The sequence below is a fragment of the Diplotaxodon limnothrissa genome, linkage group LG7 (genome assembly GCF_057381915.1).
Source record: "Diplotaxodon limnothrissa isolate DT_005_m linkage group LG7, D_limnothrissa_male_GT1.1, whole genome shotgun sequence".
Lineage (NCBI taxonomy): Eukaryota > Metazoa > Chordata > Actinopteri > Cichliformes > Cichlidae > Diplotaxodon > Diplotaxodon limnothrissa.
In genome coordinates, this window is record NC_140602.1 from 19,213,688 (window position 1) to 19,354,349 (window position 140,662).

At 40.7% G+C, this 140,662-nt stretch overlaps 5 protein-coding genes and 1 non-coding gene across 8 annotated transcripts; 4 read left to right on the top strand and 2 right to left on the bottom strand.

Moving 5' to 3' along the window:
- The first annotated feature begins 562 nt into the window (after nt 1-562).
- LOC146628178 (plexin-B2-like) lies at nt 563-9,155 on the top strand. Its single transcript, XM_085357633.1, has 8 exons — nt 563-803; nt 4,892-4,997; nt 5,678-5,814; nt 6,269-6,451; nt 7,099-7,192; nt 7,547-7,744; nt 8,527-8,679; nt 9,012-9,155. The coding sequence occupies exons 1-8, from the start codon at nt 625-627 to the stop codon at nt 9,153-9,155; spliced, it is 1,194 nt and encodes a 397-aa protein (XP_085213759.1). The 5' UTR covers nt 563-624.
- A 1,920-nt stretch (nt 9,156-11,075) lies between these two features.
- pus7 (pseudouridine synthase 7) lies at nt 11,076-17,877 on the bottom strand. Its single transcript, XM_085357634.1, has 17 exons — nt 17,798-17,877; nt 17,507-17,620; nt 16,382-16,669; nt 16,209-16,293; nt 15,943-16,059; nt 15,706-15,850; nt 14,884-14,995; nt 14,661-14,738; nt 14,373-14,501; nt 13,973-14,098; nt 13,823-13,884; nt 13,567-13,727; nt 13,246-13,372; nt 12,643-12,744; nt 12,258-12,387; nt 11,962-12,053; nt 11,076-11,635 (listed from the first exon to the last, which is right to left on the bottom strand). The coding sequence occupies exons 3-17, from the start codon at nt 16,657-16,659 to the stop codon at nt 11,499-11,501; spliced, it is 1,881 nt and encodes a 626-aa protein (XP_085213760.1). The 5' UTR covers nt 16,660-16,669; nt 17,507-17,620; nt 17,798-17,877; the 3' UTR covers nt 11,076-11,498.
- Nucleotides 17,878-19,234: 1,357 nt separating this feature from the next.
- On the top strand, nt 19,235-28,338 carry LOC146628180 (dynein axonemal intermediate chain 4-like). Its single transcript, XM_085357635.1, has 17 exons — nt 19,235-19,263; nt 19,418-19,649; nt 20,794-20,906; nt 21,942-22,024; nt 22,257-22,413; nt 23,090-23,238; nt 23,339-23,461; nt 23,631-23,819; nt 24,300-24,436; nt 24,702-24,788; nt 25,416-25,567; nt 25,684-25,829; nt 26,251-26,363; nt 26,484-26,582; nt 27,528-27,751; nt 27,877-28,030; nt 28,288-28,338. Exons 1-17 carry the CDS (start codon nt 19,235-19,237, stop codon nt 28,336-28,338), a joined length of 2,238 nt encoding a protein of 745 aa, XP_085213761.1.
- A 2,897-nt stretch (nt 28,339-31,235) lies between these two features.
- On the top strand, nt 31,236-31,309 carry trnat-agu (transfer RNA threonine (anticodon AGU)). The gene has a single exon. It is a non-coding gene; the product is annotated as a tRNA-Thr (tRNA).
- Nucleotides 31,310-58,361: 27,052 nt separating this feature from the next.
- srpk2 (SRSF protein kinase 2) lies at nt 58,362-111,263 on the top strand. 3 transcript variants are annotated; one of them, XM_085359388.1, is made up of 15 exons: nt 58,362-59,034; nt 80,192-80,343; nt 82,129-82,237; nt 84,303-84,390; nt 84,840-84,927; nt 85,018-85,124; nt 86,357-86,522; nt 93,944-93,984; nt 97,672-97,990; nt 99,227-100,147; nt 102,550-102,650; nt 103,481-103,588; nt 103,690-103,759; nt 105,473-105,565; nt 109,369-111,263. In XM_085359388.1, the coding sequence occupies exons 1-15, from the start codon at nt 58,997-58,999 to the stop codon at nt 109,551-109,553; spliced, it is 2,586 nt and encodes an 861-aa protein (XP_085215514.1). In that variant the 5' UTR covers nt 58,362-58,996; the 3' UTR covers nt 109,554-111,263. The 3 variants fall into 3 exon arrangements, with proteins under 3 accessions (XP_085215514.1, XP_085215516.1, XP_085215515.1); XM_085359390.1 differs by lacking the exon at nt 58,362-59,034 and adding an exon at nt 67,853-68,025; XM_085359389.1 differs by lacking the exons at nt 58,362-59,034; nt 80,192-80,343; nt 84,303-84,390; nt 105,473-105,565 and adding an exon at nt 105,092-105,184 and having other exon boundaries at nt 82,150-82,237.
- Nucleotides 111,264-113,171: 1,908 nt separating this feature from the next.
- adck2 (aarF domain containing kinase 2) lies at nt 113,172-118,872 on the bottom strand. Its single transcript, XM_085357636.1, has 8 exons — nt 117,600-118,872; nt 117,297-117,443; nt 117,029-117,157; nt 116,853-116,948; nt 116,468-116,746; nt 116,049-116,180; nt 114,177-114,230; nt 113,172-114,074 (listed from the first exon to the last, which is right to left on the bottom strand). The coding sequence occupies exons 1-8, from the start codon at nt 118,461-118,463 to the stop codon at nt 113,934-113,936; spliced, it is 1,842 nt and encodes a 613-aa protein (XP_085213762.1). The 5' UTR covers nt 118,464-118,872; the 3' UTR covers nt 113,172-113,933.
- Between the last annotated feature and the right edge of the window lie 21,790 nt (nt 118,873-140,662).

Below are 140,662 nucleotides of genomic sequence, written 5' to 3' on the forward strand. Positions count from 1 at the left end.
TTAGCTACAGAAGAGACGAAAAGAAAATAAATAAAAGGAATATAATAACTCCCTCGACAGCCAGAGTTGTGTCGGCGATGCTCGCTGTGAGTAAACTGTTTCAGCCCATTGTACGCGGTGTTCGTGCCTTAGAGAAGAAATAAAGTTCGGTGAAGCAGTTTCCTACGCCTCCTTCGATCTTTTTGCTAGCGGAGTTGACCTGTATAGTAAGCTGTTGCCGGCTACGAGTCAGTTACGGAACCTTCAAGTAACTGCCAGAGGTTTCCTTACTACGGTTCGGGGCCGCGGATCTGGCGCGGTAACACCTGTATCTGATTGAGGAAACACTCATCTTTGGAAAAGAGAGTTTATTACAGAGAAATGGCTCTTTCCAAAATAAAAGCTATACTATACGCTTCTTCTGGGCTATATTCTCAGCAGCATATTGTAGCGGGTCAGGGCTGTTCGGGGTTCTGTTTGTACAGTTATGTTTTGTTTATGCTGCCATAGTGACGGGTGACGCCCTCTCGCTGCGACGGTGTGTCCTTCCGGGGTCAGAGGGCGCCCTGTGTGTTGTTGTTGTTGTTGCTGTTGCTGTGCGGTTGCCGCGCTGAGCAGTTACTTAGCGGCAGTGTTCTTCTGCAGATGTCAATAAACGGCTGTGCTCCCTGGCTAGCTCACGGGAAGCAAGACCAAACGACACTTCCGTCTCCTCGTTGTCTGAGCTCGCCACATTGGTGTCAGAAGTGGGATGATGGTGGCACCCCATGTTCTGACCCGAGTGACTTTTCCCCCGCCGGGGCCCGTTCTTCGTACCTCGCTAAGTAAGTTAGCTGGATTTGATTGTTGACGATTTCGCGTGATCTTGGATCGTTCGGTTCCCCGAAGCTCATCCGGGACTTGCTGTCATAGCAACAGAGCCGTAAGCGTAAACCTGCTCGGGAGCAGGTTTACTTTATGTAAACAGGATTAGATCGCGGCCACGCAGGTATGTCCGCTTCATTTATACGAAAGCAACAGCGATATTCCACCACTGTTTCACCATAAATAAATAACATCAATGTAACCAAAGATAATGCAGCACTTGATCCTTTTATTGATTTCACACAGATACATACAGGTCATTTCCTAAAAAAGGGAAATGTACTATTAACATTCTATTACATGTATGTGATTATTACAGATGTAAGTCATATTTCAGAGTAGTAATAGTAAATTACTTCGTGTAAGCAAGATGAGAGACCACGGCTATAAAAGCGAAGGTGGATTTGGGAAGCCTGTCGCAGCCATGTCCTGTCCGTTTACGCGAGCAACCCATTGCGGAAGGTGCAAGATTGATAAGGAGAGTCCTCAGAATCCAGCGTATATTGCGGGACAGACAGGATCCTTTAGCTCAGCGCGACAGTGTGCTCATAGAGAGATATCGATTTTCCCGTGAGGATATTATTTACTTAACCAACTTGTTGACGAGGGGGTGCAGGACCACCACCTGTCTTTTTTTGCTCTGCCCTTTTCTTGGTTGCTGTTATGAACAAACAGATTATTTCAGGGTTTCTTTGCAAGAGACTAAAAGCAATATAAGTGATAAATATTACCATTCTGTAGCATATTCTCATATTTCACTTTTACTTGTTCCCATGTTCTAGTGGGTCCTGTTGTGGCTCTAATGTGAAAGGGGATATAATATAACATGATATAATATAATGTAATATAATATTGGATAATATAGTGTGATATGATAAATCTACCCTACCGCCTACTGGTGTTGGCCAGAGGGGCCGATGGCGCGATATGGCAGCCTGGCTTCTGTCAGTCTGCCCCAGGGCAGCTGTGGCTACAACCGTAGCTGCCTCCACCAGTGTGTGAATGTGAGAGTGAATGAATAGTGGCATTGTCATGCGCTTTGGGTGCCTTGAAAAGCGCTATATAAATCAACTCCATTATTATTATTATCATTATTAAATTACTTACGAGTTTAATTTGTCAGCAACTTTCTGCCAGCCCTCTCTCCTTGCTTTTGCAGCCTTTGCAGTGTTCCCTTGCGTTTTAATTAAACTCTGAAACTCCTGAAATCCCTCACTCAAGAGTTCTTGCTCTGCTGCCGAAAAATACCGACATTTTCGCCGACCAATCAGAGGGTTGCCGATCAATGTTTCTACTATCGATGCGTAGCCCCTTTTACGACACCCAGTGATCTCACATTACTTCATCCAGCTGTACTAATCGTCAACAGCAGGTGTGTTCGGAGAACCGGATTAGCGAGCTCACGGTTAGCGCGATGATTTGGTCTTGGATGTGTCATTTGATCTTGGATGTAGTAAGCGACGTACGAAGAACGGGCCCCCGGTCGTGACCGGCCGGTGCGCCAAAAGAAGGCACCTGGACATTTGCAGGACTTTGTGTGGGGTAATGGGGTCGTCGGGGACGACTGACCCCTTAGGTGGGGGCTATGTAGCGGGTCAGCGCTGTTCGGGGTTCTGTTTGTACAGTAATGTTTTGTTTATGTTGCCATAGTGACGGGTGACGCCTTCTCGCTGCGACGGTGTGTCCTTCCGGGGTCAGAGGGCGCTCTGCGTGTTGTTGTTGCTGTGCGGTTGCCACGCTGAGCAGTTAGCTAGCGCAGTGTTCTTCTGCAGATGTCAATAAACGGCTGTGCTCCCTGGCTAGCTCACGGGAAGCAAGACCAAACAATACCTCCGTCTCCTCCTTGTCTGAGCTCGCCACAATATTAAACATATCAGGTCCCCATAAGGAGAATCATGTGCTAACGGCTGTCTAAATGACTCGGGTAAAGTTTGTAGCATGCATGCTTGTTGTTTTTGTCTGCTTCCACTTGTCTTTGCACTAGGATGATGTCGGCGTAAATGTGCAGTCATATTCGTTGTGTTCCCACTAGTGCTGTCAGCGTTAATCTCGTTGAAATGACGTTAACGCCACAACACGGCAAATCTCCGTTAACGAGCTACCCCTGCATGGGGCTAGACGGCCAACATGTTAACGAGCTAACTGAGCTAACACACTAGTTCCCACCCATGTAATTGAGCATTGCGTGGCACATCCAACATACTGTTTTACTTTAGTCCATGACGCGCTTACCTTCAGGGTCATACATCACATGAAAACGTCTGTGAAGGTTCTCAGTCATCCAGGTCATCGTAGTCAAAGGAGCTTGCAAAGAAAAGCGTCTGGACTTCTTTCCAAGACAAGATTCCAAGACACAAGAAGTGGAATCCTTCACTGCGCACATTAACGCTGTGGATAAGAACATCAAGTTCACCAGGGAAGACACAAAGGACAACTGTCTGCCTTTCCTGGACTGCGCTGTGCACATTGAAGAGAACGGCAAACTCAACATCGAAGTTTACCGGAAGCCCACACACACGGACCAGTACCTCCTCTTTGACTCCCATCACCCTTTGGAACACAAACTTGGAGTAATCAGGACCCTACACCACCGGGCAGAACATGTTCCCTCTAAGCCTGAAGGGAAAAAGAAGGAACACACACATGTAAAGGAAGCACTCAAAACGTGCGGCTATCCTAAATGGGCGTTCTTAAAGTCAGCAAAGAGGCACAGAAAAGAAGATCAGACACCAGCAAGGGAGGACAGACGCAACAACATTGTCATCCCCCATGTAGCCGGCGTATCAGAGAAACTCAGGAGAGTTTTCTCCAAGCATGACATCCCAGTGTATTTCAGACCCAGCAACACGCTCAGACAGAAACTGGTTCACCCGAAAGACAAAACGCCAAAACACAAACTTAACAATGTGGTGTATGCTGTACAGTGCAGCGAGGAATGCTCAGACCTCTACATTGGAGAGACCAAACAGCCACTTCACAAGCGCATGGCACAACACAGAAGAGCCACCTCCACAGGACAAGACTCAGCAGTCCATCTGCATCTTAAGGATAAAGGACGCTCTTTCGAGGATGCCAATGTTCACATTTTGGACAGAGAGGACAGATGGTTTGAAAGAGGAGTGAAAAGAAGCCATCTATGTCCACTGTGAGCGACCATCTTTGAACAGAGGCGGGGGTTTACGACACCAACTCTCTGCCATCTATAATCCAGTTTTGAGATCCCTTCCCAGACGCCTTTACGCCCACTCACATCCTGGGCCATCTGACCTCAGGAATTCGCATGATAAGGTGGGGCCAGGTTTCACAATGAACACACCCGAAACTCTGGCTGATTGGGACCCACGCCCAGTTTCCCACCTTGGCTCAGGCGATTAGAGGATCATCAGGGGGTCCTTTTGTCCCTCTGTGGGGGGTCCCTCCCACTAGGTTTATATCTGGGACTCTCCACCATTTGACCTTAGAACTGAAGAAGCTTCTCGGATGAGAGGTGAAACGTCTTCAAGCAACTTAAAGAAGTCCAGACGCTTTTCTTTGCAAGCTCCTTTGATCACATGAAAACCAAAATAATTCCAAACGCCAGATCTGAATGAGGGTGGGGGAGGTTCAATTTGCCATGTTGCAAGGAGAGCTTAACTTCTGTCTCGCTAGCTTGCCCTGCGCTCTTCCTTCTGACGATGCTGTCTGTGTCAGTGGATCTGCGCTCGACAGTGCAGCCTAGGCGGAGTAGTCGAACGCAGATTCACTGAGCGCTCAACACAGACAGCATCGTCAGAAGGAAAGTTGATAAAATAAATTACAAATTTTGTATTGTTCGATACATATGCGTACCGAACCGAAAGCGTAAAATTCTGTTTCTCACTACAAAAAAAGTCATTTTAAAAATATGACTTGTTAGCAGTAGAGTGGACATTACCATCATAAAACAGTTGAAACTTGCCTTAATATGTAAATAGTAAATAATTCTTTACCCAGTTTTGAGTTTCCAGGTCAAGTCCCAGCATTTATTTTTGTTTATTTATTAATTTATTTTTTCTGTTGTTCTGATCAGAGTTGTGTGTGAGATTGGACCTGCTGATAAAGCTGACTGGGGACAGGTTGAGATCGAGGTGAATGGAGGGAAGAGAGGAACCTCCTCTGTTTCCTTCACCTACAGGGTAAATGCATATACACACAAACACACTCACAAACACACACATACACTGTCCTCAGCTGCACGTCCTCTGTTGAGTTGTACAACTTTTTATTGAGAAATTAAACTCATCCAAAAGCTTTCAGCTGATTTTGTTGTTTTATGGACTGTTTTATGTTTTCCATTTATTAGCTCCAGAGAAACTCTTATCAAAACATACCAAGGGCATGACAGTTAAGAAGACTGACCAAACATGCTAAATGTAACAGTAAATTAGGCACCTAGATGCACATTGCTGTGGTAATTTACTGTACAGTAAGTCAAAATGTGCAGGCATTCCTCTTTAACCAGATGCTGTGCAGCAGTTCCCTTTGTTACTTTAATACTCTAAGAGGCTACAGCGTAGCTATTTAACTGGCTTTTCATATCTCTGGCTCTGCTAAAGCTTCCCCACAGGGGAGTGCTCCTCCTAACTGTTTGCTCAGCAAATTGAGGCAGATGTGGTGCTTGTGGGAGTTTGTGTGTCTGAATGTTTCTGAAAGAGTGGGTCGGGTTAGATCAGGCTGAGAAGCAATGTTTCTGACATGGAGCTGTATCTGTGTGTGTTATTCTAGTGTGTGCCAGCATCTGCCAGTAGTTAGTGTGTACTTGAAATATGAGTGTGTATTAAGGTGGTATTTGGTGACACCCTCTCCCCTTCATTAGGACCCGATGCCTGAGGAGGTGATGCCAAATAGAGGTCCTAAAGCAGGGGGAACCCTCATTACAATCTCTGGACTATTTCTGAATGCTGGCAGTAAGGAAGATGTCCAGGTTACCATCGGAGGGGTGAACTGCAGTGTGTAAGGATTTCTTTTTTTCAATAATTCTCATTCAGACCAAACTTTTTCAATTCAGCCTCTTTAGTTAATAGAGCTACTTGTTATTCAGACATTTAATTCTATGCAAATTCTGCTTTGCGCACATTTTGAAGTCCATAAATTGATTTTTTTTTATATATGTGTATATTCTTGAAGCAAAAAATTGAATTGACCTAAACTTTAGTGTCACAATGAGGAGGGAGTTTTTTCTCTTACAATTTTCCTGTACTGTTGTGACCACCAGTGCTCTGTCAAAACCGATTCGCGGTGACATTTTAGGCAGAGGTAACGGAAAAATAACGAGCAAGAGAAGCAGCAAAGACAGATTTTAACAAGCTGTCAGCCTGCTGCCATGTTGGCTTCCACTGCACAGTGACCTTGTGCCACCCCCACTCCTTCAGCCAGCGAGTACTGAGCTATGTCCTTGTCTTGGCAGGGAGCACTTTGGAGAAAATATCACCTGCAGGACAGGAGAATACCGCGTGGATAAAGTGCCCTCTGACCCTCTCGACGTCGTAATGAAGTATGGAAAGAGAACCACAAAAAGCATCCCGGCTAGCTTTCGGTTTGTTGAAAACCCCACTGTGCAGGATCACCAGCCCAAAGCAAGCTTTGTCTGGTCAGTTTAACACAGCAGTATGCAGTCATGGTGTTTGTGACATTCACTCTATCTGTTTGTTACATGTTGTATTTTTACTGCCTTCATTTTACCTGCAGGGCAGGATGAAAGTTCAGGGGATAAATGTGTATGTTGTTGTCCTATTTTCATCCATTCAGACTATTGATCTCCTAATACGAATAATATGACCAAGTACTAAATGCATTCTGTACCTACATACAGTCTTACAGAGTAGGTATGATCGAAAATTTGCTCACTCTCCCTACAGTGACTGACATTGTTATTTTCAGAGTTCATATTTCTGAAATCTCTAAACTTCAGTGTTTCGAGATTACTGTCTCAATGGACAGAAATAAGAGAATAAGACACAGGCTGAGTTTTGCTTTTGAATATGTCCTTTAAAATAGAAATAAGAAAGCTTCTAAGTTGACATTGTTTTTGATCACAATTCTGCCACATGATTAGAAACACTGACTAGAATGATAATCATTAAAATTACCACACGTGCATTTTAAGAACCCTGCCTGTCTTCCCTTAATTCTCTCTGTGTGCTTGTGCTCTTATTTTTGTGTGGGTAGGAGTACAATTCCTTAATATGCATTTTCCTGTGTTTTTGGTGTGAATACATATGTTTGTGTGCGTTTTAGTGGAGGGAGGAATATTGTGGTAACTGGCACCAGGTTTGACGTAATCCAGACTGCGATCATGAAGGTCCAGGGACGTGACTGGTCATCTTCAGAGGTTCCTGTTCATTTTCCTCATCTTCCTCTGAGTCAATGCACTGATCCACCTCTAAGAGTCATAATTTCTTAGATTTGTCCTTACTCTTTCTATTGAATGTTGTAATGTTGTATTAAATGTCGTAATCAAAACCTTACAAATTTCTGACATATAACAATAGAAATGCAATTTATGTGACTACTCATTTGGCTCGTTAACATATAGAACATACATCAGAACAGAAAAGTTTGCTTTATTATTTTTATTGCTGCTGCATATTTTCTATGGTGTAATTTCCTTTATGACATGTCATGCTTGTATTTTTTATGTCCTTTTGTCACAATTTACTGTCCCTCTATTACACAACATACTCAGTTTGCCCATGAGAAGAACGCCACAGTCATCCAGTTTCAGTCTCCAACAGTAAACGGCTCCGCAGACCAGCACTTGAAAACAGTCATTAAGCTGGACAACTGGGAGAAGGAGCTGAAGCCCTTTTTCTACCACCCTGACCCCAGCTTCAATAATCTACAAAACAAGATCATCACTGCGAACAGCATGATTATCGTTACTGTGAGTACAACCATGAGGTCGCTTTAATATAGTTCTAGTACAATGATTTGTTTTGATTTTGTTTTTTCTGTCATAATAGAGAAAAAATAACAGAGAAAATCCCAACCATCAGAAAACCCTCTATGAGCAAGCACTTGGCGACAGTGGGAAGAAAAACTCTTTTAACAGGAAGAAACCTCTGGCAGAATCAGGCTAAAATCCAGAGAGGTGTACAAACATATAGTGCGTGAAAAAAAATGAGTGACGAAGAAACACTCAGTGCATCATGGGAATACCCAGCAGCCTATGCCTATTGCAGCATAAGTATGGACTGGATTCAGAGTCACCTGATTCAGCCCTAACTATATGCTTTATCAAACAGGACAGTTTTAAGCGTAATCCAACAAATCCAAACGGTGAGCTGGTTCCACAGGAGAAGGGCCTGAAAACCGAAGGCTCTGCATCTCATTCTGCTTTTAAATAACCTAGGAACTACAAGAAGGCCAGCGTCTGAAAGTGAAGTTCTCTATTTAGGTGATAAGGTACTGTGAGTAAGATAAGATGGGGACTGAATATTAAAGACCTTTTGGAGGATTTTAAAGTTTTTTACAATAGATGCTTACAATATTTATCTTTTTCTTTACTTTTGGTGTATAACAGCTCATAGCTGTCATACAGTACACCCATTCCCACACATTACTCATAAAGTGCTGCTGATAAGGTTTTCAGTGCTCATTGTATTATCTGTCTAATTAACTTCAGTCACTGCCCTTAGAGCCTTGGATTCACTCTTCCTCCTGCAGGGTCGGGGATTCTCCAAAGCCATGACAGCAAAGGAGGCTCAAGCCTTCGTAGGTGACGTTCAGTATGTGGTCAGCCTCCTTCAGGATGATAAGCTGTTCCTGGTAACACCTTCCAGCCCACCTCGTGCTCACTCCACACAGGTGGATGTAAAGGTCAGGCCACAAAAAGACAAACGGATGACACAATGTTATGGAGGACATGGTCCAACTGTTTTATTTCATTGAAAGTTCTAACAAGCTACAACGCTCTAACGTGACTTCATAAATGAAGGCAGTCCTCTGAAAATTTAAAAATATGGAAGTATCAAGAGAGTGAACTTTAAGTACCCAGTTTAATTTATTTTTTTCATTTCAAAAACCTTAAGCTCCCAATTTAGCAGAAAGTTACGTTCTATCCCTACTCCAGTATCTTCCCGTCTTTACCTTTGGTAAAATGTGCAGCGCTTGTGTAAATAACAAGATTTCCACTCTTTTGTTTCCCACAGATCAAGTTTGGGAAAGGGGTGTGGGTGGTTGGCTCAATGGAATTTGAGGACAAGAATTATTCCCTCTACATGATCATCCGTATTATCCTTCTGGTCACCATCACTATCTCTGTCTACTGCGCCACACGAGCTCAGTTGTTTTAGGTTTGTTTTAAGAATCATATCATATACTGTGTATTCATCTATCCCATCTATTTATCTATCTGGCCTATATATATATATATCTATATCTATCTATATATATCTATCTATATATATATATCTATCTATATATATCTATCTATATATCTATCTATATATATAGATATATATATATCTATATATATAGATATATATATATCTATATATATAGATATATATATATATCTATATATATAGATATATATATATATATATCTATATATATAGATATATATATATATCTATATATATAGATATATATATATCTATATATATAGATATATATATATAGATATATATAGATATATATATATATATATATAGATATATATAGATATATATAGATATCTATATATATCTATATCTATATATATAGATATCTATATATATCTATATCTATATATATAGATATCTATATATATCTATATCTATATATATAGATATCTATATATATCTATATCTATATATATAGATATCTATATATATCTATATCTATATATATCTATATCTATATCTATATCTATATATATAGATATCTATATCTATATCTATATATATCTATATATATATATATATATAGATATATAGATATATATATATATATATATATATCATGATAAAAACATTTGCTTACAGTAGCACTTCATTATTATAAGAATTATTCACATTGTTTTACGCATTAAAAATATGTTTTTGATCTTTTTGCCTTTTTAACTCTTGTAACGTTCCATACATTCAGCGCTTTAGAGGCAAAGTGCTTCTGCTTTAATACATTTAATAAACTCAGAGACAATTCATATCTCCGGTTTCTTTCAAATATCTGTTTCAACTGGACTCTCACTTCTCATCTTTTTTGTACTTTACTAGCTGTTTATAAATAAATGATTAAGAAATGACCTTAAATTATTACAGATCACTGCAGAGTACTCTCTGCAGTGATCTGTAATAATTTGAGAGGATTGCAGTTGGTCTGGGCCAAAATGCCTGTTGACCAGCTGCATACTGATACTAGCATACTGATGTTGGCACTAACTACCACTAGAGGGCGACTGTGTTAATCAGTTCTTTGCAGTCACATCATTTAGCCAGACGCCTTCTAGAGATCAGAGGCCGTAACAGCGTCATTACTACATCTAAGAGTCAAATTCAAACCATAATTGTCATTGCATTCTTGATTCAACAATTTTACCTGCTTTTTCTAAATTTAATACATTTTAGCTTACAGCTAAAACTGGTCATCATCTCTGCACAGTAAACCAGAAGGATTACTCCAAGTGTGAGCACCCTAAAAAGTATACAGCCTCGCAAGTAACAAGTAAAAGCATAAAAAAGCTGAATAACCATCAACAGTTACTTTGCACTTCACAGAATATTACCTTTGGGTTTATATAAAACCTAAATCCTCTCTCAGACTCACATATAACAGTCTTCCAACCACAACAGTAAGTAGCAGCACTAGTTTTTTGTAGCTTGCATCAAAAATCCAGCTTACACCTGAGAGTGTTGAACAGTCTGTACTGTACTGTAGTACTCAACCGTACTTCAGTTTTATTAGCAGGCAACTAATTATGCTTCAGAATCAAATATTAATATTTTGTACATTTGGATCTCAACCCCCCCACTAAATGTGAACTAAGCTTATCTGTAGTGATATAAAATGGAATACAAAAAATAAAATAGTGCTTCTTCCACCACTACTGTGTCCAGTAGGATCAGTAGTCTGGATCTGTTCACTTTTGTTTTGGTAGTAGAGGTCAACCACTAGAGGGAGACAGTGTTACTGTACTCATTGCAATCACAACATCTTGCAGAGGAAAAGACTGAAAGGAGAGATAACAGCTTTATTACCACTTTTACAAGTGGAAGGACAAAAAAAGAAAAATAATATTTCAGATTTTTTTGTTCATACACACACACTGTGCCGATTCTCTCAACAATTTAAATTGCTCTTCCTTCTCAAAAAAACTTATGCTATTAGCTTTGAGCTAAAAAGAAGTTCTCATCTCTGTACAAAACCAGCAGCAGTAGTTATTGAATGTGTGAGTGCCCTGAAAGCACACAACATATTTAAATCTTGTCAAAATATGTGAAATCGCAATGTGCAGCACAAAAACCTGTCAAAGCAAATAAAAACATAAAAAAGTTCAATAATTATAAACTGTTGCTCTTTGTACGTCAAAGAAATTATCTTTGGGTTTGTATAAAACCCAAATGCTCTCTCATACACACATACTACACATGACTTAAAAACAACAGTAAGCAGCCACTGCATCAACAGTCCAGTTCATGCCTGAAGGTGTCGTGGTCTCAGTTAAACCAGGTCGTGTTAAGCTGCGTCTGTTTCTTGATGCTGGTGTCCAGCTTGAGGACTTCTCTGATTGCCATAGTAGCGTAGGTCGATGGAGGCAGCGAGAACTCCATCCGCAGAGCGCGATATTTCCCCTCTGTCAGGAGGAAGGAGAGTGGCACAGTTTATGCAGGTTGTAAACAAAACATTATTTCTTCTACTTTAACTAGTAAAATAAATAATTCATGCTTTTGATTGTTGGATATCATACATGTCCTCCATTTATTATTGTACTTCATTCAAAATCTGCCCTTGAAATGATCTCATATTGTAAGTTTTATTGTCAGTTTCCCTTTTAAATAAACTGAGTTTATACATACTTGACTTATGCCTGCAAGTTTAAAAGTTTTAATCTATGGAAATTAAATAAAATTTTACATCCATCGTTGACACAAATCTAAACAGGCGTAAAAATAAGTTTACCTTTGTTGAAGACAGGTGCGGGTTTGTTCTCTAGTTTCTCAAAATCACTATGCACCAGAGACACCCTGGGGTCATCGTAATTAATGACCTCCCTGCACAGAACAGCGACAAATACAAGGAAATGTAGTACTACAGTAAACAGAGCAACAGTTTAACAAAGCATTCAGTAAGAGCAGTACACAATTAATCTATCACTACCATTATGTTTAACTGTGAAAGAGCAAAGCACAACAGTAATTGTGATTGTTACAAGTCATGCACTGCATTGTGTGAAAAAGGCAGTGAGAGGTGCTGACCAGCTGACATCAGCGGGTCTGATGATGATGCGCCTGTAGGCTCCGGCCAGAGAGTAGTCCTTCACTTTGTGCCTCATGTTGTCGATGTCCAGCCCGTCTGCAGTGAGCAGCTCTCTGTAACCTTCTCCGACTAAAACAAAACACACAGGTATGACTGACAATGTAACACAAAACAAAACAATTTTCTCCTCTGCTGTAAGTTTATTTAATGTTTTATGTCAATTTTTATTTTATTAAACCACTCAGACTATTCCACCGGAAGCACCCGTTACTTTGTTATACAGGTGTTACCATCTTAAATACATTAGTGTTAAAACAACCCAATGTTAATTTGGGTTATATGCTATAAAAACTCAACTCTGCATTATACATAGCCTATACTTACTGTGGTGTGTGGGGTAAATGACATCAAACCCTGGAAGTGGCATCACAATGTTGTGGATGGATTGATTCTCTGCCTCCTCTGCAGACAGCACGTGTGCCGTGGCTTTGGAAACATAAAATTTGGAAGATGATATCATAAGAAAGAAAAAAAATGACCAGTTGTTTTTTTGTTGGAAACTCAATAAGCCTTTCAGGTTTCTAATCCTACATTGCACTTGTGTTTTAATGCATCTGTATCATTCTTATGCTTTTAAAAGGTGGCCTCTCTGTGAGGACAGATTGTGCATGGCTAAAATGAGCACAGAGCAAGTGTGACCACTACTAAATGTGACCCGCCCAACCTGAATTTGTTCAGGATAAAATGTACCCACTCTACATTAACACACTTCCTCTTCCTGAGAAGATATCCAAACATAGACATGTATGTTGATCCTTGGGTGAAAATCACTTTTCAACTCATTTAAAGTTTGCTAACAAGACACTTTGTATCCCATTTACTGACCTGTACAGAATCCAGGTTAAAAGCTACAGTTTACTGTACATATCCCACAGTGTCCCACTCTTAATAATCAACATTAGGCAGGTGATTTAAAGGCCAACTTACTTCCTTTGAGTACCAGGTCTCCCTTCACAGCCTTCAGACCGAAGGCTTCAATTCTGCGGCTCACCATGGTGTTCCACACTCTGCTCTGGTAGCTGTGGATGTACATCAGGCGGTTGTTCCGGGGGATCTAGAGAAGAGCAAAAGAGCGTGAGCACAAAATTTAATTTCCATTGAGGCTAGAGGTACGTCTGAATCTCTGACTGAATTGTTTCACGGGTAACTGTAACTTGTAAACAAGGAAGATTTATTTGCGGAATAATTAAGGTAAAGCCTTTGGTTCTGCTGCATCAACTTGTTACAAGACTGCAATAGAAAACCAACCAGTCCAAATGCAGTGACGATGTTTTTCTTGCCATACATAGACAGGCCTCTCAGCAGCTGTCCTTCCACACAGCGCTTGTTGGGAAGCTTTTTCAGTGCTGCCTCCGGATCCTGAGTCTTTGCCCACTCTTCCCTGCAGCGGACCAGAAATTCTTTCTCCGCTGTAAAAGAAAAAAACGAGACAATGGGAAACTTGAAATACTTTTTGCAACCGCTTCAACTGCAGCAGAAAACAGAGTGAGGGTGGTACATTTACCTCCAGGACGGGGTTTCAGAATCAAATCCATCACCTCATTCCAGTCGTTTTTCAGAATAGCCCTGTCCCCAACAAATTGAGGGAAAACACTATAGTTTATGGTCCTATAGTTATATAATTTACGCAACAATCTCCATGTCATGACCTCACCTGCCCACGTGATGCGTGGGCACAGCTGTTGTGCCAAAACGCTGCATGCCGTAGTAGTTTATGAAACCTGTCTGCTTGAGGGATTTCATTGCCTGATCAACCTGCTCGTCTGTTCCTGTGATGTTCCTGCAAACACAAAGACAAAAAACAATGAGCCATTGAACACTTTACCCTGAAAAGCAATTTAAAAAAATGCATCATGGTTTTGCAGGACAATTTAACTCTGTTTCCTTTAATCCACCTGGAGAAAACACTTGATCACAGTGAGGACAAAACTTCCCTTTAAACAGGAAGAGACTGCCAATAAAGGTGACCTCAGTTCAAATTGGCAGTTTAACAAATGCCGAGCTTTTAAAATCTATTTCTGAAACAAGCACTGTGTATATTAACACCTGCTGACCTTATCACCACAGTGAAATGGTTTCCCTGCAGTTCCCCCAGCTTTAGAGGGTGATTTTTGTAGCAAAAGTTTCCAAGCTTGAGGTTCATGAGGCACTTGTTGAGGTGAGCCAGCCTCTCTGCAGTGATCCTAAGTGAACAAAGAAGAGGCTGTTATAATTACCGATCCTGTGCAAGAACCCATCAGAGATAAATTAGAATCAATAACAACACACATCTAGCATAATCATCAAAAAAACAAAAATATCTGCACACTAGTAACTGCAGGGCTCTGCATTATAACACTCACTTGAGCACCGCTATCTCCTGCACAGTAATGGCCCTCTTGTCCTTGGTTCCCATGTAGGAAAACATGTTGGGTCTAAGCCTAGAGAGACATCCATCATTATACATAGGGCTGCAAAACTTAACTGCAAAAAACATTTCACACATCCGTTAGTGTGTTGGCTCTTTTATCAATGAATGATCCTTACTTTTTATAAAACAAACTAAAAAACACACACGTCTCCTACCTGAGGAACTTTGAAAGCACATTGATAGCATCCATGGTGTCTTTGTTCTCCTTATACAGAACAAAGTGGCAGAAACTGCCACGGTTTTTGGGCCAAAAGTGTTTCCTTGGAGCTTTTGTGGAGACAGAAAAATGGTGTGATGAAAAACATGCTGTGATGTTTTTTAATATTAAAACATAGCATGTACTTTATAAGTCCCCAATATTATAGAAATACTCATTATAGATCCTGTACTTCCAAACATATCTCAGCAGTTAGCCAACAACCTTGCTTTGGCACTCAGATCCAATCACTTAATGGCAAAACGACATGGACACACGATATTAAAGCTGATTTTACGACACAGTATTTTATCCTAAGCTAAGTGTAACCCAACTCCACATGGCTTTTAACCATTTCCTCTGGTGCTGGGAGGAGAATAAGTTCTTACCTGTAGTTGTTTTGACTTCTATCCACCAGAGAAGAGCAAAAGGAGGATAGAATAATGTTACTAAGAAAGAGAGTTTTATGGTCTGTGGGTAGAGTTGTCAGGGGTGAGATCTCATGCATGGGCCTGGAGTGAAGTGTGATATTTAAACTTTTGGCCTGTGTGGCTCTGCTAATCTCTACCATCCTTTGTGGTGTTGAGTAAAGGTCTCAGTAGAAACATGCAGGTGTGTTGACCATGCTTACACAAAAGCGCATGCATCGTATTTTACTGCTCGGGCTACATGCACTGCAGTAGATAAAATATAAGCTGAAGTGAGGAAGGCGTGCAATAAATTTCATTAACATTCCTAAAACATTAACTTAGTTTGGCCTTCCATCCTGAGATCCACATACCTGCTAAAGCCTTCTTCCCAGCAGCATGATAAGCCACTATAAACTTCCGCCCTTCCCTCTCTTCAGTCTTTGTTTCCAAACCAGGAAACTGATTCTTGATGGCTTTGTGGACCAATGTCCGTTTCTCTTTAGAATCATCCAGTACCTATAAATGAATAAGAACATTACATAAAGCTGTCAGCTAGTTTTATGGATTTTTGTGTGTTTTTTATTGGAGCACTCCTTTTAACCTGTTACCTCAATTGAGACATTTCCCTCTTTGTTCTTGAACAGCTGAAGCTCTCCAAGCTGCTTTTTCTGCTCTTCAGTTAGCAGGTCACATTCTTTTGGCTGTTGTTCAGGTTCTTGGGCTTCCTAAACAGCAGAAAAACAAACCAAAAACCATATTGGAGAGTATTATGTAACCCGATCCTGGAGTTCTCTTTAGTCTTATTTTGTTAATGTGAAGTGTGCCTTCATGATGAATCTGAGGCTTGTTAAAATAGCAGAAGAAGCAACGTTACCTCAGCCTCCGCCGGGACAGAGAGGTCATCCAAATGCACAATCTTGCCATTTTTGTTGATTTCATGCACAACAAAATCAGAATATCTGAGTGCAAAAAACAAAGAAAGTGATTGGTTACTCTTTGTTAAGCAAACTCTTTAAATCCTTCATTAACTCCAGATGACAAACAAACCTTTCCTTCAGGACTCCAGAGAAGCCTTCGTGGTCACTGACATACTTTAGGATGCCAACATCGAGCTCGGTGAGACCATGCTTCATCATGTTAGCAAATGTGTCACCATCCTCCTCTCCATCACTTGCGTCCCCCTCGGGCTCGTCCATCTCATCTTGCTGCGGAGGATCGCTCTCAAATTTTGGTTTCTTTGATGGTGCATCATCTTTTTCATCTTCCGGGCACCCTCGCTTTTCTCCAACTGGGACGACGACGGTCACAGGCTCGGATTCAGCCATTAGTGCCCAGCTGGAGCAATAAGGAATTTAGTTAACAGTATGAGCCGCACACATATATAAAACCCGAGTCTCACGGTGTGGTATTTTTGTGTGATTTGTTTTGGGTTTTTTTTAAACATCAGCTTGCTTGTTTACAGCCCAGCACTTTCTCCTGTTTTAGTCTGAATGGTATGCTTTATTCATTTCATTTTTTTAAAATCAGGTTAAAGAAACACTCCAATATTTTGACTGACGGTTTGGTGTGGTGCAATAGCATGGATGTTGTACCAGTCTGTCACACTGAATCGTGTGTGTGACGCTGTCAATTTACCAAATGCTCTAGTTTCTAATGGCCTCTTTCTGCAGCCATGAACCGTGTGTAGTGATCAAAGGAGTGAGCCTACAGATACAACTGACAGAACTGAAGTTTCCTCCAAAGGGTGTGTGGGCTATACCCTTGCAGATGAAATGAGGAGCTCAGGGTAGAGCTGCTACTCCGTCACACTGAAAGGAACCACCGAAATGCGTTGGTCATCTGAATCGGACGCCTCGTGGACACTACCAAGGCGAGGCGTATTTCTGCTTTGACTGCTGCAGGGACAACCTCAAAACTGTCGAAGTGCAACACTACAGCACGCTTTGTTTTGGTGTGACGCACCAGTCAGATCTGAAGCGTGTGGCAAGATACCAGCACTGATGACATGGTATAACATCAGTACTACAACATCAGTTACCCGTTATTACGTGACTCTACGTAGAAATGGAAAGCACAAAGTATAACTGTGAACACTACATTTCAGTATCTGCGAGTAACGATAACATAACTAAGTGGGCATTACTGGCCTAGAAAACAATACCACCAACTTACCGTTTGTGGGACTGCGGTAGCGAAATATGGCTGCAAACACTCCTTATTTTCCAAACGCCAAACACTTGCACAGACTTCCTGACGGATCCAAGCTTGAAGCAGGCACTTAAAAGACTAAATGAAGGGGATTAGTTATCACTCAAAACTTAGCAAAGACGGCAGAGCATCTATTAGCTAGCTAACACCCCCCAGTTAACGTGTTTGTAAACCTGAACTCAAATGTCGCTGGTAAAAGCAAATAATTTTTTAAAAAAAGGACTTTTGCTCTTCCAAACGTTCCCACTCACCTACCTGGACCTGGTGATATTCAGAAGAGAGCAGGCAACACTGAACGCCAGGTTTTCTCACACGTGTGTATGTGTGTGTGCTCCTCTGGTTCCGGAAATGGATAATGACCTAAAGCCCTCCCACTTCAAACGCTTGGTTAAAGGAGCTGTCAATCACAAAGCTATGCTGCGTTCAAGTAACCGTGGGATAACGCTCCAAAGAAACACACTTGGGTATGGAGCCTACGATACTTCCACACGTCTCTGGGAGCACAGTACTTTATATTCCAGTTAATTAATGAAACAGTCATGGTTTCATGACTGTATTATTCTATTTATTATTATTATTATTATTATCGATTATTTTAAAGCGTTTTTTTCACGCACAACTTGTTGAATGTAAGACACCAGCTAATTATAACCTTTCACTTCAAAGTAAAAAATAAATAAATATTAGCTTATCATGTCCAATGTTATATCTACACTATAAAGATCCTGTCTGCCGCGTGATTGTAAAGGTTTGGTCTAAGAAGTACAAAGTCCTCAGTCCTTAGCTTAAGGCTTAAACAAGTGCAAATCTGTGATCACTGAATTGTGAAAGCATATTGGTACCCTATGCTATATGCTTTTTTTTAACACCATGACAAATGTTTTACTGAATAGAAAGAAATGATATTTTTAGGGCTGCTGATTTTTTAAAAAGCAATTGTTTATTAAGTAGGCCTACTATTGAACAATACGGGTCCAGGCAATAGATAGATCAGTACATTTGTGGAGTTTCCTTTCGCTGGTATTTTCCTTTACAGTTCCTATAAGTCTTATAAAAACAAGTGCAATGCAATCTAAAACAGGCAGCAGCACCAGGTGATGTGTTGTACTCCATAATAACAGCGGCACCGTGTCAGCTCTTTACTGTCACCTTGTGGAACTACGTGTAATTTTTCTTACACCTTTACACCTCTCCTCATGCCTTTACAACACCACACTGCTCACTTGAGTATTCATACACCTTCTCTACTAATAATACTGACTTCCACACTCCATGGTTATCTTATCTTTCACATTGTTTTCATTTCATGAGCTAAAGCCTCATTAATTTTAGTGCTTATTGCGACTCCATATGTAGAATAACCAGTCAAATATGGTTTAAGAGTTCTCTTTAAAATAAATCCTGTCTTTGCTGTAATATAAGAATAACCTTTTATATTTATTCAGCTTTTTTGTTTTGCTTGTTCCCATCTTGAAGTTATAATTCTGCTACCATTTCGCTCAAGAATAGTTTAATAAGAAGTCAGTTTCAGATTGATAGGACATTATTGTTAGACATAAAGAAGAGGGGGGCTTTTCTGTGTGACACTAACTTCATGTACAGGCTAAATAACGGCCATAGGTCGTTAGCTTTGTACCATTGCTGAAATTGCAGAAAAATTAGCTTTGAGCCCCAAATTGAAGAGGAGAAAAGATGAAGAAAAATAGTGGTTGTTCTAGTATGTAAGTTAACTGTTTATAAAATGTAAAAAACAATTAAGTAAAGTTTATGATTAGAGAAAGTTATAATAGCATTAGCTTATCTGGGCTAGCTGTCAGTGATAGTTAACAGATTAGCTACTAACTTAAAACTTGTGTTCATTATGCTTTGTTCCAGAACTTCTCTAACAAAGACATCCTCAGGATCAGGACTTTGTCAAGGCACTTTAACAGGCAATGGTTATAACCAAAAAGAAAACCCTGAGGAACAGAAAAGGAGAAATAAAGATCTTATTGGAAAAGTTCGGGTATTTAGCATTAGCTTAAAACTCTTTCTTCATGATGGTGATGCAGGTTCATATCTTAATATCTTAATTTATAGAGATTTCTCATGTAGCCACACATTGCTGGTAAGAAATTACTATTTTGCTATTTTTTTCTTGTTTTTTTGTTTTGTTTTGTTTTTTGTTGATGGGATAACTAAAAAAAAAAAAAAAATCAAGTTCGTTATCTTAAACTTTGACTCAAGATCAGTCAGCATTTTAAACATTCAATCAGTAAGTCAAAATTTTGGAATAGTAACCTAAAATTTTTACATTGTTTTCCCCCAGTGGAAGAACCAGGCTTCCACATTTGCTTTGCATATCTACTTGCCAAGCTGCAGTAAAACTTGCAAAAGAGGAACTATAAATGTAGAAACCATAATCATCACCTTCAAAGTAAAAGTTATGCCTTAGTGTTATTGTCAACACAGTTAAAAAGGTGCAGCTTTTACTTTGAAGGCAAACATTCTATAGTTTGTATGCATGTTAATAGTTTCTCTTCCACTTGATATTAAGTACCTAAGATTAAGTTTAGAGGGTTTATTCATGATACAAATTATATAGGTCATTTCCTTATTGATAGTGAAGGTAAAATATATAACCGACTATTAAACAAAGTGCAATACCTAACACATCTAAATAATAGAAGAAGAACATTCTGGAAAAGTTACAAATGAACTTTGGATAAAATTTGGTATTAGTTATGCTGAAATAAAGACGATTTAATAACTTTAATACTTAATAATAATTGCTGTAAAAGTAGAAAAAATTAACGTTTATCATCTTGTCTACATCTGCCACCTCTTCTTCGGGCTTGTAACCTCTCTTTTTTGCTGTTCACACTGCTCCTCTTCATCATTGTGCAGGTTTTCACCTTCTCAGGTCTGATCTTCATGCCTGAAACCCGTTTGACATGTCTGCTCTGTTGTGGATTTCACTCTTTATTTGCTCAGATTAGTTCCCCAAACTCTGGACTCTCTGCGCAGTTCAGCTATTGTTCTGAGCCTGAAGCACGAAGAAAGACAAATCTCCATTTTGATCCCTTTCATCTCTGACTGGGATTTAGGTTCTTGTCAAACCAGCCAACTCAAAGAAAACTAACCTCAAATTAGCTCTCTTTGGAACTGAAAACCTCAAAGTTCTCTCATCTTATGGTTAACAAACTGAGTTTTAACTAAAACTTCCTGGTTAAAGCTGGCAACCATGTGACTTTGACTCCGTGTCTTTGCAGGTGGTGGATGCTGATGGCAATGATGTCACTCCCCGCCCCCTGGTTTGCCCAGTGCCAGGTTTCCAAAAGTCTCTGGATGAACTCTTTTCCAGCATCCCTAAACTTTCCAGAAGGTACTAGATGGTCACATTGGATATAGTTTTGTAATATCTTTAATTTGTTGTCATTTTTACATTTATCTTTTCAATTCAGTTCAGTTTCAGATAGTTTCCTGAGTGATTTTGTTTTTCATTCTCTAATTATGATGAAGGTGGTATTTTCCATACGCAGATATTACATGATTAGAGTGGTTTAGAAAGTTAGCTTTTTATAGCACATGCAGTAAGACTTGTAGAAATCCCAGTCTCAACACACGTTTACATCAGTTCCTCCTCATGGTGATTCAGTAAATACTATCGTAGTTCTTATAAGACTTTAAACATTTAAAGAGATAGGAACATACAATTTTACGTGGTTGCATTTATGTGGGCTAAAAAATCACAATCCTTTTGACTTAATGTTTTTAAAAGTCTGTAGGATGATCCTTTGGGATTTGTTCCTAAATTAAACACATACTTCTACTAATAGATTTCTTAAAAAAAATACTTAAATTTTAAAAATAAACTGAACTTCTTGAAAGAACTTAATTGATGGATGGATAATGAAGCTGCTGATAGAAAAGTCAACAAGTAAATAATCAGAAGATCAATATGAATCATTAAAAACACAAATAAAACATTTGTGAACGTGACCGCCTTTTTTAGTAGTAAAAAGTATTTACCAGTTTAATCCAAACTATCAATGTGCCATTCATCAATTAGAATTATTATTAAGTGTTAGTGGTCAAATAAATACAAGTACCAGTACTTTAGAATCTAAAACCAAAGACAGTTTAAGTCACTTTTACCTTTTAATTTAGTTCAAGACAACTATAATAACCTTGCCCATCTGTGTAAACTTGCTTTTTTTACTCTTGCACTCTTATGAATCCACTTTGTTTTCATGTTATTTGTTGTTATGGAAATAAAGTTAATTATCAAAAGGCAGATCTGGAGGTAATTTCAGTGAGTGGCAAAGTTAGTAAGCGGCTCAGTGATGGTGACAATGGAAATTATACAGAGTACAAGCGTACATAGATACTAAATATGTATGTTTGTGTGTCTCATTAGCAGCCATACCATGTGTCCTACCCAAGACTCATTGAATGCGGAGATTGAGGATATTTTTCTTGGACCGACACATCCACCTCCACGTGATTACTCTTGTTTTTTGTTTTTAAATATATTCTCTCCTTATGTTTATTGTTGTAGGGATTTTGTCTTTCTGGTACTAATATTGCCCTTTTGTTTAAAAATTGCATTAACATTGTAGTTCTCAAATCATAAATTCTTCTATATTCAACACAGTACACTTAAAATTATTCCACATCGTCTTTTTGCCGTTTATTTGAATTAGGCTTTTTCGTTTGTTTTGTCATGTGTCAGAGTTGTTGAAAAAAGGAGATGATGCAGAACAGCATGCAAGGGAGAAGATGGTGGGTGAATGTGATTACATTTCGCTTACTGAAACCGAAACCATTACGTTCCTGGACATACCCCCCACCATAACCTCAGTGGTCGATGATGACGCAGAAGCAGCAATGTGAGTGGAGGGTAAAAACACTAAATAACATTCATCACAAGTTGTGTTAATTGAATATTTTTACATTTTGATGAATTTTTAGCTCATCCAGCCAGAGGTCTGATGAGGCTGTCCATCATCACCTGTCAACAGTTCACTAGAATTGTTATTTCTCCTACATTATTGGTTGTAATTTAACAAACATAAGCATACACAGTGATCACCTAATGGTTCTTCACCAAAATAGTTCTGAAGGTCAAGGTCACATTTGTTCTTTGTCTGGTTATCATAAAATAAGAAAATTATGATTGTTCTGTCTCTCACTCTCCCTACCTGACAGATGAGAAAATCTAACACAACTTCTGACATGCACAGAAACCGGCACTTTATGTATTTCACTGAAGAAAGCCTTTCACATGCAATATGCGTGAAGATGCAAATGGTAAATGGCCTGCATTTGTATAGCGCTTTACTCAGTGCCTAAGGACCCCAAACCGCTTTACACTACATTCAGTCATTCACCCATTCACACACACATTCACACACTGGCAATGGCAAGCTAGTTTGTAGCCACAGCCACCCTGGGGCGCACTGACAGAGGCGAGGCTGCCGGACACTGGCGCCAACGGGCCCTCTGACCACCACCAAATATGCTAGCCTTCAGTTAAAAAAATATTTTGTCTCTCCTCCCGTGCAGACAGAGAAACCTCAGCTATGCTGAGCTTTGCAAGAGCAGAACGTGTAGTGATAAGTACATCGACAGATCGATGCAGACATTAAACGGAGCCCTTAAAAACAAACTGATCCAGAGTGAGAAGACTGGTACTGCTGGAAAGGGTAAGACGAGTGAGAATGAAACACCTCACACTTGATTAACTCAACAATTAGTGGTTATCAAATCAAAAAATAAATAAATAACGCACTATTTTTTCTCTCATATTTAAAGGTATGGTGGCTACAAACTGGGACATTTATGACTCTTTTTACAAGCAAAATGAAACGTTTGAAGGTGATGAAGCTGATCACGAGGAGAAATCAGTGAGCAGCAAGAGCAACACCACTTACATAGGTAACTCCATCTTCAGCTGGTACTTCAGTTCTTTCAACTTCTAAGAATAAATACGTGTTTGTTCGTCATATAATAACCACACTTTTGATGGTCTTTCCTATTTCTGTTTATTCTAAATAATTTTGTCGAAAATAAACATTTCTAATTTTCTCATTGACCATTTTCTCAGACAGCACCATCAGCTCGCTGTCAGAAATGGAAATTTGTGGAAGCATTTTAAATCCTGAGCCAGAACCAAAGAAAGAAATTCTTCTGCCAGAGTTATTAACAAACATCTCACGTTTTATGGAAAGGACGGTTGTATTGAACGCCTTTCAGGCCAAGTTAGCTGCTTATAGACAGCCGCCAGTATCTGAAGGTAAACTCTCCATTTTCTCCTACTTATCATATTCAGGGTCTTGAGGGAGGGTAGCATATCCCAGCTATTACAGGGTAGGCAGAGTACAACATGGACAGATCACCAGTCTTTTGCAAGGCTTTCTGTTTAATTCTAGACCAGGCACACATTCTTTGGCGCAGCATCTAACATAAAACTTTGAAAAAAAAAGTGTGTTATGCTGTGGTGACAAGAAAGTAGTCAAAAGTATCATTCATGATGTCTCTTTCCGCCAGCTTTTTTCTTTGCTATCACTCTACACTGACAACCAGGGCCATGTGTATGAGAGGGTATAATAAGGTTATCCCCTCCAAGAGTAGAAAGTACTGAAAAACCTGCTGAACATTAGAAAGGCTTTGTTTTTCAGACAGGGAGGCTATGTCCATATTTTATATACAGCCTTTAGAAAACCATAGCATATTTACATTAATACTGTATTAAGTGTATTATTGATTGTGTAAGGCTCTGACAGCATGATGAAGCATGGAAAACACAGTGAGGAGAGTTTAGATCCTACTCTGGAACTTCTCTGGGCATTCACTTGTCAGCGCACCAGAGGATACTGCATTACCAGCATGGCCTGGAACAGGCACAACCCGGTAACAAAAGAAAAACAAAACAAAGACTAAAATATTTTTTGTCATGAGTCTCATTATCATTTGTGTCATTTTTGTCTGTAAGCAACATTTGATACACATTTTTCCTGTGTGTAGACTTTGTGAAGCATTTTAGACACGATAAAGCTTCATTAATGATTATAGATGAAGCAGAAGTGCAAAGCATTGCCCTTTTTCTGGTTCTACCAATATTAATCTTTGTTTACAATACTTCATTTAAACTGCTGCTTTTGTTGTGCACTGTAAGGATATCCTGGCAGTAGGATATGCAGACTTTGACTCCAGGTGCCTGAAACCAGGTCTGATCTGCTGCTGGACCATCAAAAACATCATGGTATATTTAGACATTACTGTATTTTTGTTGTTTGTTGTTTATTCCTGCTATCATTTTTTTTATCTCAGTTTGCCCATATTACAAGGGTTGGGTGGGCTGGCTAATCAGAAGATTTTAAAAAAAATTGCCTTTGTTCAGCTAATCACTTCTAACATCCTGGATGTGCCTCAAGAGACTCCCACACCACATGCTTTTTATCTTAATATGATCAGAGGTACAAAAACACCAACAACACACACAGTCTCTGGACTGTATGGACGTCAGAAAGGTTTCTGTGTTAGGAAAGCAGCTGGTCCAGATGGTGTCCCAGGGTGTGTACTTCATGCATGTGCTGATCAGCTGCTGGAGGGTCTCATAAGCATTTTGAACCTTTCCTTACCGACTCCTGTTATCCCTGTGTGGCTCAAAACCACTACTATTATGCTTCTCCCTAAAGAGCAGAATATAGGGGGTTGCCATATATTGTGACCACTGCTCGATTGCACTCAAGCCTCTCAGTTCCTTGTGCTTCAAGAGGCTGATCCTAGCACATATCAGAAAGCAGCATCCTGCCATACTTTTAATCCCAGCTTTTGTTGTTGCTCTTTTAACCATAGTATCCTGGTTAAAACTGTGTCCTTTGTGCAGTGGCCAGAACGTGTCTTTGACTGTCACAGCAGTGTGACATCCCTGGATTTCTCAACTAACGACCAGCTTGCCGTGGGAATGTATGACGGCACTGTAGCTATTTACAACATCTGTATTCAAGACAGCAGTGTTGCATGTGTTGCTAGCAGCAGGTGAGCACTGTATAGTGTATATGTGTGTTAGCATAAAATAAGCATATACATAACATGTCAAGATTTAAAAAACACTAAAAATAATCTGATTGCTTCTCTGATCTTTCTGTTTTTAGTAAATCCTCCAGGAGGCATCTTCACCCAGTGTGGCAGGTCACCTGGACTCCACAAAGGTTATCACTGGAAGATGTTCTCGTATCAGTGTCATCAGATGGCAGGATTGCCAAGTGGTCAATCAGCAGCCATAATCTTGACTGCACAGGTACTGCAGTCTTCCCCTAGCTATTGTTCCCACTGTGCACTTACAGTTTTACCTCATAGCTGCACTAATTTCATAACACGCCTGGATCATGTATGGAGCGGATTCACAGCATAATGCAACTTTTTGGTGCCTATACCAACAAACTATTACACGACTAACACAGATAACCATTAATGCTCACATTCTAATTAACATTTCTGGGAAACTAAAGACATAAAACTAAGTGTAAATAGTCATTTTTTCTTTGGCAGGTTTCTAAGTGAGTGAGAGTGGAGGACATACAGCGAATATAATATAGCAGTAATAAAACAAATCCTGGTTAATTATTTTATATTTTATGGAGCTTCTGTAAAGTGTTACAATGGAGAACAACAGTAACATTTCAAATATCTGAATGGTCTATAAAAATATTTGTTCTTAGACCTGATGTGGTTTAGGAGCAATAAAGAGTGTAAGGAGGCTGCAGAGAACCTGAAGAAGAAAAAAATGGTGCTGTCCAAACCTACTGCTGTTTGTGTTGACTTCCATCCAATGGTAAGAAATTTAAGTCAGCCAAATACTTTAGCCAAAAAAAGCCTTGTCAGTAATCAAAGTGTGAAAATGTCTTTTTTGTGTGTTTTCTAATTTCTCGTCCATGTTGCATTCCTCCTGCAGGACTTTGGTATTTATCTGGTTGGCACACAGGAGGGCCTTATCCACAAGTCTTCCTTTTCTGAAGGTCACAGCTTTCTGGCCACTTACAAAAAGCACATTGTAAGTGCTTGAGGGTAAACAATGTGACTGAGTCATATTTAAAATGCTGTTTAAGTTAAGGCGATAAAGACAAAAGACTAGGGATGCTACAGCATGAAGATAGTGAGCTTACTTTGGATTTCCAACCAGTGGATCAGTTTACATCAGCTGATAGGGTTATTCTGGCCTAGTGATCTTTTTAAATACAAGAACTACTAGTTAACTGAATTAACAGTAAAGAAAAGTCAAAGACAAATGGTGGCGGCTTCTTATTACTGACCTGGTTTAGCCTTGTGTGCCGATGTTGCCATTCACTGTTGTTATCCCCTACTATTTACTCTAGTTGCTGTCATCAGACATCATCTAATGAAAGCAAAGACAGAATATTTTTTTAGTGGAAATGGCATCACCCACTGGTAAACCTTGCCAACATTTTGTCTATTTGGACCCAGAAGTTGAGATCTGGATGCAATAAGTGAATGGCTCATCCTCACATGGACATGCAAGTGAGGATGGACAGGTGGCCATATGTAGACGCAAGTCAGAATTTAATTTCAGCAATAAAAAAACGCATCACATAGCCACAAATAACTGCTAGTTGGTGCTAAATAATGTACAAATAGATTCATATTTGTGAAAACTGAACACAAAATGAACACAGATTCCTTGGATGGGCTGTTAGGGCCATTTATCACTCACCAAGCCATGTTATCTGTCAGCTGATTGCATTCAAAATAGTATATAAAATATATATAAATAAAGTATATAAAACAGAATTATTGTAGGCATTTGCATCCATATAAAAGTGACAACAATAAAAAAAAAACAGCAGCACAAACAGTACTGTCTTCTGTGATGCGGTGTGTCACTTTACTGCCCATTTGATTTATTACTACATTTATAATATTTATTCAAAAATGAAAGATAGAGGCAGGTTTCTCTTCATGTCTAATCTTGCTCTCTCAGGGATCTGTGAACCACATTGAATGGTCACCATTCAGCCCCGATGTGTTTTTGAGCTGCTCCCGTGACGAGACTGTCCAGATGTGGAAGCAGGGCCGCCCTGTGATGACGTTCAAGTCCATTCACCAAGGCCCCGTGTTCTTTGTTAAGTGGTCCCCAAACTGCTCCACGTTGTTTGGAGTAGTTAAGGAAGACCAGGTGGAGCTCTGGGACCTGATTTTGAGCATGTGAGTCCATCGGATTGAGATCTCAGTCTGCTTTGAGGTTTTTTTAATTTACCTATTGTTTTCACCTGATTTGAAGTGTAAGTCAGAGATATGTGTTCACTAAAAGCATAAACATTTCTTTGCAGCCTGTTTCCAACCATTGTGCACCATGCTGAGCCTGGTGTGAGGCTGACATCCTTGCTGTTTGCCAGAGGGACAGACTGTGTCCTTGTAGGGGACAGTAAAGGTCAAGTGACAGTCTACAAGCTCAGGAACTTCAGAGTGTGCAAAAGCACGCAGGTAAAACTCTTGTACATGAAATAGATAAGAACTACCGTGTAATAATAAGTTCAAAACATTGAGCTTGTGTATTTTTCATGTTTTTTATACTGAGAATGCAAACTCAGCCATACAGTGAATAGTAAGTCTTGCCTAGAAGATATAACAGGTATACATTTAGGAAGAAACATCAGTGAAAAAAGGAGAGAGCACATGTTACTGTAGTGTAAACACATAAGAACTTGTAGAGAAGTCAGACTGAGGTTTTTTTCTTTCAGGTGGACACTCTGGATGAAATCATCCAACATGCCACTTCCAGATATTTCTAAGTTTTTGTTCAGAAGTTTCATTGCCTTTTGACTTTTATGTGTTGTACCCTGCGATAAATAAAGTTGTGGATCTTTGAATTGTACTTCTTTTTCATTTTTAACTGAATGTGATAAGCAAAAAGATGACGGGGAAACCTCACTTTCAATGTGTCTTACAAGTCATTAACCAGCAAGCACATCCTGGATAATCCTGGATGATCCTGGTTCCTGGATAATTGTTTCTCTAATAATTACTATAATATATAAAATAAACTTCATGTTGATTTCAGCATGGCCTGAAACTAGTGACAGAGCCCCTAAAGTCATCAGGAAGGTGCTTATTGAGGTTGTCACAGTATCAGAAAAATTAGGGCAAGTTTCACTCGGATGCCTCTTTGAAACAAGTGGTATCGCCCCCTGATGGCCATTAAAGGGAGGCTTAAGCTCCCAGGCCTCTAATGTAAAGACATTAGAGGTCTGGAAGCTACTATATGTCCATCTTCTATATACAGTCTATGGAAGGAGCATAAGCCTTTCCTAAAATTTTGTTCAATATAAAATTCAACATAAAAGCTGAATATAATACAAGAAAGTACCACTATTAAACAAAATAGTTTAAAACATCATCAGAATATTTTTAATGAGTGTTGTTTCATTATATCTAACCATGAAATGTTAGAGGCGGAAACTGAACCACTTCCTCTTTGTTATTGTATTTGGCCTGTATGAGCTGGGGCTAAGATTTCAGACACAGCAACTGTTCCCAGCAGGCCAAAGACTGAAAGATGTAACTGACAGACGAGGAAGATCTGTTATATTTTTACCCCACTGTGATCTGTGGCCGTAAGGTCACATATCCTCACATCATGTTGCTTAAGTCAGCTCCTCTCTACTTATATTAAAACAGTGAGTAACTACAGGGAGCTGAAGAATTAATCCCATAATGATAGGTCACAGACAGAGCCTGTGATTCTGGACGAGATAGAAGCATGAAAGACTGTGGAAAATGGCAGAAGGCTTTTGTTTGTGGAGGGAAAAAGGATTTGAGCTTGCATTGTGGCACAGCAGGAAGTGAACCTGGATTTGAAAGTAATGTGACCATGTTGCTTTCTGACGGCAGACAGATTGAAACTCACTGTGGGCATCTTTTTACTCAGTTTACGTGCCTCCGAACCTTTTATAGATACTGTGCAAAGTATCATTTAAGTTTGCTTTTCTTTCTAAAATATTTTTGTGTTGTAATTAGGATTTACTTATATTACCTATTTTTTTCTTTTAACAATAAAAACAGAAATAATTGTAATTTCATTCAATCTAAATGGGAGGCAAAGATAAAAGCAGTTTGATGGCAAGAAGAACAGTTACATATTGATAAGTCCTGAAGAAACATAGCAGCCTATCACATGCAATGTTTTGTGACATTAGCAAACTGTAAGGTGCACCATACAGTCACCGACCACTGCATTAGGTACACTTCTTCAGTTGCTCATTGACACAAATATCTAATCAGCCAATTACATGATAACAACTCAGTGTATTTAGACGCGTTAAAGACATCCTGTTGAAGTTGAAGCATCAGAATTGGAAAGAAAGGTGATTTAAGTGACTTTGAACTTCTCATAGTTGTTCACGGCAGAAGGACTTGTGTTTCAGAAGGCTCTGAGTATTTCAGAAGCTGAAGCTGACCAACTAGGATTTTTCCACACATTCGTCTATAGCAGGGGTCTCCAATTTAAATGAGTTGTGGGCCACTGCTGGCACTGTCATCTCACTGAAGGGCCACTTTAGTGTTCAAATAGTACAAAAACAAACAAACAAACAAGAAAACACCCACAAACATTTCCAAAAGTTTAGTGTTTTGTTTGTTTGTTTGTTTTGGGGGTTTTTATGTTCAATATAATTACTTTTTCTGGGATTAATTAAGTATTCCGATTGAATCTGATTAATAAATGTCACATTGGGTGGCATTTTAAACTATTATCCTGGTTTTGACTTTAAAGACTTCTTTTGATATAATAGCACAAAAACAAACAAACAAGAAAACACCCACATATATTTCCCAAAATGTAGTGGTTTTTTGTTTGTTTGTTTTTTTTGGGGGGGGGGTTACACTTTTTTTTTTACATGAGCTCGACAAAATGAGCCAGAAGATTGGAAAAATGTTGCTTTGTCTGACGAGTCCCCATTTCTGCTGTCACATTCAGATGGTTAGGGTCAGAACAACATGAAAGCAAGGAGCCATCGTGTCTTGTATCGGCAGTTAAGGCTGCTGCTGGTTGTGTTATGGTGTGTCATATTCTCTTGCCACACTTTGGGCCTCTTAGTATCAGCTGAACATCATCATCAAGCATCACAATTTAGTGGTGGGCGTTATGGACGGCCTTTGGGGGTCCAGAACTGTCCAAGAAGATCACTGTGCCCACTAATCAGAATTTTAAGCATGACCCTACCGGAAGTAGTGATGAGCACATTCTGCGCTCACAACGGTCAACGGCCCCGGTGTTTGGTGAGTTCATCAATCCACGAGAGAAAGTGTCTCTGTTTCCTGCTGTAAGATATGTGTTTTTGCACGTTTACTGCTGTGGCTACAGTGCACTATCCATGTATGAGTGTATCACTGTATGATGCATGGTGTGGCTTGAAGTGGCTAGTTTGTCCTTCGGTTTGTTGTGTAGCCTGTAAAGGTGGTCCACTGTATGCTTAGTACGCCTTTAGCACCGAGTCCTGTACTAATGTGTAAAATGTAAATTTAACGGCTCTTACATGCATTTTAGTTATAACCTCTGTGTGTTTTTTTACAGCATCTCTGGCTGTGTATTATTTTATGGCACAGCCAGTTTTAAATTGAACTCTATTTTCTTCGGCAATATTGCCTACATTGATCGTTGCGCCATTGCGCCTATGACACGTTGCACAACGGCGCCGTGGCTTAGTTGGTTAAAGCGCCTGTCTAGTAAACAGGAGATCCTGGGTTCGAATCCCAGCGGTGCCTTTTCGGCGCGCCAGGAGAAAGCTTCATGCTGCAGTCGTGTCATTAAAGCACCTCTTTGTTAACAAACACAGAGGGTTGATGTCAGGGAACATGGAGAGCTTATGAAACAGTTTAATTCACCAGAATACCAAATCATGTGATTATAGCTGATTTTGGAAAATATTAACATTCCCACAAATCATCTGTAGGTCCATAAAAAGAAGAAATATCCAATGACTGTTGATGTCAGAGGTCAAAGGAGAATGGCCAACTGCTTTGAGCTGATAGGTAGGCAAGAGTAATTTACTACTCACTACAATCAAGACATGCAGAAGAGTATCTCTGAACACACAACATGTTGAACCTTGAAGCAGATGAGCTACACCAGCTGAAGATCACTACCGGTGCCACTCCTGTCAGCGGAGTGTAGGAAACTGAGGCTAAAATTCCCATAAGCTCACTGTGATTGAGCGACAGGAGACTGACAAAATGTTATGGCTCAGGTTGATGGTGATGGTGTAACAGTAGGGGATATTTTCCTAGAGCACTTTGGGCCACTTCGTACCAACCATGCTTTACTGTAATGTCAGCATACTTGAATATTGTTCCCGACTTGATCCCTCATAAAGGGATGGACCTGGCTGAAATAATCTCAAACTGATTTCCTGAACATAACAGTGAGTTCATGGTGTCCACCGTCACCAGTCGCATCATGGATTAACCTGGATTACAACCCACTTTACCTGGGTTGGGATCCATTAAAGTGGGTTGGAATCCGTCCTTTTTTAAATCCTTGGTTAAAAACCAAGGATTTAAATCCTTGGTTAATAAAAGAATCAATCTCTTCTTCAAAGAGTGATCTGGCCAAGAGGAGAACATAGACTGTAACAACAATCATACACAAATACAGCCGACACCTCGTACTAGCATGTGAACACGCAATAACATAGCAAGTACATTATGAAGGTTTTTTTTTTCAAATGAGATGTCTGCTTATATGCTGTATTTTTATGAACTACCAGCAGTTCGGTTCAGCTCCTCATTCCAATCATTTAACATTATTCCCTGAATGAACACCATCACTACCAGTGTGTATTACACAAAAGCTTATACGGTTCTAATAAATATATTTTCCATTTTAAACTGCATTTATTTATTTATTTTTCTGTTCCTGAGGGGAAAAAAACAACTCCAAAATAAGATGCTGTTACACCCAGAGTATTTTGTGTCTCGCTGGTCCGCGTAGGTCTGCTTGCAGTCCCCTGTTAGAAACGACAGAGGGCGTGCATGTCATCGATCGGCAGAGGGGTTAGTGTGAGTGAGAGAGTGATTCTGAGACACTCAGGGGGACCTGGCTGCTGCTGCTGCCGCCGTGCTGCCCGCTCCTGCTGAGGGAAGAGGAGGAAACATGAGCTCCAGGAAAGGTGCGTATAACTCATCCTCCAACTTAGCTACGCTAACCCACTCCTGGTGGCGGAAGTTATGGGTGTACGTAGCCCTTGAGGGTATGCTAAACGCCATCCAGCCTCGTTGATGATGTGTGATTGTTCTCTCTCCCCCACCGCCACCTTTCCTCCTACACCCTTCCCCGGACTCGTCTGTGCCTGTGAATGAATGTAACCTCGGACCGGCAGTGATGGCCATCCAGGCTAGAAAGAGGAGGCCGAAGGGGAAGAAGGATAAAGCGGGTCACCATCGCAGGTAAGCGGGGCGGCAGCGGGGAAGTGTGGACGTGAAGTGTTTGTTTACTGACAACGGGTCCCTCTCTGTGTGACACAAGCGCTGCTTGCCGGTGCGTCGGCGGTATGACCGTGGACATATGGCACGGGCTGGTATTTTCATCTACAGGCGGGGTCCCGTGGAGTGTTTCGAGTTACCACTTACATTATATGTGGACGGTGTGGTCCCCGGGTCTCCACCTGATTCCCCCAAAACGACTGGGTCCTGCACCGCTTACAGCCTGCACATACTCGTGTAGTTTATTTTGCATGCCTGAGCTTCCAGCACAGATGGTTTCTTGGTAGATTTTTTTAAAACTAGGGTTTCAAAGCGAGGATTGACAGATGTCACGGCTCAATTCCGTTTTATTTTTTAGCGATGGCAGCACCAGACTGGCACGGAGTAAACGCCCACTTACATCGCCTAACCCGTGTGGGGAGTCTCTGGCATGGTGTTATGTAACTTTTCTTGGCTCTCCCGGTGCGTTGTTTCCTGGTTTTGCCAGGCAGCTTTACGGTATGGGTGCACGCGCAGTTCGGCGTGATTTTGCCGGCGTGAGTAGTTGCAGCCGAGGCTGGCGTGCCAGCAGCGCAGTGGCTGCGTAAAGTGCATGTGAATTGGAGTGGAGAGACTGGGAGGCTTTCTTCATGGCGTGACGCTATTGGAGCGACGTCACCAGCAGCCGAAGAAGGCATCAATTAGGTGATACCAACGGTGCAGACACCCCAGGGTGGCTGCTGGTGGCTGGAATGTGCTGGAATGTCCCAAACACCTGGACAGTCATAGTGAAACCAGATGTGCGCAAAAATAGACGTTTATAAAGGCAGATGTTCCAAGAAAATAGAGAACAGACTCCATAATTGTCTTGTAAATAAAACATGACTCATGCAATGGCCCTACAGGTGTCCTGTAATGGATGCTGGCTCGCCTTTAGCCCTTTAAATGCTGCAATGGTGAAAGGACCTAAACTCCCCCCCCCCCCCAATCCACACACACACACACACACACACACACACACACAACAACAACAACAAAAACCAACAAAAAAACCCCTGAAAAGAACCCCTCCACTCTGTAGCTAGCATTGTAGCTAGCATTTTTCTTTGGAGGCTAATCAACAATAATATTCCTCAAAATTCAGTAGATCCCCCCCCCCCAAATATAAGAACATAAAAGCAGTATATTACAACATTGAGATACTGCAACAACAAAATATTTGCTCAATAAACTGCTCAGACAATGCATTAGTTATTAAAAAATATTTGGCTATTATCAGCTCACTAACAGATATGACAGCAGTTGTTTGTTTTAATGTAATGCGTTCCCCTCAAAAATACCTTCATTATGTGATATAAATTTCTAAATTAGTTACTTTTATGTTTCTAAATGAATTTCTAAACGAACTACACTTTTATGGCATTGATATCTGGAAGAAACACAATATATAAACAAACTATTTATTTTAAAAAAAGAATTTAGCTGAGTTCCTTTGCACTCTGACCTGTAGAATATCCCTTTAGAGATGCTGCAGTTATGTAATACTTTCAATACTTGGCGATCAAGAAACCCTGACGCTTGATTAAATGTGGTTAATTTTTGATCACACTGTGTGAAGTGTTAAGTGTGCCTCAAACATGTTTTGGCACATCTGTGCTTCAGTTTATGGTTACATATCAGATTACGCAGGTGCCAGTTCCTGAATCTGGCGTGCTATTATTGACTGATTTACTGCCAGCGCTTCTTTATTAAACTTTAGTTGTAAAAGTGTGAAAAGCATGTATTTTTACATGCTTACAGTAGGTTTTTGCATTTCTGATCATTTCTGATTTTAAAAAAAGCTGACATGGTGAAATTATTTTCACTAATGTAGTTTATCATACAGGTCATCAGTTCCACAGTTTATATTCTCTATCAGGGTGAATGATTGATAACAAGCTTTATAAAATATAGAACAGTTTTGACAGTATACACTGCAGCTTGATGATGGTGTAGGGCAGCACATTCCTTTAGTACAACAGCCAAAAAAGAAAAAAAATGTATGAGCACAACAGCCTAAATAACAGGAAATGGCACAAAGTGCTTTGCATTTGATATCATCAGATTGCACTATACAGGAATATATTAGAGGAACAAAGAGTCAATAGGGAAATAAACACTGGGAATTACATGGCAAGGATAAACATAGGAATAAAATAAACATGGACTTTACACACCATTTAAAAAAAACTTTGAACGAACTAAAAGCAAGGATTAAAAAACCATGAGTCTTTAAATTCAGATTATTATAGATATGATTTGAAATGGGATATTATTCCAAAGTCTGGAGGCAGAATGTGTTATAAGCAGATCAGAAATGTAATGTGGGGCTAACCCATTAATGGCTTAAAAAACAAAGAGTAAAAATGTAGAAACACCTCTTTTTTTCACTAGTAATCAGCGAGCCAGAAAAGATGTTCTGCATTATAGTTGTCCAGTCGAGAAATAATAAATGCATGGATTATTGTGCTGAGGTCTACTGGGGATAACAATGACTTTACTTTTGCAATATATCTAAGATGGTAAAAGCTGCCTTTCACAGCCTTTTTTCTCTTGTTTATTAAAATTCAATAAACTGTCAATAAAACACGTAGATCTGTAAGCTGATTTTGAAAATTAGCACACAGAAGACCAAGAGTAGAGCTGATACTGGAAACTAAGCTGGTCCAAAAATGATCACTTCACTTTTCTTATCATTCATCTGAATGATATTCATTGGCATCTAGGATCTGATGTTCTCCACACAGCTGAACAGGTTCTTCAACCAACCATTCTTTGTGAAACGAGTAGGTAAGGTTGTGTGTCATCTGCATAACAGCAAGATGCAGTCTTATATTTTTTAAAAATCGAGCCGAGGGAAAGCATGTGTAAATAAGAGAGGTCCCATAGTGGAGCCTGTGTGGATGTAATAGGGTACTGGAGCAGAGGTAGATGAGCAATTTCCTATCTTGACTGACAAGCTTCTGTCTCTTAAATAAGAGCTAAATTGTTTTATAAGATAAAAACTAAACGAAAGAAGGAGCTCTGTTAAAAAAAATTGAGCTAATTAAGTACAAATGTTAATAAAAAGAGCAAGATTACCATAATTATTAATAAAATGAGAACAGATTTTGCTAAAGGAAAATATTTGAAAGCGAAATAAAACAAGGAAATATTAGAAGGTATTAAAGTGAGTCAGCAAACAAAGTGTCAGAGTGAAATTAAAATATATAAATGTAAACTGTTTGATCCCTGACGTCTGTCAGAAGCAGTTATGTCTTTATCTCACTGTCTGTGTCTCTTGATCTTGTGCTCTTTCTCTCACGTGGTGTTTTTAAAAAAATAGGTCACACATGCATGCATCCATTTATTCATACAACCATTTATCCATCCCTGTAATGAGATGCTTATTCAGGTCAGGGTCACAGTTGAATCAAAGTAAGCTCATACACAGACTCTCAAGCACAATCACAGTCTCTCTCTCGGTTTCTCTTTGGTAGATTTACACTCCTGTTTAAATGGCGTTTTCATGGACTTTTATCCACATCCATTCCCATCTTCTGCCTTCTGCCGTTTGAGATGGGCTTTTCTGTTTAGAAACCACAACAACTCACATACACTCACAAACACACCTTTTATCTTGAGCCTTAATAACGTAGATAAATAGTAAAATTTCATTTGTGCTACTTTTATGTAAGCAGTGCGTTGTCACTTGACTTTGATGTCTTTGAAATTTAAGCAGATACAGCGTCCTTTGTTTGAACTAATTCAAGTGGAAACATAAGCAAGGACAGGAAGGTTTGTATAAAAAGGACCCAGCGGTGAGGTTACGAGGTGTTTATGATTGTACCAAATTTGAAACTGAGACCAAGTATTCAGCACAGTGATCCACAATCAGGGCAGCATGGTGTTTAACACTGTTACCTTACAGCAAGAAGGCCCTGATGTTTAAATCTGCCATCTGGCCTTTCTGTGTGGAGCTTGCATGTTCTCCCCGGATACTCTGGCTTCCTCTCACAGTCCAAAGACATAGAGTTAGGTTAATTGGTGATTCTTAATTGCCAACAGGTGTGAATATGAGTGTGAATCCTCTCTGTCTTATTTTTGTGACAGAGGGGTGACCTGTCCAGGGTGTACTCCGCCTCTCAGCCTATGGCAGCTTGGATAGACTACTACTGTTTCCGTCTAGCCGCTGGTGGGGTTTTCTCTGTATCAGTCTGTGTCCTTAAGAGAAACATGACACTTTCAAGAAATAGATGTCTGGGTTATCCTGTTAAGTTGTCTGTCTCTCTGTCCGTTTAACACTGCCTGTTAACATTGCGAATGAGCAAGACTGATAACATTTACTGCTTATCTCCCACATTAACCATATCATTTTATTATTAGCCATAGCTGCTAGCTGCTACCTTAATGATAACAGACAGCTGGTGTGGCTACAGGGTCACTGCTATTAGTGTTGTTAACGCCAACTTCTTCAGCTGCTAGTGAGATGAGGGGCCGTGTGTCTCCCTCTCTGGTGGTAAAAAGAGTAAAAAGGGACAAATATACTTATAATCAAAAGAGTGTTAATTATTATTATTTATTATTATTGACATAAGTATTTGTAGGGTCCCTTAACGGCTGCACTGCAACGTTTTACAGCCTTTATTATGAGATTATGAGATGTATTCATGCATTTTCTTTGTGTGTTTCACTTGATGCACAGGAGTGTTTTTTGCACTTTCCACAGATCAGTTATCAGTTATAAGGCAAGGCTTAACCTTTTTTTTTACTATCACAGTCTGTGGGGCAGTATGAGTTAGCCGTCTTTATTTATTTATTATTTTTGGCAGTCATAATCGCTGGCAAATCAGATGCAAAGTCGACCCTTTCTGTATCTTAGCCTTATAATATGCAGACTGAAATAAGTAGTAGAATCATTGTCAGTCTTCTTAAATAAATTAATGTTGGTCTTAAAGATGTTTGTGATCAAATACCTGCAAAAGATCTTAGCTTCAGCTGTATGTTGTCGTTGGTGCAACTCTCGTTTGCTATCAGTCTCAACTAGGTGAACTAGGTCAGGATTACCAATACATGTCAATTTGTTTGTGTTAAGTGTAGCCTTACAGTGGAAGTCTTATTTATTTGAAAAACATATACAGCGGAAGGAAAATACATGCATTTAACTTTAAGGCAGTATAAACTATCTGTTTAAAGACTTTATTTACTGCACTTCATTATGGTCTTTTAATGGACGATGTCCATCTCGCTGTTTGTCTTTCACTGTTGATCAGATACTGACAGGAGGAATGTTGCAATTCAGCAATGCATTTGAGACTTTTGTCTTCTCATTGACTCAGAAACAAATATGTGCATATTTTTTTCACACAAAACCATGATGTGTGAGAAACCACATGCTCAGTGTTGCTTTGATGTTTAAAGACCATCAACACAAGAACTGGCTCAGTCACATGTTTGAGTGAATTGCTCGGCGCAGCGTATTTGTGGAGCAAAGAAACCGATGTATTGGCCTTGCAGCTACAACTCTGGCCTTCAAAGTCTTTTCCAAGCTTTTATCACTTGTCATGTACCAGGCCTGCCTGGCCAATGCGAACACAGTGCTATTATTTATTGGATTTATCCATTAACGCAACACAGTATTGACTACGTGTGTGTGTGTGTGTGTGTGTGTGTGTGTGTGTGTGTGTGTGCATGTGTGTGTGAAAATGTGAGACGTCTGTAGGTGGATATACTTTCATATTGGTTGCAGACTAAAGAAAGTTCACACTAAGTTCAAGTTTTTATCATCTGGATTTTGCTTTTGTGGCCCTTTGAGGTTCAGGTTATCAAATGAACAGAGTAACCCGATCTTACTGTTTTCTTTGATCAGCAGTTTTTCCTTTCTTTTAGCCTGACTGATTGGACTACTGGTTTTCTGTGTGTGAGAAAGATGGATAGTGGAGTCTTGAAAGTTTTCTTGTATTGACTTTGTTCACTAATTTGACTTTTTCTCACCCAAATCAGGCCCAGGTCAGAGAACAAAGATGCAGGACTTTTTTGTGTGCAGGGTCTAGATTACCAGATTGTGGAGCAGTATAACTTTAAAAAAGAAAAAAGTTCTTATAGCAGATCTGGTACTCTTACTATTGATTAATCTGTCAAGTGCTTGTAATATATGTCTAATCAATTCACAGTTTCTTAAAGTATAAACCCATTATTGTTGTTATAAAGCCATTATAACTAGGAGTGGGGGAAACAAATACGAGTGCATAGTACAGGATAATAGCGTGCTATTTTGTGTTGCAGTATTGTATTGATAGATGGACACCAAATGTTGATCTTTTATTAAATAAATGTGTGCTCAGGGTATACTATGAACATGCTCCTCCATCCTGTGATAAGGTTAGATGAGAAAAATGAAATTAAAGCTGCTCAGCCGGAAAAAAACACACTTAGCTTGACAAACTGCCTCCTAATTCAGTCAAAGTAATGGCTCAGTCACAAAAGTAAAAACAGACAAGCGACCTCCTTGCATCAACAAAAACGTCGGTGGCTGCCTGGTGATTGTATAGAATTTTTTCCCGTTCTGTGACCGATTGCACCTTGCGGTGATTAAATGGTTGCCTAGAATTTGAGGGTGTTTGCACATTCATAACTACTCTTGATTGCAAGGGGATTGTGCAGGTTGCCTGATATAAGGCAACCTTTTTGCAACAGTTACAGTCTGATGTGCACTGCAATCACTCTCAGAGAGTTAGTTAAAGGTTTGCAAATAACTGCCTTCTAATTTATAAATGCAGCCAGACTGTCAATGTGTTGCTATCAGTCTGAATTAATCGTTGCCATTGAGCACAACTCAGCTGGTTGCACTGTGGTTGTGTTCCTTTGGAGCAGGAAGCTTCCTCATCACAAATGTAAAAGTGAAATGTACATTTCTGTCTATATAGAGTGCAACAGATATGGGTTTTTGAATGATTTGCTGCAGTTGTTTCCTGTATTATCAGAGACAGATTGGATGCAATTGCCAACTTGGCCCAATTCAATTGCAGACAGATATTAGACTGATTGTAGACTGATTCCATCTCACGGCAACATTTATAGCAGGGTTTAGTGACACTGTTCATATGGTTGAAAATCGCAGTTTAGCTTTGAACACCTAATTTGCTGTTGAAAAAAGGTGACAAATCCCAATATCAAATCTTCACAAGTAAGCAACAGGAGCAATTAAAATTTGAGATGTTGCTTCCAAGCTACCTGGAGAATTTAGTATGAAAATATCTGACACTAATTTACCATCGCTCAATAAATATTAGTGTAGTTGTTTTAAATCTTTTTAACTTATACCTGCTTACTCAGTTCAGCTCTCTCTGTGTTATTAAGTCTAGACCATTGCCTAAAATAAACACCATCGGCTGAGAGTTGTTTGGAAGAAAGGCTGTGCAGAGTCGATGCCTAACTGGTGACTGCTGAATAATGATGTCATGTTGATTTACCCTGGGCCTGCCATTTGTTACTCACCAGTTTCACTGTATCCTGTGGCTTAAAGTTGCCTGGATTAAAATCGATCTGGCTGCATGCATTTTCTCACTGACTCTATAGACTGACTTTGCATGTTATCAGCAAAATGAGCTTGTTTAAGACAGGATAAACTCAGGGGCTTCACCGAGATAAGATAAATAAAGATCATCTCCCTTTAAACCAACTTTCTTCTGATTGACTGCCACTCTGCCCCGTTTTTATGACATCATAAAGGTCCAAGAATAGAAAAAAATTGCCAGTAAGCTTGTTAGAGGATGACCGAGCCTTTGCAAGTTTCAGCTGCTTGGGCTCATTGTGAATCACCTCTTTCATTAAGTGGAGCTGGATTAGCATACCAAAGCTTACAGGTTGTTGACTGTGAAAAGTGACTCCAGTATAATAGCATTCAGTAGTCATAACTTTTTTTTGTTTTTACAGACTGGCAATAGGGAATCTAAATGCTAATATTCTTATTGGGATGTACAGTGTTTATTCTCTGGTCTAAGGACACAAGATGAACTTGGAGTTTACTCAAATACAGTATGTAATGCATACAGAAAGGTTACATTTCAGTGTTATAACATGGAAGTATGAAAAAATAACCATTATTTACATAATTGGTGGCTGTAGTTCAGGAAGTAGAGCAGGTCATCTACTAATCAGAAGGTTGTTGGTTTGATCCCTGGCTGCTCCAGTTTGCATGCCAAGAAAGTGCACATAAACTTAAATTTGCAACCATCCCTGAAGAAGCATGACCTCAGTTATGATTTAGCACGGTCAGGCAAGATGCCGAACCCCAAGTTCCTCTCCTGTGCATCCATTGGAGTATGAATGTGTGTGAGATAGAAAGCACTTAGGCATAAAAAAGTGCACATGCAAATGGATGAAGGAGGCATGTAGTATAATGTGCTTTGAGTGCTCAAATAGAGTAGAAAGGCACTATATATGAACCAGTCCATTTATCATATTGAACATGCACATTCATTTCTATTTCAAATATTTTTTTTAAAATATTTTCCCATTGTTAGATAGCAAGCGTGAAAGGAGATGACTAACCACTAGCCTAATAGTGCACACCCTGGTTCTTGTATTAAAGTTCACCAACGTCAGGCTGCTGTTATTCTGGTTTTCTTGGATATTTGCCATACCAGTGAATCTTGGGGGAAAAAAAGAATATATTGAAAGGTGTGTGTGTGTTTTATTGTTTAATGCAAAAAGATAAACTTTCATATAATCTATTCATTACACTTAAAGTGAAAATCTTTTTTATTCTAATTTTGATGATTATGGCTCATAGCTCATGAAAATCAGAAATCCAGCATCTCGAATTACAAGAATGTTTCCTTAGATCAAAAATGGATTTCTAATACATGTTCTAAAAATTAGATTCAGTTACACTTAGTTGGCATGTTTCCACAAATTACTGCGTCAGTGTGGAGTGGAGGCGATCTGCTTGTGGTGTTACTGAAGCCCAGGGTAGTCTGATAGCACTATTCAGCTTGTCTGTATTTTTGGGTTGGATGTTTCCCATCTTCCTCTTGACAATACTTTACAGATTCTCAGTGGGGTTCAGCTCAGTGGTGTCGGGTGGCTAATCAACAAGTAATAACATGGTCAGCAAACCGTTTGGTTGTATTTTTGGCACTGTATGCAGGTGCTAAGTCCTGCGGGAAAAGAAAATCGGCATCTCCATAAAGCTTGTCAGCAGATGGAAGCGTGAAGTGCTCTCAAATCTCCCAGTTGACAGCTGCAATGACTTTAGACAGTGAAGCGACCATCACTGCCAGCAGCAGAGGACCCCAAATCATCACAACCTGTGTCAAACTCACACTGAACTTCAAACACCCTGGACTCTGAGCCTCTCCATTCTTCCTTCAGACTCTAGAACTTTGATCTCCAAATGCAATACAAAATGTATTTTCATCTGGAAAAAGGACTTTAAACCACTGTGGAACAGAAAACAAGTTTAATGCACTGCATCAGGTTAACTTTTCAAACTCAGAAGCCACGTCTGTGGGTAAACACTATATAGTATAATAGAAATCAACATAGTGGATAACACTGATTCAGATGATATTTTATTTTGGTGTATATTCAGCCTTTTAATGTTGAAAGCTTAGAGGTTCAAAAATATCAACAGATGATTTGTTTCTTCCCATAATGTTGATATATGAGATATTTTTATATTTATTATCCGTTTGTCTTATTTAAGATCAGCCTGCTATCATAATAAACAATATTTATACTACAAGTAATAAGCAAGAGTTATGGAGTGGACTTTCTACCTGTTAATAAACCTAATTGATTTTCTGGGGATGCCAGGAGACCATTCCTCTGTAGATGAACCCCAGTGGCTGTGTGTCTCAGAGCTGTCCACTTATTCTAGTTTAGGAAGCAGTTGTGGGTTGATGACCTGTATGTAATGTGTTGTATAGATGTGTGAGAGAGAGCAGTCTTCTGGGAGGCAGATTTGTACAGCTCAGCTTCATCAATACTCTGGCCTGCCTGGGCGACTGGAGCTGAGCATGTGAGCTGCATGTAGAAACAGGGAGAGAAAGAAATGCTGAGAACCATGCAGAAAGCTAGAGAGGTGGAGCAAAAAAATAATGGGAGAGCGTAAGCGAGGAGGGAAAGGGACCGCGAGGGTGAAAAGGAGAGCTTGTGTCTGGTCCACCAGTAGCAACAGAAAAGCCCAGGATGGAGAAAGTGAGTAAGGGAAGTGAGAGGGGGAATTAGAGGATGCCACAGGGTGGCTGCAGGCAGGAAATGAGGGTTTTAGTAAAAGCTGCTGTGCTGGCCACATGGGAGACAGCACACAGGTCAATGTAGACACAGACTGGAAAGCCCAGTATCTTCATTTACATACAGGCTGTCTCCATTAATACTGTATTTATGTATTATTTGTGCTGTTTCTCCAGAGTCAACGTTGTATAAGTTAGTTTCAGCTGCTCTCTTACTCCCAAGGGATCCAAAGTAGATAGCAGTCCATAGTTGATTTGGCAGGTGTTTGTGCTGGATGCCCTTCCTGGTGCAACACCCAACAGATTTGTGCCTCCTTCTGGGAGAACCGGGCATCTTTTTGTTAGGCGAATGTATAAACCAGAGTCTACGCCAAAAGATTAAAATGTGTTATTACCTTTTTTTTTCTTTTTAAAGCAGAATTAATTACCTACTGTCCATCATGGCCAGGCCCATCTAGCTATACAGCTCTTAGGAAGGAAAAGCCTTGAGTCATCCCTCTATAATTTCTTTCTCTATAATTTCTTTTTAATGTCTTTATATTTTGCTAGGAAAAGGAACTTTGACTGGAAAGTCACAGTCAAAGCCTTTATTCTTCAACACAGCCTGAGCTCTATTAGGAAAGTTTACTTGTAATTTCTTGAAAGAAATGAGCTCAGGAATAATTCTCCAGGCTTCTGAAGAATGAACCCTTTGCTAATCAGACACTTTCCCGATGGCACTGCATCACTGGCAGAAATGCAGTTCACACCATGACAGAGTCTCCGCCATGTTTTAGTGATGCTTCTGCCTTTTTCCATACATATTGACGATTTGAACCATAAATTTCAAATCTGGATTCATCACTCCATCAGACCTGTTGCTACTGACTGTTTAAAAATCAAAATCAGGCGGTCAGCACTGTTGCCTCACAGCAAGAAGGTTCTGGGTTCAAATCCACCATCTACTATTGCAGGGGTCAAAAGTACAACTTTGAAAGACCTTAACAAAGGCTTAATGAAAAAAAAGAAAAAGACGTTTGGGGGGAGCTGACTCGAGACTTTGACACACTACTTAAAAATTGGAAGAGGTCCATTTTTAAATATACAGTATCTGTTTTGGGGTCAAGATAAGGCAACACGTGAATGTCATGTAGAAAATGCAAACGCATTTCTTGTCATGTGCTGCTCGGCGTTGTGCTGTCTAAGAGACTGGCTATGCCGTCTCAACGGGTCATTCATTGTTACATACTGAATTGTAATATGATATTGGTTCTTTCCTCTGTAGTGTGTGTGTGTGTGAATGGAAACCATTTTCTCCCCGGTGGCCACAGTGGTTCTGTTATTGCTGACTGACAGAATAATTGAATGTAGAAGTAGGCGTTGGAGTAGGATCTCCTGCAAAGCAGCTCGCTCTTTCAACTCACCTTTTCAACTGCTATTAGTGGGCAAAGTGTGTTGGATTTCGATGCCTCTGATCCTCCCCCATGTTAAAGGGTTTTTTTTGGAGGGGGGGGTTGTTGCTTTTTTAAATTGTGACAGCAAGGCAACACTTGTGAGTTGACCACTGCTGCAATCGGTTGTAATTATATGAACTGCATCTCATCTAGTGGTTTGCTGCAGGGGGAATAAAGGGTGAATTTTGTTTTTCTGGCTGGTGGGAGTTTGAGCTCTTTAAAGATTTTCCTCCTGCTTTCCGGGAGCATTAGCCAGGAAAGCACAAGATCCGAGTAAATCTACCGAGTCGATCAGGCTGAATAAGGAGAGAAGAACAAGAGCGAATTAAAAGGAGGGATTCTCAACTTTAGTGTGTGTGGTCCAAATAGGATTTGCTCAGAGGCAAGGATTTGAGCCTCTCGTCTAATGCTCACAAAGCGTGGTCCAGCACCGCAGTTCCTCGCCAGTGGGTCATCACGTAAAGACTGAAGTCATTAATAGCGCATGTAATTCTGTGAGGGCAGCAGCTTATCACAGTTGGAGAGGTTGGAAACAGCATAGAGTCACTCTCCACTGCCACCTCCTGGCTAACTGGAAAGGAGGAGCTGCTTCTTATGAATAGCAGAAATTCTTTCTTCCTCAAAAAGTTACGATTATTATTGTTTTAGTCCTTTTTTTTGCATGCAGATACATCTGAAAGTGATGTTTCTCAGTGTAGTCTGTCTGAGAAATACATACCTCATTAGAGATTAGATGAAAAATAAGACTTGTGAAGACAGAACCTGATCTGGTTCACAGCTTTATTTCCCCTTTTTAAAAAGTGTAACATATGCTGCCATTTGGGTGTTTCTCCTCACAAGCTAAATTAAAATGCAGGTTCTGCATACTGTGCACTCTACAGCCTCTCAAGGCATAGTTAATTTCTCAGAGCCGTGTTTTGACATGGTTAGCCATGAAAATGTATCGGAATTGTATTCTAATGACTTTGTGTAGCTTTTTATTCTCTCTCATGCTGGTAGCAATTTAGGAACTATAAATAAAAAATTTTTTTTAGAATGCCCCCCTCCCCTGTATGTAGTTTGTATACAGCCAGGCCCCAACAACTCTCAAAAAGCACACAGGGCAGGCAGTATTTGGCCTGGAAATCAAAACCCAGCGCAAAAAACACCCCTGCAAATAACCCTTCCGCTAGCTTAATTACAGAAGGTACGAGGTTACAGTTGGAGGCAACTTTGATGAGTGCGTAAACATTTTTGTCAGTATTTTAAAAAACAAAAAAGAAATCTCTGGACTTGATTAGTTAGATGGGTTACTTAAAGACATCTTAGAGTAAAAAAAGGTTGCAGAATAATTGCAGAATATTTTGGCGAGTAAGTAGTAGTAAGTATCCCCAGCAGAAATCACAACCCTGAATTTCGCTGTCTCGCACCGTTTTTTGCAAACTGTTGTTGATGCCGTCTGTTAAACCCTGTGGTTCTAGATACAGCAGATCAACTAATGCCCAACCCCCTTTTTTTAAAGAATAGTCTGGCTCCTCCTATCGCTTCTTAGTGCTTGCTTGATAGCTTTTGCACAACATAAACCACACAGTGATTTAAAGTAATTGCCCCCTTTTTAAAAATAGGAAACGGCCAACCCAAAGCCTCATGGAAAATGTGATACAGCTTCAGTTAAAAGAAACTGCAAAAGCGATGATGATGAGATACCAAGATGCTGCTCGTACTGACAATGCGGTTGAGAGCACAACATATAAAATGTTTTTCTATTCCCTGATATATAATTACAGATAATATGTAGCATGTATGTAGAAGGGAGCAGAATCAATACTCATTTCTATGCTATTCAATTGCTTGTGTCTAGTGCACTCGCTGTTTGTGTTTGCAGTCTAGCCACAAGGTTATTTGTTTGCCCCGGTATCGCCTCAGCATACTAACCCACATCTCTGGAGAATGTGTGTATACTCATGTGTATTTGTGTGTCCTTCACAGTCTGTGCATCAGCGGGTTTCGATCAAGACTTCTGTTGCTATTGTAAACACTGAATAATTGGCCATACTGAGCAGTCTGGTGTCCTAATTTAGTGTGTCACCAAAAAACCTTCATAAGCATCTGTATAGTAGTGTATAGCTTGTATTTAGCAGTGTTGTCTTGAATAAATAGGTGGGAGGCAGTGTAGCTTATCCTTCACTCCACTGTAAGAAATTTAAACTACAGTTTTTTTATGTGTATATCTGCGAGTACAGCTGAAAGAGCCTATTTAGCAGGGGTGGAGGAAAGAATAGACACAGCTTAGTATTGTGATATTTTGTGTGATGTTATTGTATTGAAACATGGGCATCAAATGTTCAGATTTTATTAAATAAATTAAAATACTCGTGCAATACTATGAACAAGAGGGCTCATCTCATGCACCACCATCTGATGTAAACATGATTTAACTGGCTTAACTGGAAAAACCTTCCAAGACTGGACACACTTACCTTTTCACATTCTGCTACCGATTGTAACTCGTGGTGACTGAATGGCTGCCTAGAGCTTGGGGTGATGCACACTCGCGGTCACCTTTGATCGCAAGCCAATTGCATGGTTCGGCTGATAAGAAGCAACCTTTGTGCAAACAGTTGCAGTCTGACTTGGACTGACTGCAATCATCAGAGAGATTGTCAAAGGTTTGCAAATAACTTATTTGTTCTCTAATTTACAAATGCAGACAGACTGCCAGCATGTTGCCATTAGTCTGACTCGGCCTTTGTCAATGAACACAACTTTGGGCGACTCAACTGTTTGCGAGCTGGTTGTATTCTGGTTATATTCCTATAGATCGGAATTGCTCCCGAGCACAAATGTATTAAATGTGGTATTTCTGTCTGTGTGGAAAGCAGCATATATGGGATTTTTGAATTACTATATTATAACCTCTTAAATTGTTATTAATTTATGATTTATTATATTTTGTAGCAATTTTTTCTATTTAATTCTGATTTAGCTATATTCCTCTTGCTTAATTTCTCATTTTATTGTAGGTTGGTTAATGTTCAGGTTGCTCTAACATTTTTTAAGCAAGTTTGTGTCATAAATCTCATATTTTTTAATATCTTATTTATTACTGTTGCATGGCTGCTATTGTGTGAAAAGGATAATGTTTTTTTTTCTGGTAGTGTGTTCCTTCTTGTAACTTAGAGCTGCCAGTTATCTGTTAAACGGTTTTGTGGTTTTGTCTTCTTGCCAGTAAAACGTAACTAATGACAGGAAGCGTCATGGTCAATTTTGCACATGGCTGAGTTTAAACAGAAGTCATATCTCTCTTAAATTATTCCAATTCCTTGCATAGGTCATGTGAGGCACATTTTTTCTGACAAAGACATTTGTCCACTATTCGCTGACAGTTTCAGTGACATCATGGCAATAACCATTTCAATAATCAATAAACAAAGGGGAAATATCCTAATCACTGTGTTGACATAACGCTCAGTAGTGGCCACATCCACTCTCTAGTGCATGGTTGTTATAACAACGCTGTGCAGTTAGAAACGCAGGCCAAGCTGGTTTCTTCTATTCCCCTTGCCTTCTAACAATACAGGCTGTGTATCCTTCCATCACCTCCCAAAGTGTTGCTTTTATTTCTCCCTGGTTCCTTGTATCCCATCACGAGTTCCTGCTATCAAGTGAAAAGTGTATTGTCGGCAGGTTTTCTTCTCAGTATTGCAATCCTAGTTATGTCCAGTAGAGGGCATCCATGTTTGAGTTTTTGGTCTTTGGTAAATGGATTCTTTGTAGACACTACTACCACCTCTCCTGTTTTTTGCCACACTGTAAATCACTGAACAGCATTTATCTTTTGTTTATCTCACCAAATGTGGAACATGCAGTATTTATTTGTGGACAAGAGGAATGTGTGATTCATAAAGTGTCTTTCAACCCTTAAAACCACTAAAAATGTTCAGGGTTTTTTTTGTTTTTTTTTAAAGGGGCCCCTTAAATTTACCAGTTAGTTCTCTCCTTCAGCAGCAGCAGCAGTACACTGATCACGCTGGCATCTTTGTTTCAATAAGTGTTGTTATTTAAAGTCCTTGTCCTTTCCGTAATTAGCGTGGTAAAAGGGCGTTAAAAAACATGAAGTTAGCCATTTTGTGGGTTAGGCTGGTGTTAAGTGTTACCCAACCCCACATGTGATACAATCTATTTAAATTTCCATCTGGTGAGGCAGATGAGGTCAGGAAGACAGGTCACAGGTTGCTCACTCATTAAATAAACAGGCACCACTTAGTTAATAAGCTCTAAGAAAACCACACAGAGCCGTGGGGTTTTTTTGTGATTTGTTTTCATCCCTTCACACTTACATTGGTTTCCTGGTCCTTATTCGAACCATTACATTAACACACTCAGCCCTAACCATCAGCCTAACCTTCAACTAGAGCTGGGCGATAGAACGATAACGATATGTATCGCGATATAACTTTTACTCGATAGAGAAATTAAACTATCGCGATAGACTTCGCCGCTCTTGTCCTCTTAAAAAAAAAAAAAAAGGTCAGCCAATCCAAATTAAGTAGCGCAGAGCCGAACCAATCACAGCCGCAGCGTCACGTCGCGTGACTTGTTATGTACAGCACAAGTGCCAAGCCGCACGTGTGTTTGTTTGGGAAGCAGCCAGCGGGTAATGGAGGAAATGAGTGTGCCGACTAGAAAAATCAACCGAGCGTGACCGAAGAGAAAACAGATGATGGTTCCAATGGCGGAGAGATTGTCGAACAGAAGAGCCATAGAAGTTCCGTAGTGTGAAGGTATTTCGGCTATTTCAAGTCTGACAAAAAACAGAGTAGCGTGCACTGTAAATTGTGCCGAAAGCAAGTCTGGAAATACAATAAACTGGTGCATGCGTCACACTGTGCGCCACGTTATTGTTTCGGTGAAATGAATTTCTACAATACTGTTACTGTTAATTCTACTCTCTGCAGTGTTTAAATGCTTACATATACACACAGTTACTGTCCCTCCACACATACGACTCGGTTCTGCTTCTATGCCCCAGCTTTGTTTACTTTTTCCCACCGAGGCTTCTAGACTTCTGATTGGCCAACATTTCTGCACGGTTAGGAATCTAGCGCCACCTGCTGCTTTGGCATGTTCATAGCAGCGTTTTCCTTCATTTCTGCCTTTATGTGTGGACGGGATTATTTTTTAAAACGAAAACGGAAAATCTCCGTTTTCAAAAATACCCGTGTACGTGTGGATGTAGCCTCAGTCTCTGACTGGAAGCGCTAATTCGTCATTCGGCTTTTGTCAGACTAAAGTAACTGTTAAAACTGTTTGAAAAGCTAAGCTATACAACAAGGAGAGATTGAGAATTTCCTTTTAGTTCTCAGTTTATTTGATATTGACAAAAGTTAGTCAGTTTTGTCTGTTCTTCTGTAAAACAAACTAAGATTTATTTTTAGAATTAATATTTTGTTTCTAAGTGGAATTGACAATTTAGTCTGTTTCGTTTGTTCTATTTTGAAACTTAAACGCTTTAGTGGCTGCCTTTTGTGTAGTTTGCAATATTTGCCTTTATTTATCTGAAAAAGTCTCATGTTCCTTAAGTACATCTACCCTGTTGAACTTATTATGGGAAATAAATATTTAAATAAAAACAAGCTGCTGATTATTTCACATTTTACTTGTGAGCAACGGCACATTTAAATCTTACAAATATAGTTATTTGGCTTATATCGTGATAGATATCGTTATCGCCTGAAATGAAAAAAACATATCGTGATATGAAAAAAATCTCATATCGCCCAGCTCTACCTTCAACCTTTCATACCAAAAAAAAATGAATGTTTTAAGTTTTGTTCCCACAACATGGCGCTGTTAAGGGATTTATGACCATATAACTTACAAATTGCAAGTACAGATTCCCAAACGTACAGGAGCAGGTAGATCAGTCTAGTGTTTGGATTTTCTCCGGGTAATGAGGCACAGAAAGTGCAAGTTGCTTACCTTTGTATGTTTGGAGGAATTGCAAGCATTCTGCCCTGACCAGCGTGCTGCTCTCTGTGTTTGTGTGCATGTAGTGGGAAGGAGCTGTACACTTTTTTTCACTTCACTGGAAAAAACATGATGGGAGATGAGTAGGAAGAAAAATAGGGGTGGGGGGGAGGTTCAAGGCAAGATCCAAACCCATGAGGAGTCCAAATGTCTCGGAACAGGGCTTAGTTTTAAAATAATTCTACTGCATTTGTGATGTGCATGCTGTTGTTGACACTGCTTGCTGTGCCATTTAAACAGTACATATCTTATATGTGAATACATGATCCAGGCAACCCTTAAAAAGACTTTTTGAACTTGGTGATGCCAATTGATTATGTTTATATTGATTATTATTTGAATTAGAGCCCAACTAATGTAGTGAGATATCAGTATCTGCATATATAATAGCTGATAATTGAAAATTCAAAAAGTCAAGAAGAGATGGGAGAAATGCCATGACGTAGGGCTGCTCAATTAATCGAATTTTAATCACGATTACGATCTGGGCTTTCAACGATCATCAAAAATGACTGAGCCGATTATTAGCCCCTCCCTCATTTATCCGCGACACCTTAAAGGCCGGTCCGTGAAAATATTGTCGGGCATAAACCGGTCCGTGGCACAAAAAAGGTTGGAGACCGCTGATTAAGAGGACCCGAGGGAAGCTCGGAAAGCTAAGCAGATGTTATTTGGAGAGGAGAGTGACTGCTGTTGGTTGAAAAGAGAGGTAAAAAAAAAAAAAAAAAACTTCAGTGGTGTTGCACACTATTTTATATTATTTTTTAAAGTCATTGTTAACCCTTTAAAGCCGGTCAGAGCAGCACGCTCCGTTTTGTGTAACTATTTTTTAAATCCCTGTAGAACCGGAACCGCGTAAGCTAGCGCAATAATTTGTTTTGCATATGAAACCGGAGGAGTTGTACTTACATCTTATGCCATCAGCTTGTCCTCGGTCACGGTTTCCTTCCACATAAAGCTTTGCAAAAATTGCATAAAAAGCTCTTGCAGGAACAAAAACATAATATTCCAGAAACACGCTTTGCCGATCCGATCAGCTGTTCGTAACACTTCCCACAGTGAAACAGACGTCAGCGCGAACTGTCGCATGTCCGCCATTTCCTGGCCGAAACCGGAAGTGACGTCATTTTCACGGAAATGTAGTTTTTTTTTACTTGTAGGCCTTAAAAGCCTATACTGGTCATGTTTGACTTTTCTGAATAGTTTCTGGGATGCTTAGAACTCGAATTGCACTGCTGGAAATAGTTTATTTTGATGCACATGCTGTTTTCTTTGCAAATTTGCATCATAGGATTGTTTTTTTTTGTTTTTCCTGCAGTATATAAAAATTGGTGTATCTCCAAAATAAAACTATGAAGACACTCAAAATAAATTTCCTGTTGTTGTAAACTATTTTTTGCAACTTTTTTGTATTTAAAGTTTTGAGGGATAAACCTCTTAAATTTCTCCAAGTAGAAATATATGTAAAAAAACAAACAAAAACGATTTTCAATTTTTTTGTAGTTTATTGCACTTTTTTGCAATTAATGTAGTTACTATGGACTTAATGCATACATATTATTAAAATATGGGCTATAACAGTTATTTAGCAACTTGAAATGCTCCCACAAATGGCACTACAACATGTAAAAAAATAATATAAGGTCTGGCAGACTTGGTTCTATAGTAGGTCTTAAAGGGTTAAATAAATATCGTCAAATAATCGAGATCTCAATTTCAGTGAAAATAATCGTGATTATCATTTTTGCCATAATCGAGCAGCCCTACCATGACGTGACAGTAAAACAAGATTATTTGGCAACTGCATATCCATATTATCTATGCATAACAAAAGTTATAGAAATCTATTTATGTTGTGTGTAGGGCTGCCACAAACGATTATTTTGATAGTCGACTAGTCACCGATTATTTTTGCGATTAGTCGACTAATCAGATCATCATCCATTGAACGTAAAAGTACAGCTTATTGCACCAGCAGCATCTGCTCTTATATAACTATCATTAGCTTACAGCTTTAAGTGTTTAAGGTCTGTGCTAACTAAAAATAAAGACAAGATGATAGTTAATTGAATTCTAATTAAATGTGCAGATTGTTTCGGTGGAGTTTAATAAACTCAGCCGATTTACTCAGGAACAAATAAAATACTGAAAAAAGCCAAACAATAACATTTTTAAGTTATCTAAGTGACTTGTATACGTTTAACCTGAGTAGGGCGGTGGGTTTGAAAACGATCTGCCGGGAGTCCGGTGCTCTCATGGCCCCCGGCTAGCTATCGAGCTAGTGGGTAACAGACGCCTCCGAAAACGTCGGAGCGCTTTTGAAAATATGTGGTGTCTTGATAAACTGAGCAGATATTTGAGGTTTACACAGCTACATTCTCGCCTGAAAATATGTTAAACGTTTATTTTGTGACCCAGAAAGAATAATAAGAGTAATATTAAAACTAACTAGCTGCCGCCATTGTTGACAACTGCGCTGGGCCGCGCTATGAATTCTGGGACACAGTTTCTTCTTCTTCGGGGTTTAACGGCAGCTGGCATCCTTGTACATGCAGTGCTGCCATCTTCTGTTTCAGTCCGTTATTACACTCTTAAATCCTACTACTCATTCCTGCTTTTGGGATCTTACAAAGCTTCAAATGACGCGTCGACTATTAAATCAGTCGTCGACGATTTTGATAGTCGACGTAATCGTGACTAGTCGACTAATCGTGGCAGCCCTAGTTGTGTGTGTCTGAAAGAAAAAAAGATAAGACATCAGCCGATATATGAGATTTTCACTGACCAAATATTGGCGTTGGTATTGCTCTTAAACACTGTATCAGTCAGGCTTCAATTTAAGTAACAAAGAGCCATCGCCTGTATTAATAGGTCAACTTGTGCTCTGCTTTTCTGAGTGAGCTGGACTCTCATTTGTGAAAATAGTCTTTACTGTACAGGGCTCGCAAAATTGCTAGCGATAGCCGGTCAGGCTATATGATAGTCCGACGGGTGGGGCTGAGATAGATTTTGGTCGCCCGACCGGAGATATCGCTAGCTCCGGGACGTCGGGCTAGCGATTTTGCCAGGCCTGCTGTATAACGTTTGTGATTACCACGCTAGACCTCATTTTACCCTTCCAATATTTCTTTCACCTGACTTGCTTATTTAAGTATCTTAAAGTTCATTTAAACAATAAGCAGAGTTCTGCATTGTTAATTTACAGCTTTTTTTTAAATGATCACATAAGTCTAAGGTTATTCAAATGATATGAATTCATATCACTTGGTTTGATGTTTGAGTCATTTATGTCCTACACTGCTTATTTAAAAATAAAAAAGGTGATTCAACCCAGAATCTCAGGGTTGTTTGAGCTAGAGTTACCTTTGATGTCATTGTCAGGTCTGCAGATATGAGTCATTTTCTGTTACCAAAAAAAAAAAAAAGAAACTTTACAGTTTGTGTGTTTCACCCATCATTGTAAATTACTTGTGATCTAGTTCTTTAGGCAGCAGGAAATGTGAAGCTCAACGCTCCTGTATTTATTTTTGACACGTGTTGCAGTTTGAGTCTGATCCATATGGCAGTCTGCACAACTGCGGATCGGAGGCTCCAACTGGTCCAAACCATAGACTGCATATAAAAAATTCGACATAGCCATTGTGACGTCACCCATTGGCTTTGGGCAAAGCTTGAAGCCACAGTGTTAGCATTTCAGCCTCCATGGTTTCAGTTTTTCGGAAGCAGGAGTTACTATATTTGGACAAGAGGACAGAGTGCTAAGTTTTCAGCAAACACTGGGGTTACAGAACTGCAGCTACAGAGTTACACGCAGCTCTTATGCTGTGTCTCCAACAAAAGAAAAACAAATGAATCCAAATATGGAGGTGACGGAAGTTTAACATTTGAATCTTTATTTAGTCATGCATTACTACAAGTTATACAATTGAAGAATGAAAGGATGAATATGTGTCGCGACGCCAAACTGAGCTGGGATAGGCTTACTGTTTCTTTCAAGCTATTGAGCTCTACTTTGAGCTCTAGCTATGTTTTACAGCTCAGTAAAATTGGCTACTTTGTATTTTATTCATTTGCACAAACACAATTTTCAAAGTAATCTGCATAGCTCTGTTTCAAAGCAGAACTAGCTTGTTATTCTGTGTTATTGGTAATAAAAATAAATCAATTATATGTACACGGTTTTTAATTTAGTTCTGAAAATTTCAGATACGCAACAAAACACAATACATTATACTACGAATAAGCTTATACCGAGTTGCCATATGTGGAAAAATAATATTTTGCCATTTTCATTTTCTTTTAGATCAAACTGTTTTTTAAATATGTGTGTACTGGCTTTCTTTTGGAGTCAGCCTCAGGTGGTCATTAGACGAACTGCAGTTTCTGGCACTTGGACGTTTTCTTTAGAGTTTGCAAGCTGGTCTAAACATCCATACTGTCACACTCATGGACAGGTTGTTTTGTGTGTGTGATTGTGTGTGTGATTCCACTTGGGGGCGGTGTTTCTGCAGACACAAACAAGCCTGCTGACACAAAAAGCACAGTCACTGTTAAAGTAACAGCATATCACTCGCCTGCATTAGCATGCACACACATACCCCCACCACGCACGTATGGTGCACATTGTGTATGAATATGCTTATTGTGTATATGATTGCTCTGACTTCTGTCTGTATTCCTCTGTTTTAGCATACTGTATGTCCAGAAGCAATTTGCAAAAAGACCAGTGTGTGTCTACGTCTGAGTGTGTGTTGCCTATATAAACCCCTTTTCTCTCCCCAGTATTCACCAAGCAGTGAGTAGAAGTAGGCCGCTTAAAGATAGCTCCCAGCAACCTCAATACCAGCTCCTAAAATATATCTGCTCATGAGAGTCATCATCTCCCTCCCTCTCCCTCTTTCTTATTCTTCTTTTGCTCCTTCTTCTTTTGAAAATAGAACAAGAATCAGACTTTAAGTGTGCAGATTGATGCCCTGAGTGAAATACTACTGTGTGTGTGTGTGTGTGTGTGTACTCAGGTGTTAATGTGTGATTTACTTGAATAAGGTATACATGCCTTACATAAGACTTATTTCAATGAAGAGGTGACATCAGGATTGTACCAATGGACCCATCAAATTTAGGAGGATTTAGAAGTGATGGCACCCATGAATTTCTCTGTGGTCTGACCCCACTGTGGAAATGTGTACAGCTCAGAAAGACATGTATGAAAGGAAAATAACCACATGATACAAAATAGGGACTGTTTAGTACTTAGTCATTAAAGGATCGGTGGGGTCTGGTCACTAAAGGAACCCTGCTTAAAATGGATTAATGACACAGTTCATATATAACATTTAAAATGTAGGTACTAACAGATCATTATTCATTTTTAAAAAAATTAGTCTGTTGTATGTATCCCTTAAAAGTTATAAAAATACAAGTCACTATATTGCCATCTCCAATTTGCCTGTTTTGTATGATCAGCCTGTAACTTCAAAGCTCTGCACCTGAAAGAAAAACAAGAAAAGGACACTGATCTTGTCACTGAAGCTGAAACCTACAAAAGTTTTTTACATTTTTAATGTTTTTCTTTGTTTTTTAAACATTTACCTAGAATCATTTAGGATGCTGTATTTTATACTCCAAGCTTTACCATCAGGTCTATAATAAGAATTATGGGAAAACTGAAAAATTCTCACCTTCATCTTCAAATCTACACATTGAAGCTGAGCCTTTGCTTATACTTTAAAGTTTTTGCCTGTAAGATTTTTCAGATTGACTGTGACATAAGCCAATATTTGTTGGCATTAATAAATATTTTAGCCGTACAATAGTTGGAAATGATTACCCTTTCATTCGCTCTGATATTGTGATCCCTGCTTAAATCTTTTGCTTTGGTTTCCTCTCACAGTCATTCCTTTGCATAACCTAACAATAGTGGGCAGAGTGGGTAAATATGTGCACTGTATGTAAACCTATTTGTCATACTCTTACACCTTTGTTCTGCTGTGGGCATCGGCTACCCTCCCCCACCTCCTGTGACCATAAAAACAAAAACAAAAATGGTTATTGAAAAGAAGTGAATAAAAAGTTGAGTGCGCTCTCTCATATCGGCTCAATATTCTTCCTGCTGTCTGGATGCGCTGAGTCTGAGAGTGTTCTTTACCCCCCATTGGCCCACATCCACAGAGAATGAGGACAATAGTTTGGCTCTGAGACATGTGTGCCTAATGTAGTCCTTTTATGTGGGAAAGTGGAACTGTATGGAGATGGGAGAGAAAGAGGATCATTGTGTTCCTGGTTTTCTTTCGGCCTCTTTTTCTCATACATCTGATGGCTCTCAGATGTTTCGACCGCTTACTAAGAAAACACATTTATTGCAGCATCTATAAAATCAGTCACAGATCGTTTGGTTGTAACGATGTTTGTGGAATGGTACTGTGATGGCACGATCATGTTTTGTTGTTATTCATCATTTAGTAGATGTTTCGTTTTGTTCACTCCAAATTAAGCTTTCGGTAAAATCACCCCTGTTAGTGTCCAAAAACAAAGTGATGACCAAAGTGATTCCAGTTCATTTTCAGCCGGGGCTGAGGGTACATACTGAAGTTCAGAGAAATCAGCTGTCAGTTTTCAGTGCAGTTCGTCCTGTGGGAACCATGAATATAGATAACTTTATGGCCATCTATCTGATAATTGTAGCTAATGTGGTCTGAACAAAACTGGCGACTTCCAACCAGCTGCTACCCATAGAGCCATACATTTAGTAACTAGATGTGTTTGTGCAGTAGCCTGATGGAATTGCCATACAAAAGAAGTTATGACATCAGGCTGGTGCAGAGTTAATTACATTCTGTAACGTCAAAGCAGCCATGCTTACTAATTTGCAACATTCCCTGCGATGACCTAAAAAAACACTGAGATATTAAAGGTGTGCAACCGTGTTAAGAACAACACATCGCAGCTGAATAATCCATCAGAATCTCTCTTCATTTTAAACACTTTATGGATATAAGCCCAAACAAGTCAGTGTCGTTTCATACAGACAGTGTAAACTGCAAGCAGTTTTATGATTAATGACTAATCAGCCAAATAAGCCCCAGAATGTCCCTTCAAGCCTGCATACACTCGTGCACGCATCTCTCCACACACCCACACAGCAATATTGAGGTCAGATTGGGAGAAAGACACAGACCCCCCATCATGGCGCACCCTCTGGCTACCTCTCTGTGAGCTGTTCACTCATGTAGAAGCAGACCCATCTGCCCCAAGAGATGGCACACAGAGGGCAGAAAAGTACGAGGCGCACGTTTACGAGCAAGAAAAAAACAGAGGTGGAAATTAGGTTTAGAGAAATTGAGAAAAGATGCCAGATTTTGTGTGTGTGTGTGTGTGGGGGGGATCTGTGCTGTGTTGCCCTGAGATACAGGATGTTGTAATAAGGCAATTGAGAGAGAAAGAGAGAGAGACAGAGGAAGACTGTGAGAGCGATAGAGAGAGGGGCTGGACTATGTAATAGAGGAAAACGGGGGAGGAGGGTATGCCTCAAGGAGAAGTGCATTCATTTTTCTGTCGGTGTGACAAGCCAACTCCCCCTCTGCCTGCGCAGAAAGTGGAATGCTCCGCCTTGCTCTGGGCTCTGTTGTTGTGCAGAGCTGCAGAAGGCCTGACAGAGCCAGCTAGACAGAGAGGAAAGGGTGAAATGCATCGACAGAGACAGACACGCTGTGGATCGAGAGCCTGTGAATAGATTTCATCACCCGGTTCAACCAGCGACACCAGAGAGGAAGGAAACAAAGAAAAGAGGGAGACAAGAAAAAAGGTGCTTCAGTTAAAGGAGGGAAAGTGAGAGAGAGAGAGGCAAGGTGAAGGAGGAGAAGGAAGGAAGGAAAGGGAGGGAGGAAGGAGGCTCAGACATGAGGAGGGGCGCCTGACTGACATTGCTGCTCTCTCTATCAACTCGCACACACACACACAGGGACATAGGCAGACACACACAGACTGTGCACTGCACAGTAGCTGCTCTTTTATCGCCCTCTGTGGAGCCTCGTCCCCCATCCTTTCTTCTCTTTAGAGTGAGAGGACATAAGACAGAGAGGAAGGAAGAGCAAGAAGAGGAGGAGGAGGAAAAAGACGTGAAGGAGGAGAAGGAGGGGAGGCAGTAACCCTCTCCTCTCCTTTACTCAGACAAACAACCGGGGGTGATAGAGAAGAGCAAAAAAACAAGAGGTGTGGGGGAAAAAGGAGCTTTCTGTTCCATTTCGCCGTCTCCTGTGGTCCCTCGGCCAGAGAGCGGCTAACAGGCACCGCTCATGTCCGTGAACTCGGAGAAATCCTCGTCCCCTGAAAGGTAACACCTCATCTTCCTCCTTCCCTCTCTCATTACTGTTCTCATTTTGCCTCGATATGTTAGTTTGCATGTCGTTTTGTTTCTTCCCACGAGCCTCTTCCACCACCACCATCCCCCTCAGCACCTCCATGTTTTGTCTCCTCTCTGTTTCTCTTTCTGTTTCTGTCTCCGTTCCTTCAGCCTTGGTTCCTTCTATTGTCTGGGTCACACAGCAGTTACTGTAGCAGGGCGAAAAACGCAACGGTTTATTGTTGCATGGTTCTGTAACATTTCAACAGAGCGTCCTTTTCTGCATGCACATATGAGCATGTACAGTACATAACACATCTCGATCACACACACACTGTTGTAGACAGATGCATGAGCTCACGCTGCCTTCCGAGGCCGTAACATTTCCTATACGAACAGTGACAACAATACATGCACATACGAACACACGCAGTCTCTTTGTGGTGCTTGAGCTCAGAGCTTACACAGCAAGAGTGTCAACACACGTCAACATCAGCACGGCCAGCAGCAGCAGCAATGCATCTCAGCAGCAGTGCGAGACAACAGATAACCACATGACGCACCTTAGTGCATAATATTCCCGATCGATTGCTCCTTCGGACACAACACAACCTCTTTGCAAAACACACTCACACCCAGGCAGCTTAATCATAATTTGATGAACTGCAAATTCATTGTAAATATACATACCAAATCACCAAACAGTAATGATGAGTGTTAATAGCAAGGTCACCAGGCATTATCAGTGACATGGTACACCTTGGCTAATTGAATACACAGAAACTCGCACACCGTACATTTTTCTAATTGCCAGGACAGGATACACTACGCTGAATGACAGCTACATGCATCAGGGCTAAGCATTCCTTATCTCACCCTCGTTCAGTCAAGATTGTGCCCTCTTTAATAATTTGTACCTATTTGTACCTAATTAGTCACCCCACAGGATCAAAGTGAACACAGTGCTTTTTTTGTTTGTTGGTATGTTGGTTTGTTTAGGGCTACTGAGGTAATCCCGGTTTTTAAAGCCAGTCTTGATTGCGTAGTTCTGGAAGTAAAGATGAGAGAAATGTTTGGGAGCAAAAGCTCAGTTTATTGGTAGTTTCCAAGCAGTCAAACTAAAAGCGAACCTTTGCAAAAGCTTTTTTTTTTCTTTTCCTTTTTTAACTGAATGCATGAGAACATATATCCATTCAGATCTAATCGGGAGAGGTCCACATTCCCATTTTGACTGTGCAGAAAAGAGTGGAAAGAGCTCGATTTGACGGTTGCTGGGGGGCAGGAGCAGGCAGACTGGATGACTCAGGTAGCTAGTGATGCCGTGCCAAGTACGATCAGGCAGAGCCACTGCCATCCACACAACTTGGTGCCAGGTCCCAGACTGGCACACTTAAAACATATGGCGCAGTCGGCACGTAGATGGGCTAAAGTAAATGGGCAGTAACAATATCAGGCAGTATTACATGGGCAGTTGGGCACAGAGGAGAGTGGCTTTTTACTGGTCTCACAAACTAAATTGATAAATGGCATCAGATGCACACACACACATACGATAGGCTGGTGATAAAAGTGAATATGTGCATGTAAACCGTCATATTTATAGCATCTAAACAAATAAATTCTGCTTCCTGACCTTGGGTTCTCCAAATGTACAGTATCACAGCTTTCATTACTCTGTCCAGTTTTTGATTATTGGACTCTGCTGACATGCAGTAATGATTGAAATTAGTATATTGGTTATTTTCTAACCCCATATGTGAACATGAACTAGTGTGGAAGTTTGACTTATTTTGCACTTTATTAGGGGATTGTATTTTAAGGTCAAGTGAACTTCAGAATCTATGTTTAGCTTTTTTTGTGAGACAAATCAGCTCAGTTTCTTTGACTATAACACCATCTGTGCCCCAGATGCCATGAAACCATACACACATGCATGCACACACTGTTGTGGGGTGCTTTTCATTCGGGATGTGCAGTGATATGTTTGTCACAATAAGTGGATTTGATGTGTGTTAAGCTAAACGGATGGACTCGTCTGGCCTGAAAAGAGCAAGAAGCAGTGCAGTGACAAATTTCTCCTGGAGACGCTGCACTAGGAAGACGATCCCTGTTGTGTAACTTAGCACTTGAGGCATAGTGGAGATGGATGGAGGACGAGAAGTGTGTGTGTATTTGTGTGCATGTGTGTGCCCGTTTGAGGATATTTAAGTGTTTTGACGTCTTTATTGCGTGTGAGCAGCTTAAAGCAACTTTGTGAAGGGTGACGGCACGTCATTTTAGGTCATAATAACGGATGCTGCTGGGTTAAGGGCTTACATCCTTAGAAGACTTTCTTGGGATTAAACACAAGTTGAATAAATAAACAGCCAAAGGTCAAGAGTTTAAAGGCTTTCAAAGGCTGGCTTGAGGTTCGTGTAATTTTCGTAGCTGTTGAGAGGAACAGTTACTGAAACGTTAAACTCTTGGTGCGATTACAACAACACTCAGTTGTGTTGTTGTAAATGCCACATACCTGCTTCGAAAGCATGATGTGCTTCTTAGGCTACACCCAATTAGAATGCGATTGTGTAGCTGGTTTTTCATTAATCGGCATCCACACAATGCAAGTATATATTTTATATCTGCTTGTCACAGGTTGAAACACAGCTTACTGGTTATGCTAGTTACAACCAGATGGTCTGAGCAGCCTCTTTCCTGCTTTCCTTCAGACTGCCCGAGTTAGAAGAATAGGTCAGAAAGAGCTGCCGAGGATGCAGCGCTGGAATGCGTCCAACCTGGTCAGGAAGCCGGGCCTATGCAGCAGACAGGCATCACATTCAGCAGCTATCGCATTCTCGCAGAGTATGCAGCTTTGGCTGGCCTACATGGCCTCCACCATCTTCTTTAGTCCGACCCAGAAACGGGGCGCGCGAGCACACGTGCAGGCATACCAGTGGCGCAACATGACAATAGCTAATGAAGCGTGTCAGGGAGCTAGCTCGTAAACTAGCCCCCTGCCCTGCCCGTCTGCCCTCCATTACCACCTGCCCCTCGCTCATGGCTGAAAAGAAACATAAGATTACATTTTACTTTCTCTCTTTCCACCTCTTTATTTTTTCTTTTTCCTGCCTTCAGTGTGAGACAGATGGAAGAGGAGGAAGAGGAATCTCATGCATGCAATCTCTCCTGTCCCTCTGAGGGCTTTTGGTGATATTGCAAATGTAAATAACAGTGTCTGCTACATGCACACCCACAGAAACTACCATGAAGTTTTCAGCCCTTGCAAACTAGTCTAACCTGACTGCACAGTCAAAGCTCTGCACTGCAGAATAACTCTGGGAATTTCCACCTCGTGTACTGAAGTCCTATGCGGTTAATCAGCAATAGGAATCACTGAGTCAAACATGCAGCAGAAAGGAATAAGATACCTCACAAGTAGTAAGTCGATCACCAGTGGTCATGTGATCTGGACTTGGGCATCTGATCCGGTGAGAGATCCTCAGTAGGATTTACAGTGTAGGTTCAAAGGTCGTGTAGCGGCACCAGTAGATGCATGATAGGATGATGCTGTCAGTGCTCTGGGATGAAACTTAAATTACTTATTGATTATTAATTAACGCCTTGTATATGGAAATGTAAGCAAAATAAATACATGTTTACCCTGAAAACACACACCTACACTTCTGGAAAAGCTTTTATGAGCTCACGCTTTTCCCAAGCACAAAGGCTTCCGCGTTTGTTTATCTTCACTTCTAACAAAAGCACATTTTCTTTTTCCACTAGTTTTGGCAAATTGCTCACAAAAAAAATTACCACCGAAACTGTTTTTGTTCTGCTTTAAAGAAAGTGGGACCGTTTTCCCTTAAATCCACATGACAACCAGCAGAAATGCATTTTAACTGGCTTGACTTCCTTTTGCTCGTGTGTGTGTGTGTGTGTGTGTGTGTGTGTGTGTGTGTGTGTGTGTGTGTGTGTGTGTGTGTGTGTGTGTGTGTGTGTGTGTGTGTGTCCAGTCCCTAGTCCCTGTTGACTCAATATGTTTACACACACAACATTCCAGTCTTCCCTGCAGGCCTTTAATTGGTCCTTTCAAATCACCCACTCTTTCCACTTTCTATTTTTTCCAAGCCTCATTCTTGCCCTTCTATTCAATCTCTCGTCCTTTCTATTCCTCACTTTTCTGCTCTATACCTCCCTCTGCCATCTGTTAAGTTGATTCTGGTCTTTTTTTTTTTTTCCTGTTGGAACCTGATGTTGTGCATCACTTATTATATATTTCATAACTGTTAGGTTGACTGTTTCTTTCCTGCAAACTTGAAACTGTAACTAACAGATACAGTTGCAATAAAATGCTACTTATACATTTTGATCTTCTTTGTTTCTTTAACTACACGCTTTTTTTAATTGGGAGAGATAATAAATATTGCTTTGGTCTTTCCTGTAATTGCAAAATGATATTTTTGAAATGCTAATATATTGTTTACTGCAACCTGCTCTCCTTTAATTCTAACGAGCAGCACTAACAGTGCCGATTCACTGTAGTTCCATAACGATACAGGTCCCTGCTGAAGGAGAAACAGAAAAAGACGAGGGAGAACATTTTTCTTTACATCCCCTATCTTACTGTAAAACGTCTCAAGCTGCAGTGCAGATAGTTAGCATGCAGCTACAGGGCCTTTCCCTCTCATTAGTTCACAGCTATCTGCCATCAGCATATTAGTCTTCCTGGAGTCGATTTTACTGCTACGACACTGTAAGTTATACTCAGCAGAAATGGGTGAAATGGAGGAAGAATGAGAGAGGGGGGGGGACATGGAGGAGAGAGTAGGGAAAAGTTTGAGATTCTTGGAGGGTTTGGGGGGTTGGCGAGTGGAGAGACATGGTACGACGATAGCCCTGGGAGAGAGATGATCCCGCAGAGGAATTATAAAGATGATAAAGCCAGAGTGAGAACTCTGGAGAAAGAGACCAGGATAGAGACAGAGAGCAAAAAAACAGCAGAATCCTCAGGAGAGAGGGGCTCGGATAGATAAAGATGATTGGGGAAGGGGGGGGGAGGGAAGGATGAGAGGCGAGGAGAGATGGAGGGAGAAGATAGATGGCTCTCTGCAGATTTGCGCAGTGTGCTGGGTAATGCTAGGTCACCGGAGGACTAATCTCCGCTGATGCTGCAGCGCTGAAGCAGTGGAATGATAATAGCCTGTTTGTGCTCTGCGTGTTTGTTTGTGTGGCTTACCATATGCATGCGTGTGAAAAGATAGCGGGCTTGCTTTTGAAGGTACCACTTTTTTTTTTTTGGTCCCCTGATAGAGTCACACAAACACACAAACCTGTATTCACGCAGTTCACCCAATCCTCAACGCTGCCCTGTGGGATTGAGTCACGCGTCGGCTGCATAACTGTGAACAACATTCATCTGTTGTGTCTGAGAACACTGTTCAGCTGTTGTGTCTTCCTGACCTGCAGCACTTGTTTGAATTTTTTATTTTTTTCCTGCATCAGCACCGAGTTGGGGGGTGTTATTCAGCTCTGAACCGTGTACCAAAGATTCCATATAATCCTGCATTTCATATCAGTGATACTGTACTGATACAACAAGTATCAGCAGGGCTCTAGACTAACTTTTTGACATGGGCGCACCGGTACGCCTAACTTTAAAAATTTAGGCGTACCGGCACAAAAGTTAGGCGCACTCAAATTTTTCAACCGCATCGCTTAACACCGCAGTTTTACATGTGCACTTTCTTTGGGGGGGGAGGTCCATACAGACAATATTAATTTCTAAATTATTAACTAACAAACTTGTGCTTAAAGTGCTTTGTCAATATTGTAGAAAATGTTAAAAACGTAATCATCATCTTGGCCTCCTCTGACGACCTGTTTGCTGCTGTCTGCTGCTGAAAGGCCGTGGGGAGAGGGGACACTTGGGCAGTGCATTTACTGCAGCATATAATGTGTTTTCTGGATACACTGTGCTTTTTCAGCATTCAAATATTGATGGCACCGTGTCAGAGCACTGGCTATGAATTTCAGACAGATCAGGCCTTAACTTAACAAAAAAGTTATCAATAGTTCTTTTCATCTTTTCTTATTACCCACAGCTACAGTACATCCACTTCTCTCAGGCCTAGGCTGCTCACTAGGGCTGAGTATCATCACTGATTTCTATAATCCATTCAATTCCGGTTCTCAAAGTCCTGATTTGATTCAATTTAGCCTCAGACAGTCAGAAATATTATAATTCTGATCATTTATCAGTACTGATACACATGAGACTTCATCAGAATTGTGAAAATCACAGCAGATGCCTTTGTGTGAAAGTAACTGAGAATAAAACACAGGAAAACATGAAGGAGATTTTCCTGGTCTGGCTTTTTATAGCAGATAACCTTAAAAATATTCTGCAATTTTGCATAATTTTAAGAAATTTAAATTTCTTCAGTATTGAACAGCAGAAATTAGGCTTTCTTGTCCGAGGTCATTTAAGTGAAAAAAGAAAAAGCGCTGTAAACAACGCTAGACTGGTGGGTAATAAGCGAATGAATAATGCAGAAAACAGATTTGAGACGGGAAACTGTTCCTGAAGTACAGAGAGAGAGAGAGCTGTGCAGGAAGTGTGATTTTTATCGTGGTGGAAGCAAAACAGCAAAAGTCAGAGGGAATTCATGATGACATTGATCAAATGTGAAGCGCAGTTTGCTGCTTCTTTTGCTGCAGGCTCGGTGAATTTTGGTTGGAGAGAGGCAAAACCTGCAGCTCAGAATCAGCGCAAAAAGACGTAAACACAGCGCGGACCCGAAGAATCGCTAAGCTCCGACAGCGTGTCCGTGTTCAGGCCGTCGGGTGAGAAAGCCGAGAAAGACGAAGCTGATTCTGATGTGTTGGGTCCGCTCCGTGTTTGGGTCTTTGTGTGGAATCCGTTAATGAATTGATATCGCTTTATTCAAGCTACTCACCTCTCTCTTCCACCTGCACTTTCAACTGGACCACGGCCAATCAGAGAGGTCCCGCCCCTGACTATCTCTGATTGGTTTAGTCCACGATAGGGGCATAATGTGTGTCTGTTGTTGACCACACGGAGAGTTACAGAGATTTTTTTTTTGTTACCGGAACAGTTGGTCGCACCTGTGCGACCAAATATTTATTTTTAGTCGCACCACTGAAAAATTTGGTCGCATTTGCGACCAAATTGGTCGCACTCTAGAGCCCTGATCAGTATATTGTATTGATATAAAAAAGGTTAATAGCTGACCTTTCAGCAGTGAAAAGATCTTTGTGATATTTTTATTGCGTTTTTGTGTGTTGCTGCAAGTTACGCCGATCAGCCGTGACATTACGGCCGCTGACGGGCGAAGTGAATAACATTGATTATCTTTTCATTGTGGCACGTGTTAGTGGGTGGGATATGTTAGGGAGCAAGTGAACATTTTGTCCTCAAAGTTGACGTGTTAGAAGCAGGAAAAAAGGGCAAGTGTAAGGATTTGAGGGAATTTGAGAAGGGGTATATTGTGATGGCTGGGTCAGAGCATCTCCACAACTGCAGCTCTTGTGGGGTGTTCCGGTCTGCAGCGGTCCGTATCTATTAAATGTGGTCCACGGAAGGATTAGTGGTGAACCAGTGACAGGATCTTGGAGGCCGAGGGTCATTGTGGGGAGGGACGGATACTCCGTCTGGTGCCATTCAACAGATGAGCTACTTCTCAAATTGTGAACATAAACAAACATCTGCAAAGCTCAATGAACTGAAGCAACATTGTAGAGCAGAACAGAATTCCTCCACAATGAAGTGAGAGACTGATAAAGTCATACAGAAGACAAATCAGGTTAGTTTGGCTGTAATCAGCTCCATGAGCTACTGAATCATTGGGTTACTTTTTCACAGGACTGCGTAGCGTCTTGTGGAAACTTTTTTTTTCCATATGACTGTATGTGCCTGTAAACTACCTGCCCCACCTTTAACTGAAAGCTGCAAAGAAAACTTAATGAACTGGATGTTATTCTGAGTGGATGTCAGATCCAGAATAGATCCAGGTCTTGTAATCCAGTCCTGTAGGTTTTGTGTCTTCCTGTTGGTGCTGGCACACTCTGCTAGAAGCAGGTGTGGTAAACTTGGCATGTAGTTGTTATGAATATTCTCTTTAGTTATCTGAAAAGTAAATGCAACACTCCCCATAATAACAAGGTAATACTCTGTTTTATATAAGAAGAAAATTACTAAACCAATAACCTGATAATAATCAGTGTTTTCTTTACTTTTTGGGTTGTTTTTTTTTTTAGAAACCTCCTGTTATCTCAGTCATGTGATAACTGCATATCTGTATATATTAAACTGCTTATTTTAGTTGTGTAATCAATTCTAAATTTAGTTTGTTTATATGGATAGCCAGTCTGGCCAAGGGGCAGCCCACATGGATCATTATTTTTAATTAAAAAGTGAAAGCAGGGTTGGGTTAGGAAACCATTGTCACCAGATACACTGGTATACTAATAGACAGACGTTCAACTCATGTTATTACTATGTAATTACTATTACTATTTAGTATCTTAATTGATATTACAGTGTATTTTCATTTGTTTGTAATAGTGATGAGGATGAAGATATGGTAATCGGTCATCAGTGTTGCATTTGTGATATCTGTGTTACATGATCTGAAAACACAGCTGTACATAATAGATGTAGCTTAGTCTGTGTTATGGTATGTTTTTGCTTCAGTGGCTATGTGCTCACATACTCCCCAACCAGATGAGCACTGAGATGGCATCTTAGCAGGTGGGTGTCACAACCCCATGTGACTTGTGCTGGAATTCAAGGCTTGGTTCGTCTTGTCCATCTACTGCTGTTCTGTGAGTCTGCAGCTGAAGGCTGGAGCTGTTTTCTCTGTTCAGCCATTCGTCCATCTCTCAAACTTGTCCTATGGAGTTTAGCTCATGTCCTGCCACTGAGAAGAGATGGGGTCTGGCTCTTTGTGCGCTCCGGCTGCGCCACAGAGCCCTCCGAGACAGGTAGAAGGGGAATAAAAATGTGTCTAATGGGTGCTAGATTGACAGAACTAATGGGCTAAATTCTGGGGTTTAGTTTGTATGGCTAAGTTTCCAGATTAAGGTCTTTTATTTAATATTTTATTTAAAAAAACAACAACAAAACATGTAAAGTGGAAAAGAATGAGTAATAGGAAGTGATAAAGGCCAGCTGGATTGACAGAATTATTTGGCTAAATAATGATTTGTATCTTTGCACGGGCTCCGTGTTGAGTGAGTGTTTTTTTCACACACAGAAATGGGAAGATGACTGACAAGGAGAGATCAGAAGCTTTGCTTTGGTCCCAGAATAATAATAAGACAAAAATTCAATGCAGAGAGACCAAATCATTCATGTGCGACTGTCAGGATTTGCATCTACACATTTATAAAGCCAGAACAGTAGGACTGGTTAAAAATATTTAAATTCTTTTTTTAAAAAATAGCTGTAACAGTTGCCATAATCTTAATCTACTAATCTAATAAATTACTAATAACTTAATAACTCAAATATAAGGATTTGGTTGGCTTTTCGTGCTTGATAAAATATCAAGTCTCTCTTTCTTTGTGCCAGATCAGTGTATTTAGGACAACAAATTGAGTCCATAAAGCCTTTGAGGTGTGCTTTGATTTTGTTGCACATTAAATAAACATTTTCTGCAGTGGGTTTCTTTCCAGAGTGATATAGAAATACTTAAAAAATTAATATCTCTTACAAAACGTGGAAGTTTGCAGCGTTTTTTCCCAGCTCAGCTTTGTTTGTGGTTTTCATTTAGTGCAGTCGTGTTTGTCTTTGCATTCATTAGGCTGATTTGAACTGTCATTTCATTAGTGGGGAACTGCAAGCAGGCTTGGATATGTCATACCAGAGAGAGCGAGGTGATCACTGCTATTTATGAGACATCCTTTTGACATTCAAATGTGAATCTTATCACACCTCTGCTTTTCCAGTGTGCTATTGTATAATAATTAAGAAGCTGTGATTTTTGTTCTTTATGGATGAGATATGATTTAAACTAATATGAGGAATTCGAGACCAAGAAAACCGTCTAACCACATCGAACCATAAAATGGGAACATATTACCTCTTGTGCCTCGTGTACTGTTACCTAGTTGAAGATGGGGCAATTTTTAACGAGTAAAGCTCCATGTGAGTGATACGCAGGCTGTGGAGGGACAGTAAATATCTTTTTAAGTCATTATTAATTCCTTAATTTATATTTTTGGGAAAAAGCTGTAGGGTATTAAACCCAAAAAGATGTATTTTTTATCTTTGACACTTTGACTTTTCAGAGAGAAAAAAGAGCAAATTCATCCTATGTAGCAGCAGCTTGACATTAATAATGATCTGCTTCTTTTGGCTGACGGAGCCATTTCATCTTTGCTAATATTGTCAAACTTGCTATGCCTAAAAGGTTTGTAATTGTAGAGACGTGTAAACCAGCTGTGGTTCTTACTGGGAATAGTAGAGTTCAAGTTGATCTGTTGGGCAAATTTACCACAGGCCTTTTTTTCTATTATATATTCTATTAGGGTTTAAAATGTCTCATGATGAACAACCTATTTTCCAATACCAACATATGTGTCATCTGTCAGTAGCATCAGCCAGCTAATATGTTAGTCTGGTTGGTGACGCAACCCACACATGCTGCCTCTGTGCCTGTGCTCTGTGCCTACAGTGCTGTAGTAGTGTTTTACATACATGCACATAGCTTCTTCTTTCTTTTGATGCTATCACTTGCTGGGGGCGGATTTTACCTCCACAATAAGGGGCTTTGTGGCTGGCTGTCGTCACTGGAATGTTTAATATAGAACGCAGAGTAAGTAAATGCGCTGTAGAGCGCGTTCAGCATGTGCTGCTGAATTGAAGCTACAGCAGATACAGTACCCAGAAGCTCTGTGTGCAAAACATGTGGCTGGATGTTTTTGAACTGAGCAGCAGACTAATAGTTTTCAGTTCAAATAAAATGTTGCAGAAAATATACATCTGATGCACAAAAAGACAAAATGTTAATGAAATTGATGTTTTTAGGGAGGTGAACATTTTGATCGTTGTGTTAGGGAAATAGCAGTAAAGCCGTGTCACTCTGCCGTCTGTGTGAACACGCATGTGTATGTCAACTCTCCAGCCACATAGCAGTGTTTCTGTTTTCAATGCAAATTTTATTCCAAGTCAAAGAATTTTCCATGCAGCCACAGACACTCAATGCTGCAAATGTGTTCTGGTGACCAAACATCACTGCATATGTGCACCGTACGGCATTTGCATTGATTCTGTTTGCTGGATTTTGTTGCCTTTCATCTTTGTGTGGGTCTGCATTTGTGCCTGTGTGTATACTGTTTGTGCACGCTCTACTTCATGTATGTGCTCTAGCATAGAGCGGATGTAATGTGTGTGTGGTCGTGTATCCATCAGCTCCCTCTGGGGAATTTTACCAGCAGCTAGTTTAGTGAGTATAAATTGATGGGACTTGAACTCTGTGGCACAGGGGTTCAGTGTTTATTCATAGACAGCTGTGGTGTTTTGATTAAATATGGACAGAAGAGCACAAAATAGCAAACCCATTAGAGGAGATGTTACCAAATTATGGCTTACATCTCAAGTGATGGCTACTTAGCTGATGCTTTTGCCCAGAATGACAGAAAGAGAGCACGTAGCAGTGTGTCTGTCTTTTTTTCGTTTATGGAAAGCACATAGATTCTTTAAGATATTGTATGTTTTTCAAATTGCGTCAGTGCTGACATCTTTACCAAGCTACTTTTACTGATCCATGTGAAGAAATTTTAAGTTTTTTAAGTTGCACAAAAGCTCTGGGAATAATAGTTGGTGATACAAATCTTAAGTGGCATAAATATAAAATAGGCCAGATTTTCACAAGAAGCGCACAGAATTAAAAAAAGCAGCATCAGGAGCATTACTGTAAATCTGCTTGGTGCTTTTTTAAAATGCTTGCGAGCTGATGGGCTGCTTTGTGTCTGTTCTTTGTCTTGTTGATTTGTCATGTTAGCTCCTCCTGAAGAAGTTGCATAGTTTGGGCAGAAGCCACATGCACAGAAGGCACCTTAATAATACTGCACGGCTGGTGGTACGAAACAGGATCCTGCAAAGTTATAACGTGCTAGAGCCAGAGATTGTGATGTGGGGGAAGTGCAGCCAGTGACGTCAGGACTCATCCTGAAAATAGCGGTGAGATCTAAGTTCTGCACTCAGACAGATCCTCCGGAGGAGAGGAGAGAATGAGTCAGCGGTCTTGCCAACACGGGCTGAGAAGGAGAGAGTGAAAGATGAACAATGAATCAATCAGAGGTAGAGATGCCACCAATGGAATGCATAAGCAGAGCTGAAGGACACCTGCGGTCTCAAACCCACGCCTTATCGTTTTGAAAGTAGAGAACTGTGTTCTTGTTGCTAAGGAATATACCTGTTACCTTGGTGATAATGGGATATGTTTAAGGATGAGTCATCAAGTTTGCAGTCGAGAGTGGTCAGCTGTTTCGTGCGACTTCTCAGTGGTCAGAGACATGTTAGCAATGATTGTGGTGGTCATTAATAATTGGTAGGGGGGATTCCAGGTTAGAAAGTCTCAAAAGACGTGCTGTTGAAGCAATCAAACTGGCCAATCAAAAGGCAGCGAGCAGTGTGGAGGAAGGTGTAATGTATAGTCTTTTGGCTGTGGCTATTAGAATTATTAAAAAGAATAAAAAGATTATTTAAGTGACAAAAATGTATGACATTGCTTTAAAGAGGCGCTCTACCCTTCACTCTTTTATTTTTGAATGTCACATATTTTTCATTGTTGAAGAAGTGCTCAGAATGATTATATCGTAGTTTAGAAATACTTTATCTGTTGTATTATTTAATTACAATTTGTCAAGTAAAAAAGAAAAAATACAATGCATATTTCTCTGAAATGCAATACGTGTGTAAAAAGTACCTGTCACGGGCTGCGTCTGTGACCCAGCATTTTCAGTTTATTTTGTATTTTCATTTCTTATTATATTGGGAACATGTGAAGTTTTTGTTATTGTTAGTGAGGATTTAGTTGAGTTTCTTTCTAGCTTTTTGTTTCTTCTATAATTCCTGATTTATAAGTCCCAGGTCATGCTCATGTTCCATGTTCATGTTTTTTCCTTATAGCTTCTCGCGTGCGCCTGCCCTGAATCATGTTCATATCTTTTGTCACAGCTGTCATAGGTTAGTTTTATCCAGTTTAGGTTTCAGTTTAGTTTTCGTCCCTGTTCACTTTCCCTTGTTTTTTTTGTACTCATGTTATCAGCCTTAATAAATAAAGGGCTTGCTTACAAACTATAACATAAATAAGTAAATGTACAATCCATTGGGCAACAAAAACACCCAACGTGCAAGGGCTGGAATCCAATGGAAACTAGTTAAGGTGTCTCTGTGAAAAGAAAAGCAAGAACAAATAAGTCCAAGACTGGGTAGGCAGAAACATTGACGTCATTTTCACACATTGCTGAAAGTTGCCTCAAACCTTTCAAATGGGAGCACAATAAATACGAACTATCAGCTCAAATACCAAAGTGTACAGACTCTTGAGATGGATTCTCAAATATTTTCTCACAATCGCAGACGCTGATTGTATTCTAATGACTCACTGATCTAACTGATGACTCAGCAGACTGAAAGATGGTATCTGGTGTCTTATCAGGTCTAAAGCAGATAAGTAAAGTTGAAGAGTTTTAGTAAGGAGCCTTTGGTATGAAGCAGATTTAAAGCACCAGGTTTTAACTGTTTTTGTTTGATATTCCTCTTTTTGTTTCATTTAAATATTGTATCACATAAACATTCATTAAAATCCCATCGAGAGACATTTATTATACAAAAAATGAGGAAAAAAGAGAAAAAAAATACACATTTGTTTTCTCTTATTTTATATACCAATTATCTAAATTGTTTCTTGTGAGGCTTCACTTTCATATCTTACACAGTTTGTTTAGCAAAGTCTTCAATTTTACTTTAGTTAAGTTAGTTACTTGTTACATTTTGCAAGCGTTATTTGTGTACGTATGAAGTTCTGGTTGATATTATTTGCATACTGAAGTTTAAAAAAAGGAAACTGATGGGGTCATTAACTTTCCAGCAGCAATTTCAGATGAAAAACTCTGTGATAAAAGTTTTCATACTGGCACATATTTGACAATTTATACACTGGTTACAACATACAGTGCTCAAGGAACTCTTGAGTCTAGACTTAAATATCTTGTTGACTGGTATACCTGAACTTATTTTTAAATATTCAAAATTAAACTTGATCAGGGCTTAAAGGAAGGGAGGTTGAGAAAATTCTTGTTTTCTGGCTTTTTTCTTTTCTGGTCAGTGAGCTAATATTAAGGAAAGTTGCTTCACAATTGGTAAAGAGTGTTTGGTGGAATCCCAGTTTCAGTCACCTACCTGTGGAGTTTTTCAAATAGGAGAAAGGTGTAATGGAGCTCAGACACTAGCATCAAGATCTGTTGTTGCTAGAAGTGACCAACAGGATAGTATTATTATTATTATTATTATTATTATTATTATTATTATTATTATTATTATTATTTAATGATAAATTAAAGTGTAATTTTTTTTACAGTGTTGTTTTAGGCCAGAACAAAATTTGAATCGATGTGTACGTCAGTAGTGGTGCGTATTGAAATGTTTTCTTTAGTAAATTCAATTGTAAACTGATGTCTGGATAAATCACACTGGATCCAGTGCACTGGGCTGTTGAAAATGTAACACTGGCTCTATAAATGCCATTGTAGGGTGGGAGTGTGGAAATGCTGAGACTGAAAAAGGGCTGTGCATTTCCTAGTGGGCTCAAATATGTTCTCATGAACACACACACACACATTCACTTGGGTGAGGATGTCAGGAAGCAGTCTGGGCATGTTCGCACACGTAACAAAATGTTGAAGGATGCGAGGCAAATTCTGCACCTATTTACCTCCACAGTACAGGGTTATAACCTTAAGGACTCCTGCCCCAGCCTGTGCTATATAGTCGGATGTATTTGAACAGAATAAAGAAACTTCACAGAAAACTGCATATAATGCCCTGTTTAAAGCATGAATTACTGCAGGAGTGGCGAGTAGGGCTCAGCAGAACAAACATACAACCGTCCTCTTTTATACGAACACAAAAATACATATACCGCACAAAAGGCTGCTTCTCCCACATTGCACTGAGACACGCCCTTGTCATCCTGATAGTCAGCAGCAGCACCTCTTACAATATACAGTTACTTAACAAGTAAGTGGTATGCTTGCAGTGGGGGTAAGAACAATGGTCCGAAACCTTTACAGTACTGCTTAAATGCACCAAGCTCAAAAATGAAAGGGCAATTGAACATTTAAAATTAACAATCAGAATGCCATATGTCAAACCATGCCGGTTCTTACTTTCATGTGATTACTGTACACCTCCTACCACCTCTACTAACCCATAATAACAAAAGAAGTTAGATTGAATGTGATGTTCTTAGATATACTTTCAAATGAACATTTTTCAGAAAAACGTAATTCCAGAATAGAGTTAGAAAAAGAGAGTTTTGAGCCTGAAGTTTGTCCCAATAAAGGAATTATCAGGATAAGACATAGAGGTGGCACAGTCCCGATACATAAAAACTGTTTCACATGACAGTAAATCTGTGATATTAATACAAGGCAATCATCTAGAACAGACAGTTACTGGAGACAGAAACATGCACCGAAAACTTCAAAAACATGAATTTATTTATTTTTATTTATTTCCTGCATTTTTATCATTTAAAATGCATTTTAATAATGACACAGTTCATTCAAAAAGCTCTGTAAATTGTTTCCCCCATGCTGTGTGCCATTTTTCTCATGCTAATATCCTCTTCTTCATTGCAAGTTATTTTCTGTAGACTTTAACCTCAGGGGGTTTTTCCTGCCTCATAATGGTCATTTGGACGGTGACTACACATGCAAGCCTGATTGCTCCAATACAGTCAACAAGTCTGTTTTAGATTATTTGACCCCGAAAAAAATCTTTGCATTTTCCATTTTGTGACCATTTCATGAACAACAATGTGTGTTATGCTTCAGTAAAAGAAACCAGTTAACAATAATTGCTGAAACAAATGTAATTGTTATTTGCCTCTGGCTAATACCTCTTTGAGAAGCACCAAAAATGTCAGTCTGTGTTTGATAAACACCGTAACAAGGAACTGTGAAATAATTGCTGCTAATTTAGCTTAATTTGGGATCCACTGAGTGTTCTTTAAAGCATTTTAATGATAATATTAGCATTGGGCTAGTATGTCGATAACGAGATTGCACAAGGAATTAAAAAGATGTTTTAAACCACACAGTAACTGGCTAATTTAAAATCAGCAGCATACTGTTTTTGCGTTTACACAAAAATATGTTAAATGAAATCTGGGTGAAAATCAACCTACATCCAGAGTAAAAGTATCAGGGGAAAATAATGATGAGGGCTAAAAATACAGCAGCTACTTCCCATACGTGCGGTAGAATTGGAAGCAAATTGTGGTCTTAGTGTGCAAATTGGTGCCAATTAGTGAAGTAAATTGATTAGGACACCTTTAACAACTTAGGGAGGAGACTAATCACAGCTGACTGGTTGGCCTGATACCCCTGGACACTTATTGGATAAGAGTCACTCATTTAAAATGCCAGATGTGGCACATAGTTTACAGACATTTTACAGTAATGTTACGGACAACTTAGGCAGTAATAACAAAAATAAAGATCAGAATGTTGTGTAAATTCACTTTTTACTTAAAAAGCACACAAATATCAGAGTGTGCGTGTCTTTGGCAGTAATGACTTTAGCTGCATTTTGGTGTTGAAGGACAAGGCTGTTTGTCTTTTTCCTTTCTTTGAGCTGCTCTCTTCTCACTCTCAGTTTTTCTCTGTTTATGTCTCCATTTTGTTCAGATTAACTTCTCTTGTTGTCGGCCTTCTTCTGTCTTTCTGCCTCTATTTTTCTGTCCCTGCTTATGTTTGCCTGTTTCTCTCTCTGCTGAACCTTCTTCTTCTATATGTCTCTCATCTGTCTCTCCATATCAGTCTCTGCACTGCCTGCATAATCTGTTTGACTGTCTCCCTGCCTTTTCTGTCCCTCTGGCTGTCTGCCTCTTGCTTTGCCTCTCGGTCTCTGTTTATTTCTCTTCCTTATTTTTTCGTCTCACCTTTCTGATTCTTTTTTTTCTTTGTTTCTTGTTTTTGTGTTTTTTTTCTGTCTGCTGGTTACTTCTGTATTCTGTCATGGTTTCTCCTCTGCCCGTCTTTCAGACTCTGGCGTCTCTGCTCTTTGTGTTTTTACTGCCTGGCTCAGCTCCAGAAAGTTATGGGGGCTAAGTGTTTGTGCAGCCAATGGCAAGATGGGCCGTATAAAAGCACTGAGCTTATAGATGTGATGTACGACACTCTACGTGACTGCTTTGATAAAGAAGTAGCATCCTACTGCAAGGACACAGCCTTCGACTGCTTGTGTGTGCGTGTGCGTGTGTAAGAGAGAGACAGCTGTAAAATACTAATCAAATTTCAATGCCAAGTTATCTGTCACCTTTAGCTGCCACGGTGTATCTGTGTATGCATGCATGTGTTTTGGCCAATCTCATCAACGCTTTGAGTCCTGGAGTACCACCAACTCACCACCCCTCCTTGCTCTACAGTTGCCGTGGCAACATACCAAGAGGCTCCATCATGTGTCTCTGCCTGTGACCACATTTTTATAACGGCTCACAAGCTACGGCTTTGTGTGTTTGTTTCGGGTTTTTTTTTCGCCTTAATTTTAGCATCTGATCATGCTGAAGGTACCGTGAGGTGATGCTGACTACAAAGTGTTTTGGCTTCTGCTGGCCTCTGCTTTGATGTCTAATTCAGTTTTCCAGAGATATCATTCAAACAGCGAGCTCTCTACAAGGCAAAGCTTCCGAAGAAAAATAAAGATTAAGTGCAGATTTTTCACTCCCTTTTCCTAGCACTGATAATAGTGAGTGAAGGTTTGTTTTTTTTTGTCTAATCCCAGCATGTTGCATATGTATGTTTATTTTTTTTAATTCCTGTCTCTGTATAGAGAACAGCTGGTGTCATGTAGCTCAGGTGTTTATCAGTATCCATGCCCTGCTGATGCTGTGACTCCATTACCTGGTTGGTTGTCGTGGTGCGACTAGACTGGAGTTCATATTTTTCCAACTTGAGCAGCAGATGCTATAAGCGCGAATGCACAAAATGAACCACATAAAATGCAGCGCATATTTTTTAGTCGCGCTAATTGTTCGCGCGAATCAGACAGAAAAGCGTTTTCGCTACGCAAATCTGCTTCTGATTTGTCGCGGGACCCGCAGTCGCGCTTCATCGCGCTCCTCCATTGACTTTACATGTAAACCTGACTCTTTGGTTGCTTCTATCGCTTTCGGTGTGTAGCACCAGTGTTGCCAACTCCTCAGTAAGGAAAATCGCTATTGGTTGTCCTAAAAGTCGCTAGAAGTCGCTAAATGACGTCATAGCCTAATTTGCATAATTGGACATGCTAATGTAATTGTAACCTAGGTTGTTGGAGAGAGAAATAACATCGTGGAAGAGACATAGAGTGAGTAAAAAACGTCCTAAATGCATTTAGAATTTATTTAGAACTACAAATTAAATTTATTTTAGCAATTATTGTTTTTTGTAATGTCACAATTCCAACCCTGCTGCTTTGGCTTGGACCAGCAAAAGTGACCCGAAATTGGCCCTCTGGAGTAGTTACTTTGTGTGTGTGTGTTTGTTTATTAGTAGTTTTAAACCTTGTGATCGACAAAACAGCATAACAGTAAAAGAAGAACTGACTGAATAAGAGAAAAGTCGCTAAGGGGGTCTGAAAACTAGCTAAATATAGTGACAAAGTCGCTAAGTTGGCAACACTGGTACCACTGTAACTGGGAGCTTCTTCATCAAACACCAGTATTGGGTTGGATGACTTCACACACGGTGGTGTGGTTCTGAGGGAGGAAACTGCATAGACGCCAAAATGTTTTTGTATGAAGTGACCACTAGGGGAACTGTAGTTTTTGCACTGATGGTTATTGGTTGCTGTTTGGTTTCAGATGAAATGGACATAAACTGCCACGCATAAGCAGACAGAAATTTGTATTCGTAGAATGCTTTTATGTTAGCTAATGTACATTTATCATTTTATTTATTTATTGCTGTTTACTGATTTGTAAGATTGTTGATCTTAAAAAATGTTTTAAGATCAACCCGCCTTGAATCAATCTCCCCTCTACTCGCTGCTCTTATTGGCCATAGATGGCAACAGTTTCAGCAAGAAATCTGTGAAACTCTTGCTGCACGCTACCTGTCCAAGTCCAAAATTAAAAAATGGAGATGTTTAGCTATTACAGAGCCAGTTATTTCATGAGATTTTAGAGGTCAGAAGCAGACTCAATATTAGACTTTCATACAGCTGGCCCAGAATTAAGCTCTGTAGCTGTTTCATTTGTGAAATAAGTAACTCTTTACAAGCTCTTTTTTTCCTTTTGTGCATTTGACTCGTGTTTTGTACTTCTCTGTGTGTGTTTTGCACTAAACTACAAAAGGATTGTGCATTAATTCGACAGAGAAAAATGACACATACAAAATGTCTTATGTTCTGTACATTAGCTTGAAAAAAACAGACTGATGCATGGCACAAAAAGTGTCGGTTTGGCGCTGATTTAGTGGAACCTTCCCAGTACAGAAATATTGCAGGCATGTGCTCAAAATCTACACAAACAGCCACATGCGCCATGGCAGGGTCCCAAAGCAAAACGGTGAAAACTTTGTGATCAGTTATTGTTCCGTGCCCTGGATAAGTGTGCACGCTAAATGCTCAAAATGTAGCCAAGCCAGGAGAATAAGTCAGCCTGTGTCCTGCAACCTATTTAGCGTTTCTCCCTCTCATGGGTTCAGTTCTGTTTTAGACAAGGGAAAGGAAGTGGAACAAGGTTGTTAACTGAAAGAAGTGACTGTGGAAATGACCCTAGGAGCAAACTTTGTCTGACCTATTGACTGTTTCTATTCGGCACTATATTTTTCCAGGATTTAAAGCTTTATTGGAGGGGAAACATTAATTTTTTTCTGCAGATTTGTGTCTGAGGATAAATGTGATTGGCTATAGTTGACTGTGTTTGAGCTATAAAAAATATCTGTCCAATGGTTTAGACTGACTGATAACTTTATACAGAATCGAAATCTTCATTATTTCAAAAGCACAAGAAAAGTATACGCAGTCCTATTCAGTGCAAATAAAACAATCTAAATATCTTATTAAGCTTTTATTCTATGTATAAATGTAAAAAAAGATAATTTTTAATAAATGAATAAGCTGTTTAAAAAATAATGTTAAAAAAAATGTGTATATATTTATTCGTGTGTTTAGTCATCATTGATTTCACAGTTGTTTACAGTTTAAGAGTATTTTTTAATTATAATCAATGCAAATGAGTAAATAATTATATATATGAATACAAGTTAAGATTTTCTAGTTTAAGGTTGTTTTTTTTAGTTCATTGTGTTTGAAACTGAAACTGAATTACAGAGGTAATAATAATTGTCACGTCATTAAAATTACTTGCAGTTTGTTTTGGCCTCTTTGCTTCACAGGCCTTTAGACATTTTTTTAAACTGTATTAAAAGTAAATAAGGGGCTTGTGATGCAGAAAATGCTTTACTGTATATCATTTGATTGTTTTTGCTGGAACATGATTGCCTGATATTGCTTCTCACATGCTACAGACAGCGGACTTACTCTTGAAATGTTGTGCAACGCTGATTTTTGATGTTCATGCTTGCTGTCGTTGGTCTTTTATTTATTCCAAAAGCAGACGTGCAACACGTCACGCGGCGTCACGAGCCGTCTGGCACAGTTTGTTCGTTACATCAAATCTAAAAGCTTTCATGAACTCGGTGCCGATGCCAATCAGCAACACTTCCGGGGCTGACATTTTATATGTATGAAAATGTCACAAGTTATTATTCTACTATTAGTCATCTGCACTTAACGTTCAGGCCACTGTAGTGCTCACTGTGATTCATAGCTTAAAAAACCCCATAAAATACTAAAAAGTTAAATGTGTAGACGAAAGGCAGATTTCTGGTGAAAAGCTTTCCAACGTTGGTGTCGCTGTTGTGTTCACAGGCCTGACACCCAGCAGAAAGCCCCGGTGACTGCTCCTCCTCCCCCGCCGCCCCCTCCACCTCCCCCTGAGCCGGCTGGGCCCCCAGAGCCGGAGGAGGAGATCCTGGGCTCCGACGATGAGGAGCAGGAGGACCCCGCGGACTACTGCAAAGGTCAGTCACATGCGCACGTCTGTCCCAGCCCACACTTCTGTCTTATGGAGCTCTGCGCTGGCCTCCCTGGCCCATACCGTCTTCACCGGCTCGTCTTCCTACCTTATTTCTCCAGAGTTCCATCCTGATGGGATTAGCAGTTCATGTTTGCAGACATTATAACAGCCAATTCAGAATTGCTCGGCTTTTACCAAAATGTCAGAGATGAACCGAGTTTCCTGCCACAGCTCAGGAGGACAAAGGCAGCTTTACAACATTCAAAGCATTAATTATAACGCAGCCACGTTTCAAAATGGTGCATCACTCTGTAAAATTGTATTTCACTTTAATCAGTACACCTCAACATGTTTCGATCACATACCATGAACATCACTTCAAGTGAAACTTTTCTCCTTTTTTCCCAGATGGCTTCTTTCACTGTGTTTAGAAAGTGTTTTGGAAGAAGCACAGTCGAAGCGTCAGATCTCACTTCAGTGAGATGAAAGACAAAAAGAAAAGAGGAAAGATCACATCTCGTTTATGTTGTTTGGCTTCTTTTCAATTTTACGTCTGAACCTTTTAAAGGACTTTTAAAGCACTCGGTGCACTTTTTAACCCATTTAGGAAAAGTGAATACAGCACTTTGTGTTTATAAGAAATGTTTAGTTTCATTGAAAATGTCAAGGCTGACCTGAAACCTAATGACTCAAGAAAAGCTGTGAGGTAGTGTTGCTTAGGAATGCTTTGGTGAGTAACACTGTTGAAGCACTAGAAGCTGGAACCAGCAAATATTAAGCGCTTTAATTCAACTGACTCAGTAATGACTTGAGGAATTGGTTACACTCATTTGCCATGACATTAGGTACACCTTACTAAATGAATTAATATGGCAATCCTGCAATACATTATTATAGCCTTCAGAAACACCTTGCTGCATAATGCAGTACAACCAGACCCATAAAGTGCATTTAAGGAAAGCAAAGCTGTGAACGACACTTTAAGCAAAAACTGAAGGATTTATTCCAGCTTGTGTTAGACTGGGTTTGCCTTAGCAAGCTTTACCTGGCAAAAATTGATTTAAGTCAAGACAAATGTTCTAATTTTATAGATTTTAAATCAAGTTTTTCATTTGTCTCTGTATTGTGTATTTGTGTATAGCTTCGTTTAGCTTTAGTTCATTTTCTTTACTTTTCAGCGACCATGCACAAAAAAGGTTGATCTCATAGGAGTAAATATACCTTTTACCGGGTTTAGCAGCTAGATATTTATATCAGCGGTCCCTGGGCACGTGCACACAATGTTAAATAGACTGTAAAAAACAAAACATATATCCATGATACAGAGAGAAAACAGAATAATCTAATCAAATATACATATATAGTCAAAAATAGATCCCATCTGGCTGTAAAATGTGCTTTGCTGTGCTTTCCTGCTGCTTTGCTATTTCAAAAAACTCCAAACCTTCTTTTTTCCCTCGGCCCATGTGAGAATAGAAGAGGTGAGAATCTAGAGCTGAGCAGCCTCCTGCACGCTCTTTCCTCTTGCCTAAACTTGGAGTTTCTCCAGGTGTGAATGTGTGCGACATAGAGAATCTCTTGTCGTGTGCCACATTTGAGAAAGGGCAGCTTCAGACGGTGCTCAAACTTCATCCACTTTGCAGAGTTCGTGTGCGAAATCGGCTGTCTGACCCTTCCTCCCTCCATGCACCTGCTGGCCTACCTCCACTTCTTACTCGCTAATGGATTTCATGTCATGGCAGGGTTATCGACTGTAACCTTCATGTTCTCCTTCCCCTTTCTCTCTCAGGAGGGTACCATCCGGTGAAGATCGGGGATTTGTTCAACGGGAGGTACCATGTGATCAGGAAGTTGGGGTGGGGCCACTTCTCCACCGTATGGCTATGCTGGGACATCCAGTGAGTCACACATTAATGTTTATATACAGCAAAGGCTTTCAGATTCTGCTTCATGTTTCTCTTGTGTGCGCACACACACACATAAACACACACACACACACACACACACACACACACTAACCACACACACATCAACCACAACACTTGATCTAGGAAAAAAGAGAGCGCTCGTATACTCCTAACCTCTCGTTCACACCCGTGCACAGCAACGCTTGTTCTCATCCGCTTGCCTCACATAAGCCGTCTGCACTGCATATGCCCTTTTTCGACCACATTTGGCACGTCACCACAATGGCAGCTGCAAGCAACACCACCCTGTGCTGGCATCTAAGCCATCTATTTACACTGTGATGTTGTTTGTGTGTTGACAAGGCAACCGAGGTGGATGGTTAACGGTATCATCAGCCCAGTGTCACCTTTCAGTGATTCGCACACATACACACCAACTAATTTATTCACCAGTGTTAATTACACTAATGGTGGTCATAAGCTAGCGAGTTGGGTTACTGTAGGGACGGTCCCCAACAAATACTGACCTTTCACTGTATGTCATTTTGAAGAGATATGTATAAACTTTATTAACCCCACATCGGAGTTATTATAGGTTTGTATTTTGAAATCGTTTTTTGTCTTTTTTAGTTTAGTTTGAGTTAACCATGATAACCTTTTCCCACACTAAGAAAAATATAAAAAAAGATTTTTTTATATATACACAAAATGCAGTTGGAATAAAATATATTTTTAGCAGGTGTTTATCAGGTGTGCATATTTTACAGTGTGAATTGTGTCGAGATGACGGACCTCAATAGCGCTCCGTCCTACACGGTGGCTGTAACAGTGTACTGCTGAAGGAGCTGCTCAGGGCCTCTACAGTCACATGGAGGGGGAGCGGCTGTTGCCCGCAATGGAGATTAGCTTGGCTAACGTCCTCCTCTTACCCACCTCCTCTGGTCCTCTACTCTAGGGGACTGGCTAGGACAGAGCTGGAGTGGCTGAGGCCATCAATGTGTCATAAACAGCACAATACATGTTTTGAAACATACAGCAATCCACACACGAATCAATATCAGAGGAATAAACCTCTTTTTTCCCCATCTCTCAGTCTTAGATGTGCATTACTCACCACTCATTCTCTTTTTATGAATTGTTGCTTTTCCACTGAATTTTTCACTGAATATATGAATGCATGCTGTTGCCTGATGAGATGCGTTTCTCTGTTCTCTTTAGATCGCTGACTCGTGGCTTCTGAAGTGCATGTTTTCTGTTCTGTTCTTTCAGTGTTTTTGTTTCGTCCTTTCTCCAGGAATTGTTTCCATAGTTCAGGAAACAGAAGGCATAGGATAACATTGTAGTGCAGCGCTCCTCTTTAATGGGCCTGTGCAATCTCTATAGTGCACCGTGTAAATGCACAATGAATGTCAGGTCAACATTTAGCAGTTTTTATGAGAACAGTATAGGCGTAGGTGAGAAATTCCACTCTTCTTTTTCATCTGCTCGTATTGAAACACGCTACCATTAATGTGAAGTGAAATCTGAAGTTGGTTTGTCTCCAGTTCAGACTGTGCCTGTTCACTTTGTAACAAAACAAAGCACAAAGGATTTACTCACTTCAGTCTACAGCTAGCAAATATTGATTTCTTTGAAAAATGGCTAAATGAAGCAATAGACGCCAAATGTTCTGAAATAATGTAACAGAACGTGGTTAGATGGTAATAACTGAATATATTCAGCATGATAACCTGATTACAAAGAGTTTAAATGTGGGCCGTGAGGAAGACAAAGAGGCGTGTCAGTGTTGTGCTATTTCACAATGTTAAGATTGTTTAATGTTAATTAAATGCCACACAGCTCATCCATATGCATTTCCAGTGGCAGTGTGGGTAGTGTAAATGACAACCAGCAAAGCCTAGGCTGACGTTGCTCGTTAATACTTGGTTCAGTCGGTGATTCCTATTTTCATCTCTCTCACGGGGTGGCATTAATCAGCTTTGCTGGCTTCAACAACCTGTTAGCGTGTGAGTCACTATAAAATAAAAATGATGCGTGTGTGCGTGTGGCATTACAGAGTGAAGAACTTTGTGGCGATGAAGGTGGTGAAGAGCGCTCAGCATTACACAGAGACGGCCCTGGATGAGATCAAACTGCTGCGATGTGTGAGAATCTGATTAATTTGACATTTTCGCTTTTTTTGGATTTTCTCGTCTTAATTTTGTCTTTCCGTCTGTTCTTGCTTCTTATTATAACTCTCAGCGATTTTTGCATCCATTGCCATTTTTCCCCATAGCTCCTGTCCTTACGTCACCCTTCCATTCTTTCCTTTGACTTTAAATATACACTTACAAGTTGTCTTGCATGATAGGTGAAGAAGTCAGGCCTCTTATAATCTGGTGTTCAGCAGCTTTATCTTCCACATCCATCTTTCCTGTCTTTTTTCTTTCCTCTGTTCACATTTGCTCGTGCTCGAGTATTTTTCCTCCTTTCCTATCTTCCAGGCCTTTTTCCTTTGTTTTTCTTCTCTCTTCATCCTCCTATTGTCAGGGTCATTCTCTTTTTGTCCCTCCTGAGATGTTTACCATATCTCATTATCCGTCTTGTCCGGCAGGTGAGAGAGAGTGACCCCAGCGATCCCAATAAGGATATGGTGGTACAGCTGATAGATGACTTCAAGATTTCAGGAGTCAACGGGATACGTATCCTAATCAAGAAGCGTGCGTGTGCATGTTTGGATATATGGAAAGGACAGAGATGTGATGATGTGAGTCCTTAACTCCCAGTTGCAGACGTTTGTATGGTGTTTGAAGTGCTGGGTCATCACCTGCTGAAATGGATTATTAAATCCAACTACCAAGGTCTCCCGTTGCCGTGTGTCAAGAGTATTATCAGACAGGTGAGGACACACACACACACACACACACACACACACACACACACACACACACACACACACACAAGTAACAAATTGTATTTAAGAGCATAATAAAATGACTGAATATTTTACAAAATTTGGGTAAATTTAGCACCAACATTGCAGTCCAGCATTTGCAAAAGTAACCCAATCAATCCTTGTTTCTCCAACAGCTGTTACTGCAGGTGTGAAGTTAATACCCATTGGTTGAGATGATCTTCTCAACCACCTCTATTTCTTAGATCTTGCTTCCAATGAGCCAGCTGATCTTTTGTTTTGTTTTTTTAAGTGATCTTGAGTGATATGTAAAGAAATGAGACTTTTGCACAGTTTTTTATGTGTATTGTAATACAGAGACTTTACATGTGTTCTGTTTCTCTCCATAATTCATTTGGTGGTGCAGGTTAACATCATTTTCTAACTAATTTAGTTTCTGTGTCCCGGCCTGTCATATGTTGACTAATGAGGATTGAAGATGGTGGATAGAGTCACACAGCCAATTAATACACATTTGTGCTAATGTTCACTTCAAACGTTAATACCGCCGCCACTCTGAGAAGCGGGATGACAAACCAGCTGATCAGCTGAGCGTTTCAGCTGCTGCCAGCTTCTTGTAAGCTGAGCTGGAGATGAGTAGAAATTGAATGAGACTGTCCTTCACTTCAGTTTCAAAGCCTCAAAACAGATACAATTGAAAGAAACACAGGAAAACATCAACAGTTTCTGTCCTCGCCGCCCTCGGAGAATGGAAAGCATCTAAAGAATGGTTGAGCTGACTAATAGAGAGTGAATGAAAGGGAGAGAGACACAGAAGGAGATCTGAAAAGAGGCATGTTTGCATTTTTTGTGAATCCATGGTTAAACAAGAAGTATGAACATGATTTCATGCCTCTGTGCTAAACAACCATGTCTAAAGGCATTATGGTTAAAGGTTGCTAGTTGCTTCGTTATATGTGTCGATCCTTCTCGTTCCAGGATATCGCAAACACCTTGAAAGAGTTTCTTCAGATTTAGTTCTCATATGTTTTTGATTCAAGGAAGAACAAAAATTGATGTAGGTGGTAAAAGAAGAAAAGTCAAGCTAACGCACCTCATGTTTTGGTCACAACTAATTGTTCACATGCTAATTACGACTTATGGTAAAAGGATAAAGTCACCAAATCTCACTGGTTGGCAGAAGCATACAAATGTCTGTCTATCTGATGTGTCTGCAGGTCCTGCAGGGCTTGGACTACCTCCACACGAAGTGTAAAATCATCCACACAGACATAAAGCCGGAGAACATCCTGATGTGTGTAGATGACGTCTTTGTTAGGCGTATGGCCATGGAAGCAACTGAATGGCAGAAAGCTGGAGCTCCACCACCATCTGGATCAGCAGGTAGCGATACGTTTCATTCTCCACACATGTATTTTCAGAGAAAGGGTTATTTAAAGGGACCTTTGCTGCTGTGAGTAAGATATCATTAACAATATTTGGTCATCTTAAAATCTGGTATTTAAGTTACATCGACCCATATTTTTTTCTTTCTAACATTCGTTGTACTTCTTTACTTATTTACGCTGTGCCCGACTCAGCCAGGTGTTGTGTTTGTAGACGTGTGTTGCCTATAGGAAAGTTGAGGAGTGCCCTGTCGCTGCTAACCCATGTCAGCACTCATAACATGGTTGGAGGGAGTTTCTTCCATCACTTCTTTAGTTTTTCATTGTCATTTAAAATCATGATGTCATGGTCCTGGGTCGTTGACCCAGCGTTTTGTGTTTTGTGACTATTTCCCTCTGTTCTAGTTATTCTGTGTCCTCCCCCCTTGTGTCCGGTTCGGGTTCTAGATTTCCTGTTTTACTTTGTAGGTCTGTGTCTCGTTATGCCCATTAAGTTCCAGCTGTGTCCCCTCCTGTGTGCCATTTCCTCATTACCTGGTGTGTGTATTTATAGTTGGTGTCTGCCTGTGCTCCTCGTCGGCTCGTCTGCACTCATCCGTGTATTTCTGCGTATCTCTGCATTCATCTGCGTTCCATGGTGTCCTGTCTCTGCGTCCCTCTGCCCCGCACCCCCTTTGTACGGTCTCAGGTTTGCTATTTAGTTTCTCCCAGTTTAGGTTTCCGTTTGTAAAGTACTCATACCTCGTTGCCTGTTTTTGTCACCGCCACCTTTGTAAATAAAACATCACTCGTATCATCAGTTTGCTGCATCTTGGGTCCTCCTTTTCCTCCACACCACACGGCTCCCTCCGCCAGCCGTGACAGTACGAGCCGACCAAACATGGACCCAGCAGCATCCGCACCGTCCCAGGAGTTTCGGGAGGAAGTGATCGACAGCGTCTCCAGGTTGGTCAACCTGTGGCTGGAGCATGAGGAGGAAGAGCTTCACCACGCTGTAGAAGCTAGGCTACAGCAGCTGATGTCTGCTCACTGCTGGCTACTCGACTCTCTTCACCCGCTCGCACAGGACTTCATCCTTAACGAACTTCACCTCCACCCTCCAGCCGCTACCGCTTCCCAACCCAGCCCGGCGGTGAAGATTTTGCCCGGCCCGCCGGAGGTTTTGCCCGGCCCGCCGGAGGTTTTGCCCGGGAGGAAGCGACGATCGCGCCGTCGGCGCGTCGCCCCACAGCCGGAGGTTGGGACTTCGGAACTGCCGGCTGTGGTGAGTGGAAAAGACACTCCGTCTGTTTCGCCAGCTCGCATGACTGTTTATTCCGGGGCTGTGTTTGTTGAGCCAGCTGCCCAGCCGGTAGCTCGGTTAGCTGCCCTGCAGCCGCTACCTCAGTTAGCCACTCAATCTCCACCTCCATTACAGTCACAGCCAGACCTATTAGACACCTTGTTACAATCCGTGGCTCAGTCAATAGCTCAGTTGGCAAGAGACTCATCAGCGTTATTACCAGCTCAGCCACCTATTCAGCCACCATCTTCACCAGCTCCGCCTGTACTACAAGTCCAGTCCATCCAACCGGAAAAGCACTGTTTTTCACCTGTTCATGTCAAGCAGAGAGACACACCACATAACGCAGTAGTCAGTCCGCAACAGCTGGCCAGCCCAGAGACTGTGACGCACTCCAGGGCCTCCCCAGAGGCTGGGTCCCAGCCCCCGGCTGACTCTGGACCCCTGGAGGTTAAGAAGCCAGCTGAGGACTGCATCCGGCTGTCGCTGCCTGAGCTGAGTCGATGCTCTGTGCAGCTGCAGTCTGCTTTGTGTTTGCCAGAGGCCCGTGCGCCTGCTGGTTCTGATCTGTTCCTGCCAGAGGCCCGTGCGCCTGCTGGTTCTGACCCGTACCTGCCAGAGGCCCGTGCGCCTGCTGGCTCTGTTCTGTGCCTGCCAGAGGCCCGTGCGCCTGCTGGCTCTGAACTGTGCCTGCCAGAGGCCCGTGCGCCTGCTGGCTCTGAACTGTGCCTGCCAGAGGCCCGTGCGCCTGCTGGCTCTGAACTGTGCCTGCCAGGGGCCCCGGTGCCCACTGGTCCAGAGACTGTTTTCGCTGGGGGGCCCGAGGAGCCCGTCCAGCCTCCTGCTTCGCCTGCTGGGGGGCCCGAGGAGCCCGTCCAGCCTCCTGTCTCGCCTGCTGGGGGGCCTGAGGAGCCCGTCCAGCCTCAAGACTCATCAGCTGGAGGTTCAGGAGAACCTAGCCAGCCTCCTGTCTCGTCAGCTGGGGGGCCCAAGGAGCCCGTCCAGCCCCAAGACCCATCATCGCCACCAGCTGCAGCCTCTGTGTCTCCATCCTCGCCAGCTGCGGCCTCTGTGTCTTCACCCACGCCGTCGCCTGGTCCAGCCACTGCTTCACCCACGCCTGGCCCGGCTTCAGCCTCTGCTTCTGCTTCAGTCTCGTCTGGTCCAGCCTCTGCTTCTGCTTCATCCTCGCCTGGTCCGGCTCCAGCCTTCGTGTCTTCAGCATCGCCTGGCCCGGCTCCAGCATCCTCGTCAGCATCGCCTGGTCCGGCCTCTGCTTCAGCATCCTCATCAGCTGCCTCGTCTGGTCCAGCCTCTGCTTCGGTCTCGTCTGGTGCTGCGATGGCCACGCCACCTTCGGGTCCCAAACTGCCGCCTCGACATCAGCGGTCATCTGCCAGGCCGCTGGTGGAGCGTCATCGTCACTATGGACGACCTCCTAGACGCCGCCGTTGCTGTCCGCACGGTCGGCCGCCTGAACTGTTTCCTCGTCACCGCCGTTGCTGTCCGCACGGTCGGCCGCCTGAACGGTTTCCTCGTCGCCGCCGCTGCCGTGTGCACGGTCGGCCCCCTGAACTGCCTCCGCTCCGCCACCGCTGCCTTCCACTCGGTCGGCTTTCGGAGCTGTGTCGCCGACGTGGCCGGCCTCAGAAGATAAACTGTCCTGGACTTCTGAGCTGTGAGCCTCTGGGCCGGCCTCCTGAACTGTGTTTTGTCCTGGTACTCCAGCATGTGTGTTTTTGTTTTGGACAATTCCCTCGGTCCGCTGGAGCTTGTTTTGTTCGGTGTTGGTCCCTCCGTCCTGGGCCCCCGCCGCCCGCCCTGGGTTGGTCGTCTGTTTTTGTTTTGGGCTGTCTGGAGCCAGCCCTTGGAGGGGGGGTACTGTCATGGTCCTGGGTCGTTGACCCAGCGTTTTGTGTTTTGTGACTATTTCCCTCTGTTCTAGTTATTCTGTGTCCTCCCCCCTTGTGTCCGGTTCGGGTTCTAGATTTCCTGTTTTACTTTGTAGGTCTGTGTCTCGTTATGCCCATTAAGTTCCAGCTGTGTCCCCTCCTGTGTGCCATTTCCTCATTACCTGGTGTGTGTATTTATAGTTGGTGTCTGCCTGTGCTCCTCGTCGGCTCGTCTGCACTCATCCGTGTATTTCTGCGTATCTCTGCATTCATCTGCGTTCCATGGTGTCCTGTCTCTGCGTCCCTCTGCCCCGCACCCCCTTTGTACGGTCTCAGGTTTGCTATTTAGTTTCTCCCAGTTTAGGTTTCCGTTTGTAAAGTACTCATACCTCGTTGCCTGTTTTTGTCACCGCCACCTTTGTAAATAAAACATCACTCGTATCATCAGTTTGCTGCATCTTGGGTCCTCCTTTTCCTCCACACCACACGGCTCCCTCCGCCAGCCGTGACACATAATACTGATAAATTAGCAAATAAATAATATCAGCTGTTGATACATCAGCACCTTGATTCTTTTTCAGGCTTTCTGTTGTACATTTGCTGCTCTGTTTGTTATGATTTATATATGTATTTATACATATATAAATCATAACAATGGAAACATATTTGGTACAATAAATTGTTCACATGCAAAATTGCCATCAGATTTACAACACATGCACACTGGAAAATGATCTTCTTACTGCCATGCATCCTGAATCAGTGTTTGTGCTTGCTGCTTTCAATCTGCATGCTATCTGAATACAGTCAGATCCTTATTTCTCTATATAAGGAAACACGTTTACCTTGAGGTGAAGTGGAGAGAGCAGTGACGATGTTGTTAGAGATAAGATTGCTAATGCAACAGTGAAGGAGAAAGTAAATAGTTTCCGAGGAGGAAGACAGAAAAAGGCCAACTTTTGAAAGTGTAAAAAAATTAAAATAAAAAGGAAAGATCAAGATGAGAATTCATAGGATGATGGAGCTTTGCTTCCCTTCAGACACTTACTGTGACTGAAAGATTCAAAGGTTATATAGTTGCAGAACAAGCACAAATCACCACCCCTCCACCACCGTGCTTGACAGCTGGTGTGAGGTGATTGTGTCGATATGCTGTGTTTGGTTTTCACCAAACGTGGCCAAACCACTCCATTTTTGTCTTGTCTATCTAAAGGATATTGTTCCAGAAGTCTTTTGATTTGTTCAGATGCAACTTTGCAAACGCAAGCTGTGTTGGCATGTTCTTTTTAAAGGGAGCACAACGTCTCATGGCAACTTTTCCAAACAAGCAATACTTTGTGTTTTTCTGTTGGTACTAGAGCAGGGCGATATGGCCAAAAATATTTATCACGATATATATTTGAAAATTTGCGATAACGATATAACTGACGATATAATTGATGCCAGACAAAATACAACTCCACAACATTACTAGCGCAAAAAGACAACCTTCCTTTTATTTTCACTTAAACAAGAAACTGGTTTTTATGTACATTAAAGCTTTATAAAAATGTAACAGTGCAAATGCAAATTCCTTGCTGAAAGTTTAACCAAAAGGCATTTCCAGTAGAAATGTGCTGACATATCCTGAGCATAACCATGTATAATAATATCCACTGAAGTTAAAAAGAGGTGCTTTGCAACATTAAACTGTAGTGTGCAGTACGTATTTTTCGGACCATAAGGTGCACGGGATTATAAGGCACATTAAGCGAAACAAAGCAGTCAGATAAATCAAACTTTATTAAACTCATTCTTCTTGCTTCCTCCACTTCTGTACCATTGATTCATTAATGTTGAATTCTCTGGCAGCTGCTCTATTCCCATGTTGTTGCAGTATATTAATGACTAACCTTCTATTGTGGATGGATTATCTCAGTTGTTCTCCTGACTGAAATTTGGTCCGTTTACAGCATCCTGCCATGCGATTGCATTTGTCTCTAACTATCAGGCACGTTAACTTTTATAAGTGGAAAAGTGTTAGTGTTCGTCCTCCAGCTTCACTGTTTATGTTATGCTAACATAGCTGTGTCGCTAGCGATCACGTAGCACATCATTATATACCAGCTAGCCCAACTTCAGTAACCCTACAAACGTCACTGCTGTTTAGTTTCCTGTCTTCATTTATGTTGGAAGTGATAGCAGAGCTGTACGTTTGAATTTTTTCAGAAATCTCTCAGTCAGAACATGCTATATCATGCTTGGGTAACTAGCGAAACTAGCGAGCTAACTTCCGCTAGCTTCCTGCTAACTTCTAACTCCGTTAAATGTAATAACTTTTGTTTTCATGGATGCCTGGAAGTTAAACTTCATAGTTACACCTGGTAAAGCAGCAATGCTGATCGTTTTATTAAAGATGAAAGAATTTAGACAGTTTTTAACTCTCAGTGATGCTGCAGTGTTCGTTTGACCTGAAGCATCACTGAGAGTTTAGGACCCAGATTACTCCCAGATTTAAGAGCATCTTAGTCCGACAAATACGACAATAACGACGGCCGCTTGCCTGTTCTGCAAAAAAATGTGCTTTGTCGTGTATCTGACGGACAAACACCAAACCAGTTCCACATCACTGAAGTTGCACCATTTTTACAAACCAATTCTGGTTCATTTGTTTCACTCAACAATCGGCCATGTGCGTATGAACACAAAGGCACTGCGCATGCGCGTTTTACTCATATTCTATCGCGATATTTCATTTTCCTATCGTTGCCTAACATTATACCGGTATTACCGTGAACGGTATAATATGGCCCAGCCCTAGTTGGTACTATCATGCACTTTGACATTTACCATGCTAACTGAGATCTGCAGACTCTAAGTTGTAGCTCCTTGAGTTTATTGCAGTTTCTCTGAGCGTTGCATGGTCTGACCTTGTGGTGAATTTTTGGATGTAATATGTTAACAGAACCCTGAATGCTCCACAACAGAAAACTGCCAAACCTCCTGTTTTTATAGACGGATGCTCACACTTGTAAGTGATCAGTTAATCAAGTGCATTTGATTTGCAGCACTGGGCAGGTACTTATCCTTTTCTAATGAAGCATTACGGGTGTACTTGGGGTTTCCTACATGACTGTAGCTACACCGTATTAAGGTGACAGTGGTGTCAATTTTAAGCAAAAAATCAAATTCAGGTATTTCTCAAAAAATAACTGCACTGTGTTATACTTACGTTTGTTTCCAAATGGTTGGGTATTTTATACGAAAATTAAGAAGAGAACAAAACCTAAAAGTTTTTGGGATATGTTTTTACCTCCTATCAGAAATAGCATGAGTGAGGTCTGTTTGTTTAGTGTATTCATTTACACTTCTTACTTCTTTGTTATTACAGATTTCTCTTATGTTTAATGTTGACGTACTCCTACAAGAAGTGTCGAAGCCTTGAGTTTCTTCTCACCTGCTTACCTTTACAGAGACATTTGTTGCTTTTTTTAACCCATCTCTTGTCAAAACGTTCTTCCACTTTAAAAAAAACCCCTAAAAGTTCTCAAAATTATTCCTGATGAACTCCACATGAACCCCTGTCCCTTGGTGAACCCCCTGTGAACTGTCAATTGCTTGCATCAGCCAACAGGGTCTTTTTGAGCCTCGGGGTAACAAGTTTTACTGCTTAGATTTCTACACGCGTGATGTCAGGCACAAAACCATCAACTGTCAAAACAAGAGCAAGTGCTCATAGTAACACACGCTGTCTCTGATTGAAGATAAGCAGTATATCGTTTTTTTTTTTAATTGACGTTAACATAAGTGTAGAAATAAGTGTAGACATGTGTTTTATAGTGAAATTTCATCTATTTCTGCTTCATGTGAGAAGAAATTTATTTTATTTATTTATGACTGCTATACACGAATGCCAAAGTACTTTACACTGCTTGCGTTATGATAAGCTAACTTCAATTAGCAGCTCAGCATAGCTCCTAAGATAGGACTTAATAATAACTGAATAACTGAAGAAGAAGGCATTAAAAAGAATAAAACATAAACATTATCAATACAGGAAGAGCGTGGAAAGTGATTTTTCTCGATTTGATAACAAGATTTACTTTTTTGTTTCTGAGTGTTTCAGGTTTTTAAATGACCATACATGCGGCGACATGCATGATTTGCACTCTTAACTCTTAAACCTCTGCCTCGGTTGTGTGACGGACTGATGACAGTGATGCTTGAAAGTGTCTGATTGCTATTTTTTGCTTTCTGTTTTATCAGTTAGCACAGCCCCCCAGCTCAAACCGGTGAGTACAACAGATGTGAGTATGAAATGGGACACACACACACACACACACACACACACACACACACACACACACACACACACACACAGCACAATATTAAAAAGCAACGCACTAATTGTCTCATTTAGAGTTATTTACCTGTAGCTAGTAGTCTGTTGTTCCATATAAGGCAGGATAAGCTATATTGCCAAAAGTATTTACTGGGCTGCCTTCACAGACATATGAACTTGAGTGACATCCCATTCTTAATCTATAGGCTTTAATATAATGTCGGGCCAACCTTTGCAGGTATAGCAGCTTCAACTCTTCTGGGCAGGTTTTCCACAAAGTCTTGGAGTGTGTTTATGGGAATTTTTGGCCATTCTTCCAGACGCACATCAGGTCAGGTCAGACACCGATGTTGGACGATAAGGCCTGGATCATCTTTTCTGCTCTAATTCATTCCAAAGGTGTTCTGTTGGGTTGTGCTCAGCATTTTGTGTTGGCCAGTCAAGTTCTTCCACACCATCCGTGTATTCATGCAGCCATGTGGTAACAGGAAGGGGCCATCCCTAAACTGTTCCCACAAAGCTGGGAGCATGAAATTGTTTAAAATGTCTAGGTATGCTGAAGCATTAAGAGTTCCTTTCAGTGGAATTCAGGGACCGAGCCCAACTCCTGAAAAACACCCCCACACCATAATCCCCCCTCCACCAAACAATGCAGTCAGACAAGTACCGTTCCCCTGGCAACCACCAAACCCAGATTGCTGATCGCTAGATGGAGAAATGTGTTTCGTCACTGGAGAGAACCCATCTCCACTGTTCTAGAGTCCAGTGGCAGCGTGCTTTACACCACTGCATTCGGCACTTTGAATTGCATGGAAACCCCACAAAGCTCTCAGTGCTCTGTTCTCGAGCTAATCTGAAGGCCACATGAAGTTTGGAGGTCAATAGTTATTGACTCTGAGTTGCTGTTGTTCCCAATCATTTCCACTTTGCTATAATAACACTAACAGCCAACTGTGGAATATTTAGAAGTGAGGAAATTTCACGACTGGACTTGTTGCACAGGTGGTGTCCTATCATTCCCCGAGGTCCTGAGAGCGACCCAGCCTTTCACAAATGTTTGTAGAAGCAGTCTGCATGCCTAGCTGTTTGATTATATGGTGGCCATGGAAGTGATTGAAACACCTGAATTCAATAATTTGGAAAGGTGAGTGAATGCTTTTGGCAACATAGTGTATGTGTGACACACTCACCAGTCACACAATCCTGCCCCTGATAAATGATTTAGATATTATAATTTAAGGCTAAACTAACATTGGAACAAATAAAAACAGAAATGTAAGTATATAAAACTAAACAGCAAAAATGTAACTGAAAGATGCAAAACTAGGCAGCACGGTGGCACGGTGGTTAGCACCGTTGCCGCACAGCAAGAAGCAGAGGTGTGGACTCGAGTCACATGACTTGGACTCGAGTCAGACTCGAGTCATTAATTTTATGACTTTAGACTTGACTTGAAAAAATGTTCTAAGACTTGTGACTTGACTTGGACTTTTACACCAATGACTTGGGACTTGAATTGGACTTGAACCGGTTTACTTGAAAAGACTTGATATTTTACCCCAAATATAAAATTTAACATGCATATTATATAGAGATTGAAAATGTGACGTCATTCACGGGTAGAACCGCAAAGGATTCTGGGAACTCGTGGCAAGCGGTACTAGCGCACGCAGGCTTTCAATTAAAATCAGTTATACAGGGATAAAAAGAAACACAAAAATGTCAAGAAGCCGTTGTATTATTAACTGCAATAGCCGGTCGCATGACAGCCACGGGAAGCCGACGGGTAAAGAGATCGGTTGTTATCGGATTACGTCGTTGAAGAGAAATTGTTCGAGCCATGTTTCCGAAGTGACAAAGACACGACGGGTGGCCTGGATTGCAGCCATTCAAAGATCAAATATAACGTCCCAGAACACTCCAGCTCACAGGTTAGTCTGCTCCAAGCATTTACACGAAGGTCAGTGTTTTTTAGTAGTTAATACGTCATTTTTCTTAACATAATTGGTGATATAGGTTACAAGCAAGTCTGACGCTGAACAGAAATTGTGGCGCTATGCTCCTTTATTTATTGTGCATAAATAGTGAATTGTCCTGACACAATATTGCGTTTCGCCTCTGTTATTATGGTACATTGACAAAAACATATACTTTTATTCACAGGATAAAACAGTTGTTTTGTATCACCAATTGCCCAGTACGATTACAGCATACAGTATTATTGTCACTGCTACATTTCTGTAACGCGTACCAGAAATTATTTCCACTACTAATTAATTACCGTTGAGCTCAAAGGTTATATTAATAAACGGTTAAGGAATGTGTATTTATGACGACAGTTTGTGAGACTGGTAAACTTATGATACGTACGATGGTCTTTCGTTCTACACGGTGCATTTCAAGGTCCTGCACCCATCCGTCGGTAAACTGTACCTGGGCTTGTTGCAGTGACCTGAAGTTACTAAACTTCATGAGTGTATGCACTCACTCCAAGAACCGTATGATTATAAATATGCATATAAATATGCTACGATGAGATAGCTGACTTCATCTAACTAGCAAATGTTGTCCAGGCTACGTTGGTGATGCAGTTTTTTTTAATATGTATGATATTTTTGTCATGCGATTTTAAAGCTGGTCCTACAACCGCATCCAAGAATAACATGCAGCTTATCTCAGAACTGTCGGTGAAAATTATTTTTGGAGCTAGGTTTAATTGAGCTGCATTTTAAAGAGGTGCAATTTCACAATTTGTGTATATTTTCTAAGTTCACTATTTTGTCATGTGTTGAGAAAAACACAGATTTTAAAATTACATGGTCTAATATTTACATTTAGCATATAACTGCAACATTATTTTTTCGTTTTTTTTTTTTAAAGACTCGAAAGGACTTGAAATTCAAAGTTTCAGACTTGTGACTTGACTCGGACTTTTACACCAGTGACTTGAGACTCGACTCTGACTTGCCTGACATTACTTGAGACTTGACTTGAGACTTGAGGATAAAGACTTGAGACTTACTTGAGACTTGCAAAACAATGACTTGGTCCCACCTCTGGCAAGAAGGTCCTGAGTTCAATTCCACCATCAGGCCGGGGTCTTTCTGTGTGGAGTTTGCATGTTCTCCCCGTGTTTGCGTGGGTTCCCTCCGGGTACTCCGGCTTCCTCCCACCGTCCAAAGACATGCAGTTTGTGGGGATAGGTTAATTGGATAATCCAAATTGCCACTAGGTGTGAATGTGTGAATGAATGTGAGTGCGAATGGTTGTCTGTCCCTGTGTGTTGGCTCTGTGACAGACTGGCGACCTGTCCAGAGCGTACCCCGCCTCTCGCCCTATGACAGCTGGGATAGGCTCCAGCTCCCCCCGCGACCCTGAAAAGGATAAGCGGAAGCGAATGGATGGATGGAAGATGCAAAACTATTGTCTAAGCTAAGTGGAACTTTAAAGAGTTGAAGCTCAGAGGATATTAAAATTTGAAATGGAAAGCACAAAACTGCAGCTCTGATGCTCGGTTCAGTGAACATCTATAACATATAAATGAAAACACAACACTCAAAAGTATCAAAACCTTTTCTTATTTCTTTGTTTTCCCTTTTCACTGACTTTCTCTCCCTCTTTTGTGTTTTTCTTTTCTTTTTTCACCCTTCAGGTTGGAAAGATCTCCAAGAACAAGAAGAAGAAGCTGAAAAAGAAACAGAAGCGGCAAGCCGAGCTTCTGGAAAGGCGAATGCTGGAGATTGAAGCCCTGGAGAGGGAGGCAGAGAGGAGGGAAGAGAAGGCCAAAGAAGGAGGGGAGAAGGCGACGCTCGACCGCAACCTGCCTTCACCGCTGCAGCCGCCGCAACCGCCTCCAGGCCACAGCACGTCCCTGGGAGACAGCGACGATGACGACGACGATGAGGAGGACGGAGAGGACGAGGAGGAGGAGGAGGGAGGAGAGAGGCCCATCAGGCTGACTAATCATACATGTGAGTCATGACTGCAGGGTGACTGTGAAGATAAGCAATTTTACTACATTCAGACATTTGTGAATCAATCAGTAGTGCTTCAGCGTGTCAGATATGACTCAGGTGTTTTGATCATTTATAATTGTAATTGTTTGGAATAGAAAAATGCATAAAGGCACTTTTCTCATTATAATTATCAAAAGTACATAAATACACCTGTTATTATCATGTTATATGCATTCTTATATCCCGCTCCTCCTTCAAAAAGGTTACCACGACTACGGTCCACCAGAAAAAAAACTCAAATACCAGTTGGCGACATCTTCGGCTCATTTACATTCCCTGTCACGTCTGCTTAATGTTTGTTTGGTGGTTTCCTGTGATCCTGTAGGCTATTTATAGGCTGTGTAAATTAGTTTGCTACTTGCAGCGAATCTGCTGCATTGCCTCCTCACAGCCTGTTTTTCGGCGCTCTGAATCATCGCCAGCATTTCAGATTTCAGATGAACTTAATTTGCCACTTTGTCTCAATTTAAGTGAGACAAATTGGCAAATGAGTCTGATTATCAGGCGGGCTTGAATGTTGCAAAAAATAAAACACTGTTAATCGGAAGCCTGAAGACAAGCTGCAGAAAGTCGAACATATATTGTTCTCCGCGTCCGATAACTGTTCCTAATCTGTTAGTTAGCTCTTATTTGGACTCCATTTAAGCTAAAGGAAATGTTTCCTGCAGCCCGGGGATGTAATGCAACGTTCTGGTTGCATTTATTGTTTCCAATCAAATACACTGAGGGAAAAGTGAGCAATTAATTTAAAAAAAAAAACTGTATTCAGGTTGTGAATAGCTAGAAGGTGAGTTATCCCAGAGCAGATCTTGGCTTTGACAGATCTGCGTCACGTGTGAGTATTTGTATGGTTTTGGTTTTAGTCTGTCTGTGAATGAATAGGTTGTGGATTGGCTCCAATCACTCAACCCACGCTAGTCCTGCTGTGTATGGAAGCCTCGGCTGATTCACGAGAGGGAAAAAAAAAGAAAGAAAGAAAAACGTCATTCTCCGTCTCCCTCCTCCACCCTCTGTCTCTGCACCTTCTGCCTCTTTCATTCTTGTATTCTCGCTTTGCTTCCTTCACTCCGATCTTTCTTCTCTTTTCATGCTCCTTTTCTCTCTGCCTACATCTTGTCTGATTCCACTTACTGTACATCTTCCTCCCGCCCACCAACTGTCTATAATGTTTTCCTTTTTTCTCCATGTTAGGTGCAGCACCTCCCCAGGAGCAGAGCGAGGCAACCCACATCACAGATGATGACCCTGATGAGGAGGCGGAGGAAGAAGAAGAGGAGCTTACGCCTGTCGCTGAAAAAGATGCCCCTATTCCCCCCGCCTCAGAGGAAGGCAGCGGAGATCCAACACAAGCAGAGGTTGAGCCAGAAGAGGCAGAGGAGGAAGAGGGATTAAAAGGGAGAGAGAATGAGAATGAGGAGGAGGAAACAGAAGAAAAGGTAGCAGAAGAAGAAGAGGAGGAGGAGGAAGAGGAGGAAGAAGAAGAAGACGAAGAAGAAGAAGAGGAGGAGGAGGATAAAGAGACAGAGGAGCCAAAGAGTGAGAGCAAAACAGAGCAGGAGGTTGTGGTGGTGGTGGAAGAAGAGGTTTCAAAGAAGCAAGAGGGGGAGGAGGAGGACGAAGAAGAAGAAGAGGAGGAAGAGGAGGAGGAAGATGAGGATGATGACACGACTACTGACCTCCTCACAGATAACACCTCCCCCATCAAACCCCACATCAATAAAACCAATTCGGTCAAAACCAACGGCCATGTTTTGTTAGGCTCTGAGGGACTGAAACCAAACCCAGGCACGCCTCCGCCTCCTTCCCCCACCCCAGAGCCTCTTCTCTGCCCCCTGGTGGAGTCTGAGCTCAGCTACACAGACAGGGACAACTCTCTGAGCTCTGGTTATGAGATGTATAACGGCGAGCTTGGAGAGCCAGGACTCACCAATGGCTCCAGTGAGCGGCATCTAGGTACAATTCCCATTTTTCCCGACTTGCCTCTGGATCCCGAGCCAGGAAACAACATTTGTGTTGGTACGGCAGACATTGAAGCAGGACCTTCACCCAACAGCCCCACTGCAGACCGCAGTCGCACCGTGTCCTCCTCGAGCACGGGAGACACACCGAAAGGTAAGATAGGATTATAGCAATTTCAAAACTCAGACTTTAATACTGAGCATGTAAACGATGATGGCTGAAAAATAGTACTGATTTTAATGATAGTGGGTGTAGCAACCATCCGGTGCAGGTATAACATGAAAATTAATATGCCAGATGTGATCAAATTAAAAATGTCAGTAACTGTTTTGTGATGGAGTGATGGGCTAAAGCACTGTGACCACCGCCCACTAATGCACTGTCCACTCCAATCTCTCTCACCCATTGACTCATGCACACCTCTGTCATGTGAAGCACTGAGACATTAGCTCGCATCACCCGCAAAAAAGAGACCAATGACGCTTGGAAATTGCCACAAAGCTTTACTCTTAGACTGCTCCAAATGCTTCGATAGGTGTGCAACCTGACAAAGACACTCACTAAACATTATTAAAGTGGCTCTTGAGATAATTATGACCAGATGAGTTGGACTTTGTTGCTGATTAATGGTTTATCTCTATTTAAACCACTGATGGTCAGGGGTACTCCACAAGAACTGGAGTCAACATCTGGGAACAACAACAAAGTTGCTCTCAACTAAGCTGGATTGGTTTAGTTCATCAGACTCCCCAATAGCTCCAGCACAGAGAGACACCAGCCAAGCAATCTCCTTACAACACAACCATCATATCAAACAACTGCCTAAGAGTTAATTTTAAAGTTTTAGCCGTTGTTGTGTAAGCACTGTGACAATTCACCACATCGGTGTACGTATTAACACAGCACTTCAACATGAGACAATTACTAAAGCACATCGACAGTAGCACTAATTCATTTTATTCATTTCTGCCTCAGTTTGAAACCCATAAAAAAGCCTTTTAATGTTTTTTTTTAAATCTGATTTTACTGGTTATTCATGCTATTTGCTTTAGCAGTAAATTCATTTCCCCCATAGCCTGGTGCAAAACTGTTTATTTGAGTTAGTGTTCTTGCTTTGGGTAATAAAAAAGTCCTGACTGGTAAAATAACATTGTTTGTCTGAGCTGAAAGAATACATTTTTATTTCTTTTTTAATACAATATACCATTTACAATTTCTCCTGCTACCACCATTTTTCTTGTTATACAGTCTTGTTATTCACCTCAACAGTGGTTAAAACATTTCAAGCCATCAATACATATGTTTTAGTTCTTGTGCCTCAGAGTTTCTACCATTATTTATTGTTAGGGAACATACAACAGGTAGTATAGTTCATAGAGTTGAAGAAAGGAACCTATATCCCTCTGCTATTGCAGAGGCCTGGGTTCAGCTATGCTCTGGGCATTTCCTACAGCTCTCTCCTCCAGCTTTCCTGTCTGCCCTCAACTGTCCCATCACAATAAAAGCTCAAAAGGCCCCCAGAAACACTCAAACATTATTCAAGATCTCACTGAAGTGATTGTCTGAAGTCCTTGTTGTGATTCAGTATCACCAGTTGGCTCTAAACTTTTACTTTAATTACAGGATTTATCTCCAACTTCAAACAAGTCCAAGTCTGAGTAAACCTTGTGCAGTGCAGTGGTTCTAACTACACAACAAATTTAAACTCATTATTATGAACCGTTATCATAAGCTCTTATTGTAGTTGCTTTTGAAGTGTTACTGTTGTCCCATCTTGTTTTTTCATAAACTTTTTATTTTATCTTAGCATATTTGAAATATCACAGCATGATTTTTATATGTAAAATAAACATAATATAACATTCAAACTAAAAATATTATTAATAATAAAAAGTGGAATTTCAATCATTTATTGATCCATTAAAAATATTCCTTCTAAAAGTATATTTTAATATTTAACTTTGAAGCCTAGCAGTGTGTAAAAATAATATCCTGAAATATTAAAAAAAATAAACTGAGCCAATACTACGTGTCAGTTATTTTCATCTGCATTAATCTGATTGCCTTCATATAGTATTGACACGATTTTGTTTTGCTGGACTTCCTCTCAACATTAATTATAAATTTTAATTAAAAATTGAGACCGGCATCTTATGTACTTTTATAGATCGCCCTAACATGAATAACCACTGCTGTGTTTCGAGTTTAACTTCTATTATGTTATTACTATGTAGTATAATATCGTTTCTCATTATTACATTTTAGTGTCCAAATACATTTAGGGTTTTATTTTTTGACCTAACATCCATCTACAGCCTTCTTTTTAGTATCAGTAAATGAATTAAGGTGCCAAATTTCTCATCACATTACTTCTTTACATGGCTTTGTGATACTGTCAGTGGATGCTCATGTAACTTGATGACTGGCGTGATTTCCAGAGAAAAACCTGAAATGATCCTTGTTTTAAATGCACGCCTATTCGAACATTACCATGTATAAACGCTGTCTCTTACTGTATGTTTAATCCTGCGCTGTCCCGTTATGTCCCCTGACAGTCAGAGCCAGAGCTGCAGATCTTCTGATCAACCCTCTAGATCCGCGCAACGCAGACTCTATTCGAGTCAAAATTGCTGATCTTGGAAATGCATGCTGGGTGGTAAGAAAGCAGCTGGAGTTTGATATTATTTCATTTTGACTATTTTTAAATAGTGAAAGGTGAAGCCTTTTATGTTCTGTTGAAGACAAACAGAATAATGAGTTGTACAGAGGCTGTAACCAGAGGTGACCACAGGTGCATTATGCTGTAGTTTTTAAAGACATAATAGCTCACTTTCATACTCAGAGAGGCCTGAGAGTTTCTGGAGGTGTGTTCTGTGTACCCTGTATAAATGATTGTTATTCACTGTAAGAATTCATATTTGAAACCTGTGTAGGCGGGCAAGTCGCCACAGGTTGCACAGGTCCAGATATTTTAATGAGGTTTAGAGAGGAAAACAAGAAGCAGCATAACATCAAACTCCGAGTTTCCTTCAGCGGTCCAATTACAGCTCTGCTTTCAGCAGGCTTTTTTTTTTTTGTGTGCAGCAGCCATTATTAGAGACCGGCTGTTGAAACGAATGTACTGGCAGGAGGCGCGTTCCAGCAGCTAACGCCGCTAGAACCCATCGTTCAGATGCGCTAATCTGATCCCAAATCCTGCGCACAACAATTACACACAGTCTCACAAAACAACAGATGAAAGTGTAAATAAAAGCATCCCACACATGTCTAGATCGAGACTGTAACACACACTGAGCCAGCTGCACTCGGCAAGGCAGGACTGCACGGAGAATTTAACAGGGTTTGGTTTCCAAAGATGAAAGACAAGTGGACCCTGATCAGACGAAAACATATCAAGATGTAAGACAGGGACTATGTTTTATTGATAGATCCTAATAAAAAATTTTAGTAACAAATATCCTTCCTCTCCTCTTATTTCGCGGACAGCATAAGCACTTTACAGAGGACATTCAGACAAGGCAGTACCGCTCCATCGAAGTCCTAATAGGAGCGGGTTACAGCACTCCTGCTGACATCTGGAGCACCGCCTGCATGGTGAGGAGAACACACATGAATAACATTATTACATACATATATGCAGCTGTACTAGTTTGCAATCATTCGTTGAGAGGCGTACTCAGTATGTCCTCCTGTAGGCATTTGAGCTGGCCACTGGAGATTACCTGTTTGAGCCTCACTCTGGAGAAGACTACTCCCGCGATGAGGGTGAGTATTTAAATCTTTATGGCACAAACTGTTTTATTTCCAAATATAGGAGCAGCAGCTTCCACTGGAGAATTAATGCTGAATATTTTTAATCTTAAAACTTTAAACTGAATGTTGGAGATGTTTGGTGCAAAGTGTTTAAACTGTTTGATATTACTGCGTAAATAATTAGCTTCACAGTTTTTCTCCACTATTTGATCAACTTTATATAGAAATGTAAAACAGATTTTAAAATAGAACTGAAATCATAAAAGGACGAATAGAATAAATAATTGAAAAAGACTTGAAAAATATACTTTTGTTTATCCCTATGCAATAATGTTGGGGCTTTTGTGTCTTATCGGATAATGGAGAAAAGCTGTAATTTAAAAAGGTAGTTTGTATTGTTAGCGCTTAAAAAAATAGCCAAAATCAGTTTAGTTTAAAGTTTAGTCAACCCCTCTCCCCACATCCTTCTATCCACTTTAAATTCTGTCCCTTGAATCTGCTGCTGTGCCTCCACACATCCACACCAAGCCCACACTTCAAACCTTAGCCCAACATTAGCCAAGTGTCCTGTGAGATTACGTGTATCTGTTTTCTGGTCTTTCTCCATCCTTTGCATGTGGACTCCAGTCATTAATCATACTAATTCTTCTAAATGTTATGTCTCGCGAAAACATGTCACATTACCAAACTGTGCAGCTTCACCCCCACATTTCTCTTTATCACTTCCCCTCATCTGGTCTTTGATCTGTCTCAGCTCATTGTGCTGTGTTTTCAGGGGGGGGGGGGGTCTTTTTCCCCTCAGAGCATGTGACACATAGTTGGCTCCCTGCTTCCTGTTCTGCACAGGCAATAAGCCAGTGTCAGTTTTATTCTGGCATGCTTATTTACAGAGGGTCACCTTTGATCTCCCGCTACTGAGGCCAGATTGAAAATCCAGTTCGTTCAGATCTGAATCTAAATACATGTCACTTTATTCATTTCATTTCCTCACCTGTGGAGGCACAGCTCACTAACACACGCTGTTTCCTTTACTGTCTGACTCTTTTTTTTTCCTCCCTCTCTTTATCCCTTCCTTATGCGCCCCCCCCCCCCCCCCCCCCCCCCCCCATCTTTTTATACCTCACACTTCCTTTTTTTTTCAATGTTTTGTACCTGTAATTGTCCCTTTTTTGTATTTACAATGTTCTTACACTGTGTTTCATCCTTCTTTCGATTAATTCTACCGTCTTTGGCTTTACTCTTTTTATATTTCTATTTCTTTGTCAACATTTCCTGCCCCCTTCCTCTTCTTTTTCTTTTTCTCTCTCCCTTCTCCCTCCTCCGACCTGCCTCTCTCCTCCATAGACCACATAGCCCACATCATAGAGCTGCTGGGCTGTATTCCGAGGCACTTTGCGCTCTCCGGAAAATATTCCCGGGAGTTCTTCAACAGAAGAGGTAGCGCTGGCCAGAGAGCTGGTGGGACTGGGACACACGGATGTCTGAGAGGGACAGAAATTATGCACTGGCAGACCATTGTAAAATCAGATTTGAAAGTATGATTAAAACATCGAGAACAAGCTTCTCACTGCATTACCAATCGGTCTCTAAGCGCGTCTGCGGTGTACCCCAAGGCATCAGTGTGTGTCGGTACCATTCAGCCAGTGTATGTGCGTGTTGATGTGTGTGCATGCCGTAATGCTGAACCGTGCTTGTTCCCTCTGTGACGTATGTGGTGGTGGGCAGACCACATCGCTCTGATCATGGAGCTCCTTGGGAAGGTCCCACGCAAAGTGGTCGCTGCTGGGAAGTACAGCCGAGAGTTTTTCACCAAGAAAGGTAAACGACTCCGTGGTTGATGACTGGTTAAGGGTAGTGTGAGCCAAAGGGACAGCGGTAGTGTGTCAGGAGCTGGGCTGTTATAGTTAGCTAAACCAACAGATGTGAAAAAAGTAACAACTAAAAGAAAACTAAAATTATTATCTTTTTTTTAAATAACTAAACTAAAACAGAGTTAAACAGGAAATGACCTTACCTTTAGTCTCTGTCAGTGTGGTCAAATTTGTCAACCCAGCAAACATCAGGAGGCATTGATTTGTCTGTTTATTAAGACTGACACATCTGTATGGCATTAAATGTTGTGCTGCCTGTTCTGAACTTCATAAATGCCGACTCAGCAAATACTCCAAATAAATAAAACTATTCATTTAAAACTGAAATGAGCAAACCCGAACCCTCGAAACAAGCAAAAGTAAAATGAATTGACAATAAAACATCAAAATGAAGTGATTTTCAAAGCAGATAAAATAAACAAATGTGTGCAATAAATCTATTTTAAACACTGCCGGATTCTATTAAGTTTCCATAACTTAATAACAAAATAAAAAGGATTTTAAAAGCACTTCTAGAAAACTCCACATGTGCATTTAATAGGAAAAATATCTGTTTTTTTAATGATTCTTAAATGATTTTTAAGAATCACTTCTGATCTCTGCTAGTCAGTAAAATTCATACAGAAGGTGATCACTGTCAAGGAGATCGGGTGTTGAATATTTACATTAACTAAATATCTGTAAATTATAAGTTATTATTAACCAGACTGATAAATGTAAGCTTGCTATAATTACCTCTGATTTAAAATCTATGTCACACTTTGATATTTCACATCTGCCTTTCATTCAGTTTTTTTCCCCATGGCACAGACAACACAGTGACATATTTTTATTATATATCCCGACCAACAAATAAGTTTTATATCCTTTGTAAATTCCAAAAGAAACAGTTAAATGTGTTTAATCAGTGCCTCCTATATATCAAAGTTAGGATTAATAGTTTACAGGTTTATGACCAGGTAAAGCCAGTTAAACTAGTAGCAATGACAGTGTATAAGGCTTCTCTCTAGTATGTCATGCACCTCTCTGACCCTACTCACCTGTGAGCATGGTAAGTTCATGGACCTGTGATTGATACAGCTGATAACCCTTGCAATCTCTCACTCACTCTCGTTTTCCTTTCTGCTCATATATTCTTCTTAATGTGTCATGAGACCTGAATATTTCTCCTTTGATCCTGTCTCTATCTGAGGTCTGAGCCTGCACTTGATGTCTCAGTGTTCTCTCTTTTATCTCCGGGTGCTCTGTTAATCGGGTCTGACTTCCTCGCACCGACTCTCTCGCGTCTGCCGAGACGCTTTCGACTGCATGTTGCAGTCAGACGGCCTTGGCAGCTTGTTTACTTCATGTGCACTGATATATTGATTGGAGGCAAAAACACCTGGAAAAACTATACTCTGCATAGGAAAGAATAACAGCTGTAAGGGTTTATCCTGCTAACAAAAACCACATTTCCTAATGAATGTTTGCACAAAGCTGGAGAATTCTTAACAGTTTCCATTCTCCCATCTTGCAGAGGAAAAAGAGGTTACCATGGCAGCCGTGGTTTGAACCGGACCTTCGGTCTCGATCGCTCCGATCATTAATCATTCGCTCACACTTGCTTGCTTCCCTGTCAGACTTGTGTTTTCCTCCTCTCCTGAATAATAGACACCATCCTTTTCTTTTCTCTTCTGTTTCTGTTACCTCACCAGGTCTTTGGCTATTTCTGTCCCTCTTGTACCCTCTGTTATTGTGTATTTTTCTGCCAAGACTCTGCAGGTTTTCACTCCATTGGTACAGCACCTCACTGATTAGCAAACCTTCAAACACACAGAGAGGCAAAGTAATTAGTGAAATCAGCTACTGTTTGGCTGAAGCCTGCATAATCACAGCCTAATGTGGCATCTGATTATATGACCGGTACACCAAAATACCCAGAAAAGAAAAAAATATAGATTTGCCTCCAGTAGTATTTTTACATTTTAAAAAAGATTCAGCAGCAACCTCTTCAACTGTTAGATTAACGTTTGCTGTATTGATACCTGCAGCATGCACGTTAATGATGTTAAAGCCTTTTTACACATGAACTCTTAATAATGTTGGTGGGAACATTGTTCACAGCTGCTTTTCTCACATGTAGCAGAAGAAATTTGGCTTGACTGTAGTCACTTCACCGCGACACCTTCTCGCTCACTATGATTGCACCATACATTTACCCGCGTTTTTCTCATATGGCTTCAATCAGACTGCACACACACTCTTTGTACTAGGGAGCTCTCAGGTTAAAGACCATGCAATGTCTGATCTGACAGCATCAGCCGCTGGGTGATGTATGGAAAAGTTCAGGGTTCTGGTAAAAGTCTGAAAACTGATCAAGTCTTGTTCTGAGGTGATAAGCCAGTTTTTACAATAACACTAACACTAAATAAGGACTGGTTGTGTAATGACATGGCAGTGATTAAAGTGTTGTCAGTTTCCTGTTAATGATGCTTGAATCATGACAATGCACGAGAAGCTTCTTTTTAGTAATTGAAAAAATGGTGAGCAGGTTCCTGCACCATTTTAAATATCAAATTGAATGCTTTTCAAGGCATAAAGAAAATTATGTATAACTAGTCACTTCTAGTTGTGTACACAGCTATTCAGTAATCCCTACAGCAAGTGGATATTTGGAGATCACAATATATCGACAGGGACCAATATATTGGCTAATACTGGCTATTTGATCATATCTTGGTAACAACATTTATAATGTTAAAAACCATGAATATTTAAAAAGTAGAGAAGAGATGAAAGAAACACCCTTCAGACATGTTATGAGTGCTAATATTGCATAATTTGTCCACAAGAGGCCACTCCTGGAACTTCCCTGTTAGCCTTACACATAAACAACCAGCTGATTGGAGCAGAGGTAGAGTGTAAACAAGTAATCCACAAAAAATGTTATTTTTAAATTGCATTGCAATAGTTTCTTAGTGAGCACTCACAAATAACTACACAGATAGCGTTAGGTTTAAAATAAAAACCACAAAGCATGCTTTTCACTTTAACTTAATAAAGTTATTTCCGACTGCCATGTTTCCTACCAATGTGTCAAGTTTAATCACACATGGTGTATAACAGTTTTATTTGTTTAAAGCAATTTCACAACAACAGTAATCTCTGATTATTCCTTATGAGCAAGACTTTGGAATGCTGTCGACTTTTTCTGCTGCATTTTCTTTAAATAATTCTGAACAGAAATTAAACTGTTTTTGTAACGAGATGTTGCTGCTGAATTATCAGGATTTCACTGATGTGGGCACCATTGTTTTTTTCTAACTCCACTGTTCTGGAGAAAAGGCAGAAATCTCAGAGGCCAAAGCTAAAGCTGTACTATCTGCATGTCTGGGTGCTTCTAGAGTTAAAGGATACGGCTGGTGGTGTTTTGTATTTTTCCTCGTGATCAGCAAATCCCAGAAAAAAGCCAAAAACAACTATGCCGCAGTCACATCTCTTAGTTTTAGCAGATTAACACACAGTTTGTGCTCTGCCAAGTACCGAAACAAAACGATGGTGAAAATAAGCAGGATTTGGCTACAGATTCCAGATCTTGCTTATTTTCATGTTTTTTCTGGTATTTGTGGAAAGCAAGTCAACATTATATACCACCAGTCTTTTTCCTTTACTCAAGAAATCCTTTTTTTAAATTTGTTGGGACCAACATTTTTCAAACGTTCCAGTTCATCCTACCATGCCAGTGACTCTGCTGTGTGTGGCCTTCTGCAGGTGAACTGCGGCACATCACCAAGCTGAAGCCGTGGTCCCTGTTTGACGTGCTGGTGGAGAAGTACGGCTGGTCGCACGAAGACGCCGGTCAGTTCACTCACTTCCTTCTGCCCATGCTGGAGATGGTGCCTGAGAAGAGGGCCTCGGCCGGCGAATGCCTCAATCACCCGTGGCTCAACTCCTAGCCACAAACACTGAGCAACGCCCTCCTCCTCTTCCCCGCTGCCCACCCAACAGTTAGCCCAAACACCACCCCCACCCTGGTGGCAGCCTTTGGAACCCCGATGTGGAAAGAAGCTGGCAACAGATGAGAAGGACCTCCTTAATGCATTATCTCACATATCCATTTCATGCTTACCTGAAAATGCTTAACCTCCCACATTTCTTTTCCCAAAAGGAATGTAAAGACGAACTTGTGGAGATAAAATGACAAAAACAATCAGACTGTTGGAGGATGAATGCTGCCCACTTTGGAAAAGGGAGAAGTTGGGCTCTGCCTGAAAGAAATGTGCTTTCTTCTCTTTTTCTGCCGTCAGGATGCCGGTCAGTCTCTTACATCTGTCTGTCTCTTCCTAATTATAATTTTTTAAAAAATCTGTCTCGGGCGATGGACAGCTGCTGATCTTCTCAGTATTTTGAAAGAAAAGTCAACAAGTAGCCTTGATGTATTGCTGATGGCCCACAGCTCCATCTGCCATGACCTTTACACAGCCAGGGCCTCAAACTCAGATGAGTGTGTGATCTGCCTACACAGACCCTCGTCTTTTTTCCCCAATCTAACTTCCTTTCCTAACCATGGAAGAAGTTCCCATATCAAACTCCGAGTTTACACCCTAATTTCTTCCAGGAATCCCAAAACACCCATGTGACCTGTTTGTTTCCCCACATTGCCTCTCTCCCCTTCCTAAATGAGCGTCATGATCCTGCCCGGGGACTGCTGCAGAAAGCTGGAGGGCAGCCAGTCCTCCAGGGGGCAGCACACTGAAAAGGAGGACAGAAACAGTGTGGGCTGTGCAAAAATACAATCAGTTCAACAAAGAGGAGAACTGCTTGGTCTTTAGAGACTCTTTTTAACAATGCATGGAGAAGACTGAAGGAGCAGCATGAAGGATTATGAGAAACAAATGATGGATGCTTTGTTTCCTGTTTCATCACACCTCTTGGACATTCTGTTAGAAAGATTTACATTAGGTTAGGATATTTGGTGCCCCCATAATGAAGGTGGCTACTTTACAGTCCCCTTCTCCACCAGCTTTTGACATTCCTAAATCTTGATCCATCATTCCTTGACTTTTATTCCCGAGAACACTTCTGTTAATTCCTACTGTGGCACGTTTACCAGAACTTATTGGTACTATTCTCCCCTTTTTTGTCCTTATAAAGAAACCCTTTCTTCCCTGAGCTTCTCCAGAAATGGGATGGTCACACGGAGGTTGCACTTGTCTTTGTAGATGTCCTTCAGGGATTTGAAACCTTTGTATATAGAACTGAGATTTGGCAACACAGATAAGCGACCGTGGACAACATTTCAACACGCAAGCATCATTCCAAAAAAACAGAAGAAGAAAGAAAATACAGAGGTGGTTGTTGGCAGAACTTGACTTCCTCTGATATAGTGTTTTTTTGTTTTTGTTTGTTTTTGGGTGGGCTGCCACAGCTCAACCCTGCAGGAATGTTCAGACTGAACTGCGCCACCTGGTGGCTGGACGAGAGTACTGCATTGCCACACTGCTGCTGCTCTCAGTGCCAACACTCCAAGACGTTCCACTGTATCTCTCTACTTAATCCGTAATGCTCTGTCAAACACACAGACAACCACAAACTCGCATCATCACAATTAGTCCAGTTGCCTATTTTTTCGCAATAAATGAAAACAAAAGATGAGTATAAGTAAATGGTGAGATATTTTTAAAAACTATTTAATTCATTTAAAAAAATGGAAAAAAATAAAACTTTTCTCTGGTTGTCGTGACCGTGAACAGAATCTCGTCTTATACTGAGGTGATTGTGTTTGTCTGTTAGAGATGTTTTTATTTCTTCTTTCATTGCAATTATTAATGATGATGATTATTATTATTAAGAGGTTTTGTTTTGTTTTTTTACACTTTGCACCTCTCCCCTCCCTCCCTACTTGAATAGTGCTGCTTTGTCCAGGCCCGTGATGGGGAAAAAAATTCAACAGTTTTGCAATAAAGGATTTTGTGATGAGGTTCTTTTTATTATTTTATTTGGTTTCTTTTTCACCAAAACCTCCTGAACTCACTCTCAGCCATACTGACTGTTCTTCCTGATGATATTGACAGAATCGCGTCTTGTCTGTTTTTCATTGACAGATTTAATAAAATTGTAAATTAATGGATCCTGTGCCCTTGATGCAGTGAATTTTCTGCTTTGAAGTTGCACTTGGCAGCAGTCGACCTAAACATGTCCGGTGAACTTATGATCGCAAACTAAAGGCATCGAATGAATAGAAAACAAAGTCACTACAGGTTCTCTTTTTATTGACATAAATAACTCACATTCAATCTAATAATTTCAAAAATACACTATATTGCCAAAAGGATTCACTCACCCATCCAAATCATTAGGTGTTCCAAGCACTTCCACTGTCACAGGTCTATAAAGTAATTTCCCCACTCCTAAGTATTTCACAGCAAGCTGTTAGTGGTATTATATTGTGTAATAAGATCATGGGATGCTGAGGTACATAGTGTGCAGAGGTCACCAACTTGCTGCACAGTCAGTCGCTACAGAAATTAGCTCAAGAACAGTGCATAGAGAGCTTCTTGCACAAATGTGCTTCTGGAAATGGTCAAAAATTCCCACAAACACACTTCTAAACCTTATGGAAAGCCTTCCAAGAAGACTTTAAGCTGTTATAGCGACAAAGGGTGAGCCCACATATTAAACAATATGAAAGTTCAATATGCACGTGAATGCAGATGAGTCAAAACTTTCTGCAATATAGTGTATGCTACAATACCCAGGTCAGTTTTGTGTGTTACAATTAGTCAACACATTGTCAACCTAGTGTATAAGAATGTGATACAGTACATTGTGATTCACACTGAAGCAAACATGGTCCACTCAATTACATTTTTAGGATTCAATAAAGGATGGAGTGATAATAGATGTCCTGAGATCAATATTAGTCATTAAACATTAAAATGTGTTTTAAAATATCAACATGTGATTTTAGCAGTATTTTGTTTTAGATCGTAAATCCCAACAAATGCCCTCTGGTGCCACTTCCCCCCTCCGACTCAGCCAACAGCCTGCAATAAACTTCAAGGGGTGTAGTGGATATTTTAGTCAAACAGATAACATTTCCTAATAGGAGTGATAAAAGTGGGAATACCCACAAATTTGACCATATAATGAGGTATATTTTGGTATCACCACTATGGAAATGTGGAGGAGACGTGTATGCCACACAGGAATATCTTGCATTGTAAGCCTAAAGACAAACGTCATGGTATTATTAGGATGTACACATGAACTGTAGATCCACTAAAGGCATACTACGCTTGTGTGTACATTTATTACCGTAATTGTCGGGCTATAAGCCGCTACTTTTTCCACAAGCTTTGAACCCTGCGGCTTTTAGTCAGGTGCGGCTTTTCTATGGATTGTCCATGATTTTTGTCATATCGTAAGACGATTTGTTTTGTTTGTTCCGCTGTTGTACGGCACTACGTTGCCTGGCGGAAGGGCATGTGATCAGACACACAGTATCGGGGTTCAAGAGTGGTGTGTTGGTCACGTGTCCATCCGCCAGACAACATAGTGCCGTACAAGTAGCGCGAAAAAAAATGCGAAAAGCAAGTTATGCTCAACTCCACCGGTGGAATCTGACAGCGTGGAAAAGTGTGAAAACATCAATGATCACCAACGGATTTCGAAGGGCTGAATGCTGCATGATGGAGAGGAGGACACCGCCACGGCCCTTCTGAGGGTGTTCGACTCTGACACTGACAACGAGGATTTCTTTGGTTTTGAAAGTGACAACGAAGGAAAGAAGCTGAGAGTGGATGACGAAGCCATCCTGAGCCTGTTTGTATCCGACACTGGAGAAGAGGACTTTGGTGGTTTTAGTGGGCAGGAAGATGGTGGTGAATGACTGACTTTTCTTCTTGTTAAAGCCGTGTCGCTGCACCTGAGCCTAAAAGGTAGTCCGAATCTATTTTTCTGGTGTGCTGTAGGTTATTGTTATGTACTACATTTGTTACTCATTTATGAAGCACAGTACATGTTTCCTACTTGTAATTACCGCTACTTGTACATATACCTAAAAGGTTATGCAAATATGTACCCATAACTTGTTTTTCAAAATATTAATAAAAGGGGTGTGTCTCCAAACAGCCATCTCTTTCCTGACAATTCCCTTTGTGCATATTCTCTTACATATGATAAGTCAACATTGAAACACCTGCGGCCTTTAGTCAGGTGCGGCTAATGTATGTACAAAACAGGATTTTCCCCTGATTTTAGCTTGTGCGGCTAATATTCGGGTGCGCTTTGTAGTCCGGGAAATACGGTATACAGCTGCTTCCTTTGTGTGTGCATCACAGCAGCGAGGCACAGTTCTTCAACAGCAGGGGTTTGGCTAAATCCAGAATGTCCAAGTTGGGATCGAGAGACCTTCCCAGGCCTTCCAGCACCATGATAGCGAAAATTATTGAGGAAAAGTTGCTCTCCAGCTTGACCTGGAAACACGGTGACAAGCGAAATACATATTTGACAGATAAATAAGATTCTGTTAAGATCAATTTTTTTTTTTAAAGTATAAAAACCTGGTGATGTTATACCTTGTGTTTGATGAGTAGGCCAAAGACTCTGGAAAGTAAGTCGGCTACCTGGACCTGCAAGCAAAGAAAACAAACCCCAGCAAAGAACTATGTAACCACTATTAAAAATCACTGATTATGTAGTGAAGCCTGTCCATAGTGTTAACATTTGTGTTAACTTTCCTCATATCTCCAAAAGTTGATTCTGTTCATCTGGACGTAGCGTTTTGTGGGAGAAACGTTTCGTCATCATCCAAGTGACTTCTTCAGTCTCAGCTGACTGCAGGTTTCCCCAATCTTATAAACAGTACATTTGCATAATGACTGAAACCAGCTCACTGAAGGAACAATGGGCTGGGAGGTCAGTTCCTTAATCTTAATTATGCAAATTCTCATGACCATTGATCAACAACCACTGATCAAAGACCACTGATCAATGGCCATGAGTACCAGTCACAGAGTTGGGGAATGGCTGCAATCACAGCATTGTAAGATGGCGAAAGATGTACCCTTAGGCCCCCTCCTCGATTCAGAGATGGTCTTTCCCTTTTCATGTAAATGGCCTCCTTGACTCCGCGCTCAAACCAGCGTTCCTCCCTGTCCTGTACATCCTCATCCTTGAAAGAGTGTCCACTGGCCTGTAGGTGTAAATAGACTGCATAGCCCTGGCCTGACGAGGTAGCTCTTCTGTGTTGTGCCATCCGCTTCGCCAGAGGTTGTTTGGTTTCCCCGATGTATAAATCCTGGCAATCCTCCTGGCACTTAACAGCGTACACTATGTTACTCTGTGTCAGGGGACCCGATCCTCGGGGTAGACCAAGTTTTGGCGCAGCGTGTTTTGGGGTTTAAAAGGTTTTCGCTTGGGCAGCGGTTTTCCTTCTCTCCTGGATCGACTGGAGCTTTCTTTAGTTGCCTTTCCAGCTTTGACAAAAGTCCAGCTGGGATAACCACATTTACTCAGGGCCTTCTTGATGTGCTGTTCTTCTGCTTCCCTGGCCGCTGTGTCAGTGGGGATGGTGTTCGCTCTGTGTTGTAGCATCCTAATGACACCCAGTTTGTGCTCCAGTGGATGATGAGAGTCAAACCTTAAATACTGATCCGTATGTGTAGGTTTACGGTACACGTCAGCTTTTAGATGTCCCCCATTACTGACGGAAACCTCACAGTCTAAGAAGGCTAACCTGCCACAGGAATTAGGATCCCAACGAGGATTAAGGAACTGACCTCCCAGCCCATTGTTCCTTCAGTGGGCTGGTTTCAGTCATTATGCAAATGTACTGTTTATAAGATTGGGGAAACCTGCAGTCAGCTGAGACTGAAGAAGTCACTTGGATGAGTGACGAAACGTTTCTCCCACAAAACGCTACGTCCAGATGAACAGAATCAACTTTTGGAGATTTACTTTCCTGGATGATTGAGAATGCATCAAGAAACTTTCCTCATAGTTTACGTAACTTCCACATACAAATACGACAAAGACATTGACTCCACACACAAAAATGAAAACCAATAACTGATTTGAGTTTGGATTGGCCAAATTCACAACAGCTTTGGTTTTGGATTTTTATGATCAGGCCTCTCGTACAGTTTATTGCTTCACTAGAAGGTTTTTAGATAAGAATAGTTTTGCATGAATTTATGTTGAGGCCAATTTATTTTATCTACACATTTTCATTTTTCAGAAAGCTGTAGTGAAGAGGAAAATGATTAAAAATTCTAAAAGCAAACAATACAGATACAAAATAGACATGTATCAAGTTGCTGGAATCACAAAAGGAGTGCTAAATTTAAAAATAAAAGTATTCTATAATATTATAATGTCTTCTACTGTATTACATTAACCACCATCATCATCCTGGTCATAACACACACAATGCAAATGTTGGTTCATACCTTTCCCAGTGAGAGGGTGTTGCTGCTGAGGGCATGATCCACCAGCTCAGCCATCTCCTTTTTAAACAGCGCGGCATCCTTGCACTCATTAGCTCGGGCATGATTCAGAATCAACTCTGCCACACGCTCACCCTGGGACAAAAAAAAAAAAAAAAGCCACACAAGAAATTCTGTGACTGTTTCATGGGTGGTGGTGTACAAATGACCAAAGCTGTGTCACTGTTCAAACACTTATCGTCATTGCAGATTAGTTAAAGACTGTTCTCATTCACATTTAGGCAGCTTATACATTGATGTTCTTCACAGTTTCATTCAGACACCCCCACAACACTTAGTCTTAAGTGCTGTAGGCACTTTACATAAAATGGCACAAAGTACATCTTAAAGAAGCTATAAAATTTTCCTGCATCGGTTCCTACCTGACGCAGCACCACAGCTGTGAAGACAGCCTTAAAGTTGGCAAGGTCACGGTCACCGAGCTGGGCTACAATGCCAGCATCCAACAAGACCAGCTGGATAGGACACGGCGGTGGCCTGACACTGACCACCACCGTGTCCAACAAATCAGTGAGCGTGGTTTTCCCATGGTGCTCCCCTGAAATACCAGTACCGTCTCCCGAGCCAGCGAGAGGACCCTGACACTGGACAAGTATGTTGCCTGGATGAAGATCCCCATGGACGAAGTTATCCAAAAAAACCTGGAATAAAGAAGTTTACATTGTCACATGATAGCATTCTGCACACATCCTTAAGTATATAAAACATTTATCGTTTACACCAATTGCCTTGGGTTGTGGATCTTACCATTTTCAGCAGCGTGTCTACTCCCATCTTGGCTATCCTCTGCTTCACTTCCTTGGGTACCTCGGAGCTCAAGTAGTTTGAAATGGGTTCACTCTCCTGAAAAGGAGGCTGAATATTAACTGAACTATGCTGTCATCAGTTAATGACCTCAATTACTTGCAGATCATTATACTCACTTCAAAGGTTTCCACTAAGATGCTTCTGGTGACAAATGGTCGCAAAGGAGTAGGGAACTTTACATAATCAAAATCACGGAAATTCGTCTGGAAACGCTCTATGTTTCTGGCTTCAAAACGGAGATCAATCTAAAACGCATGGAAATCGCACCTAACTGTGACCTGTCTTAGTACACAGAATGCTAAAGCTCTATTTAAAAGTCATGTGCAAAGTCAAAAAAACGCTTGTGCCAGGTTAAATGTAGGAGTCTGAATATTTTTACATCACCTGTTTGGTCATGAGCTTCTCAAACTCCTCCACTATCTCACAAATACTGAGCCATTTGAGTCCAGGCAGGCAGTGCAGAAGCCAACTACCTGCTTTCATGAGCAACAGGTCTATCTCCACTTGTCTCCTCACTCCTGGATGGACCACCTACAACGAATCGGATACAATTTATACACACCCAACATAACGTGCAAGAAAAAGAAGAAAGAAAAAAAAAAAAATCATACAGCATGTTCTCCTTTATTTACACTCCATGACTGTGATGTGAATCTGTAGGAGAGGAAACAATCTTGCAAGACTGACCTTGATTGCCACAGGTATCAGGTGCTCCTCCTGCTGACCATCTAGAAGACTTTTGTCCTCACTGCTCTCTTCCTCCCCACTCCCCCTCCAGAGCTGCCTCAGAGATCTTGCCATGCCCCCTAAACCAGGGATCTCCCAGGCTTCCAACAAATCGTCTTTTTCCATCTCCTCTACTATTGATTGGAAAGCTGGGTCCTCCACTTGGTCCACCCTGGCCCAGCCTCGGTATACCTGTGCAATGCATCCTGATCCCACCGGTTCTTTACTCCGAAACACCAAAACCCTTCTCCAGCCCTCCCCAAAAGCCCGCCGGAGGCACTGCTTGGTATGAGCCCAGGAGTGAGGGCGTACCTTGATGTGGAGCCTGGAGAAACGGTTGCAGAAATCTTGAGAGAAGATGTCTCGTCTAGTACTAGCCCACTGCCCCAGCTTGATGAAAGTAGGACCAGAGGTCTCAGTCACCCACAGCAAAGCATCGAGCCAATGAGGCATCCAGCGGGTAAACACCAGAACCAAGGGGTAAAGGAGAAGAAGGGGGACAAATTTGAAGAGCAGGACCAACGCCCGGAAGCTGAGGCGAAGAAAAAATATAAGTCTGTGCACTTGGATTTTAGCCAAAGACTTTTTTTCCGAAGCCTGGGGTTGAACAAGAACTTCCTGGCATCTGACTGCACTTAAAGAACCGTTGACTGCACCCCAACATAGCAGTGTAATCTTGGGTATGCGGGTTAAAATCTGCCCCCTTCTAACAAAACCGGATCTGGTGTTCTGAATGAGTCCAAGTCTTGCAAAGGAGCCTGCTCTCTGCAAAGTGCACCTCAAGCTGAGGAGGGCTCCTCTTGCTCCAAGGGCTATCGTGATCATAATGTCACACAGCTGCTAGCTCAGTCCAGCAGCTGAACGGATCCACATGTGCTAGTTTTGTATTGCGAAACACCTTTTAGGAGTCATCTGTAAAATATAATCTTTGCTCTCTTGGTAAACACTGCAGGTTTTACCCAGAGGATTACACTTTAAAGTAAAGATGCAAACTAGATTGGCGCTACAATAGGCTACAAGCATACTTAGCTATTTTTCTACAATTTGGTAGCAATATTTGAACTTACGGTACTCGGTAGTTACTGCAGTTTCTTGACAGACGAGAAGAAACTCGATGACTCTTTTTACTTATGTGGACAAACCGGACATTTAATGCTTCAGCTGGCGTTGCTGTGCCAGCTAATTAAATGTGGATTTCCTCGTTTCCATTGATAACACAACATCTATGGAAACATTGCACTGACAGAGTACGTCCGGATATGACGCTATAGCAACAAGGTCACGTGGTTTTATCTTAAAGGTGCAGTGACAATCACGAAAAAAACTTTCAGCGTTTCAAAACAAAAATTAAAACACGTTTAGTTTCTCGTGTCTACACTTCTTATCCCACACATTGTGGGTCTGTCTCGTGTCACGCTTCTGTATTTAAGAAATTATAATTTTTCTCAACTTAACTTGCAGAAGCAATGGCTCAAATTAACCTCCGTATTGCGCGTGCGCAGTCTGTTGTAGGCGCTTCTTGCTATTATTATTTGCAAAAGCACACGATTAATAATACTAGAAAATGAATTTTCTGAAGAAACTGCAGTGTGAATGCTGATAGCTGAATGTTTTTGAGCTAAAATGAAATAACTGCTGAATGTTAAGTTAAAAATGTTGAATGAGCTGGAAATGTTGTATTTACTTCCTCTTCAGCACTTATTGAGCACTTTTAAGGATATTTCTTACCACTGCTATGCAGATGATATTCAGTTATATATCTCCTTTAAGCCCCAAGATGTTTCCAAGCTACAGATTTTGCATACACTCCATTAGAGGTTGCATGGCTGAAAACTTTCTTCAGCTAAATGAGAAGACTGAAGTCCTTGTTTGTGCTCCTAAAAAAATTGTACCTACTGTTATGGAAAACTTGGGTCCACTTGTTACATTTGCCAAACCTCCTATCAGGAACCTTGGTGTTACTATTGACTCAGCTCAGAAGAGGACTTACGTCGTTGACTGATCCTGTGGACTGAATCAAGTACCTCCGGCAACTTTTCAGGATGGTCAGAATCCATGTTTTTACAAAGCTTACTTAGTTTTTAGAATTTAACACTACTCAAATAAACTGAGTTGATCAGCTTCTTGAATAAAAAGAACTGCTAGCTTACTTAAACTGAGTTCTAATAACAAATTGATTTTAAAAAAAAGTTCAGTCTTCTTAATATTTTTAATTAAACACATTAGATTTCACAGTGTGCAGAGAAACATTTATCAATACTTGTCGCTCAGCTGTTGGGAGTTACCAGGGTGACTGAGTCACAGAGCCGGAGCCTTCGAAGGCTGAGAAGACCTGAAGTGAATTGACGGTCTAGCCTACAACAGTTTCTGTTGCCAAGCAACCGTGACAGCTACAGCGGTGGTGGACGGCATGTTGGACAGAAATAGAGAAAATCTTTATTTGATGTCATTCGTTTGACTTTCAGCGGAGAAAACTGTCGTTTCAGCTCTGTGTGACATATCTGGGAGAGAATTACATTCAAATCAGTGGCTATCCTGAGGCAATGCAGAGGAATTTCCACCACGGGGATCTATAAGGTATACATTCAAATAAAGTCAGAGATTTGATCCTTGTGTGTTTCGGATGAAATGAAGACACACTGATGCAGTAAATATTCTTTTATTGATGAGAAAACTGTTCTGTACAACTTACTTAAGAGGTTGAAGATATGAGAGCACTAAACAGGCTGATGTTTGGGTAAGAGGCTCTAAAAGGATAGAAATGATACAGAAACATTACATCCTTATAAAATACTAACACACTTTATAAATGAACAACTTTTCACAGCTCTTTGTATTTAAATGAGCTGCATACCTTCCCCACTGAAACCAGCACAATCCCACTGTGACGAAAACAATATTTGAACTGAATATATTCTGGATAAATCAAAATATTATCAAAGTTGTCCGTGGTTCCCTTATTTTTCCTTCTTTCCCAGTCAGATCCTGTCCTGCAGGATAAACATCAGTGAGTGGTTCCCTGTATGCAGCTGTTACAGTTTGTGTTGGAAATACTTCAGCAAATACAGGAAGCAAATATCAAGAAAGCATTTTCAATGTTTTTACCAGTCCCTCAACTACAGAGAGCTGTCTGCACTCCCCCCGTTCTCCTCTGCATCTATCAGCTGCTGCTTGCTCCTTTTTCTCCTCCTCTTCTTCACACAATGTCCTGGGTCTATCCTCGTGTCTATCAGGGGTGGAGAGCCTCTGCCCAGACTCCCCTCACCTTCTCAGTCTCTTCTGACTCTGGATACTTGCGGAAGGAAATCAACCATGGCAGTTAGCAACAAAAGCAGCAGAAGTTTATCAAATATCTGCTAACTTGCAGGATGAAAACTGTTTTCTCTTATAATCACAGGGCTCGTAAAATCGCTAGCCCGACATCCCGGGGCTAGCGATTTTTCCAGTCGGGCTACCAAAATCTATCTCTGCCCTGCACGTCGGGCTATTGTAGGAAGGAAAAATATATGTCAATGCTTTTGCATTCTTTCGGAAATGTAGCTGGGTAATTGTGTCATTGGCATCGGTGAGCCACTGTCAATATGTGACATATTTAAATCGCGTTTGAATTTGTGCTTGTTTTTTGCTTTCACTTTGCAATCGCGCAAACTGTGTATAGAGAGCGACAGCACTGATTGGTGAGTGACAATAATTTGCGCACCAATTCCTCTGACATCGTCTTATTAATCGTTAGCTTACTATGCAAACATGACAAGTGAAATCTCCCGCAGCAAGCTTAAACATATGAGAGGTTGATCGCGCAGAGAATCGCTGACCGTTATGTGTGTGTGTGTGTGTAAAAGCAGCAGGATATATATTTTAGTTCTGCTGAGCCAAATAAGACAGGTCAGAGTTAAGAAGTGACAGCCAAAGAAAAGCTTACCACAAAACGGAAAAGTTCTGACAAATCAGACTATAAGGCAAAAAGAAAGTGCAGCTTTATGGTTTCATGGACAAATTTCTGTGGCTGCAATATAACAAGCTAAATAACCAGGGCTGCACATAAGTGTTCCGCAGGTGCGCATTCGCTGTCAAAATAAAAAACGCGCACAAGATAAGAAGTTGCAACGCGTGTTTGCGTACATAAGATTTTCCAGAGGGGGACAGACACTTGTTTAGAACTCTTAAAGATGTCGAAGAAGCAAGCTCCTTTAAGCAATTACTTTGGTGTTCCTCCACCTCCAAAGAAATGTCCGAACCGCAAAAGAAGCACGTATTCTCGGAAAAGTGGTTGCAGGAGGTGAGCTGGCTTCAAACAAATGATGAACGCACAGAGATTTGGTGCAGAATGTGCCGTGAAAATCCCACTCTAGCGGACAAAAACAGTGCCTTTTATATGGACGCAAACGCGCGTTGCAACTTCTTATCTGGTGCGCATCTTTTATTTTGACAGCGAATGTGCACATGCGGACCACTTATGTGCACCCGTGTAAATAACATAATGTTCTGCCGGGTGTGTTGTTGGTAGGGCTGGGCGATATGGCCTAAAATTCATATCGCGATTTAATTTGAAGCATGTGCGGTAACAATATATATCACGATATATTCTTTTCTTCTGTATAACGTATTTTCCACACTATAAGGCACACTTAAAATCCTTTAATTTTCTCAAAAATCGAGAGTGTGCCTTATGTATGAATTCTGGTTGTGCTTACTGACCTCGAACCGATTTTTGCGTGCAGAAATCTGTTAAAAAATGTTGTAGTACAACTTTGGTAAGCCGCACGGCTTGATGGATAGTCAGAGCATTACGGCTGCTGTAGTGAGGAGCTTCGCGGAATAATCTGGGTCCAAAACTCCGTCCACTTCAGGTCCCAAAGTCAAACGAACACTAAGAGTTAAAAACTAAATTCTTTGATCTTTAATTAAATCATCAGCATTGCTACTTTATCGGGTGTAACAATTAAGTTTTACATCCATGCATCCATGAAAACAGAATTTATTAAAGTTAACGGAGTTACAAGTTAACAGGAATTTAGCTCGCTAGTTTACACCTAAACATTTCATACCATGTTCTGACAGAGATTTTTGAAACTAATTCAAACGTACAGCTCTGCTACCACTTCCAACATAAATGAAGACAGAAAACAAAACAGCAGTGGCATTTGCAGGGTTACTGAAGTTGGACTATCTGGTATATAATGTTGTGCTACGTGATTGCTAGCGACTAGAGCTGGGCGATAGACCGATATGTATTGCGAAATAACTTTTTCTCGATAGAAAAATTTAACTATTGCGATAGGCCTCACCGCTCTTGTCCTCTTAAAAAAAACAAAAAAACAAAACAAAACAAAAGAGGAACATCCAATCCAAATTAACTAGCGCAGAGCCGAACCAATCACAGCCGCAGCGTTACGTCACGTGACTTGTTACGTACAGCACAAGTGTCAAGCCGCACATGTGTATTTTTTTGGGAAGCAGCCAGCCGCCGTGCCGCCCGGGTAATGGAGGAAATGAGTGTGCCGACTAGAGAAAAATCAACTGAGAGCGTGACCGAAGGTTACCGAAGAGAAAACAGATGATGGTTCCAAGGCCGGAGAGATTGTCGAACTGAAGAGCCATAGAAGTCCCGTAGTGTGAAGGTATTTCGGCTATTTCAAGTCTGACAAAAAACAGAGTAGCTCGCACTGTAAATTGTGCCGAAAGCAAGTCTGGGAATACAATAAACCGGTGCATGCTCAATCTCTGACTGGAAGCGCTAATTTGTCATTCGGCTTTTGTCAGACTAAAGTAACTATTAAAACTGTTTAAAAAGCTAAGCTATACAACAAGGAGAAATTGAGAATTTCCTTTTAGTTCTCAGTTTATTTGATATTGACAAAAGTTAGTCACTTTGTCTGTTATTCTGTAAAACAAACTAAGATTTATTTTTAGAATTAATATTTTGTTTCTAAGTGGAACTGACAATTTAGTCGTCTGTTTTGTTTGTTCTATTTTGAAACTTAAACGCTTTAGCGGCTGCCTTTTGTGTAGTTTGCAATATTTGCCTTCATTTATCTAAAAAAGTCTCATGTTCCTTAAGTACATCTACCCTGTTGAACTTATTATGGGAAATAAATATTTAAATCAAAACAAGCTGCTGATTATTTCACATTTTACTCGTGAGCAATGGTACATTTAAATCTTACAAATATAGTTATTTGGCTTACATCGTGATATATATCGTTATCGCCTGAAATGAAAAAAACATATCGTGATATGAAAAAATCTTATATCGCCCAGCTCTACTAGCGACACAGCTATGTTAGCATAACATTAGCACAGTGAAGCTGGAGGATGAACGCCAACTTTTTTTTCACTCGATAAAAGTTAACGTGAGGGATTCTGGTGGTTAGGGACAAATGCAATCGCATAGCAGGATGCTATACACGGCCCAAACTTCAGTCAGGAGAACAACTGAGATTATTCATCCAAAATACGAGGTTAGTTATTAATATACTGCAACAACATGGGAATAGAACAGCTCGAGAGAATTGAACATTAATGAATCAATGTTACGGAAGTGGAGGAAGCACGGTTTTTGGCTTTCCCCATATTTCAAAAGTGCTTCATCTCTTTCCTGTGACTGACGCCCGGTATAATTTACAGATGATAATGGTTTTAGCCGCTGCAATGCTTTCGACCAAAACAGGCGCAGCTTGATGACATCATCAACATGCGCTATCGCGATATAGTCAAAATCTCTATCGTTGGCCAAATTTATATCGTTTCTATCGTATATCGTTTATATTGCCCACCCCTAGTTGTTGGTTTTCCCTCGATTTCTGAGTCGACAAGCGCCTTTGTTACTGGGACCAGTAATTTTAAGAAAGGCCCCCATTAGAACCCATGAGAAATGCAAGAAATGCATTATTGCTCAGTCTGCAATATCTTTCCCAGAACAAACACCAATTGCAAATAACATACTAAAAATAAACCTGAAAAATCTGTTTAGAACAGCGTACTATGTTGCAAAGAGTGAACTACCACTGGCAAAATTTAGCAGTCTTTGCAAACTTCAAAAAGCAAATGGCCTCGATCTTGGTTCCACATGCCTCTTACCCGTGACTTCAGTGGAAATTTCAAATTCAGGATCTGACACAGACCGATTCATGTTCTACACAGTTCTTACAAGTTCTTAGAAATTTCTGTTCAATTAGAACCAAGTATTTGAGTTGATGATTGTAATTTTTGTTGTACAATCTTGTAATTTGTGTTTCAACAATATTTTGATTAATGTTTTGTTTCCGTTACAATTATACTTTAATGTATAATATTGTAAAGGAAACAAAACATCAATCAAAACATTACTCTCTTTTTTTATTCGGGCTACTTAAATTTATTTTGGGCTACCAAAAACTGAAGAGTCCCTGCCCAAAGGGCTACCAGGGATTTTGAAATTTTGCGAGCCCTGAATCACAAAGACACACTTGATGTATTTTAATCAGAGAAAGGAGAAACAGGACATGATCATGCATAGTGTTGGTCTTTATAACAAAGGTGACAGACTTGGTTGTTTGATATAAGGATGACAAAAACAGCAGGAAACAAGAGGAGGACTTATCCATCTACTGCCTGTCTCATTATTAGTGGTTTATAAAGGATGAGAGCTCTTTAAGGACAAACTTCAGCACAGCATGGTTGAGTCCGCGCCCTCAACACAGTTCGCGGGCCAAATATTTGGTCAACACTCTGCTCGGCGTTTCCTAAAACGTTTAAATACGTTTGGCTTCACACCGAAAAACAGACCCAGCTTCGGCAGAAACCTAAACTAACTAACCGACCAAAGAGCCGCGTTAAGTGGGGATATCACTAACATCATGTAACTTAGCCGAGGGTTCGCTAAATGTGACTTTTTAAGACTTTTCATTATGCTAACATTTGTTCCGCTGTATAGTTGAAGTGAGATAAAAGCCCAGTACTTACTTTCGACTTTATATCTGGACCGCGTCGCTTCGACCGTCCGCCATTTTTCTTAAACCTTTGACTCGCAATGAATCCTGGGATATAGCGGGCCAACTCAAATCTGCTGCTGCGCAGCTGTGAGCGTGGGCTAGGGGCTTTTATCCGTGTGCGCGTGCGTTCTTTGTGACGTCACTGGCAGATCAAAGGAATTCGCTTTTGCTTTGATCTGTCAGCCACGTCACAGGCAGCTAAACCCTTAAATAGGAGCTCTCAGACAGACAAATCACTGCTCATCTGTTTGCAAATGTTCAACAGTCGTTCTCTAAAACAAGAAAATTCTCACACCTTTCTTCTCAAAAGAAGAAAATCTCATTTTATTGATACGATAATGGCAACACACAGCGAAAATGAGATTTCAATCGTGGTCATAGCAGACCATATTATGCCACCTTATCAACAGGTGCTTTGAAAGGCTCTCTGAAGTTCAGTGGAGCATGATCAAAAATGACACATGCTACTCCGGCGTCCGAGCGGTGCTCGCTGATATGATTTGTGAAATCATTCAGATCGCCTCTAGCAGAATCCTGAAAGTAGCCCTTCCTATTATTCAGGATTGCATGACGAGGGAAGAGCCTTTAGATGCGGGAAAAATAATCCCGTTCCTTGGAGACTCGATTTCAGCCGCCAGCGCTCTTAATGTCCCAAAACAGCGACACGAGAGCGCTGACGAGCTGACACGGATGGTTGAGGAAGGGATCTCCGAAAAGCTCAGCAATTGAATTCATTACAAAAAGCCCCAATCTCCCGCAAGACCCCGCCGTTTATGTTAGCGGGAAATGTAGTAATATTGAAAAGCTGCACCGCATGGTTTGTCACGCTGCCTCGTGCCTTAAAATGCATGTAGCACGTAAGCTGCGCTGCCAGTGCCTGTCAAGAGGGTCTGATTCCGGTACAGAAAGTATGGATTCAAAGATGCCATTGCAACTAGCAATCGCAGAGATTTCTGCAATTTTGTCATCAAGCAGCTCAGATGGAGCGATGACAGAAAAAGATGAGGATGAGGAAAAAATGGAGATCCCACAAGAATCAGTTCTAACAGAACAAGACAAAATAACATCAACTGCAGACAGCCAAAGTATCCGAGCTCCAACCCCAGTAGAAGTGGTTGCAGCTGACATCTTAAATGAGATACTTGGGAACATGCATTCAAGCAGTGAAGAGCTCTGTGAGAGATGTAGCTTACCCAAACCTGCCTTTACTGCAGGATTAATTATCAACAAGGTGAGAGACGACTTCTCTAAATGTTTGCCATCCACCTCACACTCCGGGCTCAAAGCGCGCAAACACCGCTTTTCCATGTTTGCGAAAAAACAGTTTGAAAAACTGCAAAAAGAGCTGAGACAAGTAATAAAGACAAACAGGAAATTTGTTGTTTGTCTACAAAACATGTGTAAGTTCCACAAGTATAAACAGTGTCCTCCGATGAAAGTATGGTTTTCAGTCCCCCTTTCAGTCGAGCCCCTTCCCGAAACACACTTCGCTACATACGTTCTTCTCCAGTTGAATTTGACACCATTAGATCAGAGGTTTGACAAGTTAACAAAGAAAGAAGAACACTTCATCATCCATAAAACATTGGAAGACTGTTTGATCTACTTATGACAGGTCGACTTTATCAAATTCCTGAGCCTCTAATGGGTAGAGCCCTCTCCGACACAGTCATCTCCAGGACTCCACAACCAGCACATGACTCAAACTGTCCCTTTTCTGCTGAAGTCCTCTATGTCTTCGTAGAATACGCAGTAGAAAAGTTTTTACAAAAGCTTTTACTCTGGGTGGAGAACGAGGGCAAAGATCAAATGATTGAGGACAAGGTTTCTGTGGCGATGGATGACATTCAGAACTTTATTAAAAGAACAAGGACCCCAACATAGGAAACAAGCACAGATTCAGATGGCAGTGGTAAAGAATCTGTTCCATCACCTCAAACACCAAAATCTGGGAGCATGTCACCAGAAAAAAGTTCTCTGGCACCTGAAAAATCACCTGGAACACCAAAATCTGGGACCATGTCTCCCAAAAAATTCTCTGCCAGCGTTTCAGGCTCTCTCAAAGATTCCTCTTTAAAGTCAGAGATGAGTTCTGTGTCAGGGTCATCTTCTGATGTTGAGAAGAATTCCAGTCAGTTCGTGTTCTCGCTCTTCCTGAGAGTCATCACCAAATCTAAAACTGACACTCAGCACTGGGTTGCCAGGACCGCTGCATCTACTAAAAAAGAACTAGACACGGTACTACACCGTCTGAAAGATCTGATACAGCCTGAACTCAGCAGCACAGAGTCCGCCACAAGTCTGACAAATAACAAGGAAAAGTTCATGAAGAAAATAGCCAAATACCTCATCAAGGAGTTTGGCTCCCCAGACAATGTCTTAAAGGTTGCGATGGCAAATGATTTGTCTTTTGATGAGGCTCTGATAAGGCATATAACAATCAGGCTCCAAATCATCCCCATTCCTCCAAAACAAGTCCAAAATTTCCAGGTTTTTTTTTCCTACTGTGGGAAAAGCTCTGCGAAAACCCTTTAGGTGATTCATTAAAGCCAGCAATGATTAACATAACCATTCTGGCTTTTCCCCACTGCCCTGCTTCTTTTAATATCTTGAAGCAGAATCTTAGCACCAAGTCAAAAATTGAAAGCATCACCATCAAATTTTATGATCTGCCCTCAAATCCAAATTTTAACAACTGTAATTCAGGCCATCTCGTCTCCATTTTAATTCCCCCACCCCAAACCGGTTGCAGCGATGGCCGCCCCTTCTGAGCCCGGTTCTGTTGGAAGTTTCCTCCTGGTAATGTCTCCTAGTATTTGGTCAGAGGGGTGATCATTTGATTGTTGGGGCTCTCTGTAGTACTGTATGGTTTTGACCTTACACTACAAACAGGGAGGAGACTTTGTGATTTGGGGCTTGATTTTTAAAATATCTAATTCGGCGTGAAATAAAAAAAAAATCCAAATTAAAAATACATCCAAACTTTGCGTTTTTCCTCTGTTGTCAAATATGTAGAAAGTGTTGCACATGCGATTTTAGTAAATTTGCATCAAGATGCCAACATGTGTCTGTTTGTGCTTATTTTTAATTCTAGATGTAGACCTGCCATCTGAAAATTAGCACCTAGCCCACTTAGAACGATTTCTTTATTTCACATTTTTATTTCACTTACCTTGTAGAGCCGTGGTTCTCAAACTTTTTTTGCTAGGCCCCGTTTTGGCTACGTCCACATGTACACAGTAACTGTGTGTGTATGTAAGCATGTACAAACTGCAGATAATAAGATTAACAACAACAGTATTTTGCCTATATCCTCCATTGTAGAAATTAATCTCATGTAAATAATAACGTGGGGGCATACCGCCACGTAAAAAGAGGCGCACACTTTGACGTTGGGTGACAAAATCTCTGTTTACCTCGTCCATATGTAAATGCAAAAACGGACTTTTCGAAAATCTCCATCCTGGCAGGAGTTTTTTAAAAAAATCTCAGTTTTCAGTGATCAAAAACGCCGTTTATGTGCGGACGAAAGGCACAAACGCATAGAAAAATCTGCCTTTTCAAAAATACCCGTGTACGTGTGGATGTAGCCTTGTTTTACAAGAACATTTTCGCCCCCTCCCGACACAAACACATCCTCCAACCACACACACACATATTTTGTTTTCAAACTCCATTGCAGTTTATTTCACACCTCAAACCTTTTGTAAACAATTCAACAAATAAAAGTTAACTACAGTAAATTACAGGTTGCAATAAAATAAATTACTTCCTCCTTTAAATAACAGAAAAACCTGTGTAAGAATATTCAACACTGTCTGTGAAGGTTCTCAGTCATCCAGGTCATCGTAGTCAAAGGACTTCTTTAAAGAAGTCCAGACGCTTTTCTTTGCAAGCTTAAAAAAGTTCATTTACCTGTTATTACCACACACCAAATCCGGTTGTTGGTACTTGCTGGCTTGTGTAGCCACTAGGTAACAAAAGTTCAACACTGCCCCTAGCATCCTGGAGCACTTCTGTTGTCTTTTGTACGTGTTTTGAGTTTTTATGTGCGTCTGAGTTTTTACGTGTTTTGGAGTTTGTGCGTGCTTCGGAGTTTGTACGTGTTTTTGAGTTTTTACGTGTTTTGGAGTTTGTACGTGCTTCAGGGTTCGTACGTGATTTGAAGTTTGTATGTGCTTTGTCTGTAGGGGCCACCGTAAATATACTTTTATTTATTCACGCCACATAAAATGTAATAAATAAATCATATAATACAAAAATCAACTATTCACATTTCAACTTTTAACTATTTAAATTTTCAGCTTTTTCCTTTTATAAATTTAAAGTGAAACAACACAAAACACTGCAAACCACAACACAATTAAATATAAATTATAATGTGAAAACAAAAAGAACATGCATATTCTCTGTCATATGGACCTGCATGACTAACTTTCTGAATGCAACTGAAAATAGTTGTGGCTGATTACTATCCGATTGTTAAGTGATGACGTGACGAATCCTACTTCCGGGCCTAAAGTAGTCTGCATTTAATATGGCTTTTGTGTTGTTAACATGTTTAATGTTATGTATTTTCTTCTATTTAATCTCAAAAAGCTCCTAAAACAGTCAGTGATCACTGTTGACCTCCCTCGGCTTTTATTACCGCTAATCATTTATTTAAGCTCAGTTTTTAAAACCTTAGGATGTAACTACAGCCCAGCCCATGCAGCAGTATATGAATGACTAACCTCGTATTGTGGATGAATTATCTCAGTTGTTCTCCTGGCTGAAGTTTGGTCATTTTACAGCATCCTGCCATGCGATTACATTTGTTCCTGACCAGTGTTGGTCAAGTTACTTGAAAAAAGTAATCAGTAACTAATTACCGATTACTCCCCCAAAAAAGTAATCCCGTTACTTTACTGATTACTTATTTTCAAAAGTAATTAATTACTTAGTTACTTTTTAAAAACACGATTTACAACCTGAATAGGTGATAAAGCGATAGATCTTTCAGCCCAATTCTACTTTTTCTGCATAATCCATCATACAAAATGTAATCAAATGGAAAAGTCTCTTTTTAAAACTTGTTTTATTAGTTTTAACCTTTTAAACTTTATGCATCAAGCAAAAATTAAATTATATGCAACATTCTCTGACTGGAAGAAATTTGTTTAACATTTAAACCTATTTTCTGCACATTCCAGCACATAAAATATTTTTTTTGTGTGTGTTTACACTCACTCTTTCAAGTAAAACACAGCAGAAAATAAATAACATCAAAGACTAGTGGTCCTGTTGCTCTATTTTCACCTGTAAAGCAGGAGTGGCATAGGCGGAGGTTTACCCTGGTGAAGGTGTGCCGCAGCGGTCAGTGGAAGAATCCGCGAGTTTCTCTGTGAGTTGCCCATTACGTCGTAGCGCACTCGGTGCTTGCTTGGAAATTTGGGGGGGGGGGGTTTGCTTTAAAAAGAAGTTTTCTTCCCACGCACAACGGACACTAATGTTTTTGTCACTTTTTATGGAATCAAACTCAAAATAAGGTCTGTCATTTGTAAACTGGTTTTTGCTGTCTCCAGATAAGTCAGGAATATTTTGCTGACTCATTTTAAAAATAACGGTTATTTAGTTTTAAGCTTTCCATTTTTTTAATGTTAAAATAATTTTTGCTATGATACCACCAGTTTTTCCCTCCAGTGGCCAGACCAGTTTTCATAGATACAGCTGTGACTGCTAGCTAGCTAGCTAGCTAATTAGCGAAAGTCAGCAATGTAGATAACAGGGAAAAGTGAAAACTTCATGGTTCTACTAATGTATAGAGAGAAAAAAATTATTGGAGGACTTTAATAAACACTATAATAATACCTATGTTCACTTTAAGGGGTTTCAGGCAAAGTTACACTGCCCTAGTTTAAACCTCAGCCCTTTTTGGCTGATGCTAACAAATGCTAATGTTAGCCTTCGATTTAGGCTGCTAAAGTAAAGACTTTTAGCCAGCTGACCAGGATAATTAATTTGGTGGTGAACAGACTACTGTGATAATATTATTTAAGTTTAGTTTCACCTCAGCACATGTATCATTATGCCCATGTTGCTGCAATTTTGTAGAAATGTTTAGTTAATATTTGCAGACACATTTTCCCTGTAACTAGGTTTTTACTCCAACATTTGTTAAAAAATGTAATTTATGAAATACTGAGCAGCATTTCTAGTATGTGGAATATTGTTGTCACCCCGTTGTGCTAATGTGATTAAAAAATAATAATTATGACTAAATAAATAGATAATCAGAATTAGAATCAGAAAAACTTTATTAATCCCGAAGGAAATTAATAAAGTTTCCTTTGCGACAAAAATACACAACATGAGGTGAGAGGAGGATAAAAAAAACTCCACCCAGAGTGAGCTCAGGGAACGGAAAAGTAAAAACTTCATGGTTCTACTAATATATAGAGAAAAAATAAATTATTTTAGGACTCTAATAAGTACTATAACTATAAAATGCATTTTGTGAAAATTATGTGAATGCTGATAGCTGAATGTTTTGAGCTGAAATGAAATAATTGCTGAATGTTAAGTCAAAATTTTTGAATGAGCTGGAAAATGCAGAATTTTCACCTGAAAACAAAAGTGCAGAACTGTTGAAAGCTGACACAGAAGAAGTTTAAAAATAGCTGAACGTGTTTAAAATGGAGATGAGAAAAAGCTGAGTAATGACAAAAGAAAATTTAGAGTCAGAAAACATCTGATTGAATATTAAAAGTTCATATTCTTTGAATCACTGAATGACTCAAATGTGATCCCTCTAACTTGGATCCACACAGTTCAAAAAGTTTACATCTCCTAGCTTTGAAACACACGCTGTTGTAAAGAGAACAACAATGGCTGAGTTTTGAGGGTAAAATGATGGCTAGAGTAGAGCAAACACTGTGCACACAGCAGCAGTTGAAACAAATGTTTTTAAGATGAATCTTGGGAGAGTGGCAGACAGCTCATAGACCCTGTGCACGAGAAAATGCTAACTTCCTGTTCTAAGAACGGATGTAGAGTTGTACATTTCCAGTAGCTTTATTTTACGGTCAATCGCTACTGCGAAGATGGACTCCAAAATCATGTCCAAAACACGAAAACGGAAAGATCACATTAAGTTACAAAGAGCAGAAGGTGGGAACACTCACCATTACTGTGTCATAAAAAAAATCAAATGATCAATTTTGACGTTTGAAGAGTGTAAATCGATTGGATGTTTACATCACTTAACACAAACAGAACTGCATTACAAAATCAGAAGGCACATCGTCCACATTCAGAAGCACATCTCTGTATAGTGACAGTTCTTATGATTTAAACATGCAAATGTTCAGCATTCAAACTACAGGTGAACAATAGTCAGATGTTTCCCCCATTATGTCGATATCAGCCAGTCAAGTACACACCTACACAGCATATCAACAAACCGTGGAAAAAAAAAAACACAGAAAAAAATTAATGAATGATTGCTGGTAATGGTCTCTATATATGTATGGCGTTATTTTTGTGCCACTATTCTGAGCGCATGTAAAAAAAAAAGGTTTGCAGCTGCAAGTGTTGTATTTTCAGGAAAAATTTATTTTGAGCGAAAAAAAGCTGAATTTGAGTGAACAAAATTCATTCCTGCGTGCAAAAAATGTATTTCGGTGTTTGCTATTATCCATACACATACACAATAGCAGCCCCTCTCACTCAGTTTTTGCATTTGCGCTCGCTCTCAACGTGTTGCTTGCGCTCTCAAATTCAAATTTTATTTGTCACGTACACAGTCATACACAGTACGATATGTAGTGAAATGCTTGGACAACTGCTCGTGACCTAAAGAAAACAAAAAAGGAAAAGGCTATGAATAAGATAGGAAATAAATATGAAAAATTAAAAAGGGTAAATTTAACTAGGAAGGAATAAAATATAAATTAAGGTTAAAAATGAAATAACTGTACAACACAAATTAGAATGAAGGGTAAATTTAACTGGGAAAGAATAAGATAAAATATATAAATTAAAGTTGAAAATAAAATAACTGTACAACAAAATACACAATATAGAACTATATAAGAATGTATGAAGAAATATAAATAAACATAATATTTGTCGTCAGCAAACTTGATGATGGTGGTGGAGCTGGTAGTGGCCACACAGTCATATGTGTACAAAGAGTACAGCAGGGGGCTCAGAACACACCCCTGGGGGGCTCCAGTGCTGAGAGTGGTGGAGGCTGAGACATGTCCGCCCATCCTTACGGCCTGTGGTCTGCCAGTTAGGAAGTTGGAGATCCACTGACACATAGATGAGCTGAGTCCCAGATGCTCCAGCTTGGTGGTGAGTGTGGAGGGAATTATGGTGTTAAATGCAGAGCTGTAGTCTATGAAGAGCATTTTAACATAATTCCCCTTTCTAGTGTCCAAGTGAGTGAGTGATGTGTGGAGGAGATGAGAGATGGCATCGTCTGTGGAACGATTTGGACGGTAAGCGAACTGTAGTGGGTCCAGTGTGTCTGGTAGTGAAGAAATGATGAAGTCTCTGACCAGGCGTTCAAAACACTTCATCACTACTGAGGTGAGGGCTACAGGGCGATAGTCATTGAGAGAAGCAGGGTGGGGTTTCTTGGGGACAGGAACAATGATGGACTCTTTGAAGCATGTGGGGATCACCGACTGAGATAAAGAGATGTTGAATATCTCAGTGAACACAGGAGCTAGCTGGTATGCGCAGTCTCTTAGGATACGACCTGGGATGCCGTCTGGTCCTGCTGCTTTCCTGGTGTTCACTCTTTTGAAGGCTCTCCTTACTTCATGCTCAGAGATGACGAGCACGTTTCCGGTGCTGGCAGTATCTTCCTGTCTGCAGCCGTTAGCGCCGCTAACACTGGCATTGTTGGAGTCCTTAGCTGCAGCCTCAAAGCAAGCATAGAAAGTCTTTAGCTCGTCTGCCAGAGTCACGGCCGCGTTCGTCATACCGGTTGTTGGTGCTTTATAGTCCGTTATTGTCCTTAGTCCCCGCCACAGGCTCCTAGAGTCACTCTGTTGGAGTTGTGACTCTAGTTTCCTCCCGTAGCGCTGCTTCGCCTCTTTCACCGCCCTCCGCACGTTATATGACGCGGCTTTGTACGGGTCCATGTCCCCCGTCGTGAGTCCCGTGTTGTAGGCAGCGGTGCGGGATCTCAGAGCGTCGCGGATGGTTTTATCCACCCACGGCTTCTGGTTGGGAAACATTGTGATAGTCTTTGTCTCCACGGTATCATCCGCTAGTTTCCCGATGAATCCCACAACCGCTTCCGTAAACACGTTGACATCATCATCGGAGCTGTTTCTGAACATGCCCCAGTCTGCGTCATCGAGTGCGTCCTGTAACGCGGCCACCGATTGATCCGTCCAGCGCGCGACCTTCCTCTGAACCGGAACTTCCTGTTTCAGCCTTTGTTTTTATTTTTGCGTCACAATAAGCGTCCCGGTGTTGTGTCTAGTGCTGTGTGAGTGCCTCATGCAGCTTGCATAAGGCGGTGACCGTGTCCGCTTATTGTGGAATATAAACGGCACTTATAATGACCGATGTAAATTCCCGAGGTAGATAAAAAGGACGACACATGATGGACAGTAGTTCCAGATTTGGTGTGCAGGAGCGTGTGAGAGGAACAACGTTCGCACTGTTGCACCAGTTGTTGTTCACCATTAAACACACGCCGCCTCCCCTTGACTTCCCCGAGTCCCGTGTCCTGTCCATGCGGTGAACCGAGAAGAACTCGGCCGGCTGGATGGCGTGGTCCGGCACCGCGGGGTTCAGCCATGTCTCGGTGAAGCAGAGGAGATTGCAGTCCCGAATGTCTCTCTGGAACTTTACCCTGGCCCTGAGGTCGTCAAGCTTATTCTCCAGTGACTGGACGTTGGCGAGCAGGATGCTAGGCAGAGGTGTGCGGTGTGCACGAGCTCTCAGCCTGTTCGTGACGCCGGCTCGCTTCCCTCTAGGCCGCCGCTTCCCTTTGTTCTCCCTCAAGATCTCACTCGGCCAGCTCGGATCCGGAGTTAAAAACTTCGAATTGTGAGTACATTGTATACCAATAGAAACAAGAGTGTCACTGTCATACCTAATGTACCCAATGGTGATGATTTTGCCGATTTAGAAACGCTGAAAACTAACTTAAAAAACAAAGACAAAGAAAAAGTGGTCGGAGCAGTCGTGACGGCAGCCGACCTCACCGGCGCCATCTTAACGCTCTCAACATTTCTGCCCGTGCGCGCTCAACTCTTTCTCTACACAGTTATATTTGTGCCACAAAACCAGCTAATCACTGTTCTGGTCTCCAATCAGCTCGAAATGACGAAATGCAATATCCCAGAATCCATTTCGTCCAAAACTCAAACGAGGCAGTGGCGGAGGAACACAGAGTGGCGGAGTTTGAAATATTACTCTTTCTGGGTCACAAAATAAACTTTTAAGGTATTTTCATGCGAGAATGGTGCTGTGTAAACTTCAAATATCTGCTCGATTCATCAACACATCACATATTTGCATAAGTGCTCTAACGTTTTCTGAGATGCCTGTTAGCCTCCGAGCACTCTCTCCTGTACAGTACAAAATCGCTACATCGATCGCCAGCAGTGTGACTCTGAAGTGCTGTACTGTATGTTTGTACGTTTTTTCCCCAACAAACGCAACAATGTCGACGAAACGTTTTGCACCGTCAAAGGCACCTGTGGTAGGACCAAAAAGGCAGAGGAAGATAACTATTGCACAAAAAATTGGACTTATGATTCATTGATTCATTAATGTTGAATTCTCTGGCAGCTGCTCTATTCTCATGTTCTGTACCTGAAAACAAGGTTTGATCTTTGGTTTCATTCTATAATACTGGACTTATTTTTCTACAAAGGTTTGAACTTTGAGAGTGTTTAAACAAGAGAGAAAGTGTGAAAATGTTCGTGCGAGTCTAAGAAAAGTGTGTAGGGGGTTTTGTACAGCCTTAAAACATCTAAAATAATTGTAAAAAATAAAGTTGGTTACTTTGCGGATTTCACCTATCGCTGGTTATTTTCAGAATATAACACCTCCGATAAACGAGGGACCACTGTATACAAATACTGAGAAATATAAAATTTGAATACTTTCTCTCTTTTGCTCTGTTGCGCAGGGGAAAAAATATCGACAAGACGGTGAACATCATCTACAGATATATTCGGAGGAGACTGTGCATTGGTGGCATTTATGAAAGAACCATAACATCTATTACAATAATAATAACATTAGATGAAAGAGGACAACAATGGCTAAGTTTTTCTAAGTTGAACGGTATTGAAGGAGATAGCGACCAAAAAATATACGGAAGATGAAAAGTAGAAGAACAATACTGTGGATGCTTAATCAGCATCCACACTAATTATTGAAGGTCTGTGTAAAGATGTCATCTGATCCATAGATGGAGACATATCACACACGATTCTGGGAGCCTGTTCAGTCTGTTTTTCCTGCTCTTATCTTACAAGAAGGATGCAAGGGAGAAAAAACGGAAGTACAAGGGTCAGAGAGGTGATCTAATTAATGCAATTGAAATATTAGAACACCGTAAATGCTGAGTTTAAGTAAGGATACAATTTTATGATGTCATTTAGCTACATAGCTACAATCTATAAAATGTAAAAATAATGTAAATTTAATGGAATCAGGTTAAAAGAAATGTGCTTGGTTGATATACATTCAGTTTACACCAAACATGTTGTCATTGATGATTATTACTTTGAATAAATAAACCGTTGACTTTATATGTTTCAGGTGAAGTTTACTCAAGATTTTTGTATAATGAAGAAACTTTTTTGTGTGGTGTCATTAAAAATGGCCCAGTTGCTCATTCATAATGCTGTAAAATAAGTCTTTTGTTTTATAACCAAGTATTCCTTAAGAAAACAGGCGTCACTGCAGGACTATTGCTGTGATTCAAAATAGAAGTAAGGTGACAGGAGTAAGAAAGAGGAAGAGAGGATAAGTTATGAAACCATAAACAGTTTTGTTATGTTTGTTTTACTCTTTATGGGGAAGTTGAGAAGTCTTATTCGAAAGTAGCAACTCTCTGTATGACTGTAAACGATAGCTATCTCTGAAAAGCTTTGACATTTATTTTCTTGATTTGTTGATAATTACAAAATAAAAAAATGTTCACAAAAACAAGTGCGGTGTGACAAAGAATTGTGTGTTTATTGGAAGTGCCAGGATATTCCTGAACAAATTTCCTTAGAGAGTGCTCAGGCGTTTCTTTATCATTTTTCCGTAATCATGGATTGCAAGTAAAACAGCTTCCAGGATAACAGGCTAAGGGAAAGGGCAGCACAGGGAACAAAACACACTTTGGGTGTGATTTCAGTGCCACTTCCTTTGCTAAAAACAGAGGTCTTGCAAATAGCCTACTATGCACCATCAAGCACTGAGAACTTGTTTGAGTTGTGTTCATAGTCATGATGTGACTCCCCTGGACAGTGGGCTCAGTACACTCTCAGGATCCCAGCTGTAGGCTTGATAGAGGACTCAGCAACACAATAAGGTGGCATAAATGCCAAACAGATGTTGCTAGCCTCCACCTTCCACCCTATTACCCCCACAGCTATTGAAGGACAAGCTAGGCTTTTTAGATCTCTCTTGCATTTCAAAGGGGAGGTCAGGGTTTAGGCTCAGAGATCAGCAAGATAGTTGTTTTGCTGAAGTAATGCTGTTTGAAATTTTGTGAAGGCACACCCAGGCCTGATTACTGTCAGACCTGTTCAATCAAAAAAAATACTTAAATAGAACCTGTGTGACAAACTGAAGTAGGCTTAAAGATCTCAAATAGCTGCACGAGCAAAAGAAACAGCTGACAAACAAATTCAATTCAGTTTTATTTATATAGCGCCAAATCACAACAACAGTCGCCTTAAGGCGCTTTATATTGTAAGGTAGACCCTACAATAATACATAAAGAGAAAACCCAACAATCAAATGACCCCCTATGAGCAAGCACTCTGGCGACAGTGGGAAGGAAAAACTCCCTTTTAACAGGAAGAAACCTCTGGCAAAACCAGGCTCAGGGAGGGATGGTCATCTGCTGCGACCGGTTGGGGTGAGAGAAGGAAGACAGGATAGAAGACATGCTGTGAAAGAGAGACAGGGATTAATAACAAGTATGATTCAATGCAGAGAGGTCTATTAACACATAGTGAGTGAGAAAGGTCATGCATCATGGGAGTCCCCCAGCATAACTAAGGGAGGATTCAGGGTCACCTGATCCAGCCCTAATTATATGCTTTAGCAAAAAGGAAAATTTTAAGCCTGATCTTAAAAGTACAGATACTGTCTCCCGAATCCAAACTGGAAGCTGGTTCCATAGAAGAGGGGCCTGAAAACTGAAGGCTCTCCCTCCCATTCTACTTTGAAATACTTTTAAATAAGAACAACAAGTAAGCCTGCAGTGCAAGAGCGAAGTGCTATAATGGGGTGATATGGCACTACAAGGTCATTAAGATAAGATGGGGAATGATTATTTAAGACCTTGTATGTGAGGAGCAGGATTTTGAATTTAATTCTGGATTTAACAGGAAGCCAATGAAGGGAAGCCAATACAGGAGTACAGCCAATACAAACAAAGTAATTGACATCTATCAGCCTGGGTTACAGAGCCATGTATAAGGCTTTGGAACTCTAGTGAATCACAGTGAGAGCCATTATCCACTAACAAAGAAAACTTGGCCCAGTGGTGAACCTTAAAAGGAGTGGCCAGCCTACCAAAATTACTCCAACTCATCGGAGAGGTCACAAATGAACCCGGAACAACATCTAAAGAACATCTAAAGAAATCCCATGGGAGGGTTTTGAGGAGAAAAGAACTTTTTGGAAGGTTTGAGTCTGGTGTAAAACTAATACAGCATTTCATAAAAAGAACATCATACCAACAATCAAACATGATGGTGGTAGTGTGATGGTCTGGGGCTGCTTTGCTGCACCGGGACCAAGACGATTTGCTGTAATTGATGGAACTATGAATTCTGCTGTCTACCAGGAAATAATGAAATATTATATCGAGCCATCAGTTCGTGCAGCAGGACAATGACCTGAAATACACTGGCAAGTCCACCTCTGAATGGTTAGAGTGGCCCTGTCAAAGTCCAGACTTAAATCTGGCTGAGATCCTTTGGCCTTTTGACCTTGAACAGACTATTCATGCTCGGAAACCCCCCGGGGTTACTGAATTAAAACAACTCTGCAAAGAAGAGTGGACCAATGAGCCAGTGTTATGAAAGACTCCTTATCTTCTGGTTATCACAAACACTTGATTGCAGTTTGTTCCAAGAGTGGCACAACCAGTTACAAGGTTTGGATAACTTTTCCCCCCTCTAAATAAAATAAACGCTCGAAAAACTACATTTTGCATTTACTCTGGTTATTTTTGTGTCATTAATTATTTTTTGATGGAATCTGTAAGTGAGACAAATAAGCAAAAAAAAGAAAAAAAAACTCAGAAGGGGGCAAATACTTTTTAACAGCAGTGTATGTGTGTTATTAGTTATCTATGGTGGAAAAAACTACCACAGAGTACACACTCTGAAACATGAATCACCCAGAGTCAACACATGACTGTTGTACAACTTCACATTAAATATGTTTTCATATTTTGGCGCTTTGACATTCTTGTATACAGAAACGGTCACACCAATAAAGCATATTTCAACTTTAATGGACCCATTAAGCAAAAAAAAAAAAAAAGTAACTAATGCTTGATTAAAGTATACAACACCTGCAGGCGCTCACAGAGCAGTGCTGCTGTTAGGTAACATTTTTCAATCTAAGATGTGACATGTCTTAGGCCTCTTTAACATCTATTTCACTGCATGTTCATGTGTGATTTTTGACAGGTTTGGAAGAATTTATGTCTTTAAGCTTCCAATAATGCACTTACTAAAGAGAGAGTGTGTGTGGGTTTGAACAAGTTAATATTCAATGGCCCTGGTCATCAGTATGCCTGTCTGGTCTTGTTTTCTGCTTTCTCCACAGGATCATTGAGTTACCCTGCTGCCTTGG

Bases quoted from the DNA above. Each gene is read 5' to 3' on its own strand.
- LOC146628178 (XM_085357633.1), top strand. From the start codon at position 625: ATGTCAATAAACGGCTGTGCTCCCTGGCTAGCTCACGGGAAGCAAGAC. The intron at 804-4,891 runs GTAAGTTAGCTG...TGTTCTGATCAG, and splicing joins CGTTCTTCGTACCTCGCTAA to AGTTGTGTGTGAGATTGGAC. The intron at 6,452-7,098 runs GTCAGTTTAACA...TGTGCGTTTTAG, and splicing joins CCCAAAGCAAGCTTTGTCTG to TGGAGGGAGGAATATTGTGG.
- pus7 (XM_085357634.1), bottom strand. From the start codon at position 16,659: ATGGCTGAATCCGAGCCTGTGACCGTCGTCGTCCCAGTTGGAGAAAAG. The intron at 13,728-13,822 runs GTAAATGTACCA...TTTCTTTTACAG, and splicing joins TCTGAAACCCCGTCCTGGAG to CGGAGAAAGAATTTCTGGTC. The intron at 11,636-11,961 runs GTAAACTTATTT...TCCTCCTGACAG, and splicing joins CGCACCTGTCTTCAACAAAG to AGGGGAAATATCGCGCTCTG.
- LOC146628180 (XM_085357635.1), top strand. From the start codon at position 19,235: ATGAAGAAAAATAGTGGTTGTTCTAGTAT. The intron at 20,907-21,941 runs GTACTAGATGGT...GTGTCTCATTAG, and splicing joins ATCCCTAAACTTTCCAGAAG to CAGCCATACCATGTGTCCTA. The intron at 26,364-26,483 runs GTAAGAAATTTA...TTCCTCCTGCAG, and splicing joins GTGTTGACTTCCATCCAATG to GACTTTGGTATTTATCTGGT.
- srpk2 (XM_085359390.1), top strand. From the start codon at position 67,937: ATGGAGTTTAGCTCATGTCCTGCCACTGAGAAGAGATGGGGTCTGGCT. The intron at 80,344-82,128 runs GTCAGTCACATG...TTTCTCTCTCAG, and splicing joins CCCCGCGGACTACTGCAAAG to GAGGGTACCATCCGGTGAAG. The intron at 84,391-84,839 runs GTGAGAATCTGA...CTTGTCCGGCAG, and splicing joins AGATCAAACTGCTGCGATGT to GTGAGAGAGAGTGACCCCAG.
- adck2 (XM_085357636.1), bottom strand. From the start codon at position 118,463: ATGATCACGATAGCCCTTGGAGCAAGAGGAGCCCTCCTCAGCTTGAGG. The intron at 117,444-117,599 runs GTCAGTCTTGCA...GATTCGTTGTAG, and splicing joins TGATACCTGTGGCAATCAAG to GTGGTCCATCCAGGAGTGAG. The intron at 117,158-117,296 runs GTGATGTAAAAA...CATGCGTTTTAG, and splicing joins AGAAGCTCATGACCAAACAG to ATTGATCTCCGTTTTGAAGC.